The following is a 144,179-nucleotide window of genomic DNA, read 5'->3' as shown; positions in this document are numbered from 1 at the left end:
CAATAAGCGATTATTAATTGTAATACCGTTGCATCTGATTTCAGCTTCTCCCACTCAAACTGCAGGGTAAAATCTATCATATTGTGGTCACTGCTCCCTTAGGGTTCCTTCACCTTAAGTTCCCTAATCAAGTCTGCCTCATTACACATCACCAAATCCAGAATTGCCTGTTCCCTCGTGGGCTCTACTACAAGCTGCTCCACAAAACCATTGCGTCGACATTCCACAAATTCCTTTTCTTGGGATCCACTACCAACCTGATTTTCCCAGTCCACCTGCATTTTGAAGTCCCCCATGATTATTGTATTATTGCCTTTTTTACATGCTTTTTCAATGTCCTGATTTATCTTCTGCCCCACATCCTGATTCGGGGGCCTCTATATAACTCCCATCAGGGTCTTTTTACCTTTACAATTCCTCAACTCTACCCACAGATATTCTATGCCTTCCGATGTTGTTCTCTTATTTTGCTTCTCTATTTCCCCTTCGGTTATTACATCTTCTAAGCTCACATTCTGGTTCCCACTCCCCTGCCAAACTAGTTTAAATCCTCCTGAGTGACACTAGCAAACCTCCCTGCCAGGATATTGCTGCCCCTCCAGTGTAGATGCAACCCAACCTTCTTGTACAGGTCTCACCTGTTCCGGAAGAGATCCCAATGGTCAAGAAATCTGAAACCCTTTCTCCTACACCACCAGTTTAGCCATGTATTTAGTTGCATTATCCTATTATTTCTGGCTTCACTGGCACGTGGCACATGGAGTAATCCTGAAATTACTCCCTGTCGAGGGAACTAGGCTTGTGTTGGAGTTGTGCTATTGTGTATATAAGGTTATTATTTTGTGAATAATTTACCGTTGTGATTAAACATTGTGTCGTCCCTTCGCACGACAACAAGTTCAAAAGTACATGATTGACTGTTGGGAAATCCTGAGCTCATGGAAGATGTTTCATGAATACGAGTCTTTAATGTTTCTCATTTGTTGTTGTTGGATATATCTGTTTTCTCTCAAACAATTGGAGAGGTGCTGCATATTTGGTCAAAATCTCACTCTACCTTTGTGCATTTTTATTCTTTATATCAAGTTCGTTTCCAGACACGAGGGGCAGCTGGAAGTGTGAAAAACTGACAAAATTGTTACTATTGAGAAGGTTTTGTTAATTTGTTCATACTTAGGTTCACTAAGAACATTAATGGATCGAGAGTGGGAAGTTTGCATTGGCAGTTTGTTACAATGAGGGGTAAAGTGAACAGAGGATTCTGATATTGTGGAAATGCAAAATGTATTCTTGTTATTGTATGGATGGAGAAATGATTTTAATCACTGACATCTAGTGGATGAAAGGGAGATGATTGTTTTCCAGTTTAGTGATGACTCTGCTTATTGTCTGGGTTTATCTGATCTTATCAATGGTCAGAACGTTGCTCAGAATTCCTGGTGGTGCAGACTTGGCTGTGGAATTCCCAGAGATTAGAATCATGGAACATCCATTTGAAGAAATCCAAATACTAATCCCTATAATTTACATTAGTAACACACCATAGTAGCCTGGTCTTCTAACATTCATTAAAAAGGAGATTGTAGTTTAGTTACAAGGGTCCGAAATTCAGGATTTCTTATTTTTTTGACAATTGAAACTATTTGTGTGTTAGTTTGAAACAATTCTATAAGGAGTCAGGTACATTTTATCGTGATGTACAAGCTAGAGCGAATTAGTGGACTACATTTTAGAAGTTGTTTCTGTTCCTTGTAAGCATCCTGTATTGTATAGGGCGGCATGGTAGCACAGTGGTTAGCACTGTTGCTTCACAGCGCCAGTGTCCCCGGTTCGATTCCCGGCTTGGGTCACAGTCTGTGCGGATTCTGCACGTTCTCCCTGTGCCTGCGTGGGTTTCCTCCGGGTGCTCTGGTTTCCTCCCACAAACCCTGAAAGACGTGCTGTTTGGTAATTTGGACATTCTGAATTCTCCTGTACCCGAACAGGCGCCGGAATGTGACTTGGCGATTTTCACAGTAACTTCATTGCAGCCTTAAGGTAAGTCTATTTGTGACAAGAAAGATTATTATTATTATTGCGAGAAAACTTCCAAGATGACTTTTCTGTTGATATTGAGATGAATGCCTGTTTGCTCAATTTATACCGAGCAATTATTGGAATTAGTATTTTTCACCACAGTTCAATTTTCATCAGTTCAATTTTCCTCAGAAAGATTTCAAAATCATAACATAATACTGTTCAGAACTCCACCCCTGGAACTTACTAAAATGATGAGGAATGTTTCTGTCTTCATCCCCAGGAGTGATAATAACCCTATTTGATTAAATTAGCTTTGTTCGGAAAGAATTCTAAGTGTCACCACAATGACAGACCGGGGGATTAGCAATGGTTTCTCTTCTTTTGATCTTTGAACTGTAAAGTTTATACAGACACATTCCACGACCATGTTCATGTTCTCGAGGCGGGACTCTGAGATACTTGCAAAGATAGATAAGTCCCCGGGGCCGGATGGGATTTATCCTAGGATTCTCTGGGAAGCCAGGGAAGAGATTGCTGAGCCTTTGGCTTTGATTTTTAGGTCATCATTGGCTACAGGAATAGTGCCAGAGGACTGGAGGATAGCAAATGTGGTCCCTTTGTTCAAGAAGGGGAGTAGAGATAACCCCGGTAACTATAGGCCGGTGAGCCTAACGTCTGTGGTGGGTAAAGTCTTGGAGAGGATTATAAAAGATACGATTTATAATCATCTAGATAGGAATAATATGATTAGGGATAGTCAGCATGGTTTTGTGAAGGGTAGGTCATGCCTCACAAACCTTATCGAGTTCTTTGAGAAGGTGACTGAACAGGTAGACGAGGGTAGAGCAGTTGATGTGGTGTATATGGACTTCAGTAAAGCGTTTGATAAGGTTCCCCACGGTCGGCTATTGCAGAAAATACGGAGGCTGGGGATTGAGGGTGATTTAGAGATGTGGATCAGAAATTGGCTAGTTGAAAGAAGACAGAGAGTGGTAGTTGATGGGAAATGTTCAGAATGGAGTTCAGTTACGAGTGGCGTACCACAAGGATCTGTTCTGGGGCCGTTGCTGTTTGTCATTTTTATAAATGACCTAGAGGAGGGCGCAGAAGGATGGGTGAGTAAATTTGCAGACGACACTAAAGTCGGTGGAGTTGTAGACAGTGCGGAAGGATGTTGCAGGTTACAGAGGGACATAGATAAGCTGCAGAGCTGGGCTGAGAGGTGGCAAATGGAGTTTAATGTGGAGAAGTGTGAGGTGATTCACTTTGGAAAGAATAACAGGAATGCGGAATATTTGGCTAATGGTAAAATTCTTGGTAGTGTGGATGAGCAGAGGGATCTCGGTGTCCATGTACATAGATCCCTGAAAGTTGCCACCCAGGTTGATAGGGTTGTGAAGAAGGCCTATGGTGTGTTGGCCTTTATTGGTAGAGGGATTGAGTTCCGGAGCCATGAGGTCATGATGCAGCTGTACCAAACTCTGGTACGGCCGCATTTGGAGTATTGCGTACAGTTCTGGTCGCCTCATTATAGGAAGGACGTGGAAGCTTTGGAACGGGTGCAGAGGAGATTTACCAGGATGTTGCCTGGTATGGAGGGAAAATCTTATGAGGAAAGGCTGATGGACTTGAGGTTGTTTTCGTTAGAGAGAAGAAGGTTAAGAGGTGACTTAATAGAGGCATACAAAATGATCAGAGGGTTAGATAGGGTGGACAGCGAGAGCCTTCTCCCGCGGATGGAGGTGGCTAGCACGAGGGGACATAGCCTTAAATTGAGGGGTAATAGATATAGGACAGAGGTCAGAGGTGGGTTTTTTACGCAAAGAGTGGTGAGGCCGTGGAATGCCCTACCTGCAACAGTAGTGAACTCGCCAACTTTGAGGGCATTTAAAAATTTATTGGATAAGCATATGGATGATAAGGGCATAGTGTAGGTTAGATGGCCTTTAGTTTTTTTTTTCCATGTCGGTGCAACATCGAGGGCCGAAGGGCCTGTACTGCGCTGTATCGTTCTATGTTCTATGTAAAGATACCACAGTCAGATTCTTTATGCAGCAGGATACAAGACACAGTTTACAGAAGGTCACTCCAGGGTCTCAGCTACTCTGAGATGGGGCTGGAGGAACACAGAAGGCAGTCACCACACACCGACGGAGCAGAATTAGGAGGTTAAGATTGGAAAGGTGCACGGGCGGGATTCTCCGTTAGCTGACACTGGAATCAGGAAACTTGATTGGGCGGAGCATCAATTTTTACGCTGAAATCGTGGCGGCCGTCAGCTTCACACCAATCGCAATTCACCGGTGCCTCGACAGTGGCCTCAATGTGTTCCACTCTGCACATATAGTAAATACCGTTGGCATACTATTAGCGGGCCTGACCCGGGGCCTCCGCGATGCTCCGCCTCCACTGTGGTGAATTCCTGATGGCGAGGTTCACTTGTGCTTTTAAAAATCATGATAAAGGCACCTTTGCTGCTGAGGGGGAGAGAGGGGGTACAGAAAGTGTCCAACATTGCCATAGTTTGCTGACAGTTGTGCCGCTGGCTGGGGGCGTCTGCCAGGGCCAGGGGGAGTAGCAGGGCGTGGCCAAGAGGTGGGCTGTGGGGTCGGGGTGGACTAGCACAGAACACCATTGCCGCAGTCTGCAAGACAGCCCTGCAGCTGTGCACACCGCTAACAGCCCACTGTGAACGTAGGGTCACAGGTTGCATGGGTGTTCCCCCCCTGCCACCCATCTAACTGGCATCTTTTTTTGGTTACAATCCTCTGGCTGTTGAGGGATTTTTCTTTTGAAATTTGTACAAAAATCAACTAATAGTGCCTTTTCGTGTCCTGGTTCAGAGGGGAGCCACCTGATGTGCATCCGCTCAGCACATCACCGTCACCGGAATTTGCTGGAAAGTACTATTTGACCCTTTAGCATCTGTGAGCTGATATTTTTCTTTCAGTTCCTCTAAACTAGCGAACCCACCTTCTAAAAATAGGGGCCGAGATTCTCTGATCCCGCGGCCAAGTTCTGACGCCGGCATCAAAAACGGCGCAAACCACTCCGGCATCAATGGGCCTCCAGGCCTAGGTATTCACCACTCCCTGGGGGGCTAGTACGGTGCCGGAATGGTGTCTGCTGCTCCGGCACTCGAAATCCGGCACGCCACTGCCGTACCGAGTCCACACATGCACGCCACGACCGGCACGAGTCCACACATGCACGCCACGACCGGCACGAGTCCACACATGCACGCCACGACCGGCGTGAGTCCGCACATGCACGCCACGACCGGCACGAGTCCACACATGCACGCCACGACCGGCGTGAGTCCGCACATGGGCGCCACGACCGGCGTTAGTCCGCACATGCACGCCACGACCGGCGTTAGTCCGCACATGCACGCCACGACCGGCGTGAGTCCGCACATGGGCGCCACGACCGGCGTTAGTCCGCACATGCACGCCACGACCGGCGTTAGTCCGCACATGCACGCCACGACCGGCGTGAGTCCGCACATGCACGCCACGACCGGCACGAGTCCACACATGCACGCCACGACCGGCGTTAGTCCGCACATGCACGCCACGACCGGCGTGAGTCCGCACATGCACGCCACGACCGGCGTTAGTCCGCACATGCACGCCACGACCGGCGTGAGTCCGCACATGCACGCCACGACCGGCGTTAGTCCGCACATGCACGCCACGACCGGCGTTAGTCCGCACATGCACGCCACGACCGGCGTTAGTCCGCACATGCACGCCACGACCGGCGTTAGTCCGCACATACACGCCACGACCGGCGTGAGTCCGCACATGCACGCCACGACCGGCGTTAGTCCGCACATGCACGCCACGACCGGCGTGAGTCCGCACATGCACGCCACGACCGGCACGAGTCCGCACATGAGCGCCACGACCGGCGTTAGTCCGCACATGCACGCCACGACCGGCATGAGTCCGCACATACGCGCCACGACCGGCGTTAGTCCGCACATGCGCGTGGGTTCACGTCTCTACGCTGGCCCCCGGGCAATATGGCAGAGCCCGACAGGGGCTCAGCGCCGAGGAACATAGGCCCCCCATGGAATGACTCAGCCAGGCGATCAGTAAGCCCCGATCGCGTGCCAGGCCACCGTGTCGGATCCCCCCGACTCCCCCACCAGGACGGCCCCCGCAGCCAGTACTCCAAGGTCCCACTGGGTGGGACCATACGTAACCCATGCTGGTGGAACTCAGCCGAACTCGGCGGGCACTCAGCCCGTTGATGCGCGGAGAACCGCGGGGGCGGCAGCTTTCAACAGCCCCCGGCCGGCTCAGCGGCGATCCCGCTGGCACCCGAGAATCAGCGGGCAGCGCCCGGTCGGAGAATCCCTGGATGGGGGTGCGAGAATCATGCCACGCCGCTCCGACACCGGCCCGCCGATTCGCCGGCTGATTCTCGGGCACCCGCGGGATTGCCACCGTGCCGGTTGGGGACCGTTGAGAGCGGTCCCCCCTCCGCGCTTCAATGGGCCGAGTGCCCGCCGAGTTCGGCCGAGTTCCCGCCGTGGGTTACGAATGGTCCCACCCGGCGGGACCTCGTAGTTCAGGCTGCGGGGACCATCCTGCTGGGGGGGGGGGGGGGGGGGGGCGGGGGGGATCCAGCACAGTGGCCTGGCCCGCGATCGGGGCTTACCGATCAGTGGGCAGGCTAGCTCCGTGGGGGGCCTACGTTCCTCCGCGCTGAGCCCCTGTAGGGCTCCGCCATATTGCCCGGGGTCCGGCGTACAGACGGAACCCACGTGGGGCGGTGGTGACATAATGGTATTGTCAGTGGACTAGTGAGACCCAGAGGTGATGATCTGGGGTCCCGGGTTCGGATCCCACCATGGCAGGTGATGGAATTTAAACTCAATATCATATCTGGAAGTAAAAATCTAATGTTGATCATTGTTGGTTCACTAAAGTCCTTTAGGGAAGGAAATCTTTACTTGGTCTGGTGACTCCTGACCCACAGCAATGTGGTTGACTCTTAACTGCCCCCTCAAGGGCAAGGGCAATTAGGGATGGGCAATAAATGCTGGCACAGCCAGTGACGCCCACGTCCCAGGAACAAATTTCACTGGGCAGCACAGTAGCACAAGTGGATAGCACTGAGGCTTCACAGCGCCAGGGACCCAGGTTCAATTCCCCGCTGGGTCACTGTCTGTGCGGAGTCTGCATGTTCTCCCCGTGTGTGTGTGGGTTTCCTCCGGGTGCTCCGGTTTCCTCCCACAGTCCAAAGATGTGCAGGTTAGGTGGATCGCACATGATAAATAAAAAAAAAGGTTAGGAGGGGTTATTGGGTTACGGGGATAGGGTGGAAGTGAGGGCTTAAGTGGGTCAGTGCAGACGCGATGGGCCAAATGGCCTCCTTCTGCACTGTATGTTCTATATTCTATGCACGCGCATGTGTGGACTCGAGCCGGCCGTGGCGCTCATGCTCAGACCCGTGCCGGTCATGACGCGCCGGAGCAGTGGACACCACTCCCGTGCCATACTAGCCCCCGAGGAAGGGGTGAACACCTTGGCCTGGAGGCCCGTCGACGCCGGAATGCCTCGCGCCGCTCTTGACGCCAGCGTCAGAACTTCGGAGAATCCCGGCCCCTATTTTTAGAAGGTGGGGTGGTTAGCTTACGGGAACTGAAAGAAAAATATGGGCTCACAGTTACTGTTGGGTTCAGGTATGTCCAGGTGCACAACTGGGTCAAAAAGTACTTTCCAGCAAAGTCCGTGACGGTGATGTGCTGAGCGGATGCACATCAGGTGGCTCCCCTCTAAACCAGGACACGAAAAGGCACTATTAGTTGATTTTTGTCCAAATTTCAAAAGAAAAATCCCTCAACAGCGAGAGGACTGTAACCAAAAAAAGATGCCAGCGAACGGGAGCTTGAGGGGCCGAAGAGACGGCCGGAGTGGCGGAAAAGGCCATGAGCTGCAGGCGGACCAGACGGCAGACCTACGAAGCGAAGGAGCCCCAGCTACCCAGGAGAGAGGGATACCAATGACCCGAGCAATAGCTTCCCACCCACCACCTGGAGACGGATAGAAGAGCTTCCTGTTGAAGGAGCTGACTGCCATGGAGGAGACGATCAGAATAGAAATCCAGGTGGCGGAGGGGGCCTGTATTTGCAGCCAAAGCTGCATGAAGCACTCCGGGTCCCTGCTTGCCCCCTGAAGGTAGGTGAATCAGTGTAATGCCAGCGTTTTTACGCCGGCATGGGGACATGGCCCCATTTTGGGAGAATCCAGCCCCAGGACCATGAGAAGATCCTGAGGCGAGCACAACAGACCAAAGCAAGCACCTGGGAAGGACCTAAAATCAGAATCTACGAGAACATTGGGGCAGAGCTAGCAAAACGCAAGATCGAGTTTAACCAGGCGAAATATGCCCTGTACGAGAACGGGGAATGTTTCGGTACGCTGTTGCCGACCAGGCTCTGGGTCACATACCAAAAAAAGGAGGAAGCGAATGGGTTTGTCAGAACCAATGGCTGGGACAAGGGACAGGCACAGCAACGATGAGAGTTGTGCAGGGAAAGACTCTGAAAGAGCATGTTTGCGCGGGACTGTGCTGCCTCGTACCGTCTGTAACAGGAAGACCGGGTCTCAGAAAGGAGTGGGGGCTGGGGAAGGCAGCTGAGGGTTTAACGAGGGAGAACGGGCAGTCAGCGGACATAAGGAAGGGGCTAGACCAGACAGGGAAGAGGGCCGCGACACTAGCAGATATAGCTAGCACGGGAAGGCTGAAAGCAAGGGGGACAGCTGTGCCTGGTCGTTGAGGGTGGGGGGGGTTGGGGCGGGGGGTGTCTCAGGGACAGGGAAGGGGAAAGCATAGGAGGGGATGGGGAAAGGGCAACACATGGAGGGGGGAGATGGGTGGGGGGGGGGGAGAAACGGGATACAGAAGGAACAGAGTAGGTAAACAAGCTGGGTATTCTTCAGGCCTCAAGATCGAAGGTACGGGCTGAGGAAACAAGATGGCGCTACAAGCAGCCACTTTGGAGGGTCCCTGGGCAAAGGGAGGCCCCGAAGTGCAGGGGTCATCCACATGGCATACACACAGTAGGTGGCCATGTTGGGTGCCCCATGGACAAGGGGAAACCCCGGGGTGCAGGGGCCCAGCCTCATGGCGAGAACGGTGACCATGGCCATTTTGGATGGCCCCTTAACAAAGGGAAGCCCCGGAATGAAGGGGCGCATCCACTAGGTAAGCATGGTTGGTCCCGCAGGAATGGGGGGTGGGGGGGGCAGAAACCTCCCACCATGATAGACACCTGGAATATCAGAGGACTTAATGGTCTAGTGAAAAGATCCAGAGTCTTTGTCCATCTGAGAAGTTTGAAAGTCTACCTGAAGGAGACACACCCTGAGGGAGAAGGACCGACTGCTGGGAAGAAAGGGCTGGGTGGGACAGACGTACCATTCATACTACAGGACGAGGGCTAGGGGAGTGGCCATATTGATCAGGAAGAGGACGAGTTTCATGGTGACAAAGACTGTTATGGACCCAGGGGGACAGTACGTCATGGTCAGCGGTGTCCTGGACGGGACACCAGTAGTCCTGGTAAATGTGTACGCTCCCACCTGGGACGACACGAACTTTATAAAAAAAGACCATGGCGGAAATCCCCGACATCAGCACACACCAACTGATCAAGGAGGGTGACTTCAATGTGTACAGGACTCGCTGTAATGTGTACAGTGACCGACCGATTAAACCCCAGATCGGGGAAAAGGACAGGCATGAACAGGGTGCTGGCAACATACATGGAGCAGATAGGGGTGGTGAATCCATGACGGTTCCGACACACCAGTGAGAGGGAATTCTCATTCTTTTCACAGGTCCACAAGGCATACTCGAGAATTGACTTCTTTGCAGTGGGGACAGCGGTGCTTCCAGGAATAGTAAGAGCAGAATATTCCACAATAGTTATCTCCAGCCACGCTCGACATTAGATGGATGTGAGGTAGGAGACAGGCTGTGCCCCCAGCGCCCCACATGGAGGTTGGACATGGGCCTCTTGGACGATAAGGTCTTCTGCCAAAAAATATTACAAGGCTACTATGTTACAAGTAACCAGAACGGGGAAGTCCCACCTTCCATGTTCTGGGAAGCACTAAAGGCTGTCATCAGAGGGGAAATTATAGCCTACAAGGCACAAAGAGATAGGGAAGAGAGGGAGGCCAGGCAACAACTGATCGACTCCATCTTGGAGGTCGACAGAAAGTACTCCGAGGCCCCGACCGTAGAGCTTCTGGCAGAGAGGAAAAAGCTACAAATGAACTTTAAGCTGCTCCCCACCAAGAAAGCACTGCAACAACTCCGCCAGACGGGGGACTTCTACGAGCACAGGGAAATGGCTGGCCGTCTACTGGCTCACCAGCTGAGAAAGCAGGCAGCATGAGGGAAATAGCGCAGGGGAAGGATAGCAGAGGCAGACCGGTAATCAAGCAAAAATAGGTCAACCAAATGTTTGAGATCTTCTACCAGGGACTGTACACTTCCAAAACCCCCGACAGGGACTCGGGAATGAAACGATTCCTCGATAGGCTGGACATGCCAGTCGGAGGGACAGTAGTTGAGGGGAGCTGGACTGGGAGAGATCATGGAGAGTATCAGCTCCATGCAGGAGGGGATGGCACCAGGACCCGACGGGTTCCCGGCAGACCTTTATAAATAATTTGCACCAGCCCTGGGCCCTCATCTGAGGGATATGTTTGCACACTCGCTAGTGAGGGGCATCCAGCCTCCAACACTAACACAGGCCACGATATCGCTGATAATCAAAAACGACAAGGACCCGACGGAATGTGGAGCATACAGACCAATTTCACTGATGAACGAAGATACTCGCAAAAGTCCTGGCCAAGAAACTGGAGGGCTGCATACCGGAGGTGATTGCAGAGGACCAGATGGGCTTTGTCAAGGGTAGGCAGCTCACAGCGAACATCAGGCGGTTGCTGAATGTAATAATAACCTACCCCGGGGAGAGAACACCAGAGGTGATCGACTCCCTGAACGCAGAAAAAGCCTTTAAGAGCCGAATGGAAGTACCGCATTGAGGTTCTGGAGCAGTTTGGGCCAGGAGCAGGGTTCACCGCCTGGGTGAAACTCTTGTACAACACTCCCAAGGCGAACGTTTGGACCAACCCCACCAGCTCTGAATACTTTCAGTTACACGAGGCACAAGGCAGGGATGCACACTGTACCTTCTCCTGGTTGCTCTAGCAATTGAACTCCTGGCAATCGCTCTGCGAGACCCAAAAAGCTGGAAGGGTATACAAAGAGGGAAAGAGAGCACAGATTTTCGCTCTATGTGGATGACATGTTCCTCTACGTCTCAGACCCTGAGAAAGACCTGAAAGCAATCATGCAACTGCTGGAAGAGTTCAGAGCCTTTTCCAGCTACAAACTCAACCTGGGATAGAGTGAGGCAATCCCATGGAGAGATAGAGCTGGAGGGACTACCATTCAAATTAGCCCGAAACAAACCCTGCTATCTGGGATCCAGAAAGGACCTGCAGAGTTGGGATTCACTTCCGCTTTCCGTGGCAGAGAGAGTACGGATGGTCAAATAAACGTACTGCCGAGGTTCCTCGTCCTATTGAGATCCATGCTGATCTTCATCCCCAAGGCCTATTTCCATAAAGAAGACAAAATGAACATGGCGGTTGTGTGTGGGTGGGTGTGGGGGGGGGGGGGGGGGGGGGGGGAGAACCAGAGGATCCCTAAGCCAACACTAAAGGAGGAAAAATATGGGCGGTCTAGCCCTGTCAAATCTACAGTACAATCACTGGGTGGCCACAGCTGAGAGGATAAGGGGATGGATATGAGAGCCAAAAATGGAATGGAAAAGGCTGGAGGAGTCCTTCTTCAAGGGAATGACCCTGAACACTCGCCACGGCAGCGCTTCCATCATCCCCCGCCAATCAAGGCACACATCCTGCCCAGTGGTGGTAGCCACACCGAAGCCATGGAATCAAATGAGGCAACATTTCGGTTTAACCAAGATGGCCCCCATGTCCCCCACCTGGAGAAATTACAAATTCCTGCCGGCAAAATTGTCCCATTGGGCAGACGCAGCATGGACTCATAAAGGGCAGGTCGTGCCTAACTAATTTAGTGGAATTTTTTGAGGACATTACCAGTGCGGTAGATAACGGGTAGCCAATGGATGTCGTATATCTAGATTCCCAGAAAGCCTTTGACAAGGTGCCAAACAAAAGGTTGCTGCATAAGATAAAGATGCATGGCATTAAGGGTAAAGTAGTAGCATGGATAGAGGATTGGTTAATTAATAGAAAGCAAAGAGTGGGGATTAATGGGTGCTTCGCTGGTTGGCAATCAGTAGCTAGTGGTGTCTCTCAGGGATCAGTGTTGGGCCCACAATTGTTCACAATTTACATAGATGATTTGGAGTTGGGGACCAAGGGCAATGTGTCCAAGTTTGCAGACGACACTAAGATGAGTGGTAAAGCAAAAAGTGCAGAGGATACCGGAAGTCTGCAGAGAGATTTGGATAGGTTAAGTGAATGGGCTAGGGTCTGGCAGATGGAATACCATGTTGACAAATGTGAGGTTATCCATTTTGGTAGGAATAATAGCAAAAGGGATTATTATTTCAATGGTAAAATATTAAAGCATGCTGTTGTGCAGAGAGACCTGGGTGTGCTAGTGCATGAGTCGCAAAAAATTGGTTTCCAGGTGATTAAGAAGGTGAATGGAATTTTGTCCTTCATTGCTACAGGGATGGAGTTTAAAAATAATAAAATAAATAAAATTGCTTATTGTCACAAGTAGGCCTCAAATGAAGTTACTGTGAAAAGCCCCTAGTCGCCACATTCCGGCGCCTGTTCGGGGAAGCTGGTACGAGTTTAAGACTAGGGAGTTTATGCTGCAATTGTATAAGGTGTTAGTGAGGCCACACCTGGAGTATTGTGTTCAGTTTTGGTCTCCTTACTTGAGAAAGGACGTACTGGCGCTGGAGGGTGTGTAGAGGAGATTCACTAGGTTAATCCCAGAACTGAAGAGGTTGGATTATGAGGAGAGGTTGAGTAGACTGGGACTGTACTCGTTCGAATTTAGAAGGATGAGGGGGGATCTTATAGAAACATATAAAATTATGAAGGGAATGGATAGGATAGATGTGGGCAGGTTGTTTCCACTGGCGGGTGAAAGCAGAACTAGGGGACATGGCCTCAAAATAAGAGGAAGTAGATTTAGGACTGAGTTTAGGAGGAACTTCTTCACCTAAAGGGTTGTGAATCTATGGAATTCCTTGCTCAGTGAAGCAGTTGAGGTTCCTTCATTAAATGTTTTTAAGATAAAGATAGATAGTTTTTTGAAGAATAAAGGGATTAAGGGTTATGGTGTCCGGGCCGGAAAGTGGAGCTGAGTCCACAAAAGATCAGCCATGATCTAATTGAATGGCAGAGCAGGCTCGAGGGGCCAGATGGCCTACTCTTGCTCCTAGTTCTTATGTTCTTATGGCTGCTATATCACAATTCCACGTGTCCATCCTTACCCTTAACTCATCCGTTTCACCTGTAATACTCCTGGCATTAAAGAAGAGGGCATCCAGCCTTGCCTTACTCCCTTGATACCTAATGCAGCTGTACTCCCTCAGACCTGATTGCTTTACTGCATTATGCTGTGTCCCTATTCTGCTGTGTCCCTCCCCCTCCCAAATTAGTTTAAACTCTTGCCAACAGCACTAGCAAACCCAAGGATGTTAATCCCCCTCTGGTTCAGATGTCGACCGTCCCACTTGTACAGGTCCCACCTTCCCCAGAAACGGTCCCAATGGTCCAGGAATCTCAAACCCTCCCTCCTGCACCAACTCATAAACCATACATTTATCTGTGCTATTCACCTATTTCTGTACTTGCTCGCATGTGGCACTGGGAGTAATCCAAAGATTACAACCTGGAAGGTCCTGCTTTTAAGTCTACTGCCTAATTATACATATTTGGTCAGGTTGGTACAGATTCAAATGCTGTTTCATTTTTAAAGATGACCGCTGCAGTAACCATAATTTCAATGTTTCTTCCCATCTTCAGCGGGTTTTGGCAGCGACCCGCAGTGATCATGGGCCTGACTACAATGCAATCGATTTCTTGCAGCAGTTTTTCTAAATCAAAGATTTGGGCTCCTGTAGAACATTTTTGCAGTATGTTAGGGTGATGAAGAGTCAATTCCTAACATTGGCTGAGATTTTAATTATTTCTTTACGGAGCTTGGCTGCCGCATGGTATGGTGTCAACTCTGAACCTGCGCTGGCTGGAGTGATCAGTGAAATGGACCTTTAAAGTCTAGTTCTGGCTTAGAACTGAATTTTTCCTCCCCCTTGTTAGGTCCTTTGACTCTGCAATTGATCGCAATTCACACTGGTTCAGTCCTTAAGCTCCACAGCGGGTTTCTCCTCTGCCCTTCAGTCTCCACAGCTGCAACGGAGCTTCTTCGTCGGTGAGTCCATCTGTGTCCTCGGTCAAATGCACTTCAGTCAGGTCTAGACGTTGTTCCTTTAGTTTTTCAGACTTCAGGGGCGGGATTCTCCCCTACCCGGTGGGGCGGGGGGTCCCGGCGTAGCGGAGTGGCACCAACCACTCCGGCGTCGGGCCTCCCCAAAGGTGCGGAATTCTCCGCACCTTTAGGGGCCAAGCCCTCACATTGAGGGGCTAGGCCCGCGCCGGAGTGGTTGGCGCCACGTCGACTAGCGCCAAAACCGGCGCCAACGGCTTTTGACGCCCGCCCCTCGGCGTCGGGGCTGGCCAAAAGGCCTTCGCCGGTTCGCGCATGCGGCGGTGCGTCAGCTGCCGCTGACGTCACCACCGGCGCATGCGCGGTAGGGGGGTTCTCTTCCGCCACCACCATGGTGGAGGCCGTGGCGGCGGCGGAAGAAAAAGAGTGCCCCCACGGCACTGGCCCGCCCGCCGATCGGTGGGCCCCAATCGCGGGCCTGGCCACCGTGGGGGCACCCCCCGGGGTCCGATCGCCCTGCGCCCCCCCAGGACCCCGGGGGCCTGCTCGCGCCGCCAATCCCGCCGCCACCAGAGGTGGTTGAAACCACAGCGGCGGGAGAGGCCTCTCAGCGGCGGGACTTCGGCCCATCGCGGGCCGGAGAACCGCCGCAGGGGGCTTGCGCGGTGCGATTCCCACCCACGTCAATTCCCTCTGGTGGAGGCGGGATTGGCGGCGGGAGCGGGCCCCCGGAGACCTGGGGAGGGAGCGGGGCGATCGGACTCTGGGGGGGTGCCCCCACGGTGGCCAGTCCCGCGATCGGGGCCCACCGATCGGCGGATGGGCCAGTGCCATGGAGGCACTCTTTTTCTTACGCCGCCGCCAGGGCCTCCAACATGGCGGAGGCGGAAGAGAACCCCCCTATCGCGCATGCCGGTGGTGACGTCAGCGGAAGCTGATGCACCGGCGCATGCGCGAACTGGCGAAGGCCTTTCGGCCAGCCCCAACACCAGGGGGAGAATCCCGCCCCAGGTCCTTCATCAGCTTCTTCAGTTCTGGGTTTATTCATTTACTGCCACCATGTTGAATGGGTTTGTCCAGCTTATAACCAAGAGGTTCAGAGGCTTGTAAGATTGAATAATAGTGTTTATTGGTAACAATTGGTATCCTTACACATGGCCAAAGGATATTACAAACTGTGAGCATACTCCATGTCGGCTTCCAATTGAGTCTTGCCATACTCTTAGACTGACCAGCTCCCTTTTCATGTGATCCTTTACACCAGGCACTTTCAAAGTGGGTCATAGGTGGATGTCTCAGAATCATAGAATTTACAGTGCAGAAGGAGGCCATTCGGCCCATCAGATCTGCACCGGAGCCTTGGAAAGAACAGCCTACCTAAGCCCACACCACCACCCTATCCCAGTAAGCCAGTAACCCCACCGAATCTTTTTATTTGTGGACACAACGGGCCAATTTAGCATGGCCAATCCACCTAACCTACACATCTTTGGACTGTGGGAGGAAGCCGGAGCACCCGTAGAAATGGGGAGAATGTGTAGACTCCATAAAGCCAGTGACCAGAGCCAGGAATCGAGCCTGGCTCCCTGGAGCTTTGAAGCAATAGTGCAAACCACTGTGCTACTGTGTCAGGAAGATTGCGGAGTCATCCATCCCGGCGTTCCCGATCGCATGAACTCAGGCACAACAGCGGCAGCAGCCGGCTTTTAAAAATATCGGCTGCGAGCGGCTTTAAAAATGGCGGCCGTTGATGGAACCATCAATTCAGCGAACACGTGTAGTTGGATCTGAACAGAGGCTTTAATACACTTACAATAGAGCCAGCCTATTCTTCGTTGAACTTCAGGTGAAATGGCAGGCTGGCTCTAAGGCACTGATCTTTATACATCGGTCCCAGGGGGAGGAGTCCTGGGCGGAGCCAAGGGAGGAGCCCAGTACAAACTCTCGCGTACTCCCAGAGCGACTCCCCTGGTGGTCGGATAGTGCAACTGCACTTACAATGGATAGATAACGGACATATGTACATGGAGTGATATTGGCAACTATATATAGTGTGAATCACATTCACCACAGCTGTGGCCACCTACAAAAATGTGGTGCGCTGCATTTGCATGTCCGTTCATCAGTGCGCATGCCTGTAGCCCAGAGAGAAACACCGCTTCTTCCTGACATCAGTGCGCGGACCTAGGAGAAGATTTTTTTTTAAATTCAATTCAGTCTTCCTGCATCTGTCTTGAATATACTCAATGGCTGAGCCTGCCAAACTCTCTTTGATGGTGAATTTTAGAGATAAAAAGATTCACAATACTTTGAGTTCAGTAATTCCTCCTCATCTACGTCTAAAATCAGTGCATTGTAATTTGCAGGCCAGATCCCCAGACTGTAAACCACAAATTTGAGGAAAATTTGTAGAGTCCTCAGAGAATAATGCCTGTTTCAATTAGGTCATTTCTCATTCTCCGCTAGTCTAGACTGCAGAATATAAGCTCAGGCTCACCTCTCACATTAAAGGTAAGATAAAATGGTGGGTTGCAAAGGTTGGCCGGCGTGGGTCGTGAATGTCGGGAGGCGTGGGTCACGAAGGTTGGCCGGCGTGGGCCGTGACAGTTAGCCAGCGTGGGTCCCGAAGGCCGGCTGCCATGGGTCCTGAAGGATGTGCAATTGGTAAAAATGGGTCTCTAGTCCCACATTAACCCTTGATATGCCAAACACCATTATACTACATCCTCTTCCTCCCCTGGACAATTACCAGGCTTCTTTCCAAAGCCAAGTTCACAACATAACTCTCATAACCCCTGCTGGTCTAGAATCGCTATATTCCTCCTGATCAAGCCATTCACTGGATGTTCATCACAAGAAATCCCTTTGTCTCCTGCGGGAATGTGTGAAGTAAATGTTGAAATGTTGGTTTTTACAGGGAAAAAAAATGTTTGTTATAGTGAAGCAACAGCATTAGAGCAAAGAACTTCAGAGACTGGCTTCTATCATCCTTTAAATTGATTTTATTTGTTAGTGATGACTTGCCGTGAGTACCCTTATGTGCAAGCATTCTAAATATTGGGCGAAATAAGATATACTGACTTCCTTGCATCATTTATACTCAGTTTTAAAACAGCCATCTCTCTTGTAATAGAGGAGACCTGCGGAGTGTAATTTTCAGCAGAAAATCATCATCACAATTCCGAAGAGTGAGGAGTTACATTATTCATCTGCATCCCATTTCAAAAAGTAGTTTGTCCCATGGCTTATGGCCTTTCAGAAACTGGACTGAAAATTTCACTTCTGACCATTGAAATGAAATAATGCCAAAGTTGCCATAACTAAAACTATTGACCATTTTTAACTTTCTCTTTATTTTGAGTCTTTTCTGAAGCCCCATTGCTAAGTGAGCAATTGTTTTTGCCATCTATGAAATATCCTCTGTAAACCTTTACTTCACATTTGCTGGTAGATTAAGTAGCAACTGCCCATGAATTGGCAGCTGGGAATTGAGGAAAGCTTTTCCTTCACTGTCATTATTTCACTGATTTTCTTATAAATTTTTGGTTCTCATCTAGTTCTGCAAAAAAGTCACATTTCACATCCAGTAGCTAGGGGGAAGGATTCTGCCTGCTAAAGAAACAAATATTGCTTTTCACAAATTGGTATTTCATGCCCATACAACATTAAAGATCTGGGGCAGAATTCTCCGACCCCCCATAGGGTCGGGGAATCACCCGGGGCCGGCGTAAATCCTGCCCCCCACCGTGGCCAGAATTCTCCGCCACCCGGGAATCGGCGGAAGTGGGAATCACTTCCCGCCAGTCGGCGTGCCCCCCGCGGCAATTCTCCGGCCCGCGATGGGCCAAAGTCCCACCGCTGACAGGCCTCTCCCGCCAACGTGGTTTAAACCACCTCTGTGCTGGTGGGATTGGCGGCGCGAGCGGGCCCCCGGGGTCCTGGGGGGGGGGCGCGGGGCGATTGGACCCAGGGGAGTGCCCCCTTGGTGGCCTGGCCCACGTTCGGGGCCCACCAATCGGCGGGCGGGCCAGTGCCGTGGGGGCACTCTTTTTCTTCCGCCGCTGCCACGGCCTCCACCATGGCGGAGGCGGAAGAGACCCCCTCCACCGTGCATGCACTGGTGGTGACGTCAGCAGCCGCTGACGCTCCGGGGCATGCACGGACCGGTAAAGGCCTTTCAGCCAGCCCGGGTGGTGTAGCGCCAAAGGCCGTTGGCGCCATCGGCGGAGCGGGAGCCACTCCGGCGTGGGCCTAACCCCTAAAGGTGCGGAGAATGTTGTTTTTGTATGCATTTCAATATACAGATGCTTTAATCATAGAATCCCTACAATGCAGAAGGAGGCCATTCGGGCCATCGAGTCTGCACCAACCCTTCAAAAGGCAACCCTACCTGGGCCCAATCCCCTGTACTATTTCTGCAACCCTACCCTAAGGAGCAATTTAGCAGGGCCAATCCACCTAACCTGCACATCCTTGGACTGTGGGAGGAAATCGGAGGAAACCCAAGCAGACACGGGGAGAATGTGCAAACTCCACACAGGCAGTCACGTGAGGTTGGAATCAAACTCAGCTCCCTAGTGCTGCAAGGTAGTAGTGCTAACCACTGCGCCACCATGCCACCAAACTACCAACTAGAACTTGGATAGAAGTTTCGGGTTTTGTATCTCAGCACTGATTCAAACAACACTTATAACATTCAGCTTTCAGTTTCTATCCATTTGCTGCTTTTAATATTTACAATAATACATCATGTGCAATTTTGTTGAAAGGTGTAGCTCATTGTTACTGACTGCAGTTGCTCATTGCGAAGTTTATCAATACAGTCAGTCTGCCTTTGTGGCCTAACTCAGTGAGTTACATATTCCCATTTTCCGATTATTAAGAGTTGTCCCTGCAAAAACAAAATTATTTCTGACTCAATTTTAACGGTAAAAGATATAGACTGAATCAGGAAAAAAGTTGCTCGAAGACTTCATTAAACTTTAAAACATCCAAATTGTTCCTTGGTCGTTGATTATATCAAAAACGTATTTAAGTTTCACAGTTAGAACTTTGAAAGTCAAATCAGAATAGAAAACATATCAAAATGAATCATCTAATTCATGCTGAGGATCTGAAAGTTAGAGAAATTTCAGTACAATAACGCTTTATTCAACATCACACCACCCACCTAAATATTTCTTCATCAACAGACTTGTACTCGGCTTTGCAAATCTGTGATGGCCCAGATTCATTACTTTATATTTTTAAATGAAGAGTCTTTTTACATTGAGCTCAACATATTTGAAAAGCAATCTTTCAGAGGGAAATGTTTTGACACCGTGGGATGTTTGGAAGTATATACAATTAGCCAGCCAAATGGTTTAAAAGTATTTCATGACATTGATGCCAGTGGAAATATAAGTCTTATGACAGTCGTAAAGCTAATAATGTTCCAGCAAAAAATAACTTTCTGCAAGATCCCTGGACTTTTTAAAATTAATGCTGAACCAAATAGCAACATGAAGGTGATAAGTTCTTAATTCTGATCTCGTGGAGGTTTACAGCATGAAAACAGGCCCTTCGACTCAACTTGTCAATGCCGCCCAGTTTTTAACCACAAAATCCTTAATCTAGCTCCTTAATTTCACATCGATTTACCAGGCACTTAATGGCAAACTTCTTCAGTTAGTATTCTATTTGAAAGTCTTTATAATAGCAACTGAAACTGTATCATAGGAAAGCACAGTGGCACAGTGGTTAGCACTGCTGCCCCATGGCACCGAGAACCCAGGTTCGATCCCGGCCCCGGGTCATTGTCCGTGTGGAGTTTGCACATTCTTCTAATGTCTGTGTGGGTCTCACTCCCACAACACAAAGGTGTGCAAGGTAGGTGGATTGGCCAGGCTAAATTGCCTTTTAATTGAAATAAAAACCCAAAACTATATCATTGCCTTGAGATAAACTTGACAACTGACCAATGTCCTCACAGATGCAGACTCCAGCTCTTCTGTTGCAATCTCTCCTGTTTTGAGGACTCATAGACTGTTAAAGCACAGAAGGAAGCCATTCAGCCCAGTGTGTCCTTGCCTATCTAGATGCCTGTCATTGTTTCACTAAAAGCAGACATCATGAATGTATTGGGGTACTTTCGCACAAGTTTCTGGCTGCTAAATGCTCCTCACAGAAAAAATGTTTTGTCGTTGAACACCCATGTGGTAAAGGTTATTATTTTCCAGATATCCTTCAGGAATTTCTTTCCACTTTAAAAATTAATTTAAAAATTCAATAGTGTCATAGAGTATTCAGGCCCTTCGGCCCACCACGTCTATGCCAATCATCAAACAATCTATCACCCACAATTCTTCCATCATTGGCCTTGGAGTCCTCCTGAAACAACGTCACAAAAGTATTCTTCGATGTTTTAGTCAGGAACAGTCAGACATATCCTCCTAGCCTTCAAAATTGAAAATATGGTCGAAATAATACTCTACTAAATATAACACGCTTCTGTTAATTTCAAAAACAGTGTTGAGTACATTAAGATTAGGAAACAAACGTTGTTCTTGAAACTGTAATAAAACATTTTCAACACATTTCTCCGTAAACATTTGAAACTTCCAAATCCAAGATGACGAACTGGAATGCATGTAGTTCATTCTACAATCTTAGTCCTGATAAAAAAAAGCAGCATTGCAGAATCACCACGCTATAAAATGGCATTCTTTACAATTCCTTATCTCAAGTATAATCATAGCATTCTTACAGTGCAGGCGGCCATTCGGCTCATTGGGTTTGCATCGACCCTCTGAAAGAGCACTCTACCTAGGCCCACTCCCATATTCTATTCCCGTAACCCCAACTAACCCGCACATCTTTTGGACCCCGGTACTGTGAGGCAGCAGTGCTAACCACTGTACCACCTTGCCGCTGTAAAAGAACCAAAACATTTTGGAAGGATTCATTGAAGAAATCCGATATCGAACAAAGAACAAAGAACAAAGTAAAGTACAGCACAGGAACAGGCCCTTCGGCCCTCCAAGCCTGCGCCGACCATGCTGCCCGTCTAAACTAAAATCTTCTACACTTCCGGAGTCTGTATCCCTCTATTCTGATCCTATTCATGTATTTGTCAAGGTGCCCCTTAAACGTCACTATTATCCCTTCTTCCACCACCTCCTCCAGCAGCGAGCTCCAGGCACCCACTACCCTCTGTGTAAAAAAACTTGCCTCGTACATCTCCTCTAAACCTTGCCCCTCGCACCTTAAACCCATGCCCCCTAGTAATTGACCCCTCTACACTGGGAAAAAGTCCCTGACTATCCACTCTGTCTATGCCCCTCATAATTTTGTTGACCTCTGTCAGGTCGCCCCTCAACCTCCTTCGTTCCAGTGAGAACAAACCAAGTTTATTCAACCTCTCCTCATAGCTAATGCCCTCCATACCAGGCAACATCCTGGTAAATCTCTTCTGCACCCTCTCTAAAGCCTCCACATCCTTCTGGTAGAGTGGCGACCAGAATTGAACACTATACTCCAAGTGTGGCCTAAGGTTCTATATAGCTGCAACATGACTTGCCAATTTTTATACTCAATGCCCCGGCCAATGAAGGCAAGCATGCTGTATGCCCCTTGACTACCTTCTCCTCCTGTGTTGCCCCTTTCAGTGACCTGTGGACCTGTAGACCTAGATCTCTCTGACTGTCAATACTCTTGATGGTTCTACCATTCACTGTATATTCCCTACCTGTATTAGACCTTCCCAATTTACAGTTTATCATTCAACTGTCGAGTTAACCATTTCCTGACTCCAAAGTATTCAAATATTTCCTGCTGCTTTGCTGAAGTTAAAATAACAAAGTCAAGTGTTGCTACACCTCACCTTAAATTCACATCATTCATATTGGATTCAAAGCAGGAGGGAACATTTTTGTTGCCTTAAATTCTATCAAAGTTGCTATTTGCCAGTGGCCATTGTAGTATTGACATGTTTAATGCCCTTTGTGGTTTTCCACATGTTGTGCTGGGTGAACTTAGAACCATTCCGAATAGGAGTCTACTAAGAGTTGAAACATCTATTTCTCTCACACAAAAGCTCTTCGACTGGCTGAGTTTTTCCAGCATATTCTGATTTTATTCTAGAATCTGCCAGGCAGTGCCCAACACCAACGCATTCTTTCAGACACCATTACGTGGCATAGTAATATTGTCACTGAACTAATAATCCAGATACCCAGGGTATTGCTCACAGGACTCAGGTTCGAATCCCACCACAGCAGATGGTGACATCAGAATTCAATAAAAATCTGTAATTAAGAGGTCTAATGATGACTATCGATTGTCGTAAAAACCCATCTGGCTCACTAATGCCCCTTTAGGGAAGATAATCATGCTGATCTGACCTACATGTGCTTGACTCTTAAATTGCCTCACTAAATATCCAGGAAAAAAAAGAATGAGCCCACATAAACAACACTCCAGAAACAACACTGGCAAACTCAGTCCTTTTGACCCTGCAATGTCCTCCTTGCGAACATCTGGGGGCTTGTGCCAAAATTGGGAGACCCTGTCTCAGAGACTTGTTAATCAACAATCATACTCAAGGAATCATACCTGACAGACAATGACCCAGACACCACTATCACCATTCCCGGCTATGTCCTGTCCCACTGGCAGGACAAACACCAGTGTTGTTGTCATTCTCCAGCGCATCTCATCTCCTCTTTGTATGACAATGTTGTGGAGGACACAGCAAACAATAACAATGTGAGGGAAAGTACTGCAAAGCATCTCTGGAATTATCCAAGCTTCAGAAGTGCATCTTGAGGAGATGCAAACCAACTGTTTGCTCCACTATGGCCTTGATGCTGGCGTGACTTCCACTGTGTCTCCTCTCTTCCTCAGGTCCTGGGAACCTGACAGGTAAAATAGGCCCTTTCCCGAGAAGATTGCCCTTGTTGTCTAAAAGCCAACTCCCAATGCATCCGTGCCAGTGATAAGGTGAGGAATTTGAGAATTTCTGGGGATACAGGAAGCGTGGCTGCTATCCAAATATCTTTTTTTTCATAGATTATCATAGAATTTACAGTGCAGAAGGAGGCCATTTGGCCCATCGAGTCTGCACCGGCTCTTGTAAAAGCACCCTAACCAAGGTCAACACCTCCGCCCTATCCCCATAACCCAGTAACCCCACCCAACGCTAAGGGCAATTTTGGACAGTAAGGGCAATTTATCATGGCAAATCCACCTAACCTGCACATCTTTGGACTGTGGGAAGAAACCGGAGCACCCGCAGGAAACCCACGCACACACGGGGAGGATGTGCAGACTCCGCACAGACAATGACCCAAGCCGGAATTGAACCTAGGACCCTGGAGCTGTGAAGCAATTGTGCTATCCACAATGCACAAATATATCTGATACACATTTGCATGGCCTGTGCTGTCTGTGGTCACAGATCAGCTGCACTTTGATTGAGTGGAATCCCTTTCTGCTACTGAATGTGCAGGGCTGCGCTGCAGGAGCTCTGATGGTTATGTCTGTGTAATCGATAGCTCCCTGCACCCTGGGGAAAACAGCAATGGCAGCAAATCCTCAGGCCTTCTCGATTTGGCTTAGAGCATCATGGTTAAAAGCTATGTAATTGGCGACCCTCCAGAACATTCTATCCGTGAAGATCTTTCTATGATGGTGTGTGGCCAGCTGAGTTTTCCTGTCAGGTCACTGTGATGAATGCATAATATAAATTCACACTGTATATCACTGTGTCCCTGTGGGCTCCATCTATGTTGCACGGCTCTGCCCACAGGGGGCGATGAGGAGCATGTACAGGGTTCTGCCCTTGGCTCCGCCCATGGCTCCGCCCGTGACTCCACCCACTACTGGAAGTACAAAGTGCTGCGGTCTTGCGAGCCTGCCTTCAGTTCAGCTAGTCGCAGGCAGGTTCAGTTGTAAATCGATTAAAGCCACAGTTTACTTCAACTCGTGTCTCTGAGTGAATTGATGGTCGCATCAATTTAATCGACTTAAAAAACTACCATGGAATCAGCCCTCAAACCTGACCGACTGGAACTCGATCCATAGGCCGCAGAAGCAAAATAAATTTATTTGCACTGGCACGGTGTTTCAAGGCTTACCTGGCTGCATCGACTACCTCCTCTGTTACAGAAGAACAGAAACTCAGTCTCCTACACGCACGGGTGAGCCATCGTATTTCAACTCAACTCGAGGTAACTGAATCTTGTACTGAGGCCCTCGCGATACTCGACCGCCTGTACGTGCGGCTCGTAAATGAAGTCTACGCGCGGCACATCTTTACAACTCGCCGCCAGCGCCCTGCAGAGTCGCTAGAAGACTAGCTGCGTGACCTTAAAGCTCTAGCACGAGAATGTAACTTCCAGGCCGTGACAGCCTCCCAGCACATGGAACTCACTATCCGAGATGTGTATGTTTCAGGGGTCCGGTCCAATTATGTGCGCCAGCGTCTCCTCGAGAAAGGGGCCCAGAACCTGGAGGACACGGTGACACTAGTGACCTCGAAAAGAGGTTGCTTTTCAAAGTTTAAACTCGTTCCCGGCCGATTACTCGACCCCATTGTGGATCACCGACCAGAGATCGGTTGCCTTTATGTTCGATAACACGCAGCGGGGCAAAATTAAAAATGACAAAATCCTGAGGTGGAAGATCGAACTCTCCACCTATAATTATGATATTGTATACTGTCCTGGGAAGCTCAACGAGCCCCCAGATGCCCTGACCCGCGGCACATGCGCCAGCGCACAGGACGACCGACTACAAGCTATCCACAATGACCTCTGCCACCCGGGGGTCACCCGGCTCACCCACTACATCAAGGCCCGCAATCTGCCTTTCTCCACCGAGGAAGTAAAAGCTGTCACCAGGAATTGCCTGATCTGCGCCGAGTGTAAACTACACATCTATAGGCCAGACAAGGCCCACCTGGTAAAGGCATCCCGGCCCTTCGAACGACTGAGTATCGATTTCAAAGGGCCCCTTCCCTCGACCAACCATAATGTTTATTTCCTTAACATCATAGATGAATTCTCTCGCTTCCTGTTTGCCATCCCGTGCCCCAATATGACCTCCCATACAGCTATCAGAGCCCTGCACAGTGTCTTCACCCTGTTTGGTTTCCCTAACTATGTCCACAGCGACAGGGGTTTGTCCTTCATGAGCGACGAGCTGCGTCAGTACCTGCTCGGCAAGGGCATCGCCTTGAGCAGGACTACCAGCTGTAACCCCAGGGGGAACGGGCAGGTGGAGAGGGAGAATGCGACGGTTTGGAAGACCGTCCTACTGACCCTACGGTCCAGGACTCTCCCGACGTCCCACTGGCAGGAGGTCCTCCCCGACGCGCTCCATGCAATTAGGCCCCTCCTGTGCACGGCCACTAATCAGACTCCTCGCGAGCGATTATTTGTTTTGCCTAGGGGCACTACCACGGGGGCCTCGCTTCCATCTTGGTTGAGGACACCGGGCCCGGTTCTTCTCCGGAAGCACGTCCGGGCACACAAAACAGACCCGCTGGTAGAGAGGGTCCTACTCCTGCATTCAAACCCCACTACGCCTTTATCGAACACCCCGACGGCCGACAGGACACCGTTTCCCTCCGGGACTTGGCGCCTGTAGGATCTACCATTAATACTACCACTACCGCCGAGGTACCCCTTCTGGGTTCTCCCTCCCCCCGCCCCTTGCTGGGTTCTCCCACCCTTTCTGGGTTCTCCCCACCCCCTTGCTGGGTTCTCCACCCCCCACCCCTTCTGGGTTCTTCCCCCCCCCCCCTTGCTGGGTTCCCTCTCACAACCTGACTGGGTTCTCTCTCCCCACGCCCTGCGCCCGTGCACCTGTGAATGCGTCTCTAATTCACTTGTCTCTCAGTCCGGAAGAAACGGTCTCGAACACGTCCGTACTTCAGAATATTCTTTATTACGATCGGGGCCGCTCTCTATGTATTCCGGGGAACCACCTCGGAGAGTGCCAAAGTATTGCTCAAAACATCCTTTTTTTATATGTATTATTAGGGGGCTGTCCCTTACATTCACTTGAGCTCGCCCCCATTACAAAGCATAAATTTGTTATTGCAATAGTTCCAGTACATGATTTTACAGACTTTGAGGTTATCTATTGGCACATGAGTATGTAGCAGTCTTAGCTTAATTAGCAGGTGTTAGCTATAGCTGCAAGCGGCTCCCACATTTCACATCCTGTCATCCGGCCATGCTCCTTGTTTCTCAAGGCTATTCGGCTCATAGTCATGAGTCGGCTCACAATTTCAAATATCAACTCCCTTATCTCAACATGTTCATTCTCCTTCAATGGCTTCAATAACAAACTCCTCTCCAGCGCCGGCCCTAGGGTTGCTGGCGCCCCGGGCAAGCTGAACTTCGGCGCCCTTGGGGAGGGGGGCGGGGCCGAGAGGGGGGGCGGGGCCGACAGGGGGCGGACCCAGGGGGAGGGGCGGACCGAGCGGGGGGGCGGGGCGGACCGAGCCGGGGGGGGCGGGGTGGACCGAGCGGGGGCGGGGGGGGCGGACCCAAGGGGAGGGGCGGACCGAGCGGGGGGGGGCGGGGCGGGGGGGCGGACCGAGCGGCGGCGGGGCAGGGGGGCGGGGCGGGGGGGGCGGACCGAGCGGGGGCGGGGCGGGGGGGCGGACCCGAGGGGGGGGGCGGACCCGAGGGTGTGGTGGACCCGAGGGGGGGGAGCGGACCGAGCGGGGGGCCGCCCTGGGGGAGGGCGGCCACCGCGCATGCGCTGGTTGGCACCGGCCCAACTGCGCATGCGCGGGAACCGAGTCTGGCGCCCCCTAGCACATTGCGCCCCGGGCGACTGCCCGAGTTGCCGGTGCCTTGAGCCGGCCCTGCTCCTCTACTTGTAATTTTCCACTAATGTATCCCATTCATTCTGGCTCGTTCTAGCTCTTAACCCTTGCTTCACATCCTCACACCTACAGGCCCTCCTACAGTCTTCCTGCACCCCCTTTCACTCTTCACACCAGTCATGAATGAAGCCCGGAAAGAACCACGCCCTGAGTCCACCCTCGGATCCACGTCGGACATCAGCACACAGCCATCCGAAGCGGCTGCAACTCCGGTGCTCCACCGGTCTCAGCAAACGATTCGAGCACCGGACCGACTAAACTTATAGACCGGGCACCCCCGCCGGACTTGATTTTTTTAACAGGGGGTGAATGTGGTGAGTATTGTATAATATAAATTCACACTGTATATCACTGTGTCCCTGTGGGCTCCATCTATGAGCTGTTGCATGGCTCTGCCCACAGGGGGAGATGAGGAGCATGTACAGGGCTCCACCCTTGGCTCCGCCCATGGCTCCACCCGTGGCTCCACCAACTACTGGAAGTATAAAGTGCTGCGGTCTTGCGAGCCTGCCTTCAGTTCAGCTAGTCGCAGGCAGGCTCAGTTGTAAATCAATTAAAGCCACAGTTTACTTCAACTCGTGTCTCTGAGTGAATTGATGGTCGCATCCTCCATGCCTCCTCCATCGAAAAGGAGGCCCAAGCCATCGTTGAAGCGGTGCAGCACTGGAGGCATTACCTGGCCGGCAAGACATTCACTCTCCTCACAGACCAACGGTCGGTTACCTTCATGTTCAACAACACACAGTGGGGCAAGATCAAAAATGATAAAATCTTGAGGTGGAGGATCGAGCTCTCCACATACAACTATGAGATTTTGTATCACCCCGGTAAGCTCAAAGAGCCCCCCGATGCCCTGTCGCGAGGTACATGTGCCAGCGCACAAGTGGACCGACTCCGGAACCTGCACGACAATCTTTGTCACCCAGGGATCACCCATTTTTACCATTTCATCAAGGCCCGCAACCTGCCCTACTCCATCGAGGAAGTCAGGGCGATCACCAGAGACTACCAGGTCTGCGCGGAGTGTAAACCGCACTTCTACCGGCCAGACCATGCGCCCCTTTGAACGCCTCAGCATGGACTTCAAAGGGCCCTTCCCCTCCACCGACCGGAACGCATACTTCCTCAGTGTGGTCGTTGAATATTCCCGATTCCCCTTTGCCGTCCCATGCCCTGACATGACGTTTCCCACCGTCATCAAAGCCCTCAACACCATCTTCGCTCTGTTCGGCATCCCGGCCTATGTCCACAGCAATCGGGGATCCTCATTCATGAGCGATGAGCTGCGCCAGTACCTGCTCAACATGGGTATTGCCTCGAGCAGGACGACCAGCTACAACCCCGGGGGAAATGGGCAGGTGGAGCGGGAGAATGGGACGGTCTGGAGGGCCGTCCAGCTGGCCCTACGGTCCAGAAATCTCCTGGCCTCTGCTGGCAGGAGGTCCTCCCCGACACACTTCACTCCATTCGGTCACTCCTGTGCACTGCGACTAATGAAACCCCCCCATGAAAATCTCTTAGCCTTCCCTCGGAAGTCCACCTCTGGGGTTTCGCTCCCGACATGGCTGGCAGCTCCAGGACCCGTTCTCCTCCGTAGACACGTTCGACTCCACAAGGCAGACCCGTTGGTTGAGAGGGTGCAGCTACTTAACGCCAACCCGCAGTACGCCTACGTAGCGTACCCCGACGGCTGCCAAGACACAGTCTCCCTCAGGGACCTGGCACCAGCCTCTTCCACACACACCCCTCCTTCTGCCCCGGCACCACCCTCCCTTTCCCCGGCGCACCCCATCGCAGCCCCCACTCTGGGACAATCTGTCCTCCGTTTGCTCCCACCTAGGGATGAAGAGGATTTCGACACGCTCCCGGAATCACCGAAGACCAAACCACCGCCTGAGTCGCCAGTGCGGCGCTCTCGACAACAGATCTAGGCACCGGGCCGCCTGAATTTGTAATATTATCTGTAGTTTTAAACACAACTTTCTGTATATAGTTCTCCACCAGCCCCGCTGCACTCATTTTTTAACGGGGTGACTGTGATTGTCACCACTGATGTATATACTGTATATATGTATGTGTTTTACGGTAAGGCCCCTGTACTACAGATATGGGGGTAGATACCTGCCTGCTGGCTCCGCCCAGTAGGCAGAGTATAAATATGTGTGCTCCCTGTACAGCAGCCATTTCATCAGCTGCTGTAGGAGGCCACACATCTCAGTGTAATAAAGCCTCAATTACATTCTACTCTCGTCGTCTCGTAATTGATAGTGCATCAAAGGGATTCTGACCTTGAAGCCGCTTTATTGCTTTCTGGCCCCATTCTTTCAGTCAGACTGCTTGTTAATCACCTCAACAAACATTTAAATTGAGATTTGAATAATGTGGGCAAGTTCCTGACTTTTTTGATCCGCAATGCTTTCCAAAGAACAAAGAAAGGTACAGCATAGGAACAGGCCCTTCGGCCCTCCAAGCCTGCGCCTACCATGCTGCCCATCTAAACTAAAACCTTCTACACTTGCAGGGTCCATATCCCTCTATTCCCATCATATTCGTGTATTTGTCAAGATGCCCCTTAAACGTCACTATCGTCCCTGCTTCCACCACCTCCTCCGGCAGGCACCCACTAACCTTTGTGTAAAAAGCTTGCTTTGTACATCTCCTCTAAACCTTGCCCCTCGCACCTTAAACCTATGCCTCCTAGTAATTGACCCCTCTACCCTGGGAAAAAGTCTCTGACTATTCACAGAACAAAATTGTATGATGTGATGATGGCATGAATGGTGCCTGACATCATCACCACCACACAATGCGTGCACAAACAGGGAAACATTCCTGATCGCAGAATGTACTATTGAGCCCCTTGAATGGGGTTGGAAAATCCAGCAAGGCAGCAGAACATCAAGAGCCACAGATTGGCAATGAAAGGAGAGCGACATGGCAGCGATAGAATGCCAAGTCATTAATAATGGCACATTGGAGGTATGATGACATGTCTGTTGCTGCAGGAGGCTTTCAGAAGAATATTCATCCTTTAGAGGCATCTCCCACAACAGCACGGGTGCCAACCCGCAGCGAGGTATTTGACTAAATCACTGGAGCCATGCTATCTCAGATGCCCGTGTCTCGATTGCTTCATGTGGCATGAAAGCTGCATGCTGTGCCTTATGGTTTCGAATCATTTCTCCACAGAAAGCAGCTGGAAAAAATTACTTCTAATATTACATTTTTTTAATATATTGCACTCGCACAAGGCTCTGAGACACAGAAGTCCAGAAACGAGGGGGACAGTTGGAAGCAACAAATAATATTAAATTTCAGGATCCGAAAATATCATTCAGACCTATTACATGAGTTGGTTGGTGACATGACCATCAGTTCTCAGACCGCCAGTGAAATTTAGGGTCACAAAGATCACAATCTGAAGATATCTCGGAAAGAACAATGTTTGGATTTTTTTGAAGGAATTCTTGCGCACCAGGAGGTAGAGTGCTCCTCCGAGAAGAAAATGTTGACCTGGATTGTTGGCTTAACTGGGATTTGAACCCACAATATTCTGATTCAGAGGCACGAAAGTTACCAACGAGCCACAGCCAACATCTGTTTACAATGACTTTGGTTAACCTTTCACAAAATTCCCTCCTTCATTTCTATTCTTTAGTGTGCTCACAACCTTGAAGGGAATAGTCACCCTCAATGAGAATATTACAGATGTATCCTGGAATCAAATGTGGGCCCTTACAAATTTTATCCTTTAGAGTTCAGAGTTTATAACCTGTGACCCTTTAAGCCTGCAGAATTCAGTGGAGGACGATAAGGAAATCTGGCAAGGCTGTATCTGTCTGGATTGAAGCATCTGCCCAAATCATCTAAAAAAAAATGGTCTCACATATTTAGAAGTGGGACCAATTCCTGTGCAGCTTGTTACAGGCCATTGATTGCAGCTAAATTGCTTTGCACCCTTTTTATACAGAGCAAACTGGGTCCAGCACCTTCCAATTTCTTAAGTGAAGGGAAAAAGTTCTCTGACTGGCAGAATTGCATGAATAGTCCCTCTTTGGCAAAATCTCCCTTTCCATTGGAGGCTGAACTTGTGACCTTCATATTATAAGGGTACAATAGGCTTTGATTGTGGATGGTGGGAAAAGCGAGTCTGAGGCTTATTGTGCATTCAACAGGCCTAACTAGCCTGGCAAGACCTTTAGTGTGTTTCTGCAGCAATTGATGTTTAAATCAATTTATGGCTGTGACAAAGTGGCATGGACTCCAGACAGCTGAGGAATTAAAGTGTGTATCCTGACTGATTAACGCTTGTGCGGGATTGAACAATGAAGGGAATTATTTCACACACCAAGAAAGAAGAATGGCCACATTGATTAGCGATGGCCAATTTGTTCATTCTGAAACAGGAAAGTGCATCACTGTTCCTTCGAGCCTTTCATTTAGGGGACTGAAATTTTTGATGTTGGGATCATCAAATATTTGAATGTAGCACAAATTATGTAATTTCTCACAATATCTTTTCACTTTCTGTATAATCGTTGACATGACAAGTGGGTAAATAGCCTTACTTTTTGGAGCAGCAACTTATACAGAACTATACGTTGTCTCCCAAAAGCACTTCAGAAGAACAGTTATGCACACTTGCACCCATTTCGATTGATATCTTTGACTGTGGATCCAATGGGTTTATGGCTAAAGTCTCTGGTGTATGTTAATCATTATGCCACTCCCGACCAATTAACAATGATTTAGATCTTAAGAGAAACTGTTACCAACTCCCCGGGAACAGATGCCAGTACAGCTGACACACTCCAACAATTGTCAGTGAAACAAAACTCACTCATGATGGAATGAGGACATGATTCATACTACAAGGGAATGTCCTTCAGTTTGAGAGTGTATTCTATCATTTGTGCTGTTTTATAAAAGTGTTTAGCTTTTCCTTATAACGTTAGTGTGGAGCAGTGAACATCAAGTGCACTACATTCGAATAAATTACCCCTGAAAAGCATTATAAATTTATCCTCTTAGCCTCCTAATTCAGGAAGCCAGGAGAAATGAGAGTCAGACCCATTTACCATTCATTCCAAATGCTTTCAATTTCTGTTTTTTATTTCTAATTCTCAACCTCAGATAGGTTTTCAAATTCTTGTCACTGCTAAATATCAAAAGAATCCAAATCATAATCTATAGCTTCAAATGCAGAAGTAAATTTATAAAGTATGAAATTCAAATTAGAAGACTTTTCAAATCCAGCAAATTAATTCTTGAATTTTACACCCAAAACCAATTTTAACTTTCCATCCTGTCACCAGGAAATGAATTTAAATATCATTCCTAAGTGAGTCTTGTGCTGCCACCAACATTGTGGATTCACCAGGGCTGCTGTTGTTAAGAAAGAATCGGTCCCTGGGGAACGAGACTGTGCAAGCGGTATAAAAATATCAAAACTCATTTATAATAAACTAATTAATGACCATCTTACCAAAGGAACACGCCAGGAATCTTACACCATCATACATGCACAGCAGATCCATCGTAATAGACTCACTAATAAAAACTTTGAAAGATATCGTTCCCTCGAGTAAAATCTTTGAAGCCAAACTGTGTCACAAATGAAATTCCCACTGGCAGTAACAAAGCCCTATGAAATAAGTCAATTAATGGAATTGGTTAATTAACAATTCATGGAGTGGATTATTAATTGATCAAAACCCTCACCTTTTACTTCATACATAATTACATAATGAGCCACAAATTGTGTATGAGTTGATGCCATAATTAATTCAGTGTCCTTGCGACATGTTTGACAAAGAAATAAAGGTCACTATTAATTTGAGCACATTGATGAATTGTAAGGTTTCAGAAATATCTCTTTCTATTTTAGCAAAAGATAATTTACATCCTCATTGAAGGTGTGGACTTTGTCCAAGTGCCCACTTCAGATGTGCAATCGCTGCCAGTAACTCTCATCTGGACAGTGAAGTCTGCATATTGAGCAGGAGTTAAAAACCACAGCTGGATTCCACTCCCTAATCCTGGGACACTGCACCAATTAGAACATCCCGACTTCCAATTAGGCAGCAATCCATTCGTATAGCACCCACCGGGAATAAAGTTTGTGTCTTTCTTGGTTTAACATTTCTGTTATTTTCTGAATAAATTCATTGTGCTACAGTTTTCAGATTTGGGATATAGCCCAAAGATGAGTTGGGGAATTCCTCTCAGAGATTCACAGTTAGGAGTTTGCATGGTGTCATGTGAGTGTCCCTTTAGGAAATGCTTTTGTATGTTCAAATAGCTTCAGTGGTGTCCTTGTGATGGGTGTAGCTGGGCTGTGGCTCTGGGTTTTACTTTCGCTTTGAGCTTGGACTGGATTTGAACCGCACAGGTTGAAATAAGTGTCACTCTATCTTCATTTTAAAAGCTGTTTCCAGACTACTTGGCAACTTAAAAGAGATACTTGCTTTCTGCAAGGAATTCAAACCTGCTGCTGTTTTGAAAAGTGGAACAGAGTATCAATACTCACCAATCTTATAACAGTAAGAATGCCTGTGCTGGGCCACACCTTTGAAAAGGGGTGTCTGGTTTTACTTGGATTTTGTTATTGAATTGGAACAGTTAAGTGGGGATTCATTAAGGGTTATAAATAGATTACTGTCGCAATGTGGGGTCTTTATGTTTGTAGTTGATAATAATTCTTACTGCATGTGTTTATACAAATGCTAACTAAATTTGTAGAATAAAGCTTGTTTTTTGCTTTAAAGAGCCGAAGACCTCTGTTGAATAACATCTGAAAGGCAGGCTCTTGTGCTCAACGTCACCAAAATCAATAGACAGTTATTGGTCAGGTAAACTTCATAATACACTTTGGTGTTGTTAAACCCTGGCCCATAACAATAGCAATTAGTGCAATCTCCTCTTGGAAATTTCCCTGCTCTGGGAACCATCACAAACTTCGAATGGTTCCAATAGGGTTACATTAATAGTTCCTCAGAAAAAGTTAGAATTAAAATCTTTCCTAACTTCAGGTTAACTATTGCATAGACCCTGATGGAACCCCCATGAGTCTCTCCCTACACCCCAGACTACCCTACCCCTCCGAGGTGATTCCCCTCCATCCTCACGGGACTCTCTCCCCCCGGCCCTTATCCCCCCACCCACAAAGGCCCAACCAGTCCGGACTTCAGCACAGACCCACAGCCCCCTCCAGCAGGATCAATCTGATCTCTGCCCCTTCCCTCTAGCTCACCCTGCAATACCCCCTCGACTTTCAATTCCACCGCCCTAACTCTATACACCTACCTTAGACACTCACCTTCTCCCTGATCTGTCAATTTAATTGGGATCATAAACCTACCTGCTTTACAGCAACTGGTGCAGTGTAAAAGGGGGGGGGGGGTGGTGCCCCCCCTTCACTTCGATGGAGCTGGACTTCAATGCTGGGCCCTGGCAACACACTGCACTGATCTTGCTGAGCCTGAGCCGGAAGGTGTTGCAACTGTTCGGAAAGCAAAGGTAGTTTGCTAAGAGATTTCTATTTGTCTTTGTAAACATTAGAAATAGGGTATAGTTTAAGAGAGTTAAATCTAACGTTTCTGTGCCTGGAAGGGGAAAAACTAAAGTTGGATTCATGCTGGACAAAGGCCTTTGTATGTTTGGGGGACGGTTAAGTTCCAACTGTGTTTTTATTGTGCTTAGAGAAGGCAATGGCATGCAGAATAAATAGGAGTAATAGGCATTGCTTAGCAACTGGAGGCCTTTGTAAGGATAGGAAGACATTTACATTTTAGTTTTAGCTGCATATACTGCAGTTGGAGACAGGAGACTGGGGAGAGGTACAATACCCTGGGCAAGTGCGCGGTCAATTCCAGCCCCACTTGTCACAGAGTCACACTACAAGTAATCAACCAATAATTCTTATAAATATACCCAAACTCTTTGGCCCTTGGCTGCCTAATAATTACGGAAACCAGGTTTGTAAGTTTAAACACAATTACTGTTTATTTCTAACAAGAACTACAATGAAATACACTGCAGATACAGTTGGTTAACAATTAGGAAACACCTAAATCCCACTTTAACTTGCCTCCCACCTTCTACACACACACACATACACACACACACACACACACACACAAGACAGACAAATACAGAGGGAAGAAAAGAGTTTAAAAAACGTACGTGAAAGGGAAAAGACGTTTTGTTTCAGATGATGGTTCTTAGCATGCTTTCTTCACAGCAAGCTTATAGATTAAAGGTTTTGTTTTGCAGCCTATACTGGTCTTTCCTGCTGTTTAAAACACTGCTCACAACTTACCTGGAGAGGCAGAGTCTTTGTTTCATCAAACTTTGCTTTCAGTTCATGGTTTGTCTTCAGGTCTCTGTAGTTTCAGGATCACAACATCCACAGGTTTTCTGAAAAGAGAGACAGCCCCCACTGCAGCCTTATAGAATCATAGCACTTACAGTGCAGAAGATGGCCATTCGGCCCATCGTGTCTGCACCAGCCTTTGGAAAAAGCACCCTACCTAAGCCCACGCCTCCACCCTATCCCCGTAACCTCACCTAACCTTTTTGGACACTATGGGCAATGTAGCATGGCCAATCCACCTAACCTGCACATCTTCGGGACTTGTGGGTGGAAACCAAAACACCCAGAGGAAATCCATGCAGACACGGGGAGAACGTGCAGACTCCGCACAGACAGTGACCCAAGCCGGGAATCGAACCTGGAACCATGGAGCTGGGAAGCAACTGTGCTAACCACTGTGCTACCGTGCTACGTTTCTGGAGAGAATTAGCAACAACTTTCTGGAGAGGATTTGGCTGGATTTTTTACCTCCGTGCTACTGAATTCGAAACTGAAACTTCCATAGGTCTCTGAACCATTTTAATGGGATAACATCCAATCACCACATGTTACCAGGCCTTTTGGGCCTATTCATTGACCACAAGCTTGCCTTAAGGCCATATGTTTACTAATCATTCATGGATCAAAAATGTAACAGTAAAAATAAAAGAAAAGGGAAATAAGGGAAAAAACAGTGAATAAACAGGAAAGACCCTTACAGGAGTGAACATCCTCTCAACTGTGCTTGAAGAAGCTGGACAGGACAAGGAAGTTGCAAAGATTCAAGCTTTCTCAGGAAAACGTTACAGTCCAGATCACTCAGGAATTGGGACAGAAAGAATGTCTAAGACGGCAGAAGTTAAGAGAACAGAGGCCAAGGTATTGTTCAGGAAGAGTAAACAAAATGTTCTGAGTTAAAAAGACAATTGCAGTCATCAGGTTTAAAGTGTGACAGCATACTTCAATGGTAAATAAAATGTTTGATGCCATTTTACCAGAATATGGGAAATTGAGAGTTAAATCAATTGTGAACAGTTTGCAACGGGGTTGCTGCAAAATCCTGGACTGGATTCACTGTTAAAGTAAAGCAGAAACTTTGTTTAAAAGTGTCATTTGGAAAATCTGGGGCCGGATTCTCCGTTTCTGAGTCTAAATGTTGATGCCAATGGAGAATCCATGGACTTTCACGTCAAAACATTTGGCGCCAAACCCATACCGATTCCGCTACCGATGAGGGGCTAGCACCGGTTCTGTGAGGAACACCATGGAGGATACACGCTCTGGTGGCCATTAAGGTGACAGTCGCCCTGAACTTTTATGCCTCCGTGCACAGATGCATCCACGCTGTAGCGGATGTCCTTTTTGTCCAGGCGGCACAATAGGGCAGCACGGTAGCATTGTGGATAGGGCAGCACGGTAGCATTGTGGATAGGGCAGCACGGTAGCATTGTGGATAGGGCAGCACGGTAGCATTGTGGATAGGGCAGCATGGTAGCATTGTGGATAGCACAATCGCTTCACAGCTCCAGGGTCCCGGGTTCGATTCCGGCTTGGGTCACCGTCTGTGTGGAGTCTGCACTTCCTCCCTGTGTCTGCGTGGGTTTCCTCCGGGTGCTCCGGTTTCCTCCCACAGTCCAAAGATGTGCAAGTTAGGTGGATTGGACATGATAAATTGCCCTTAGTTTCCAAAATTGCCCTTAGTGTTGGGTGGGATAACTGGGTTATGGGGATAGGGTGGAGGTGTTAACCTTGGGTAGGGTTCTCTTTCCAGGAGCCGGTGCAGACTCGATGAGCCGAATAGCCTACTTCTGCACTGTAAATTCTATGTAAATACATCAACCTGAATATGGACTGTGCCCACCAGGTTGCCTGGGCAACGGGATTCGCTGCCATCACTGAGATATCCTAGGTCCAGGGGCTAATTGAGGGACACATGTCCCCCTATGACCACTGCTGCATAAGGGGGTGCCTTTCTCAAACCAGAAGGGATTCCACTCCCTCAATGTGTGATTGGTGTGTGACCAGCGGCTGCACATTGTGCACGTCTGCGCCTGCTATCCAGGCAGTGTGCACAACGCCTTCATTCTGGCGCACTCACCGATCCCTGACATCTTCGAGGTATTTCTCTGGGTGAGGGGTTGGCTCCTGGGTGACAGAGGTTGCCTGCTGCGGTCATGGGGGATGACGACTATCCGGAGGCCTCAGACCGAGGCAGAGACCCATTATAACGATGCCCATGCAGCGACCAGGAGTGTCATGAACGATGCATTGGCGTCCTCAAGATGCAGTTCAGGTGCTTGGATCGCTCTGGAAATGCCCTGCAGTACAGTCCTATGAGGGTATCTTACATCGTGGAGGCCTGCTGCATCCTCCACAACATTGTGCATCAGAGGGTAACAGCTGGAGGAGGTTGCGGGTCCGACAAAGAGGATGCGAAGGAGGGCCCACAATGGGTAGGGCATAGGGCCGGGGCAGCCACAGGAGGTCACGCAATATGTGCATCAGGACTGCTGAGCACAGGACCATCTAATCGTATCTAGGTTCATCGACTAGGCGGACTGGCCACTGGCTGGCCAAATGTTCCCCCCCCACACAACCCCCCCCCCCCTTTCCCAGCAAACCACCCCCTCCCCTGTCCACCCTGAAGGATGATGACAACCTGCTCCGCTATGAGATCTGGTGCTCCGCATTGTTTGACAAAGTCTGACTCCTGCCCTCGATAGCACATTCCACTGTCCACCCGGGTGATCCCTGCATGCGTGCTAGCCATTCCATCTCACAGTCCCATCAAACTCCATGGATGGCGGGTGTGGGGATGGGGTCCAGGGTGGAGCGGGAAGCAGGGTTGGGTATCGGGGTGGCGTACGATGGTGGATCACGCACCGGGCAGACCTTACTACATGTCACCCCGTCCCCTGTCACATCCAAGGGCGACTCAATGGGTCACCTCCAACTCTCCTGGGGGCTCTGGACAATGTGCATCTCCAACACCCGCACCCCACACCGCCGGCCTCACCCTCACCCCCCCCCCCCCCTCCCCCCTCACCTTCCTACAGCCCCCTCCCCCACAGGCCTTTATCATGTCACTCAGGGACCGGCTCAGGCCAGACAGCACCAGGGCCAGGCCAATGCCTTGACACCTGCAGCCATGACCCGTTGTGACTGGGCCAAGCTCTGGAGTGCCGCTGAATTTCCATGTGGCCCTAGAACATTGGTGCTTGTGCTGTCTTGTGCCTCAGCTACCACCCACACAGAATGCCCAAGGCCTTGAACATCTTTGGCCATGGCCAATACCTTTGCACCCAAGGCCTCCACCGCGGATGCCACCCGTTCGGTGTTGGCCTTGGGAGCATGCATGGTTGGCACTGCTTCCTGCTGCTGCAGGCAGTTGGGCTCCTTCAACTGCGGGGCTGGTTTAGCTCACTCGGCTAAAACGCTGGCTTTTAAAGCAGGCCAAGCAGGCCAGCAGCCTCCCCGGACAGGTGCCGGAATGTGGCGACTAGGGGCTTTTCACAGTAAATTCATTGACGCCTACTCGTGACAATAAGCGATTTTCATTTTATTTCATTTCATATAGTCCCCAGCTCTGCGCCTGCATCAACATTGATAGGACCACCATTTCAGAAGCCCAAGGTATCAGCTCGTCCTTGGGGTCGGACCGCCCTCTGACCGTCCGCCCCCTCGGGAGTTCCTATCTTCAACTGATGTAGCGCTGCATGTGTTTGATGTGCCCAGGAGCAACTTCACTGACATGTCCAACCGAGGTGACTGTCTCTGCGATGGTGGGGAGTGTTGGTGACAGCAGTGATGAGAAGTCGGTGTCACCTCCGGACATGTGCTGCGGGGTGTCACAGGGTTGTGGCTGGGGGGCGGTCCCGCCTCGACACCAGGTGAGTCGAGGGGTTGTGGCGGGAGAAGGGAGAAGGCAGGAGAATGGGGATGTGAAAAATATCAGCCATGATTGAATGGCGGAGTAGACTCGATGGGCCGAGTGTCCTAATTCAGCTCCTATGTCTTATGGTCTTATGGGAGGTGAGGGACCTCAGCCGGGCACGCCTCGTCCAGGTGAGTCGAGGGGTTAGACCATAAGACATAGGAGTGGAAGTAAGGCCATTCGGCCCATCGAGTCCACTCCACCATTCAATCATGGTTGATTTCAACTCCATTTACCAGTTGAAGTTATAACTGGAAGGAAAGATTCTAGAATGGAACCCTGGCTCAAAGTACTGTGGGCGGGATATGGGAGGGATACTCCTTTTCAGGGACTAAGTGCTGATGCCGGGACCGAATCCCAGGTTGTTCTATGATCGCGATGCTGGCCCCGGTCCCAGAGCCATTCAGGTTAATGGACCAGCACCGGCGCCACGTGGAACAATACAATTCCAATTGTATTGTATTGATCCGGTTGTGGCGGGAGAAGAGGGACCCGCCTCGCTGGCAGGTGATCCTGCAATGCAAAAGACAAGACGCATGGTTAGATTGCGGGTCGGCATGGTGTGTGGGGGTGGGGTGTCACAAGTGCCATAGGGACATCGTAATTCATTGAGGGCACACTTCTATCTATGATGCTGACCTCCGCTTCGGCGACTGCCCGCTCTCCAACCTCATCGACCAGCTCCATCGGCCTCTGCTCTGCGATGGTGAGGGGTCACAGGTCAGGTGGGCCTCTTCCCGTCTTCTCTCTCTCCCTGTGATTGTGGCCCACCTTCTCCTGGGGTACATATAATGCACAGTGTGAGACACTCGAACACGGGCAGTGCAAGGCATGACGGGCAGTTAGGGTGCAGGGTGGCATCCGAGCAGCCTGCCGGTGGGTGAGGTTTGATCGCCTCCTAGCTGCGGGGGGGGTGGCTATGGGTGTGTGTGATGGGGGTTGGTGCCAAGGACACGATGGTGTTGGGGGTCTCACCCTGCCTGGCTGGGGGATTGCCCATCCTCACCCAACACTATCTATTGGTCCATGTAATAATAATAATATAATAATCACTTATTGTCACAAGTAGGCTTAAATGAAGTTACTGTGAAAAGCCCCTAGTTGCCACATTCCGGTGCCTGTTCGGGGAGGCTGGTACAGGAATTGAACCCGTGCTCCTGGCATTGTTCAGCATTACAAGGCAGCTATTTAGCCCACTGTGCTAAACCAGCCCCATGGTGGGGGCCGCATGAGGTGGGGGGGGAGGGGAAGAGTGATGTATATGGGGAGTGTGGGACGGAGGATAGTGCCAGGGGCACGGTGGTGGTGGTGACTCACCCTGGCCACCCTGAGGAGATCATGCAGCTTCTTCCTGCACTGCTGCCCTGTTCTGGTTATGGGACCCACGGCGCTCATGGCCTCTGCCACCTGCGCCAAGGCCCGATTGACCTTGGTGGGCCAGACTCCTTCCTACCCCAGGGAACAGGATGAACCCCTTTCCTCCATGGCATCCAGCAGTATCTCCAGCTCTGCATTGGTGAACCTCAGGGCTACTCTTTGGGGTGGCATCTTGGTGGCTGGAATGAGAGTGTGTGGGGAGTGGAGTGCTTATATGCAGATCCTTGTCAGGTTCTCGAGTGCCAATCCCGAGCCTGGCAAATCACACACTGCCGTGCATTGGAATTGCAATTGTTCCACGTGGCGCCGGTGCTGGTCCATTAGCCTGAATGGCTCTGGGACCGGGGCCAGCATCGAGATCATAGAACAACCTGGGATTCGGTCCCGGCATCAGCACTTAGTCCCTGAAAAGGAGTATCCCGCCCATATCCCGCCCACAGTACTTTGAGCCAGGGTTCCATTCTAGAATCTTTCCTTCCAGTTATAACTTCAACTGGGATTGGAAGACAAGAAAAATCATGTAAGTAATCCGACGCTGATTGCCTCTCCAAGGATGTTACGGCCCATTGTGTTTGATGTATTGGTGATCATTCCCATATGGATATGCCATTGTGTACATTTTTCTCCTGAGTTTGGTTACTGGCTGAGTAATGAGCTGCAGATTTCTACTTCAATTTCACAGAAATGTTGCAAATTCCTTTGGTGCTTCTTGCTCACTTGCTACTTTCTAGAACATGGACAAAAATAAAAAATCGCCCTTATTCTGAACTCGTTCATGGATATGGGGTAAAGAAGGTGACCAAGCTTTCTGGATGTTATCAGGAAAAAAATCTTCCTTGTTTTGAAAATTGCAGCTGACCATTTCACAGATCGTAATAGTGAGAAACCATCAGTAGAAATTGAAAATTATAGTATTTTGAGCTGTAAACTAATTGAATTCCTTATCTCAATACTATAATAGCTTGCAGCTGTATTTGGATCTGGACATCATTACATGCAGTCAGCAAAATTATCAGACTTGGGACAATATTTCATGATTGAGATATGGCAAGAAGAACATGGCGATTGAAGGCCTATAAAGCCCAACAATTGTCAACCAGAGACATATAGATGGAATTATTGCACAGCTTGTAGATTTGCCAACAGTTCATTCTCAAACTGATTTTAACGTTACTATATATTACTGTATGAAGAAAACAAATGAATGTTCAGAGTGTTCATGCAAGTGCAGAAACCTCAAAGATGGATAACCCTAATGTTAATATAAATGCTTATTGTCTTGAAGATTCTTTCTTTGTGGGTATTGTTGAGAAGTACCAGACAACTGTAAAGAACACTTCCTATCCACAGATACTGCATCGCATACAATCGATTAACACGGAATCTGAATGGAACACTCCATTGCAAGTCAATGGTTCCGAGATTTTGTTTAAACTGGACATGGGAGCATCTGATAATTTAATCAGCACGCATGATTTATCCCAACTATGTCATAGTCCTCAGGTTCAGAAAAATGACTGCCAGTCACGTGACTACAATGGTAACACAATTACTTCTTTAGTGTCATGCTATCTCTTAGTGATAAAAACGACACTGCAATATCTTGGCGGTTCGAAATTGTTGAAGCTAGACGTTCATCGCTCTTAGGTGCACAATCCTGTCAAGACTTATGGCTTGTGAAACAAATCTACAGCGCCAACAAAACTCTTCCACCTGTGCAGGAAGACTTCGAAAGCATCCCAGCAAAGTTTCCTCAGGTATTTGAAGGCATGGGCACTCTTCCTTTGCAATACAAAATTCAACTAAAAGCGAATGCTAAACCAGTGGTACACCCTCCAAGAAGAGTTCCTGCTCTGTTACGTGACCGTCTCAAGCAAGAACTGGAACAAATGCAGCACCTTGGGATTATTTCCAAGACCACAGAGCCTACAGATTGGGTCAGCTCAATGGTGTGCGTGAAAAAACCCAATGGCGACCTCAGGATTTGCCTTGATCCGAAGGATCTGAATATGAACATCAGACATGAACACTATCCAAATACGGATAGTGAATACATAAATACGGATTGAATCTTAATCGGACCAAGTCCATAGAATGATGATGCTTTTTGGAGACCCATTGCATATACATCCAGGTCTATCACCACCAGAGAGCAATGTTACGCTCAGATCAAGAAAGAGTGTTTTGGCTTGCCTACTGGAATACAGAAATTCCACGACTATGTGAATGGACTTCGATGTTCACAGTTGAAACAGATCACCGACCATTAAATCATACAATCCAGAAAGATTTGAATGATATGACTCCAAGACTGCAAAAAATTATCATGAAACTACGAAGGTACAACTTTCAGCTGGTCTACACTCCAGGTAAAGATCGTGCTACAGAAACAGATGAACAGCAACCTGAGATAGCTCAACTTGTAGAAGCTCAAGCGGAACTTCTAGCTGAAACTCTTCCTGTTTCTGATGAAAAATTCAAGCTCATCAGAGCGGAGAGTGAAAAAGATTCAATGTCGCAACGAGTAATCAGCCATATGAAAAATGTTTGGCCGAAAGGAAACTGTTCAAATTTCAGAAATATTAGATCTGATCTCACTGTCGTAGATGGATTTCTACTTCATATCGATCGTCTTGTCATTCCCACAATGCTAAGACACATATCCTCCAAAAGGTTCATGAAGGTCATTTAGGTGTAGAAAAGTGTAAACGTCAAGCGAGACAAGCAGTATATTGGCCTGGAATAAATACTGACATAGACAATTTTGTACTAGAATGTGAGACATGCCAGTGAAATCAATCGACACAGAGTAAAGAAAAACTCACAACTCACAATCTCGAGAAGACTCCGTGGTCGAAAGTTGGTATTAATCTTTTTCATTTTCATGTTCGTGATTATGTATTGATCATTGACTATTTTTCAAACTACCAGGAAGTAATGAAATTGTCTGATTCTACTTTGAAATCCGTGATCAAAGCGACTAAAGAATATTTGCTCGTCGTGGAATACCTTGCAGAGTTATGACAGACAATGGACCTCGCTTTGATAGTAATGATTGGACAGAATTTGCTCATATCTATAATTTCACTCATATCACGTCTAGTCCTCTTTATCTGCAATCCAATGGCAAGGTTGAAAAAGGCGTTCACATTGTGAAATAACTTTTCAAGAAAGCACTTGACTCTGACTCAGATATGTTCTTAGCTTTATTGAATTATAGGGCAACTCCTCTCTCAACTGGTTTATCTCCTACTCAGTTGTTAATGAACAGATTGTTACGTATTCTTCCATGTTTACAACTAGCTGATCCTGATCTCCAGCAAGTCATAGAAAAACTAGCATCAAATGCATATTCAAGAGAAATACTACAATGAACATGCAAAATCATTGGAATCACTTAATCCAGATGATCTACTGAGAATTCAAATTCCCACTGGAGGATGGTCTGACTTAGCTAAGGTCATATGCCAAGCACCATCTCACTCGTACATTGTTAAAGTGACTGATGGTTCTGTTCTTAAAAGAAACCAACGTGCCCTTTTGAAAGTCAAGTCTTCTCAAACTTTATTTCCACGTCTTCAGTTTGATGGTAATTTATTACATACTACTACTGTACCTGATGATGAACAAGGTGACTTCCAGAAGCCATTGGAAACATCTGCAACTCAGTCGACTTGATTGAGGAGATCATCCAGAATCAGCAAGAAACCTGAAAGACTTGTAAAGATAAACAAACAATTTTTTAAACAGATTTTGACTTACTTGTTAACTTTTGGCATACATATCAATGTATCATGTAAAATCGTTACTTATATTTTCCTGTTTGTACCGTACAAACACCATAAAGGGAGATGTAATAATATGTATAATCTAAGGAGAGTAAAGGGTTAACAAGACGATGTTCATGTATCTCAGCACTAGATGTCATCACGAGTAGTCTTATAAAAGGCTGTGTCTCTAAGAATTCTGGGAGGAGCTTATGGAGAAGGGTAGTGCGAGGTTAGGATAGAGTGTTGGTTGTATTAGAGAGGCATAATAGATTACCGTAACATAGATTCAATACGGTTATTTTGTTAGCTATTACTCAGTAGCGTGTACGAACCATTTAAAGTAGTGTAAAATAAACTAGCTTTGTTTTAAATGCATAGCTTGATGTTCTTTGTAAATACTACTTTTAGCTATCTTGGAGAACTATACAAGGAACATCATAGGACTCACTCACCAATTCTATTTTTTTTTAAATCATCAAGTACTTCAGTATTAGCCGCCACTTGTTTTCTTCCAGTTGTTGTGTTTATTGCTTTCTATAGCTCTTCAAAGTTTCAGGTGTCTACAAGTGATGTGGCAGTTGTTGGAGGAGATTATTCCGACTTTATGGCTTCTGCATAGCCAGTTGTTCGCAGATATGGGTACACTAGCAGAAAATTCCCTTGGAATACAACATGACTGGGAGAATGAGAAGAGGGCACATAGAGCACGAAAGCTACAGAATGGACAAGGGCTTTCCGCAGGAGTCCGTGGGCAGGATTCTCCGTCCCACCACACCTGTTTACTGGTGCGACGAGCGCAAACCGGCAGCGAGATTCTCCGTCCCGACAGCCAGCCAACGTGGTTCCTCAATGTGGGCAGCTCCATGCCATCGGTAAATCAGCGGGCGTGAGTGCACTGCTGGCGAAACAGGGGGCTGGATTTTCCAGTCGCCAATGCTGAAATCGCGTTTGGCAATCAGCCAGAGAATCAAAGTTCCCGACCCAATCAGGGACGCTCCACATTTGCAATGCTCCGCCCCCACCAAAGCGGCAGACTCCGAGAGAATGCGGCGCAAAGTATCAACTAACTCAGGACATTGCCTGAGGCCTGCCCTCCCCCCCCACACCGATGCTCTACCCCCCGATCAGCTGAGTTCCCGACGGCGTCGGTCGTGTGTGGTCTCATCGGAGCAGCTTCGGACTCAATCCAGCGACGTCGCAGTCGGGGGAGGGCCGATCCGCCGGCAGGGGGAACTTTATCAGGGGCTGGGGTCACTGTGGGGGGCTGGTCTGGGGCCCGCAAGCTGGCCAAAGGGGTGGCACCATTTTGCGGGCCTGGTTTGCGAGCGGCCTCTGCCATATGCATGTGTGGCCACGGACCCGGCAATTCTCCGGGCCATATCGGCAGCTAGAGTCGGGTGCTCTATGCTGCCGGCATACTAGCTCCCAGCCAAACGGAGGGCCGTTTTACGGCAGCCACCGTGCCCACGCCGGAGTGGGGACATAGCCTCAGAATGGGAGAATTCAGCGCAGGGGATCCCGTCGATGGAGAATCCAGCCCCATATCTGCAGCGTGCTCAAGGAGCAATTTTCTTTCTTGAATCTCAGTCAAAAATGTATATGATGTTTGTGCTTCAGTAAACTTGTCATCACCAAAATCTGACACCTATTGCATCCAGAAATGCAACCCCACAGCAGAACAATGATTGCATTGGCGGTGGCTATGAAGGGGACCTTGGTGATGGATCTTTATGCATCTGGCTCTGTCCAGACTATTGCTGGTGATATTTGCTAGCTATTTTTTGCATAAGGAAGGTTACTGAAGCTGTATACTCAGTGAGAGCAAACTACACTTCATTCTGATTTGACAGCTAAAGGCAGGCAGAGTGAGAATGTGGCTTTACTTGGATAGGCTTCCCCAAGATGCAAGGTGCCATTGACAGCACCCACAGCCTTTGGGGGCATGCCATGTCAACTCTTTCCCATACCACAATCAAAAGGGATTCCACTTCTACAATATGCAGTAAGTGTACGACCAAAGGTAAGGTACCCGGCAGGTCAATGCCTGGCATCCCAGCAGCATCATGGGCCAATTGACTTAGAGTCACCAAGGCCAACCAAAGAGTGGCTATTGGGTGACAAGAGCTATCTGTTGTTCACATAACCATGCATCAAGTTTTTTTTATCCTTTGGCAATGCCAGCATTTGTTACCCATTCCTAATTGCCCTTACTGAGTGGCGTGTGAGGCCATTTCAAAGCTACAGCAGATTAGGGGCAACCACATTGCTCTGGGTCTGAAGTCCTATATAGGCCAGACCAGGTAAGGATGGCAGATTTCCTTCCCTAAAGATTATTAGTGAACCAGAGGGGTTTTTAATAACAATCAACAAGGTTTTCATGGTCAACTTTACTGAGGCTAGCTTTTTATTCCATATTTGCTAATTACCTGAATTCAACTTCCCCTAGTTCCTGCTCAACATTGTACAAAGACATTCTGGACGGCCTGCTAGTGGACCGTGCATTTAATTGTGCACGATGTGGAGATGTCAGCGTTGGACTGGGGTCAGCACAGTAAGAAGTCTTACAGCACCAGGTTAAAGTCCAACAGGTTTGTTTCAAATCACTAGCTTTCAGAGCACTGCTCCTTCCTCAGGTGAATCTAATAATTTAATTGTGCAGACCTAGCAGCCATCTGTAGGCTCCCCCATTGAAGAGTCCATCTAAATCCTGTGCAGATAAAGCCATGTGTGACCTTGGGCGCGATTCTCTGACCCCCACGCTGGGTGGGAAAATTGCGGGAGGGCCGGGCGAATCATGCCATGCCGCCCTGGCACCCCCACGCGATTCTCCCACCTCCCCCCTAAAATGGCGTGTTGCGTTTTGCAACAGGCTGCTCGGAGAATCGGCGCTCGCCGTTTCGAACGGCGACTTTCCGGCCTGGATGGGCCGAGCGGCCTGCCGAACCCGACCGGTTCACGCCGGCGCCAACCACACCTGATCACTGCCGGCGTGAACATCACGCGACCGCTGCGTGTGGGGCCTGTGGGGGGCGAAGGGAGGATCGAGCACTAGGGGCGTGCTCAGGAGGGGTCTGGCCCGCGATCGGTGCCCACCGATCGTCGGGCCGGCGTCTCTGAAAGACGCACTCTTTTCCCTCCGCCGCCCCGCAAGATCAAGCCGCCATGTCTTGCGGGGCAGTGGAGGGGAAGACGGCAACCGCGCATGCGTGGGTTGGCCCCGGCCAACCTACGCATGCGCGGGTGACGTCATTTAGGTGCCGCCGGCCGCGTCATTCAGGCCGCGCCGCTTTGACGCAAGCGTCAAGGCCCAGCGCCCGAGATTGACGTGCCGCCGCTCATAGCCTTCTGGGGGGGGGGGGGGGGGGGAGAATAGGGGGCGAGGAGCGGCCTCCGACGCCGGAGTGAAACACTCCGGGTTTCACTCCGGCGTCGGCATTTTGTCTCCCTTTGGGAGAATCGCGCCCCTTGTGTTTAACTAGCTGGCCAGCATCACCCTTTCCTCAGAGGTATGAGATTTGCAGAAGTAATTCAGTAAAAGTAGCTCACATGAAAAGTTCTTAGCTGAGCAAAGGACCAGAGTGCTACCTGTGACCAGGAACCTGAATCCAGCAGAAAGCTCCTTCTCTCAGAAAGAGAGAAGAAAAGGGTAGAGGTCTCACATATGAAAGACAAATGTGAAAAAAGCAAAACATTAATTAAGTTGCAACAAGCAAAGTGAATTTTCAGCGCATTTTCATAATGCTCAATACTTTTAATTAAGACAACAGGTGCCTTGTCACTGAAATGTCCTCTGCCACACGCTACTGGGAGCTGTTAACCCTCATCTCCATTTTACTGAGTGCAGACATGCCCATATGTTGTCATAACAAATGGAACAGCGAGTACTCTGGGGGTTAATGACATGTAACTGTATACAGAGAGAACAATTTACATTTCTGATGTTTTCTGTTGACATGGTTACAACATAGACGGTGATGGTCAACCGGGTTTTGTTCTGTTGCCAATTTGTAACGTGACAGAAAATTAGCTCTGAATGGATTAAAGATTCTGGTTTTCTGGGAGGAATCATGGCATATTTCAATATGACATCGAATCTCATCACTATACATTTGAATGGTGCGGTGCACTGGATTACATCACTATCCACAGCTATTTTTAGCCATCAGTGCCAGCAAAACAAATCTTTATTACCAAGGCTGTAGTATGTTGAGAGATAAAATCATTAACTATTAAGTTGCTAGGCACTTATTGTCGCCATTCGTAACGTAAATTTAATCATTGCTGAATGTTTGAGGATAAATTGTGATGAAGGATTAAATCCAAAATGTTACACTTCTTTCCTTTTCAGACGCTGACTGGCCTGTGATTTTAATTTAGTTCCACGAAATAATCAGGGAGCTAAAGCTTCTTTATGATCCCTCTGAAGCAATAAATAGGAAATTAAATTGGTGTTTCAGTAAATACCACCACAAGCAAATAATCTCTTTAATAGACAGCTCGTTGTGAAGCAGGTACTGAATCTTCCTCAGAATTCTTTGTATTCAATAATATCTAACTGCATCACAGCATGAATCGAAGTTCTGTTACCATAGTAGCAGGCGGAACTATCTGTTCAATTCAAAGCTCTTTCTGTTCGAATGAAGAATCTGATTTTTAGTAATTATGACTGAAGATTTGTGATCTATATTTGGATTAAGTTATGCTTGCATTGTTTCTTTCACACAAAAGCTGAGTCTGTCCACATCTCAACCTTTATCGTTACAATTTCCTCCTGGAAGGTATAATCAGCCAAACATTTGAACTATTTATTAAAATGTGGTCCTAATTTAAAAAGCTTCACAGCCAGTCGTAATGACTACTGTGAAATGAAATAATAGTTTAATATGGCATTTCTATAGGAGTATTATAGCCCTACAATAACCCTATTAAAGCAGTGCCCAGCTGGGTTGCGGTGCAGTTTACAGTTGTCTTGTTGTACATTCCGTACATGTTGGGGCTGGCTACAGTTCAGCTCTCAATGGCAAAACAACAGAGGGGCTTCACTGAATCTGACTCCCCCCTCCTCTTTGTGCATTCCAATTGACTGAATTGTCTCATTATTTACATTTCTTCGGGAAAACACTTTGTCCCTTTCTTTGTATTAACAATTTTTTCTCCCTGAGCTAACCTCACGCAATGGAGGAAAACCAGCCTCAGAACCACCATCATTGGTGAAGACTCAGAGCACGACAGTGAATCCCAAACTGTGCCACCCCAAACCCCCAACAGGGACCGTGCTCCACCAAGTGGCTAGAGGAAGAACTGGGATGTTCAGACTGGGGTGAAATAAAGCCCAATATTACATTGAATTACATAGAATACACAGCACAGAAACAGGCTATTTGGCCCAATGCTCACCCTATGTCTTACAACTCACCATCCTGTCATCCATGGTTCCCTAATCCTTCATTTTCGCAGGGATGTGCCTGTCCTGCACTTTAATCAACCGGTCCTTAAAAGACTCCCACATAGCAAATGTGAATTTATCATCCAACAACCGCTCCCAATCCACATTCTCCAGCTCTTGCCGAATTCTGTTGCAGTTCGCTTTCCCTGATTTAGCACCCTCTCTCGAGGACCACTCTTGTACTTATCCATGAGTATTCCAAAATTACGGAATAGTGATCGCTATTCCCAAAATGTTCCCCCACTGAAACTTTGGTCACCCGGTCAGGCTCATTCTCCAATACTAGGTCCAGTAAGGCCCCCTCCCTGGTTGGACTATCAATATACTATTTCAGAAAACTCTCTTGGACCCGACATGGTAAACCTCATGGTGGGCCACAGGGGTAACTCTTTAAGGGAGCTGCCCCCAAAGTCCATCTGAGCACCACCCTCTCCCATACGATGCAAGGACTGCCCACCACCCTCCCACCAGATTTCCCCCAGCCCCCCAGAGACCCCTAAATAGGAAGTTCCCACAGAGACCCCTGAATAGGGGGGGTCCCCCATAGACCCTCTGAATAGGGGGACCCCCAATCACATTCGAGAATAGAGTATGTCCCGGATTCCCAGAAGAGTTGATTGGCTGCTAGCCAAGTCCATCAAAATTACATCATGAGACTATGCCACAAAGCACACTGCATGGAGGGGAATCCCCTTGGGCCAGTCCAACTGGCAAATTGTACGTGGGTGGGGGAAAGGGGTTTAAAAATTCTGTAGTTTAAACTAAACCAGCAATATTTCAGCAGTCAGCAAGACAGCAGTTAAAAGGGACACAAGAGTCACACAAGGATTTAAAAGAGGTTCCTTACAGTATGTACACAACAGGTAGTTCAATGATAACGTTGCCTTCTCGGCTGCACGCCTCCAAACCTGGGACGGCAAAACTGTCAACAGGTTTCTCCTGGTCCATGGTGTGTAGAAGGTTTGGAGTTCATCTGCCTCTGATATTTACATCCACAGCAGACCAACAGATAGGAATTCTCGAGTTCAAACATGAATACATTCTACGATATATACTTCATACAGTTTCATTCATATGGCTTCTCTATTGCCTCATAAACATAGGTCTGGGTCCTCCAATGGCAAATGCAGCAAATGATGAGACATGTGCTGCTCCTGCGTGTTGTAACCCAGAGGAGGTGCTGCCCACTCGCCCGCATAGTATTTACCCAGTAAATTTTAATCTCTAATGAGCAGGATTACGCTGCCTGGGCCTCCAAGAATATAAGAACATAAGAACATAAGAACATAAGAACTAGGAGCAGGAGTAGGCCATCTGGCCCCTCGAGCCTGCTCCGCCATTCAATTAGATCATGGCTGATCTTTTGTGGGCTCAGCTCCACTTTCCGGCCCGAACACCATAACCCTTAATCCCTTTATTCTTCAAAAAACTATCTATCTTTACCTTAAAAACATGTAATGAAGGAGCCTCAACTGCTTCACTGGGCAAGGAATTCCATAGATTCACAACCCTTTGGGTGAAGAAGTTCCTCCTAAACTCAGTTCTAAATCTACTTCCCCTTATTTTGAGGCTATGCCCCCTAGTTCTGCTGTCACCCGCCAGTGGAAACAACCTGCCCGCATCAATCCTATCTATTCCCTTCATAATTTTAAATGTTTCTATAAGATCCCCCCTCATCCTTCTAAATTCCAACGAGTACAGTCCCAGTCTACTCAACCTCTCCTCATAATCCAACCCCTTCAGCTCTGGGATTAACCTAGTGAATCTCCTCTGCACACCCTCCAGCGCCAGTACGTCCTTTCTGAAGTAAGGAGACCAAAACTGGACACAATACTCCAGGTGTGGCCGCACTAACACCTTATACAATTGCAACATAACCTCCCTAGTCTTAAACTCCATCCCTCTAGCAATGAAGGACAAAATTCCATTTGCCTTCTTAATCACCTGTTGCACTTGTAAACCAACCTTCTGTGACTCATGCACTAGCACACCCAAGTCTCTCTGAACAGCGGCATGCTTTAATATTTTATCGTTTAAATAATAATCCCGTTTGCTGTTATTCCTACCAAAATGGATAACCTCACATTTGTCAACATTGTATTCCATCTGCCAGACCCGAGCCCATTCACTTAACCTATCCAAATCCCTCTGCAGACTTCCAGTATCCTCTGCACTTTTCGCTTTACCACTCATCTTAGTGTCATCTGCAAACTTGGACACATTGCCCTTGGTCCCCAACTCCAAATCATCAATGTAAATTGTGAACAATTGTGGGCCCAACACGGATCCCTGAGGGACACCACTAGCTACTGATTGCCAACCAGAGAAACACCCATTTATCCCAACTCTTTGCTTTCTATTAATTAACCAATCCTCTATCCATGCTACTACTTTACCCTTAATGCCATGCATCTTTATCTTATGCAGCAACCTTTTGTGTGGCACCTTGTCAAAGGCTTTCTGGAAATCCAGATATACCACATCCATCGGCTCCCCGTTATCTACTGCACTGGTAATGTCCTCAAAAAATTCCACTAAATTAGTTAGGCACGACCTGCCTTTTACGAACCCATGCTGCGTCTGCCCAATGGGCCAATTTCTATCCAGATGCCTCGCAATTTCTTCCTTGATGATAGATTCCAGGATCTTCCCTATTACCGAAGTTAAACTCACTGGCCTATAATTTCCTGCTTTCTGCCTACCTCCTTTTTTAAACAGTGGCGTCACGTTTGCTAATTTCCAATCCACCGGGACCACCCCAGAGTCTAGTGAATTTCGGTAAATTATCACTAGTGCATCTGCAATTTCCCTAGCCATCTCTTTTAGCACTCTGGGATGCATTCCATCAGGGCCAGGAGACTTGTCTACCTTTAGCCCCATTAGCTTGCCCATCACTCCCTCCTTAGTGATAACAATCCTCTCAAGGTCCTCACCTGTCATAGCCTCATTTCTATCAGTCGCTGGCATGTTATTTGTGTCTTCCACTGTGAAGACCGACCCAAAAAACCTGTTCAGTTCCTCAGCCATTTCCTCATTTCCCATTATTAAAACTCCCTTCTCATCCTCTAAAGGACCAATATTTACCTTAGCCACTCTTTTTTGTCTTATATATTTGTAAAAACTTTTACTGTCTGTTTTTATATTCTGAGCAAGTTTACTCTCATACTCTATCTTACTCTTCTTTATAGCTTTTTTAGTAGCTTTCTGTTGCCCCCTAAAGATTTCCCAGTCCTCTAATCTCCCAGCAATCTTTGCCACTTTATATGCTTTTTCCTTCAATTTGATACTCTCCCTTATTTCCTTAGATATCCACGGTCGATTTTCCCTCTTTCTTCCGTCCTTCCTTTTTGTTGGTATAAACCTTTGCTGAGCACTGTGAAAAATCGCTTGGAAGGTTCTCCACTGTTCCTCAACTGTTCCACCATAAAGTCTTAGCTCCCAGTCTACCTTAGCTAGTTCTTCTCTCATCCCCTTGTAATCTCCTTTGTTTAAACACAAAACACTAGTATTTGATTTTACTTTCTCACCCTCCATCTGTATTTTAAATTCCACCATATTGTGATCGCTCCTTCCGAGAGGATCCCTAACTATGAGATCATGAGAATATCTTCAATACTGACCAAGACTTGGGCTTAATGACCTACAATTACCCAGATACTTACCCAATTCTCTTCTTCCATTGTTAATCTCCGGTATAGGACATTGATTATCAGTGGGTGCTGTTATGGAAAAGCTTAATAAACAAAATTGGATGCATCTCCAACAATGATTACACCCCTCCAACACTGACAACGCCCACATACTAACACCATTCACTCCCCTGACACTGCTCACCTCCCCCCCCCCCCCACCCCCCCCCCCCACCCCTGACACTACTCATCCTGCCCCAACATTGATTATTCCCCCATCCCCAACAAAGCTCACCCACCCACTCCCGCAATACTGCTCACCCCCACCCATCCCTGACATTGCTCTGCCAGAAAGTCTGGGAGGGTGATACAGTGTAGTTCTTTCTCTCAAGGGAGTGCAGCAAAGGTTTACTAGACTGATTCCAGGGATGGCGGGACTGTCATATGAGGAGAGATTGACTAGGTTAGGATTGTTCCTGCTGGAGTTCAGGAGAATGAGGGGGGATCTCATAGAGACTTATAAAATTCTAACAGGACTAGACGGGGTAGTTACAGGGAAGATGGTACCGATGATGGTGCGTCCAGAACCAGGGGTCACAGCCTGAGGATTCATGGTAACTCATTTGGGACAGAGATGAGGGGACATTTCTTCACCCAAAGAGTGGTGAGCCTGTGGAATTCATTACCACAGGTTGTTGATACTAGAACATTGAATATATACAAGAGGCAGCCAGATATAGCACTTGGGGTGAATGGGATCAAATGTTATAGGGAGAAAGCAGGATTAGGCTATTGAATAGGATGACCAGCCATGATCGTGATAAATGGCGGAGCAGGCTCGAAGGGCCAAAGGGCCTTATCCTGCTCCTGTCTTCTATGTATCTATGTAAGCCCATACTTTTAATCTAGGCCAGCATCATCCACAGTGACATCGCCACTAACTGCCCCATCTTATCCACATAGCTCCAATCAAATCCTTCCACCAACTCTCTCTACTCCGGAGAAAAGAGTCCCAGCCTTTTTAAACTTTCCTGACAAATATAACCTCTCAGTTCAGATATTATCAGGGCCAATTTCTTTTGCACATGCTCCAGTTCCTCCAAATCCTTTTCAGAATCTAGCGGCTAAGCCAGGATTTTAAATGGTCTTTGGGAGTTGGAATATAGACACGCTTTGAAAATAAAGTTTCTCAATGGCACGTCAATGTCCCAACGGCTGTAGGAAACGCTGGGATTGTCAAAGTGAGGACATGGGTTTGGAGTCAGGACCCATTGACCTCTGATTAACAACCTGTTATGTTCCTTCAGGAGATTGTTAATGGGCTGGAGGGGTGCGCAGCTTTGTAAATCACCGAATTTGAGCAGCCTGGAGCCCGTTAATGCTAAGCTTTCGGCTTCAATTCAGGCAGAATGAAAGGGTTTCTTTTATACTCTTTGAACTTGAGAACCTTGCTCTGAATTGGATATATTTATTACTTTCCATTTTGGGTGTTAGGCCATTTCTGTATGCATTGAGACTGTTGGATCTCCAAGGCAGCAGCAGGTCCCATCATGGCTGCCAACCGTCTTTGCTGCTTGCACCCTGCAGGCAGCTGCCACCTCCTGCCAACACTCAATGCCATTAATTGGGCACCAATCTCGCCTCCAGCCTAATAAGGGCAATTGAATTTGACAATTGCATAGCAAGATCAGCACCTGGAAATTAACCAGGTTCAGCTTCCTGACCACAAATTGAAAATCTAGCCTCAGAACTGTGCACCGTACTGTCAGTCTGATCTATTCAAGGTTCTATACACGGCTAGCATAACTTTTCTTTCCAATTGTATCCCGCCAAATATGAACTCCAGTAATGTGTTTACTTTTTTCATGACTTTATTCATCTGCGTCACTACTCTATAGTTCTTTGTACCTGTACCCTCAGATCTCTCTAGTGCCCTTCCTCATTTAAACTGTCTTGTTCCCCAAAATGTATGTTATCTCCTTATTTTTCCCACCAAAGTGTACCCTGACATGCACACCCCTCGGTATTATGTATACCTCCCTGAATTTTTGAAATGAAGTCTGTTTCTGGATGACAAAGTTTGTTGTATTTGCAGCTAACATGACCCTTAAGATTGGTCAAGCCAGTTGGCTGTGTCTTTAGGTGTTCTATCTCCACCTCCTTCCTGGTAAGCAGGGATGTGTGTGTGTGGTGCGTATGCACGTGTGTGTTACCATGTCAATTACAGCATTCCCTTTCTGCTCCCCATCTACAACTGGGTATTTGAGTAATTTCTCACTCACTTCTTTGACCAAAGACTCAATTTTGCTATTCTGCCATTTGATTTTTGAAAATTATCTGTCACCCAGTTTTTGAAACGATATTGTACAAGATTCACCGTTTCCCGATGCCGGTTTCATAATCGGCGATCGGGCAGAGAATCTCTTTTGACACCGAAATCGTGGGGGGGGGGGGGGGGGGGGTCAGCGGCTGTTTGACGCAGATTTTGTATGCTTCGCTCCCTCTGAAATGGGGTCACGCATTGCGCGCCGTTGGCACAGCTTTGGCGTGTTACCTGAAGGCCCTCCCCCAATGCTCCACCCCCATTGTTTGGAGGGCTACAATTGGAAAGAAATGTTCTGCTGGCATTGTGCAGAACCTTGAATAGATCACACTGAGAGTACGGTGTACAGTTCTGGGGCTAGAGTTTCAATTTGTGGTCAGGAAGCTGAACCTGGTTCCCAATGGGCCAAGTTCCTGACCATGCAGTTGACGTGTTAGGAAAACACCTGCATCCCTGAGTTAATGGATCTATGTAGAGCTATGAAAATAAACAACCAGATTCTCTCCTTTGAAGTTGCCTTGGCCTGTCAATCAAAAGGTTTTCAGCACGGAATGTGAAGTTGAATGTAAACAATCCAATTCAACACTTTCAGCCTTCTGCCATACACACAGACTTCTATACTTAAAGGGTAATGAAACTGACTGTGTAAAAACCACCTCAAAGGTTTCCACCATTTCATGTCACAGACCTTCATACTTGCCAGGCTGGCAAACTCCACGGAGTGTGTGTGTGTGTGTGTGTGTGTGGGGGGGGGGGGGGGGGGATTGTACCGCCTGTCCTGAGGAGAGGGGGGGTTACATTTGTACCACTTGTCCCAGGCGGAGAGGGTAAAATTGTACCATCTCTTCCGGTGGTTGTGAGGTTTAAATTATACCACCTGAAAGTCACTGTCGTACGTTTTCAACTTTACAACAGTGACTACATTTCAAAAGTGCTTCATGTTTTTAAGTGTCCTAAGATTCTGAGAGCAGCTATAGAAATATAAATCTATCTTGTCCTTCACTTACTGGGGCCAGGTAAATAGTGGGATTGTTACCTGGGCCAATCCTTAGGGAAATCCATTGATGTAGCAAACTTGGATATTTCCAAAAGGCGTTCGATAAGGTGCTACAGAACAAGTTAATACACAAGATTAGGGCTCATGAAGTTGGGGTAATATATTATCACAGATAGAGGTGAGTGGACAGAAAGCAAAGAATAGGGATAAAGTGGTATTTTCAAGTTGGCAGATAAAACTAGTGGGTTACTGCAAAGATCAATGCTGGGGGTTCAGCTATTTACCATCTAGATTAATGGCTTGGATAAAGAGACTGAGGCTAATGTATCCAATCTTGCTGGTGACGCAAAGCTAGGTGGGAATGCAAGTTGTGATGAGACCACAAGTAGATTGCAGAGAGAAATAGGCAGGTTAGGTGGGGAAATAGTGAGGTAGCAGATCTAATAGAATGTGGGCAAGTGTGATGTTACGTTTCTGTCCTAAGAATAGAAAAGCAGAATTATTTTTAAAAGCGGTGAAACATATAAATGCTAATGTTCGTAGGGACTTGGGTGTGATCATATCAAGAACACAAAGAAGTCAGCATGTGGGCCCAGTAAGCAATCAGGAAGGCAAATAGCATGTTAGCCTCCATTCGAAGGGGATTGGAGTACAAGAATGCAGAAATCCTGCTACAGTTGAACAGGATTTTGGTGCTACCACATGGAGAGTCCTGTGTGCAGCTTTGGTCTCCTTATTTATGGAATAATATGCATACCTTGAAGACATGTGAATGTTCACTAGATTGATGAGAGGGTGTGTCCTATGCTGAGTGATTGGGTAAATTGGGTCTACATTCTCTGAAATTTTGAAGAATGAGAGACAATCTCATTGAATCCTACAAGATTCTGAAGGGGTTTGAAAGGGTGGTCACTGAGAGATTGTTCCCTGCTAGTCCGGGAATCTAAAACACTGGGATTCCAGTCTCAGGAAAGGAACTGATCATTTGGGACTGAGATGAGGAGAAATTTCTTCACTCAAATGGTTATGAATCTGTGGAATCCTCTACCCCAGAGGCTTGTGGATGACAAATGGCCTACTGCTGTTGCTATTTCTCATGTTCTTATGTCTTGCAGTTAGGCAGAGCCATAGCAGGAGAGGCCTAAATGCCTGCCCTACCTGGCCCCAAGGAATTTACAATCAAGCCGACAGCTCAAGCACTATTCATAATGTACCTGTCCTCAAAATACCAAGGGTGGGGTTGTCCGTCCCACCGCACCCATTTTCTGGTGCAATGTGCCCCTGCCTGCAGCGGGATCCTCCTTCCCGGCAGCCGGACATCAGGGGCATCCCAACGCCATCGGGAAGCCCGCGAGCATGAGTGCGCTGCCAACGAAGCGGAGGATCCCACGACAGAGAATCCAGCCAAATCTCAGCTTCATCAGGAAAGCTTTTTGAGCATCGGGTTAAAAAGGGAGAAATATTATCGTGTATTGTTTCAATATTATGCATAAATGCTGCTGCATTTCAACATATATGTGCTCACTGAAGGAAACATGTAAGAAACAAATGTTATGGGCCAGGTTTTAGAGAACCCCAAAGTGTATCATGGAGTTCACCTGACCCACAACTTTTACTAGATTGTGGTATGGGGAGCACACAGCCACTCTACAGGTGTGGTACAGCAGAAATTGAAAAGTATTTTTTAAAGCAAAACAATGTTTATTCTATGAACTCAAGTTAACCTTTTTAAAGCATACAGTGAGCATCTTAGCAACCATCAATTCAAATACAACCCCCAAAGAATACAACACTAAGTAATCCTTAATAACTTCCCAAGCAACATCCAGAAGACAGACGAAACACCTTTTAACAGAAGCACATTTGGTTTACATTCGCTACTGAGAACATTTATAATTCTGAATTCACCAAATGATCAAGAGACCATGGCAGAGAGATCAACAGTACACCTGCTCTGACTGGTTTCAGCTCCAACACTGAAAATGAAACTAAAACACACCCTACAGCAAACAGCCTAAAATGAAAGTAAAATGCTGACAGACAGCCCAGCTCCACCCACTCTCTGACATCACTGCAGTAATAAACATCCATTTCTTAAAGGTATTCTCACTAAGGAATGTTATATGCACACCCATTTATAAACACCCATTTCTTAAAGGTACTCTCACATAACACAAACTATATAAATAAATGATGAACCCAGTCGCTAAATTAAAATACTAAAGAAGTTTTTTTTAGATCTGCACATGAAGATGAAATCAAAAATTCTCAATCTTGTCAGTTGTATTTCATTGTTGGAAACCCTGGGCTGGGAATAAATCAATGTTATAAATATTTTAAGTGACAGAGGATGTTAAGCAATTCGTTTTTATTACATTATATCAATAACTAAATCATAAAATGCTTTGTGGATCTTGTCCAAATGCATAAGCGTGTCCCATCGCAGGGTGCTCCTTCCCTTTGAAGTCATATACATCTAATAAAATTCCTGACCAGATTTACGGCTGTTCTTATTTGTGTTCAAAATAAAGAATTACAAGGACTTATAAAATATGTAATTTGATAGGAGTCTACATGATGGATTGAGGATTTCAATTTAAAAACTGAACATTTATCATCCTACAGATCATAATTCTACTCTATTGGTACTGCTAATATATTTAACAGCATAATAAGCGTGATTTATTTTTAGTTATTCTGGGGAAGAGAGCCAATTACTTTCTTCATCTGTGTTTTTCCATCCCTCAGAAATGTGGTGCAGAATCTCTGCTTACCACATGGTCAGCAGGTGTACAGGAACCAAATAAAAATTATTGTTTTATTATAAAATCAAGCACTGTCAATGGAATCTTTCTTTTTTTGAAGATACATGGACATCAGGTTGGCAACAAGTAACGGGACTATCTAAATATTGGTATGGAACAGGCAATATTCCACAAAAGCATCAGTAATGTTTGCCAAATAGCTCATGAATAATCCAGTCTAGGTTTGGGCTTTGGGATAATCTCTTTGACCTGATGGCGATGTGTCCTCAGCGGGCACTGCACACACTTGAACAGAAATAGTCGATTTGTTCAAAGATTCTTAAACATGGCAATGCCTTCCCATGAGGGTCAGGCATCTAACTAGTCACACCAACCAGGAATGTGGTCTATTTCTCTATTATTCAATGCTGTGTTAGCCATACTCAAGTATGGTCCAACAATTGGCATCACTGATGTGAGCTGCACCAAATATTTACATCAGGATTGTAAGAACTGGCACTATGTAGGTACATGCTGACATTAACTGTAAATTTTGTTTTTTTCCATACCTTATTCTTTAATGAACAGAGTTAATTCTTGCCTGAGAGGAGATGGTTGTCAGGCTGTACAGTCTGAGGAGTATATTGATGTAACTATGTTAGTGAGCTTTGCCATCCAAGAATTTTTCTGTATCCTTTCCAAAAGAAACTGATGAAGGTATTGCCAGAGCAGGCATCAAGTCTGCCATTTGATCATTGCATCTCTGGACAACCGAACTGCCTGATTTGACCATGTTACCAGTAATATCTTGATGTGAATTAATGTGAAGAGCAAAGCTCCAGGCGTGGCAGCTACGTTGAGTTCCAAAGTTGCCAAAGGAATGGCAGGATGGTTGAAGCCACTGATGTGGTTACGAATAGAAGGGCATAATACCCAAAGTACAGTCAAAGCTGTTTTCCTGCCATTCAAAACTCCTCTTCCTCAGTATTCATGGAAATCACTGAAAGTACCAGTTTCTCACATTGATCACTTTCATTGCTGAAAACAAAACAATTAGAAGAAGCATATTTGGAAATATCGAAGAGACATCAAAATCAAAACTGAATAAACCAATAGAAATATAAATACAGTGACATTATTAGGCAAAAGAAAATCAACCGAAAAATTTAAAAGTGTTAATCATCATTAAAAAGCCTCTCTCCCTGCAACCTCGTGTAGACTGGCTCATCCACACTTCCACCCCACCCATTTTAAATTACCATTCGAGCAGCTGCTCGAAAGCAATGAGAAAACTGCAAAAGTGTAGCAGGTGGCCCATTTCCATATTCTACAAACATGTGATGATGATTTTAAAGGCTGTTGATGCAGCATCTAAAATTCCTCGCCAATCCTGGCCCACAATGTGGCGTGTTGCACTCAATATGCACCAGTCTGGGTGTCTTTGTCTAGCAGGCAAAGCTGTGCAGCATTAATGAAACATGACCTTCTTTAAATAAATTAGCATTTAAAAGATCAATCACATATTGAAACTGTGTGGAGATGTACATTTTAATATTCACAATCATCAATCTTTGCTCTATCAATAGACAGAGAATTCCTCATTTGCTGAAATCTTACCCTTTCCATAAAGGGATCTGCAAATAAAGGATAGATTGATTTACTTTGGACAATCTTTGGCCAATTTCTCCCCCCCACCCCCCTTCTCCTAGGGGTCAGAATGCACTCAGTCCATATCCTCTCTAATCTGTGAGGACATGGACATGCATTGGCCAAGATTCAAAAAAGCACCTTGGGACATTTGATTCTGAATATTGATAAAAGAAGAAACTTTTCATCTTGCACTCACCAGGACAGATACGCTAGAATACCAATAGTAAAGTGAACAACAATTTCCACTCACACAGTGCAGAAGAGACTCACTGAGTCTGCACCGACACGTGAAAAACACCTGACCTATCTACCTAACACCATTTGCCAGCACTTGGTCCATTGCCTTGAATATTGTGACATGTCAAGTGCTCATCCAGGTTCTTTTTAAAGGACCAGATTCCCAGCAACCCGCCTCGACCACCCTCACAGGCAGTACATTCCTGACCATCACCACCCTCTGGGTAAGAAGGTTTTTTTCTCACATCCTCCCTAAACCTCCTGCTCTTCACCTTGAACTTGTGTCCCCTCGTGACTGACCCTTCAACTAAGGGGAACAATTGCTCCCTACACACCTTGTCCATGGCCCATAATCTTATATATCTCGAACAGATCATCCCTCAATCATCTCTCCTCCAACGAAAACAACCCAAGCCTTTCCAACTTCTCTTCATAACTTAAATATTCCACCCCAGGCAACATCCTGGTGATTCTCCTCTGCACCCACTCCAGTGCAATCACATCCTTCCCATAATGGGGCAACCAGAATTGCACACAGTACACCCGCTGTGGCCTCACCAAAGTTCTATACAACTCCAACATGACCTCCCTGCTTTTATAATCTATGCCTCAATTGATAAAGACATGTGTCCCATTTGTTTTTTTCACCACCCTATTAACCTGCCCTCCTGCGTTCAGAGAACTATGGAAAACACGGCAAGGTCCCTTTGTTCTTCGGAACCTCCCAATGTTAGGCTATTCATTGAATACTTCCTTGTCAAAATACACCTTCCAAAGTGTATCAGCTCAAAGCAGAAAAAGGGATGCAGACATTTGATAATGGAAGCTTGGGATAAACCCTGGATATCAAAGGAGGCATCAAAAGGTTGGTGATTCCATGCTGTGGACTGCTGAGGCAAAGGTAGCTCTGTGGAGGAGTAGTATTGTGCTTGGCATCGTCACATAGTTGAAATTGTGCATATGAGTTGCTGCTGGAGTGCGAACTTAGGAATCTAAGAGTAAGGGAGTCTTGGAAAACAAGATTGAAACCTGCGAGGCGTGCTGCCATTCAGACCATCCAGGTTGGAGGGACTATTGGAGAGAATTCCAAGACGAGATCTTTGAAGGTGAAACTTAGAATCTCTCATGAGAGGAACAGAGTCTCAATGAGATTAGTGGACTCACAATACTTACCGTTATCTGGGTGGATCATTGAAAAATCTGTGGACTCTGTCTTGGTCACATCTACCATTTACTGTGCAGTGTATTGTTTTCGAATACAGCTTACCTTTTAATTCATATGTATTTCATATTAACCCTGAATGTTAAAGTATAAGATAAATATTGTAAATTGTTTTAATTGATCTTGTATAGTAAAGTTTATTTACCTTTGTTCAAAACCTAGTTTCTTTTGGCTACATTCTCTTAGAAAAAGTGTCTTGAATCTCAAACCTTGACTACTTTGAACAAAATATTATTGTCCCCTAACGAGATCATACCAAACATGTGGGAATCTGGTCCAGGATTATAACAACCTGAAGGTGGAAATGATTGTTAAATTTTGGGGTTACACTGCGGAATTGCTACATGTTGAGTAATAATCCTAAATGCAAATTCAATTTGTTGGGGAAAATTGCACTGCTTTTTTTGGTGATATTGCTGCAATTATGGCCACAAATTCTGTTTTCTCTAGTTCATAAAGATATTTTACAATAGAGTCTGTGGACTGTTTTCTGTTTAAATAAACTCTGCTTGATGGGTAAATAGACTATTTGTTGTGGCTCCAGCCATAAGCCCATCCCTGCTTTCAACTCATTGGTTGACAATAGGCACCCTATTCAATTTATAATTCCGATCAAATTTTACATCAGAGCTGCAGCCTCATTAGAATAGTTGAGCAAATAGTTGAAGCTTTGCAGACAGATAGATTTTCCTTTAGCCAGGTACAAATGATCTTTTCAATCAATGTCCACTTCCACCAATATATACCAGCACAGCAGTGCTGTGTAAAACAGAGACAAATTGTAAAATGTTGTCTACAGTTATTTGACACTGCCTGGTCAACAGACCATAAATAATTTTACCACCTGGAAGTTTGCGATGGACAAACTGGAAGAATTAAATTGGCTTTTGAACTTTTCTTTAATTGAGTAGTTTACAGAACCACCAGAGCCTGTGGATCATGTAATGTCCAGTTTGTGAGCTGTAGCATTTGGAGGTGGTTAAACCCTGCATTTGTGGCTGATTCAACCAGCTCAAAATCCCAAATTGATGTGATTGATAGGAACAGATTTTCACTGACATTAAGAGGTTCAAAAAAGAATCTGGGACTGAGGGCCTTAAACACACAGTTAGGATTTATTTTGCGTCAGAAGGATGAAATGTCGATTTTGTCTCGTCTCTTGACCCAATATTCCTTCTTCATTGAAGCAAAGAAATGATTCTGATTACTCCAAAAGTCACTGATGATGGTGTCACATCATCCGGGCAACATAGGTTGAAAAGGTCAGGAAAACAGTTCCCAAAAAAAAATAATGGCATTCTCCATTCTCGGGTGACATCTGAACCTGATTTTGCTGCAACAGGAGAATCCTATTTGCCAAAGAATTCTAAACATCCCGAGAAATAGGATTTGGTTTAATCTCATCATTAAATTTGTTGCTTTCTTTTTAACTTGTATATTTGTAGAAATAACAATATGGTTAAATAGTTTAATAGTTCATTCCTCGGATGTTTGGGGGTTTGATGTATCATGTAACTGAGCTGTTGAAATGCACGGTATGCAGTATACGCTGTTAACACTTTTATCACCAAGTTGTCAACTCAGGTTTTTGAGATAAAAAATTGGAACATGGCTATTCACCTGCTGGATAATAAACAAGTTGACATCTGGTGCTTTAACAAGAACTGCATCTGCAGGGCCTTATTCACAACAGTGTTTAGCAGAACATAATGAATCATCAAGGACAGTGAGTAATGACGGGAGACATTCAGCAGGGTTCTCTGTTTCTGAGACTCCGACGCAGAATTTGTGGACTTTCCCGACAGAAAAATTGCCGTCGCACCTGGACCGACTCCGCTCCTGCTAAGGGGCTAGCACAGGCGCCACATGGAGCACAATCCATTCCAATGAGAAACGGTGCTGGATTCACCGGTTTTGCGATTGACACTCAGGAGGCTGACAAGCTGCAATCACATATATGGCCTTCATTCCCCACGCACACCATCCCAGCCAACAAGATGGCAGTGAGGCGAGAAACCCCAAGTTCACGGACACAGAGCTCGATACCCTCTTGGGCACTGTGGAGGAGAGGAGGATGACCCTGTACCCCAGCCCAGGAAGAAGGCAGCCAGGTACCACTGTTCGCCGTGCCTGGGCGCAGGTGGCAGGGGTGGTCAGCGCCCTGGGCAACGACACCTGGACCGGCCAGCAGTGGTGTAAAAAATTGCACGACCTCCTCAGTGTGGCCAGAGTGAGCAGGCAGCACTGTGCCCCTGGCAACAACCCCCGTCCTACACACACGTAACCTGACACCCCTCTTCCCCCCACCCGGAGGGACAACGATTCTCCATCACAGCCTCAACCCTCCACCATCCCAGAGACACTCACCTCGGCTCCTGGAACTCTATCTTGTGCTCACCTAACAAATGCTCTGGTATGGCAGGTGGAGGTAGGAACACCCGAAGGGGCAGTCGGGCAGAGGGCAGATGAACCCCAGGGACTAGCCGCCGTCCAGATGGGTTTTGGGCTTCTGGAACGAACAGACCCATCAGTCCTGGAGATGCAGTTGGAGAGCCAGGGACTACATAAGGGGTTGGCTTCCTGCATCCAGCACTTGCAGATGCAGTTGGAGGAGTCCAGCCATGTGCAGCAATAGTGGTTGGTGCCGACCATGCGTGCCATCCAGGACAACACCCCACGGGTGATGTCCAAAGTGGAGGCATCGGGGGTGATGGTTTTGGCCATGGATCAGCATGTGCAAGGCCTGGGGCATTCTGTGCAGGCACTGGCTTAGGCCCACGGCAGGGTTGCCGACTCTCAGGCAGCCATGTGCCAGAGCAAGCTGGAAATCGCTACAATGCTCCTGAGCATGGCCCAGTCACATCCTGCCATGGCTGGAAATGTCAGCGGCATTGTCCAGGCGTTGGCCGACGTGGCGCAGACACAGAGGGAGGTGTCCCAGTCCCAGAGGGAGATGGTGCAGTCTCTGGCTGATGTGTAACAAACCAAGAATGTAGTGGCACAGTCACAGCGTGATGTCGTGCAATCCTAGATGGGGATGGTTCACTCCCTATGCCCCATGGCCGTGAGTACGCGGACCCTGGCCTCCAGGACTGGTAGTGACAGATGGCGGGGGAGCCTCAGGGGTTTGCTCCACTCGCACCATCCCATGGAGTAGCCCAGGGGCCATCGGGCACCCGAGGGAGGAGGAAGTGATGGGGCCCATGCTGGTGACTCCTGCAGGAGAGGTGCCAGAACTCCACAGCACATCGGACTATCCCTCTCTTGTCCCCAGGGACCCAATGCAGTGCAGGAATCATAGCAGGCCACCTCCACTCCTGCTGTACCATCTGGAGAATTATCTAGAGTAGCGTTAGGGCCCATAAGGCCAGGAAGTTTGACACTAGTTAAGTTGGCACGGGCTAGGGCACAAAGCTGTAAATATTTGTTCACATTAAACACATGTTGTCACTGTTAAAACCTGTCTTGATGCTCTGTCAGATGTGTGTGAGCAATGGACTAGTCTGGGCTGGCCAGAGGAGAGGGAGGAGAATGGATGGATGTTGTGGTTGCCCATGCACCCCACACCTCCCCTCCCCGACCGTCCCCACCACCGTCACCCCAGGGAATTGATGGGACCTTATGATGGAATGACCAGCCCCCATGTAGGGATCACCCAGGTGGATAGTGGAAAGTGCTACCGTGGACTTTGTCAAACGATGCGGAGCACCAGATCTCATCGCAGAGCAGGTTGTCATCATCCTCCATCCCAAGGACCAGACCTGCTGTTACTGCCAACCCAGGTCCCCACCCCTAGTACGGCAGATATGTATCAGGGAGAGTGTTGCAGGTGGGGGGGGGGGGGGGGGGGGGGTAGCTGGGGAGGGAGTGAAGGGTGTGGGGGTGGAATGTGGTCTTCGTGCCCCTGGCCAGTTCCCCCCCCCCCCCCCGCCCAGTTGGTGAACCTAAAGATGATCGGAGCATCCCGTGTATGTTAGCCCTGGCGCACACATCGTGTGGCCTGCCTTGTCTACCTGCGCCCCATGTGATGCCCATATTCGCTCTCCCCCACATCCGCCTCATAGGACGAGGTTAGCCGTTCCTCCTCCTCCTCCTCCAGCACGTTACCCCTCTGTTGCACGATGAATGAAAAGAAACAAGCCAAACATCTAGTGCTGTGTTTAGTGCCGGCAAAGACTGCCTGCCATTGGCCGGCAGTGCAATTTTCTGATTCCCCCCCCCCCCGGTGTAAATGGGTTCTATGCACCGCTGAGAAACCAACGGCGGATGTCCACCATCGCCGGGGCCAGAAGATTCCGCCGGCAAGAGTGGTCGGAAAATCCTAGCCCCAGTTTTTGTTTATTTCTCCATTCATCAATGCTAATATATTAATTGTGAATATTTTTGAGTTTTTGTATGAGGTAACAGAGAGTGTCAATAAGGTAATATGGCATACATGAACATCTAAAAAAACATTTGATATGGTGCCACATAACAGGCTTGTCAGCAAAGTTAAAGTCCAAGACATAAAGAGGACAATGACAGCACAGATACAAAAGCAATCGAGTGACAGGACTGTTCTCCAGATTGGAGAAAGAAATACAGTTGCATTCCCCAGGAATCGGAATTAGGTGACTACTTCCTCTGATTTGTATTAATGACCTAGACATGGGTGTACTGGACACAATTTCAAAATTTACAGATGACATGAAACTCGGAAGTGTGAACTGTGAGACGAATAGTGATGAACTTCAAAAGAACAGAGGCTGGTGGTAAGGGCAGAAATTTAATGGAATTTAATTCAGAAAAATGTGAAGCGATATTCTTTGGTAGGATGAATGAAGAAGGACAATATAAAATAAAGGGTTGAACTCCAAAAGGGTGCAGAGCAGTGGGATCTGAGGGTATCTGTGCCTAAATCATTAAAAGTGGCAGGGCAGGTTGAGAAAGGGTCGAGAAAGCAGTTAATGAAATGTACAGGATCCGCGATTTTATAAATGAAGGCCAAGGGATACAGCAGCAGGGAAGCTATGGTGCGGCCTAAACTAGAACATTGGGTCCTTTCCTGGGCACCACATCTTTGAAACGATATGAAAGCATTGGAGAATGTGCGACAAATATTCGTGAAAATGATTCCAGGGATGAGGAATTTCAGTTACGAAAGTAGAATAAGGGGTATAACCCCAGCTTCTCCAAAGAAGGTTGAGAGGTGATTTGATAGAGGTGTTCAAAAAGAGGTGTTTCCATTGACGGAAGATTAAAATGGCAAAATGTCCAAAGGCTACATGGGAAACCATTGTTTACTCAGCAAGTGGTTAGGATGGGGAATATACTCTCTGAGAATATGGTGGAGGCAGATTCAGTCATGGTTTTTAAAATGGATTTGCTGAGTTGTTCTTGTAGTGAGTAGCACAGACGCAATGTATCTTTGACCTTGATATCTCGGTGCTGTAACCATTCTATCATTTTATATTACAAATCTCAAAAATCCTGGTTACCATCCACTCTGCTTGCTTCGGTCTGAATTTTCTAACGACTGAACTGTGAATCGTACACATCCAGAAAAATAAGCTGAATTTGAGCCAAACCTGGAGAGGTCTGCCATTATTTCATTCGTACAAGCTCATTTCTATTCAGTTTGTAACCAGACTCAAATTGCACTGGTCTTTATGTTCTCCAAACAAAACTTGAGAACATTAAGCACCCTGTGACACTCATTCTTTCTGCAAACTCAGATTGATAAACAAAACTCATTCGTCTTTTACAGCATTTCCATAGACAGAATTTTATGCCCCCCTCAGGTGGGTTCTGAGGCGGGGAGGAGAGTAAAATTGAATCGAATTGGCTGGATTGTCCCTGGGAATCTACCCTCCCAAACCCAGTTGCAATTTCATGCTTGGGTGGGCAGGGCTTCTGGTGTCAAACCCACCCATTCACCTATTAAGGCCTTATGTGGCCACTTTTTAGCCATTTCCCCATGCAGCCTCAATTTCTAGGCTCGCGAAGCCGGTGCCGGGAGGGTGGGAAAGGAGCAATAAAACTGTTCCTCATCTCCCGTGGGAAGGTGGAGGAAGGGCACCTCACTCTGAAGGCCCCCTCAGAGTTGGGGTGCTCTCACCCCAGGACGTTGGACCTCCGGGACCCCCTCCACCCCTGGCTTACACCCGACGCTGTGATTGTCCCCATTCCCAAAACCCCCACGAGTGGTTTGCACTGAAGTGCTGAGCTTGTGGCATATGAGTGCTACAGTGAGAGTTTGGTGACTGAGGGAGTTAGGTGAGGAGGGAGTAAGGTGCTCCTTACATTTCATTTCCTATATTTATCAAAGAGTGTGAAGGGAGCCAGGAGTTTAGAGAACAGCTGACTGGAAGCAGAGTCGGAGGGCGGAGGTCCAGTTGGTCCACGGGGCAGCTAATTCTGTAAAGTAAGAGGGGATGGAGGCTAGGGCAGTTGCATGCTCCTCCAGTAGGATGTGGGTGGTGAGGGAAACCACTGGTGTCCCCGCTGACTATACCTGCGGGAAGTGCACCCAACTCCAGCTCCTCAGAGACCGTGTTAAGGTACTGGAGCTGGAGCTGGATGAACTTCGGATCATCCGGGAGGCAGAGGGAGCATTAAACTTGAGAAGGCAAAAGTGATGTATTGAAGAAATGAATTTTATTTGCTTCATACTCGAACGATAGCAGGTCTCGAGCCGCACTATTGAAATGCTAAGCCTATGCAGAATGGACTTGTGTCAGTGTTGAGGTACAATCAGCAGTCTGGTTTACCGTACATCATCTTCCATATTTCTCAGTTCACTTAACATCTCCAGCCTGTTCTGATTCTACCACATTTCACAACGTAGACACCCAGATCCATGTCAACTGCTATCCTTTTCCCAAAATGGAAATTCATGTGATTTGGGCATCTGTCATAAAATGGGCATTATTGTGAATCCAAATAGTAACAGTTCTCATCAAAAGTGGATAGTACAGGGCATTACAAGAATGGTCTAATAAATAGAGGATGTTCTGGTACCACCGTTACTGGAGCATAATAACACTAATCACCATTTATAATTGTACTGTATTGATGAAGAGGTTGCCATGTAAGCTTAGTTTCAGTAGTAATAAAGGACAATATTAGAGTAACCCTTTTCATTCCATTTCTATTATTGGCTTCATTGGTAAGTGGGGAATGTCGTGTTAAGCACGTTGAGATAACACGGGCTGCAACTGGATGCAGCTATAACTCAAGTAGACTCCAGACCTTGAGTTTAGTTCAATTTGATTTATTGAACCTGTCACACAGTTAGCACAGTTCTATGTGAGTTCGACACTCTGCTAACCTAGCTGTGATTTCTCTATCTAAAATGAACCAAACTAGCTCTGCTCCATGTGCTGTATGCGTTACGTGATATGTACACTGGACTCACTCTGTAGATGTCCCAAGTGGAAAGAGGCGGAGTGTGAGAGCCTTGTGCCTTTTATAGTAGGAAACCACCCCCAAGTGTTCTGCCTGCTGATTGGTTATGTCCTGTTCCCTGTGCTCATTATCGGCCTGTCTTTATCTCATTAACAGCCTGTCAGCATATCATGACAGGGAGGAGGTGGCGTATCTAAGGATCCTTCCTGTTTTTCCCCCTTGCTTTTATTTCTGCTGTTGCATTTTTCATCCATGGATGTTTAATGGACCTGTGACTTTAAGGCAAAGCAGCCTTTGATTCAAATAGGAAAATCTAGAATGCTGTGCTGTTTTAGACTGACCTCAGTGGTGAGTTGGATTGACTTGTGTGGCTTTAGGCCAAAGAATGGGTCTAAAAGGTGGTGCCCTGCCTGACAACAGGTGGTGATTGGATCTGATCCCACTGATATTTTTCAGAGTCACAAGACTTGTGTTTTCATTTTACTTTTTGTTCTGCAGCCTGGGTGGAGGATTCTAATGAAGTCACTCCCAAAAGAACCAGCTAAACTCCTCATAACTCCACTGTGGTGCTGATTCTCTCTCCAGGAAGTATGGGTGCTATTCTTTCGAGACTGAAAAGGCTTGAAATCAAACCCAGAGCTGAAGGCCGGTTTTGGTGTGCGACAGAGTGTATCGGGAAATAAATAATCCTGAATGTGAACTTTGAGTTGAAGACCCTAAAGTGACTCTCCAGAAGGCCTACTGCCTGTAAGTACTGTACTGAATGACTCAGCCAAGAAGACCATCACCAGCTGTGAACCAGGGGTTTTGATCAATCACAGTAGCGCAAGTGGATAGCACTGTGGCTTCACAGTGCCAGGGTCCCAGGTTCGATTCCCCGCTGGGTCACTGTCGGTGCGGAGTCTGCACATTCTCCCCGTGTTTGCGTGGGTTTCCTCAGGCTGCTCCGGTTTCCTCCCACAGGCCAAAGACGTGCAGGTTAGGTGGATTGGCCATGATAAATTGCCCTTAGTGATCAAAAAGGTTAGGAGGGGTTATTGGGTTACGGGGATAGGGTGAAAGTGAGGGCTTAAGTGGGTCAGTGCAGACTCGATGGGCCGAATGGCTTCTTTCTAAACTGTATGTTAAATGGTCTATGGATCTATATAATCAGCATTCCGTGCCTACTATAGAAGCACCATCTAAAGAAATCTTTTGGCCTTCATCCTTATTATTTTTAGCCCTTTCCACTCCTCTGTGTTTGTCTGGCTTGTGTGTATGGTAGAGGGTGGGGTAGTTAAAGGGGATAATTTGTTAACTTTTTGCTTTTTCATTGTATTCACTGCATATTTCACCATTAATCTTGTTATAAATAAATTGATTGTGTTTCAACTTATGAACCTGATGACTGTAACTATTGGGTAGCCAAGGGCCAAAGATTTGGGGGATTTTTGAAAGAATTATTGGTTAATTCACTTGTGTTGTGACTCTGGGGGACATGGGGCTGAAAGTGACCGCTCACCTGCCCAGGGTGGTGTAACATGTAGTATTATTGGGGCTGGTTTAGCACAGTGGGCTAAACAGCTGGCTTGTAATGAAATGAAAATGAAATGAAAATCGCTTATTGTCACGAGTAGGCTTCAATGAAGTTACTGTGAAAAGCCCCTAGTCGCCACATTCCGGCGCCTGTCCGGGGAGGCTGGTACGGGAATCGAACCGTGCTGCTGGCCTGCTTGGTCTGCTTTAAAAGCCAGCGATTTAGCCGAGTGAGCTAATGCAAAACAATGCCAGCAGCACGGGTTCAATTCCTGTACCAGCCTCCCTGAACAGGCACCGGGATATGGCAACTAGGGGCTTTTCACAGTAACTTCATTGAAGCCTGTGACAATAAGCAATTATTATTATTATATTATTATTGTCACTGGACTAGTAATCCAGAAGCCCAGCATACTGTTATGAGGAATCTGAGTTCAAATCCCCCATCACAGCAGATAGTGGAATTTGAATTCAATTAAAATATGGGATTAAAAGTCGAATGATGCCCACAGAAACCAATCTTTGGAGAAGAAAATTTGGCTTCCTTGCCTTGTCTGGTTTACAGATCCACAGTAAAGTGGTTGAATCTGAAATGGCTAAGCAAGTCACTCAGCTGTATCAGACTGTGAGAAAATCTATAAGGAATGAAACTGGACAAACCACCTGGCACTGAAAGTGACTTCAGTAAAATCAGCCCTGTTTTTTTTTAATAAATAATTTTTATTGAAATTTTTACAAAATACAAAATATAAACATTTTAACTCTATTAACGTACAACCGCGGTAACACTCCATAAACAATGCCTCCCCAGCTTCAAGAGCAACTTCAAACCAAAGGCAGAAACAAAAACAAAGAAAAAGAGAAAAGAAAAAAAAACAAACGAAGGAGAGAGATAGCACCCTCCACAAACCCTTGTGCACAAAAGTAAAATCAGCCCGGTTGACCCTGAAAATTATGCCATTTACGGGATGTGGGCATCGCTGGCAAGGCCAGCATTTATTGCCCATCCCTAGTTGCCCTTCAGAAGGCGGTGGTGAGTTGCCTTCTTGAACCGCTGCAGTCCTTGAGGTGTCATCCAGGCAAGTGGAGAGTATTCCATTACACTCCTGACTTGTGCCTTGTAGATGGTGGACAGGCTTTGTGGGGGTGGTGGGGTGGGGGGGGGGGGGGGGGGGGGGGGGTCAGGTGGTGAGTTACTCGCCATAGGATTCCTGGGGCGCAATTCTCCGCAAATGCGGCGAGTCGTAAAGGCTGCCGTGAAACTGGCCGTGTTTCACGCCAGCCTCCGCGCCCCCTCCCTGAACCCGATTCACCCCCCGGGTGGGGCTAGCAGCGGGGCCCCGTGAACCACGGCATCGCGGCCTTAGCGACCGTCGCTAAGTCCGCGCGCCAAGCGTCACACCGGCTGACACGCACGACGACGTCAGCTGCGCATGCGCGGATTGGACGGCTCCAACCCGCGCATGCGCGGGGCCGTCATCTCCCTCGGCCGCCCCGCGGACTGATCCTGCGGGGCGGCGGAGGGAGAAAGAGTGCGTCCGTTACGGACGCACTGCCCACGATCGGTGGGCACCGATCGCGGGCCCGTGGTACTGCCGTGCCAATCGGGGCCCTGGATGCCCAGAACGGGCATGTTGCGGCCGTTTTTACGATGGCAGCAAGCAGGTGTGTTTGCTGCCGTAAAAACGGTCGTAAAGGCCTGGGAACTCGGCCCATCGGCCTGGGGAGAATCGCTGTTCGCCGTAAAAAACGGCGATCAGCGATTCGTGTCGTGGGGCGGCCGTGGGGGGGGGGGGAGAATAGCGGGAGGGCGTGAAAAATGTCAGGGACGCCCTCCCGCTATTCTCCGACCCGTCGTGGGCAGCGGAGAATCGCGCCCCTAGTCTTTGATCTGCCCTGGTAGCCACAGTATTAATGTGGCTAGTCCAGTTCGGTTTATTATCAATGGTAACCCCCAGGATGTAGATTGTGGGGGATTCAGCAATGGTAATGCCATTGAATGGCAAGGGGTGATCTTGTAGGAGATGGCCATTACCTGGCACTTGTACGGTGTGGTGCGAATGTAACTTAGGGGAGGCGGTGGTGTAGTGGTATTGTCACTGGACCAGTAATCCAGAGACCCAGGGCAATGCTCTGAGGGCATGGGTTCAAATCCCGATAGGGCAGGTGGTGGGATTTGAATTCAATAAAAATATGGAATTAAAAGTCTAATCGTGACCATGAAACCACGTGGAATGTTGTAAAAGCCCATTTGGTTCACTAATGCCCCTGAGGGAAGGAAATCTGTCATTGTTACCTACATGTGACTCCAGACCCACAGCAATGTGATTGACTCTTAAATGCCCTCGGGTATGGGAAACAATTGCTGGCCCAGCAAGCAACGCCCACATTCATGAACAAATGTTTTATAAACTTGCCGCTTGTCAACCCAAGCCTGGATATTGTCCAGATCTTCCTGCATTTGGACATGGACTGCTTCATTATCTGAGAGCTTGTGCAAAGGTGGGAGAGATGTCTCCAACTAGTCAAGCAACAGCGTCACAGAATCATACTGTTGAAATCTACCATGCGGTTTAAGTGTAGTCTCTATACACTTTTAACTCAATAGAAATTTAAGCTCCACGTCTCGGGTGCGAAATGAAATCTTTTATCGTGTCTATTGATTATAATTGAGAGTTTGAGATCTTCTTGTGGTTACAAATCAAATGTTCTCAAGAATGCCCCTGCAGAAGGCTTCAAGAGATATAATTAACTTAATGGTTTACAATCAATTTGAACTTTCAAAATAGAGTAATGGTTTCTTGCTCAAAGCAAACTGCTTGCGCAGACTTTAGAGTTAGAGTAGAAATATGAAAATACGAAATAAGGATAGTGAGTAGTTAGGTAAATAGTATCGAGTGATCCGGGAACGGAAAATGGCTGCCCGGACCTCTATCTTAAGGAAAATGTTATCAATCTGAAACCATCTGTACCTACTCCTGTGTCATACTGATTGGCTTGGGTGAGTTTCAAATACATTTGATTGGATGGTTAGTTGTCAATCCTCAATGTGCAACATATATGTGAATATGTTGCGTCTTTGGATGCTTTTTATGTGTTGGAATGTAACTTACACTTTTTATCAAGTTTGGTATTCGCTAACTGCTATACTATTCATATTTTGAACAATTGTAGATTCATGTTCGCCATGGTGCTCATTTTGACCTTGATCAGATTGTGGTACTGTTTAATACTTTTAATGAAACTAATTTGAACTTCTGCAATTATGCTCAATAGAGCAATGGACAGTTTATAATATCAATTTAACCTTTCAGTAGAAATGTTGGATTTGTCTCTAGCTAGCCTGTAAATGTTTCATATTCTGTGCTTCTGTTACTGCAAGCTGTGTGTTTTTGTAATCTAAGGTTATGTTTGCAGTCTTTTGATGAAATCCATTTTAAAATGGATTTCAAACTGGGCTTTAATGTTTACATCAAAATGGCTAAATCAATTATCCTTTTGATGTGTTGGGTTCTCTGGATCTGTGGAGACAGCGTTTACCTCAGCAGTAACATAGACATGCGAAAAGTGCGCAAAATGGCCGTCCTCATCCAGGCTTAGGCCCTGGAGTTGTTTAATGGCTTGCACCCGCTCTGCCTCGCTGGGACCTTGCCGCGCCGTTTCAGCCGCTTGAATGTATGAGTATCGGTTAGTGGCGTGTTCATGCAGAACGCAGGTCTCGATGGCTATCGCAAGGGTGAGCTGTTTAACCTTGAGGAGCTGCTGGCATAGGGGGTCCGATTGCACACCGAAAACGATCTGGTCACGGATCATCAAATCGGAGGTGGAGCCGTAATTACAGGACTGCGCAAGGATGCGAAGGTGGATGAGGAAAGATTGAAAAGGTTAATCCTTACCCTGCAAACGCTGTTGAAAAACATAGCGCTCAAAACTTTCATTTACCTCGATCTCACAGTGACTGTCGAATTTGAGCAAAACTGTCTTGAACTTGGACTTGTCTTCACCTTCAGCAAAAGTGAGAGAGTTGAAGACATGGATGGCATAGTTCCCGGCCGTGGAAAGGAAGAGAGCAATCTTCCTGGCGTCTGAAGCAGCTTCCAGGTCTGTAGCTTCGAGGTAAGCTGGAATCGTTGTTTAAAGATTTTCCAGTTGGCACCGAGGTTGCTGGTGATACAGGGCGATGGTGGAGGGCGGACGCTGTCCATACTACCGGATGGCTGATTGCTGGTTGAAGGCAGATCACTTGAAGGTAGGTCTAATAAATTCTAACATCACGTACTGGTACCATGATGTGTTGGGTACTCTGGATCTGTGGAGACTGCGTTTACCTTAGCAGTAACATAGACAGTCTACCAACACTTGTAGTAGTAGAACTCTATTTTATTTAACTAAGAGCTGTTGAACATACTTGCACTGTGGGTCGACACTATGTTAGATTGATTGAAGACCTATGCCTAACCTGACCAGCTTATACTGCTAGCACATGGCGGATGTTTGTGCTACTGAATGCGGGCTCTGTCTGTCTCAGAGGCTGCATCCCGAATGAGCAGGAAAACTAGTGCCCTCTGGCTTTATAGTGACCGTGCCCGAACTGGTGATTGGCTGCTGTGTTGTGTGTGTTGATTGGTCTTGCAGTGTGTCAGTCAATGTGTGTCTCTGCACCATCATATACTGATGCGTATATTATGACACCGTTTACCTATCACAAATAGCTGGTTCCCTTCACATACCTGACAGGCAATGTCCCAAACACAACCATCCTTGGTATGGGACCCAGCAGAGGTGATGGCACAGTGGTATACAGTTGGAAGATGTTGCCTCCTCAACATCGGCTCTGGACCCCAAGAGGTTTCATGTTGTACACCACTTGGGGGAAGAACTGAAGGTGCTCCTGTGGGGACAAGATATAATCTGGGTGGGGGATTTTGCCTGTCACCAAGAGTGGCTCCGTGACAAAATGAATTACTTGAGCTGTCCGGATCCTAAAGGACATCGCCGCTATACTGGTGCTGTGGCAGGAGGTGAGGGAAGCAAAAGGAGGGAAAATATACTTGACCTCATCCTCACCAAATTGCCTGGTGCAGACGCATCTGTCCACAAGAATCCTTGTGGAGACAAAGTTATGTCTTAACATTGAGGATACCCTCCATCGCTGTCAGAATGCTAAATGAGATAGATTTCAAAATGATCTAGCAACTCCTACGCTGGGCATTCATGAGCACTGTGGGCTATCAGCAGCAGCAGAACTGTACTCAATCAAAATCGGTAACCCCAAGATCTGGCATATCTCCCACTCTATCATTACCACCAAGACAGGGGGTCAACCCTGGTTCAATGAAGAGTGCAGGCGGATATGCCAGAAGCAACACCAGGCATACCTAAAAATGAGGTGTCAACCTGGTGAAGCTACAACGCAGGGTTACTTGTGCACCAAACATCATAAACACGTGCGCTAGACAGAGCTAAGGAATTCCACAATCAACAGATCAGACCTAAGCTCTGCAGTCCATTCACAGCCATCGTAAATGGCGATGGACAATTAAAACAATTCACTGGAGGAGAAGGCTACACAAATCTCCCCATCTTCAATGATGGAGGAGCCATCAGTGCAAACCAGAAGGTTGCAGCATTACAATCTTCAGCCAGAGAATGGATGATCCAGCTCAGCCTCCTCCAAAAGTCCCCAACATCACAGATCTCAGTCTTCAGCCACGGCATATGAAGAAATGGCTGAAGGTGCTGGATACTGCAAAGGCAATAGGCCCTGACTTGTGCTCCAGACCTTGCTGCACCCCTAGCCAAGTTGTTCCAGTGCAGCTTAGTACTGGCCTCCACCGAGCAATGTGGAAAATTGGCTCTGGACCCCAAGAGGTCTCATGGCATGACATCAAACATCGGAAAGGAAACCTCCTGCTGACTACCACGTATCGCCCCATGTCGTACATCACTTGGGGGAAGCACTGGTGCTCCTGTGGGGCAAGATATAATCTGGGTGGGGGACTTTGCCTGTCACCAAGAGTGGCTCTGTGGCAAAACAAATTACTTGAGCTGTCCAGGTATGTCCTATACACAAGGAACAGTACAAATCCAACCCAACCCTATCAGTCTATTCTTAATCATCTGAAAAGTGATGGTGGGACAGCACGGTGGCACAGTGTTTAGCATTGCTGCCTTATGGCGCTGAAGTCCCAGGTTCGATCCCAGCTCTGGGTCACTGTCTGTGTGGAGTTTGCACATTCTCCCCGTGTCTGCGTGGGGTTCACCCCCACAAACCAAAAGATGTGCAGGTTAGGTGGATTGGCCACGCTAAATTGACCCTTAATTGGAAAAAAATAATTGGGCTCTCCAAATGTATTTTTAAAAACAGAAAAGTGATGGGGAGGAGTCATCAACAGTGCTATCTAGCGGCACTTAGTCAGCAATAACCTGTTCACAGACGCTCAGTTTGGGTTCCGCCAGGGTCACTCAGCTCCTGACCTCATTGCAGCCTTGGTTTAAACATGGATAAAAGAGCTGAGCTTGAGAGTTGAGGGGAGAGTGACTGACCTCAATATCAAGGCAGGATTGACAGAGTATGTCATCAAGGAGCCCTAACAACACCGGAATCAATAGGAATTAAGGGGAAAATTCCCCACTGGTTGGAGTCATGACTAACACAAAGGAAAATGGTTGCACTTGTTGGGGGTCAGTCATCTCAAATCCGAGGCATCACTGCAGGAGTTCCTCAGGGTAGTTTCCTAGGCCCAACCATCTTCAGCTGCTTCATCAATGACCTTCCTGAGTTAATATAGAACAGTACAGCACAGAACAGGCCCTTCGGCCCTCGATGTTGTGCCGAGCAATGATCACCCTACTCAAACCCACATAACCCGTATACCCGTAACATAACAATCCCCCCATTAACCTTACACTACGGGCAATTTTAGCATGGCCAATCCACCTAACCCGCACATCTTTGGACTGTGGGAGGAAACCGGAGCACCCGGAAGGAAATCCACGCACACACGGGGAGGACGTGCAGACTCCACACAGACAGTGTCCCAGCCGGGAATCGAACCTGGGACCCTGGAGCTGTGAAGCATTTATGCTAACCACCATGCTACCGTGCGGCCCTTAGTTACTGTGAAAAGCCCCTAGTCGCCACATTCCGGCACCTGTTCGGGAGGCTGTTACGGGAATCGAACCAAGCTGCTGGCTTGCCCTGGTCTGCTTTCAAAGCCAGCGATTTAGCCCAGTGAGCTAAACAGCCCCTGCATGTTTGGGGGGGGATGGGGGGATGGTAGCTGATGATTGCACACAATATTGGGCTGACAAGTGGCATGTAGCATTTGCACCACAGAGGCGTTCAGCAATTATTATCTCCAATAAAATCATCAAACCATTGCCCCATGACATTCAATGGGATTACCATCACTGAATCCCCCACTATCAACATTCTGGGCATTGCCATTGACCAGAAACCAAACTGGACCAGCCATATAAATACTGTGGCTACAAGAGAAGGTTAAAGGCTAGGAATCCTGTGGTAGTAACTCACCTCCTGACACCCCCAAAGCCTGTCCACCTACAAGACACAAACCAGGAGTGTGAGGAATACTCTCCACTTGCCTGGCTGAGTGCAGCTCCAACAACATTTGCAAAGATCGCCACAATTCAGGACAAAGCAGCCTATTTGATTGGCACCCAATCCGTCAACATTCATTCCCTCTACCACCAGCGTATGGTGACAGACGTGTGTACCATTTACAAGATGCACTACAGCAACTCACCAAGGCTCCAAAAGCAGCACCTTCCAAACCCATGACCACTACAATCTAGAAGGACAAGGGCAACAGATACCAGGGAACACCACCACCTGGAGGTTCCTCTCCAAGTCACTCACCATCCTCTTAGACATGTATTATCATTCCTTCACTGCTACTGGGTCAAAATCGTGGAATTCCCTCCCAAAGAGCAGTGAGTGTACTGACACCTCGGGGACTGCAGTAACTCAAGGAGGCAGCTCACCGCAGCCTTCCATGTGGCAACTAGGGAAGGGTAGTAAATGCTGGTCGAGACGGCCATTCCCAGATCCCATGAATCACTAAAAAAAGTTTACTATTTTTATTAGACCCCGACCCAAAATACCCCAGTAATCCAAAATGAAAGAAAACCACTCCAACCAAGCAGAGAAAAATATGGGGCGCGATTCTCCCATATGGGGAGAAATCGTAAGGCTGGCGTCAAATCCGGGCGGGTTTGACGCCAGCCCCCACCTTCCCGACCGGGAACCGATTCTGGTCCCCGGTCGGGGCTAGCATCCCGACGCCGTAAACTCGGCATCGCGGGCTTAACGAATTTCGTTAAGCCCGCTTGCCAGAGTTAGCGCCGGCTGACGCGTCATATGACGTCAGCTGCGCATGCGCGGATTGGAAGACTCCAACCCGCGCATGCGTGGATGACGTCATCGCGCATTTGCGCGAAACCCGCGCATGCGCGGGCCGGGATGCCCCTCAGCCGCCCCGCGAATGGATACTGCGGGGCGGCAGAAGGACAAAGAGTGCGCGGGCATCGGGCCCGCTGCCCGCGATCGGTGCCCACCGATCGCGGGCCCGTGGCACCCTTGGCACGGCCGTGGTACTGCCGTGCCAATCGGTGCCATGGTTTTAAAAATCGACAGTTTACGGCCGTTTTTACGAACGGCCAGACCAGGTGTGTTTGCCGTTCGTAAAAACAGCCGTAAAGGGCTGGGAACTCAGCCCATCGAACAGCTGAGAATCGCTGCCGGCCGTAAAAAAAACGGCGGCAGCGATTCGTATCGGGAGTCGGGCGTGGGGGGGGAGAATAGCGGGAGGGCGTCGGAACAGCGTGGCCGTAAAATTTTACGAGCCACGCTATTCTCCGCACCGTCGGGAGTGCGGAGAATCGCGCCCATGATTTGTACTGGTGTACCTGTTATTTGTGGATTCAGGTGAAAGTTCCCAATCACTCCTTGCAATCTGAACCCATGGTGATGTTAATTCCGAGTAAATGCGTCAGGGTATCTGTTATCGTTTATTCAAAAATTTCTGGAACCACTTGGTTACATTAACAAAGATCTCAAAAGCAAAATTTGTAAAAACAAATCTTGAGATCATTAAATAATAAAACAGAATATCACCAAAATGTTGTTCCAATTGGAAAACTTGAAGTATTGTAAATTATTTGTGCGGAAATTAAAAACTCACAACTCCAATAAGATTCAGAAGGAAAGTTGAACTATTGAACTTTATCCATGAATATCCTGTTATTTCCACATGCCATTGCACTCAGCTCCCTGGGGAGGTGACGTATCTTCTCTCCTGCTTTCTATTGAAAGCTCAATCAGGCTGACTCAAGGAGATACCATGCCCTGTCACCCATGAATGTGGAAGAAGCATTTCCAGATGGGTTAATCATACTCTTTCAGTCAGAATATATTTAACAAATTAAAAAAACTTTAAGCATGCTTTGGATTCATACGCTCACATGTCAGTTTGGAAAACCTCAGTATAAACAGTATGGAATCTGATTGCCCCGAGAAAGGACTTTTAATTCTTTCACCTGGGCTTACCCAGGAGACTTACATCAGTCTGCCCAACCAACTTACTTCAGACAATCTTAGTGGAATATAGATGTTTCTTATCGGGAGAAGAGAACAATAATTAGAAAAATTGATTCTAGTTTCTTGTTTCTCTCGATAAGATTTTTTCTAAGTTAAATAGTTGTTATTGGCAGTTCAAGCTTTACTGCAATGATTGATCTGAATCACCTGCCAAAAGCAGCACAAATGCAATGTAGAGGCTCAGCTCGAGCTTCTATATAACACAGGAACACAGGGTATGGCACTGCCACCATCTGGGCAATCTCCATTGCCACCGACTGGTTGATCTCCATTGCCGCAGTCTGGGTGAATTCCATTATCCATTGTAACTATCTGGGTGATCTCCATTGTCCATTGTAACCATCTGGGTGATGGTGATCTCCATTGTCAATTGTAACTGTCTTGGTGATCTCCGTTGTCCATTGTAACCACCTGGGTTATCTCCATTGTCCATTGTAACTATCTGGGTGATCTCCATGGTCCGTTGTAACTATCTGGGTGATGGTGATCTCCATTGTCAATTGTAACTGTCTTGGTGATCTCCGTTGTCCATTGTAACCACCTGGGTTATCTCCATTGTCCATTGTAACTATCTGGGTAATCTCCATGGTCCGTTGTAACTATCTGGGTGATCTCCATTGTCCATTGTAACCATCTGGTTGATCTCCATTGTCCATTGTAACCGTCTGGGTGATGTTGATCTCCATTGTCAATTGTAACTGTCTTGGTGATCTCTGTTGTCCATTGTAACCATCTGGGTTCTCCATTGTCCATTGTAACCATCTGGGTTATCTCCATTGTCCATTGTAACCATCTGGGTGATCTCCATTGTCCATTGTAACCATCTGGTTGATCTCCATTGTCCATTGTAACCATCTGGGCGATTTCCATTGTCCATTGTAACTGTCTTGGTGATCTCCATTGTCCATTGTAACCGCCTGGGTTATCTCCATTGTCCATTGTAACCGTCTGGGTGATCTCCATGGTCCGTTGTAACCATCTGGTTGATCTCCATTGTCCATTGTAACCATCTCGGTGATCTCCATTGTCCATTGTATCTGTCTGGCCAATCTTCAATATCCATTGCAACAGTCTGGGCAATATCAATTGTCCATTGTAATCGTCTGGGCAATCTCCATTGTCCATTGTAACCGTCTTGGTGATCTCCATTCTTCACTGTAACTGTCTGGGTGATCTCCATGGTCCATTGTAACTATCTGGGTGATCTCCATTGTTCATTGTAACCGTCTTGGTGATCTCCATTTTTCACTGTAACTGTCTGGGTGATCTCCATGGTCCATTGTAACTGTCTGGGTGATCTCCATTGTCCATTGTAACTGTCTGGGTCATCTCCATTGTCCATTGTAACTGTCTGGCTGATCTCCATTGTTTAATCTAACCGTCTGGTTGATCTTCGTTGTCCGTTGTAACCGTCTGCCCAATCTCCATTGTCCATTGTAACAGTCTGGCCGATCTCCATTGTCCGTTGTCACTGTCTGCCCAATCTCCATTGTCCATTGTAACAGTCTGGCCGATCTCCATTGTCCATTGTAACTGTCTGCCCAATCTCCATTGTCCATTGTAACAGTCTGGCCGATCTCCATTGTCCATTGTAACTGTCTGGCTGATCTCCATTTTCTATTTTCAGGTATGGCGCCTACAAACTCTCTATCTGTCCACTCAGGACAAATTGCAGCATAACCTGCCTGAAACTGCGCAGCCTGCTGGAACCATGCGGGGCGTTCAGAAACCTGAGCCGGCATGAGGATCGACCGCTTTCACCGGCCAGGGGGCGGGGGGTGGGGCGCTGAGAGTGTAACCACACCTGTGTTGATCTTCAAGTGGGGATGTGAGGAGAAGTGAGAACCCTCAGGACATACGCTCATCCTAAAACCTGACGTGAGCAAAAATCTTGCACCATTAATCCTCCATGATGTACTATTGTCAGCTCCCTCCCCTTGCAGGGTGAACAGTCACCCAGCCCCGACCATCCGCTCACCCCCGGGAAGGTCCAGGGCAGAGCAGCTCAGGGGGAGACTTCTCCGACTTCACCTTCAAAGAGATGTCACAGCTGCCACTGACACCCTCCACCAGCACAGATCCTCACACATCAGGGGGATTAAATAATAGATAGGCCTCTAGGTTACTCACTGGTGAGTACCTCACAGCTGATCCACAGTAGGCAGAGGCAGAGACATTAAAAGGATCTGGCACTCAGCGATGCCAGAGCCCAGGACATGGCTGAGCCCCTGGCTGTTGACAAGCTCCTGGCCCGCCCATCCCTGAGCTGATGAACTGCGAAGGTAGAGTCGTGGAAATCAGGAAGAGATGACAGCATCCATCCTTGGACTGCGAGGCTGACTGAAGGAGTCTCATCGCCTTCTGTCCAAGGAGATGGTGCCGTCACTCCAAAACAATGAGGCCAACACTATGAGGTTGAGTTCCTCAGTGGAGACTTTGGTACAGGATGTGCACTCCATGGCGGGGGATGTCCGTTCTGTGGTTCATCATGACCTTCATGGCTGAGGGCATGAGCTCCGTGGTGCAGGGCTTCACCTTCATGGTGCAGGCACCGGTGCAAATCTACAAATGTCTGCGCCAGAGAATGGTGGGGCTTCTGGATCACACTCCAGCTGCCTACGCCCTCCCCCCCCCCATCCCATGGAGGAGCATAAGGGCCCCTGAGCGCCCAAAGGGAAGAAATTCAGCAGGAGCCCAGCCTGGGGCCATCCACCCAGAGTGCCCCAGGGGTGCCCAGCCCATCTGGCATCCCCCTCCCCATGAGCGGTGCACCTCCAGCAGTGAAAACGCCTGGGGAATCATTGCTGGCTGAGCGCTCACCTCCAATATTCCCTCCCAATATCCCTTCGGAGGGGAGGCTGCCAGATTCACGTTTATGTAAAGATGTTGAAAATGACGCCAGCGTGACATCATGCCCATGCCCAGTGAATATTCCATAAGCAGTGAAGGTCTAGAGTGAGTGCTCGCTAATGACAAGCTAATGTACTAAAATGATGTTCCCGGATTCACGCGGCACGATGCACAAAACTCCACTGCCGGGAGTGGGGAGGGGGTAAGATCCCAAAAGTCAATCACACCGGAGAGAGTCACATTTCTTAGCTTCTCTCCGGATTTTGAGCCTACGCCGAGTTTCCAATGGACAATGAGAGTGGGGAACAAAATCGCCCTCGCTGTATGGCCATTTCTATCATCCATTGTCACTATCTGGACAATCTCTATTCTCTTTTAGACGGCTTTACTTATTTTTAAATCCAGCCAGAAAAGAAAGATGATAAATTCTTTATATAAAAAAAGGACACACCCAGGGAAAATGTACCACACAAAAATTTCTGGTGGAGTCTTACCAACACAATATTGGAGAGGGTTTTAATATGCGTGCAGTGACCCCCTCCCACAGGCGTATACAGGGTAAGTAGATCATGATGTCAATCAACCTGCAATGCTGTAATTTGGAGCTCAGTGTTTCAGTTAACACCACCTCTTACTCACACATGGTGGAATACACATTCAGCAGCAGAAGGACAGCCCACCGACTCTATTTAAGGAGTTAAAATACTTTTGGTGAGGTGCCGATTGTCATGTTACAATGTTTGGTTGCTTTTACAATCCTTTGTCAGCTGTTTATTGAGGCAGGTGCTGAAGGATTTCTACTGTAGATCCGTGAATTTTTAATGGAGGAACTGACCCTAATCATGCCCTCTCGCCGCAGTTAAATCCAATGAAGTCCGATGAGATGGAAGTCACAGTGTGGACACTTCCATCCAGTATCGAAACATTTACATTTTAAATGCTGGGATTGAGTCAGATCTCCCCTTAGACCAGCAGGATTGCAAAGTGAAAAACGTCTGCACTCTCCTCAGCAACATGGCCCTGATCCCTGCAATATTGTCCATAAAAGGAGTAGGGAGACGTTCAGCTTTAGTACCCTCAAGCACAAAGGTCACTGAAGCAGAAAATCTTTCCTTCTATTCTTTGCATTTACCGTTCTGCCAGTGGAGCTTAATTCCTTCATAAGTCAATTAATATTCCACAAAACTCAATGCACCATTATGTTTGACTTGTTCAGTTGTCTTCAAATGTTGTTTCTTTCTTGTTAGTTTATGGCAATTGCAGAATGGTTTGAGATGAATTGTGTATCCTCCGGGGTCAAGGAATTTTCCGGGCATATTTAGTTCTCCGTCAAAACAGGTTTGTATTATTGATACAAGTGTTATTTTGAAACGTATGTAGATTTTTGCCTTTTCTTTCCTTCAGCTTTTGGTTCATATTTTCTCCGCCTTCTTTTGATAATCCTCCATTTTACTGCTCACCGTTCTCCAACAGGCCAGAACTCTCTTCTCAGCCCTCCACAGTTGCTATCCTTAAATGCGGTACATAAAGATGTATAAAGGAAACCGTAGCGTGACTACCTTAGCTTAGCAGCACCCAAGTGGAACTTAGAATCTGACTGTGTGGGAAATGACACAGTTAATTTGTGTCTCTCACAGTCGGGTGGGACTGCATTTTGACAGACAAGTCAATTCTACTTGTGAAGTTAACAAAACATATATATTCCCCCAGTGGCTGAGTGACCTTATTCAATGAGTAATTAAACTATTCAGATGAAGCAGGTTCTGGTACATGTGGAAAACTGATCTTCATCCTGGCAACAGATGGGATTCCTCAATTGGCTTTAGCTCCCTTGAGATCACAGAATCACATAAAAATACAGTACAGAAGAGGCCCTTCCATCTATTGAGTCTGCATCGACACAAGAAACATACCTGGTCTACCCACCTAATCCCATTTGTCAGCACGTGACCCATCGCCTTGAAGTCACTTTGCTCATCCAGGTACTTTTTAAAGGATGTGAGGCAACCCGCCTCTACCCAGTCCAGACCATCACCAGCCTCTCGTTAAAAAGGTTTTCCACAGATCCCCCCGAAACCTCCTGCCCTTCACCTTGAACTTGTGTCCCCTTTTTTTTTATAAATTTAGATTACCCAATTATTTTTTCCAATTAAGGGGCAATTTAGCGTGGCCAATCCACCTACTCTGCACATTTTTAGGGTTGTGGGGGCGAAACCCATGCAGACACGGGGAGAATGTGCAAACTCCACATGGACAGTGACCCAGAGCCGGAATCGAACCTGGGACCTCAGCGCCGTGAGGCAGTTGTGCTAACCACTAGGCCACCGTGCTGCCCTTTGTGTCCCCTTTTAACTGACTCTTCAACTAAGGGGAACAGCTGCTCCCTATCCACCCTGCCCATGCCCCTCATAATCTTGTTCGCCTTGATCAGGTTGCCACTTAGTCATCTCTGCTCCAGGGAAAACAACCCTAGCCTATCCAAACTCTCTTCATAATTTAAATGGTCCATCCCAGGCAACATCCTAGTGAATCTCCTCTGCACCCTCTCCAGTGCAATCACACCCTTCCTCTCATGCGGCGACCAGAACTGCACACAGTGCTCCAGCTGTGGCCTCACCTAAGTTTTATATAACTCCAACATGACCTCCCTGCTTTTATAATCTATGCCCCAATTGATATTGGCAAGTGTCCCATCTGCCATTTTCACCTCCCTATTAGCTGACCCTCCCGCCTTCAGAGTTCTATGGAAAAACACGTCAAAGTCCCTTTGTTCCTCGGAGTTCCCCATGTCATGCCGTTCATTGAATACTTCCTTGTGAAATTTCTCTTTCCAAAGTGTATCACTTCACACTTTTCAGGGTTAAATTCAATCTGTCACTTATCTGCCCATTTGACCATCCCATCTATATATTCCCATGACACTCAACCTCACTGTTCACCAACTGGTCAATCTTTGTGCCATTCGCAAACTCATTGATCCTACCCCCCACCCCCCCCCCCCACCCCCCCAACATAGTCATCTACGTAATTTATATAAATTACGATAATAGGGGACCCAGCACAGATCCCTGCGGTCTGATGTCTGATGGTCTGACATTACTCTCAGTCTCCTACAACTAAGCCAATTTTGAATCCACCTTTTCCCATGTGAATTTACCTTCTTTATAAGTCTCCCATGTGGGACCTTGTCAAAGGCTTTGCTGAAATCCATGTAAACCACATCAACTGCACAATCCTCATCAACACACCTGGTCACTCCTCAAAAAATTCAATCAACTTTGTTCGGCATGACCTCCCTCTGACAAAGCCATGCTGACTATTCCTGACTAAGTCTTGCCTCTCCAATTGGAGAGAGAATCTCTCCTTCAGACTTTTCTCCAAATATTCCCCTCACACTAACATGAGACGCACTGGTCTGTAGTTCCCTGGCTTATCTGTACAATCCTTCTTAAATAGAGGAACCGCACTAGCTGTTTTCCAGTCCTCTGGCACCGGACCCGTGGCCAGTGAGGAATAAAAAATTTGGGTCAGAGTCCTTGCAATCTCCTCCCTCGCCTCCCACAGCATCCTGGGACACAATTCATTCGGACTGGACATTTGTCCACTTTTGAGTCTGCCAACGCCTCCAATACCTTGTTACTCCTTATGCCCATTCGCTCAAGAACCTCATAGCCTCTCTCCCAAAGTTCCATACCTACATCCTCATTCTCTTGGGTGAAGATGGATGTGAAGAATTCATTCAACACTCTACTAATGTCCTCTGGCTCCACCCACAAATTGCTCTCTTGGTCCCTAATGGGCCCTACTCCTTGCCTGCTTATCCTCTTACTATTGATGTACTTATTGAATATCTTGTGATTTTCCCAACTTTTACCAGCCAGAGCTTTCTCATCTCCCATATTTGCAGGGGGGCGGGGCCGGGGGGGGGGGGGACCGGGGGGGGGCGGGGGGGGGGCTGAGGGGTGGCAGGGCCGAGGAGGGGCGGAACCGGGGGGGGGGGGGCCAAGGAGGGGCGGACCCGAGGGGGGGGCGGGGGGCGGACACGCGGGGGGGCGGACGCGGGGGGTGGGCGGACCCGAGGGCGGGGCGGGGGGGCGGACCCGAGGGGGGCGGACCCGAGGGGGGCGGACCGGGGGGGGGCGGACCGAGCCGGGGGGCCGCCCTGGGGGCGGGCGGCCACCGCGCATGCGCTGGTTGGCACCGGCCCAACTGCGCATGCGCGGGACCCGAGTCTCTGGCGCCCCCAAGCACATGGCGCCCCGGGCAACAGCCCGAGTTGCCGGTGCCTTGAGCCGGCCCTGCTTCCTATTACCCTGGAGAGAACATGTTGGGCCCGTACCCTCTCCATTTCCTTTTTGAATGCTCCCCATTGCTCTTCTGCAGATTTCCTCACAACTAACTCTTTCCAGTCTACCTTGGTCAGATTCTGCCTTATTTTACCAAACTCCGCTCTCCCCCAATCCAAAACATTGTATTGCAACTTGTCTATTTCTGTGAATATAGCAAACTGAAATTGTACCATGTTGTGGTGGCTATCACTTAAATGCTTCCCCACCAACACATCAATCACCTGTCCAGCTTCATTCCCCTGAATTTGGTCCAGCATTGTACTGTCCCTTGTTGGACCCACTACATATTGAGCTAAAAGGTTCTCCTGTATACATTTAAGAACGCCACTCCATCTAAGCCCTTAACAGTATGACTACCCCAATTAATGTTGGGAAAGATGAAATCATCTAATATAATTACCGTATTACTATTATTTTTACACACCTCTGCAAATTGCGCACATATTTGCTCCTCAATTTCCTGCTGACTATCTGGGGGTCTATAATAAACACCTAGCAATGTGGCTGTCCCTTTTTTATTTCAAAGCTCTACCCACAAAGCTTCATTTGATGACCCCTCCAAGATATCATCTCTCCTTACAGCAGTAACTGACTCCTTAACTGATAATGCAATGCCTACTCCTCTTTTACCCCCTCCTCTGTCTCGCCTGTAGATTCTATATGCTGGAGTGTTAAGCTGCCCCTCCCTCAACCACGTCTCTGTGATGGTTACGATATCACAATTCTACGTGTCCTTAACTCATCCGTTTTACCCGTAATACATCCTATATGTAAAGTAGAGGACATCCAGCCTTGCTTTCCCCCTTGAAACTTAATACAGCTGCATTCTCTCTGACTTGATAGCTTTACTGTATTATGCAGTGTCCCTATTCTGCTAACAGTCTGTAGCCCCTCTCTCTGCCGAATTAATTTGCACTCATCCAAACATTGCTGGGAAACCCGGCAGCGAAGATGTTAGTCCCACTCAGGGGCAGATGTAGACCGTCCGGCTTGTACAGGTTCCACCTTCCCCAAAACTGGTCCCAGCGGTCCAGGAATCTAAAACCTTCCCTAAAACTCTTAAGTTATGCATTTATCTGCGCTATTCACCTATTTCTGTATACGCGAGCACGTGGCATTGAGAGTAATCCAGAGATTACAACCCGTGAGAGCTTGCTTTTTAGTCTACTGCCCAGTCCCTGAATTCCTGATGCAAGACCTCATCCGTTTTCTACCGATGTCATTGGTACAAAAAATGTACCATGACCTCTGTTTTATCACCCTCCCCATTCAGGATGCCCTGCAGCCATTCAGTGGTCCCTGGTCACCAGGGAGGCAACACACCATCCTGGAGTCACATTGAAGGGCACAGTAGCCGCTAACTATAGAATCTCCTCACGGTAGCATGGTGGTTAGCATCAATGCTTCACAGCTCCAGGGTCCCAGGTTCGATTCCCGGCTGGGTCACTGTCTGTGTGGAGTCTGCACGTCCTCCCTGTGTGTGCGTGGGTTTCCTCCGGGTGCTCCGGTTTCCTCCCACAGACCAAAGATGTGCGGGTTAGGTGGATTGGCCATGCTAAATTGCCCGTCATGTAAGGTTAATGGGGGGATTGTTGGGTTACGGGTATACAGGTTACGTGGGTTTAAGTAGGGTGATCTTTGCTCGGCACAACATCGAGGGCCGAAGGGCCTGTTCTGTGCTGTACTGTTCTATGCTCTATGTTCCTATTATTACGGATCTTCCTATCATCCCCCCATTCCTGTACAGACAGGTGCCAGAGGTTTGGCTCTGTCTGCACTCTCTGGAGGAACCAGCATGCTCATCAGCATCCCGAATGGAATACCAATTTGGGAGCAGATCCACAGGACTACCTGCCTGTTTCTCTTGGACTGCCTGATGGTCACCCATGGAATGTGGCGACTAGGGACTTTTCACAGTACCTTCATTGAAGCCTACTCGTGACAATAAGCGATTTTCATTTTCATTTTCATTTTATTCACTTCCTTCTTTGCATCCTTTCAGCTGCTGTGTGACCAACTCTCTAAACATGCTACCCACAATACTCGCGGATGCTCCACAGTGTCCCCAGCCCGCCGCTCCAGCCCTGAAACCCGAGCTTCCAGGAGCTGCAGCTGGACACACTTCCTGCACACATGCTGTCCTGGAGACTGGAAATGAGCCCGACTACCCACATAGAGCAGAAGGAGCATACCACAGCTATGAGCTCTCCTCCCATGAGTAAACCCTTTAAATTGAAAACTTTAGATGGGAGACATGGTGGCGCAGTGGTTACCACTGATGCCTCACGGCGCCGAGGACCTGGGTTTGATCCCGGCCCCGGGTCACTGTCCATGTGGAGTTAGCATGTTCTCCCTATGCCTGCGTGGGTCTCGACCCCACAACCCAAAAAGATGTGCAGGGTCGATGGATTGGCCATGCTAAATTGCCCCTTAATTGGAAAAAAAAGAATTGGGTACTCTAAATTTATAATTTAAAAAATTTTAAACTTTAGATGACTTTTTTATTTAAATAAATCAGCTAAGTCCCTACCCTTTCAACAATTTAATACAGTTTGAAAAATGCCCACTGGGATATACTCACCAATCAGTTGCGTCCATTAGCCCCGCGTCACTTTCTGAACTGTGACTTCACCTCTGAAAGCCACGGTTGGTGGCCCCGATGGTTCCTGTTGCAAGGCTGCCGCTTGCCTTCGAGGGAGGAAATGTAAGGAGCACTGCGCTCCCTCCTAACCAAACCCCCTCAGTCACAAAACTCCCCCTTAAGCACTCAACTGCAATCCAAAGTCAGCACTCCAGTGCAAACAGAAAAAGGAAGGAAGGAAAAATTCAGTCAGAGCTCTCAGTCCTGATCTTCAAGACTTTTTGGGTGGAGTTATGGCAGCTGAATGGATGGAGTAATAATTCAATCTCTTCACTTTCTTATTTACCTGCATGGATTTAAGAAAATATAGGAAGAGAGAAAGAGTTAACTTAACAAAGGGTCTTCCGAGAAGAGGGTGACCATTCAAGTCATGAGCAGGATGGAGGATTTACAAGTTGTAAACCATTGGGCAGCACAGTATCACAGTGGCTAGCACAGTTGCTCCCCAGCTCCAGGGTCCCAGGTTCGATTCCCGGCTTGGGTCACTGTCTGTGAGGAGTCTGCACGTTCTCCCCGTATCTGCGTGGGTTTCCTCCGGGTGCTCCGGTTTCCTCCCACAGTCCAAAGATGTGCAGGTTAGCTGCATTGGCCATGATAAAATTGCCCTTAGTGTCCAAAAAGGTTAGGTGGGGTTACTGGGTTAGGGGGATAGGTTGGATGCATGGGCTTAAGTAGGGTGCTCTTTCCAAGGAACGGTGCAGACTCGATGGGCTGAATGGCCTCCTTCTGCACTGTATATTCTATGATTCCAGTGAGCAAGCAACGATGCACAATAATGCTTATTTATGTAGTGTATGTTTAATTTTTACATTCTATAAGCTTAATAAAACAGTCTAATTAAAGGCAAGATCTGGTTTCTTTTCTCACTGATAGGTATCAGAATTTTGTTCAAAACATTCAATTTTTTTTTAATGGATTATTCTGCATTTAATAGAAAAATGCTTTTTGGACAGCCTGTCCACTCACTATTGGGGCTTAACCACTTCAATCGAATCATTTAATTGCTGAATCAAATTAATTTTTAACCAATACGTGGCTGTTTTTGTATCAAATTGTGATCGGGCCAGAAAGAAAGAGGTCAGAGTGAAGATTGGGAAGGTCACACATGGACAAATCCATGGGAACTGGTCAGATTTATAATAAAAAGTCCCTAATAATCTTCTTGTTACATGGGTACTCACTACCAATACTCAAACAATGAATGGCTGGATGGCGAAGATATGGGATAATGACCAGCACCTTACGAATCCACATCTCAGCCTGAGAGATCTCCAGCGAACCACGTTTGAAAACACAAGTGCTCAGCAATTGAAAATTGGGGCAACATTCTCAGCCATCTCAGCCATCTGTTGATATCCAGAGCTGGCCTTATATAATTTGTAATCAGGTAGAGAAAAAGGGAGCATCCCTTCCACCGAATGTGTTTTTAAATGACCCAAATGTGTCAGTCAGGCTTCTGTATTACTTGGAGGAACTTCATTGTTAATTTTAGGTAAAGCAATGGGTAGAAAAGTTTGTCAAACATACTCTATATTGTCACTGAATAGCCAAATTGTATCCTTTAATTCGACTCAGAAGTTTGGGGTTGGGGTGGGCCGAGGCTGTGAGGGGCTTATTTCCATACGTCCAGGAAATGCTTTTCTTTCTGGGTCCTCAGAAAAATGTTGGTTGCCGTCAATCCCAGGCCACCTGATGTGATTGCGGGCCACCATCTTCAAGGTCCTGCAAAAGTGGGTCACACCCACGGTCGGGAACCATCACCCGAATCCCCAAAAGGATGACGCCGTCTTCTACGCTCTGCTCCTCAATCTTTGCCGTGAATGTCTTTAAATCATCTGGCAAACCGCATTTCTCCCGCAAGCCTCCTCAAATCTTTGCCAAGTTCCATAAATGTTCCTGGTCGGAGGAGCCCGTGACGAGGACATCGTCGGGGAAAACCTCGCTGGATGTTTTCCATGACCTGCTGAAAGATGGCACATGCTGAGATAACCCTGAAAGCCAAATGGGTGCATTCGTACAGACCTCGGTTGTGTGTTGTCCGTCACAAGCTGCCACAGGCCAGGATCCATGACAAGCTGGCGGTACGCATGGCTCCTGTCCAACTCGGTGATCGTGCGTCTGCCGCTGAGCTTCACATACAGGTCCTCGATTCGGGGAAGCGGTAACAGTCTAAATGAGAGACCTGATTTACTGTCATCTTGTAGTTGCCGCACAGGCAGATGGAGCCGTCAGGTTTCATCACTGGGATGACTGGGGCAGCCCAGCCCAAGAACTGCAAGGCTCAAATGATGCTCAAGCGCTCCAAACTGTCCAACTCCGCATCAAACTTCGGCCGCAGGGCGTATGGGATCGGTCGGGCACAAAGCAGTGTGGTTGCCCTAGTGGGTCCACACTAATCCTCGCACGGTCCCCTTTATGGTGCCCAGGCCCTCCTGGAATATGCCAGGGAACTTGCCAAAACTCCTTCCGGTTCATGTCGGCACATTTGGCAAACCCGCTGCCAATCCAATCACAAGTCGGCAAGACATAACGGGCTACAAGATGAAGGCATGTAAAATCACCAGCTCCAACGCACCCCTCCCTGATGAGCTCAACGCATTCTATGCCCGCTTTGAGCAAGAGGTCAGCGAGAGTGCGCCCTCCACCCTGGAAGCCTCGGATGAACTTGTATCTAAGGTCACCATTACAGATGTCAGAGCAGCCTTCTCGAAGATCAACCCATGGAAAGCCACTGGCGTACTGGGGTACCCTGACGAGCACACAGGCCTTGCGCGGATCAGCTGGCGGGGGTATTCACAGACATCTTCAACCTCTCTTTACAACAATCTGAGGTCCCTATCTGCTTCAAGAAGCAGCGTGCCTTAATGACTATCATCCAGTGGCTCTGGCATCCATCATTATGAAGTGCTTCGAAAGGTTAGTCATGGCACAAATCAACTCCAGTCTCCCGGATTGTCTTGATGTACAACAGTTCGCCTACCGCTGAAACAGGTCCACAGCAGACGCCATCTCCCTGGCCCTGCACTCAACACTCGAACACCTAGATAACAAAGACACCAATGTCAGACTCCTATTTATTGACTACAGCTCAGCCTTCAACACTATTATTCTGACGAAACTCATCTCCAAACTCTGTGGCCTGGGCCTGGGCTCCTCCCTCTGTGACTGGATCCTGAACTTCCTAACCCACAGACCACAATCAGTAAGGATAGGCAACAACACCTCCTCCATGATCATCCTCAATACCAGTGCCCCACAAGGCTGTGTCCTCGGCCCCTACTATACTCCTTATACACCTATGACTGTGTGGCCAAATTCCCCTCCAACTCGATTCTCAAATTTGCTGATGACACCACCGTAGTGGATTGGATTTCAAACAATGACGAGACAGAGTACATGAATGAGACAGAGAATCTGGTGAATTGGTGCGATAACAATAATCTCTCCCTCAATGTCAACAAAACGAAGGAGATTGTCATTGACTTCAGGAAGCGTAGAGGAAAACATGCCCCTGTCTACATCAATGGGAATGAAGTAGAAATGGGTCGAGAGCTTCAAGTTTGTAGGTGTCCAGATTACCAACAGACTGTCTTGGTCTCCCCATGCCGACACTATAGTTAAGAAAGCCCACCAACGACTCTACTTTTTCAGAAGACTAAGGAAATTTGGCATGTCAGCTACGACTCTCAGCAACATTTACAGATGCACCTTTGAAAGCATTCTTTCTGGTTGTATCACAGGTTGGTATGGTTCCTGCTCTGCTCAAGACCGCAGGAAACTACAAAAGGTCGTGAATGTAGCCCAGTCCATCACGCAAACCAGCCTCCCATCCATTGACTCTATCTATAATTCCCGCTGCCTCAGAAAGGCAGCCAGCATAATTAAGGACCCCACGCACCCCAGACATACTCTCTTCCACCTCCTTCCGTCAGGAAAAAGATATAGAAGTTTGAGGTCACTTACAAACCGACTCAAGAACAGCTTCTTCCCTGCTGCCATCAGACTTTTGAATGGACCTACCTCGTATTAAGTTGATCTTTTCTCTACATCCCAGTTATGACTGTAACATTACATTCTGTAGTCTCTCCTTCCTTCCCTATGTACGGTATGCGTTATCTGTATAGCATGCAAGAAACAAAACTTTTCACTGTATACTAATACATGTGACAGTAATAAATCAAATCAAGTCAAAAGATGCCGCAACCGGACGCGACCCAGCAAACTCGGTCCACTGCCGTGTCCACCGTCCTGCCGTAGGCTGGCTGATTGTTGCCTATATGTGATGGGGACCACCGATGTACCTTCAATCGGCAACAGCTGCCCCGTATATGTTGCGAACCAGGTATCCTGTAACAATAATATATGGGGCCTGACCAAATGCAGTCAGAATTGTGGAGGCTGACTATGGAGCTCCGGTATCCATCTCCATTTGGATCGAGTGACTGTTTCCCAGGAGGGTTACTTGGATGGGGTCAATTTGAGGGGCCGTCATACAGTGCAGTTGTTGGTCGGGATGTCTTCCTCTTCCAGATAGGAGGCCCATTTACGTGGGTTTCGATCACGCCCAGCCAGATGGCGGACCTTTGTAAATGACATCCGGGACTTTGGTCTCTGTGGAGAACTCTCAGCGGCTATCTGGGCCTCTGCCAGCTTCCCTGTGGGGTCAGCCCCCTCATTGGGGGGGTCGTTTCTGCCTGCCTTGGGCCACTCAGGTGGGTGTCTTAAATTCACCACAGCCAGGCCCTTGAATTCTTGGGGGCTCTGCCCTGCAGTCTTACAGGGTATGGCAATCTCAACTGCCTGCTGTAGGTCCAGGAGAGTCTCCGCCAAGAGTTTGTGCTGGGTAGCTGGGTCTTGAAGTCCGCAGACAAAACTGTCCCACAGAGTCTTGTTTAATACGGCGTCAAACTCTCAGATTTCCGCCTGTTTCCTCAAGCGGGCCAGGAAATCACTGGTCCATCACCTTGGGCCTGAATGACGGTATGGAAGTGAAACGGCGGACGATGATCGGGTGCTTCAGGTCGAATTGAGGGCTACCAAAGCATTGAAATACTGGGTATCAGGCACATCTGGGTACATCAGTGATGCACGATCAATTGCACAAAGACTAAAGTTGGGTACAACTGTGGCTTTATTGCAGTCAGATGCGTGGCCTCCTGCTGCAGCTGGCGAAATGGCAGATCAATGGAGGACACGCATATTTATACAGCACCTAGTGGGCGGAGCCACCCGGCAGGGGTTACCGGCGAACCTGTAGTACAGGTCCTACCTTACATCCCCTAATACAGGTGTACACAGTGGTTCACCACAGTCAGACTCTTAATTCTGCTATATGTCGGACAACCACAAGCCGTGAGCAAAACCACCATCTGTCTTTCGTCCCCCATGAACGCGTTTGTCCGAAAAAAGAATCACATCCGTTGGATGTACTTTTCCCAGTCATTCATATCTCCCTTAAACGGGTCAAGCTTCCCAATGTGGGCATTACTGCAGGCGGGTTGGAGGGCAGCGCAGGCTTTGTAGCACTCAGTGCCAACGGTAGCTTCACTTTATCCTCATTACCAGTGTCGTATCCACACCAAGAGAATAAGCATGAACGGCAAGTAGAATGCAAAACAATACTCTTTTATTATAATACACAAATCTCCTTACCCCAAAGGGTCTCCCTCCCTGACCTGCGCCCAGGTCCAGGGTTTTATACTGTGAGGGCCCCCCTCATTAGAAGGAAAGCCCCGCCACACTACTGGGGAAGTTCATATTCATTGGAGGCCATTAAAATACGAATGGTACACACCCCTTGGCCTCCGTGGGAGTCAGAACAGCAATTTAATTTAAGTTGAAGATAATTGGAGGTGGGGGGGGCTTCAATTTGCAATGTTCAGCAATCAGTGTGGTTCATGATTTATATTCAGTTGTAGAAATGTCTGATTTAAAGGTTTAGCAGTGGTGTTAAGCTGGATATATCGGCTGACAAAGTAAATATGGTGCAGGATCAAGGCAAGGGAAACAGGAAATTGATTTCTCTGGGCCAAAGTGACCAAGCAAATATTTAAAATTCAAAAGATAACATCACATTGACCTGTTAATGTTTTTACATAAGTGTACTTTACCTGAATGCTCGTAGTATTCGGAATAAAGTAAATGAGTTGATGGCGCAAATCATCGCGAATGACTATGATTTAGTGGCCATTACTGAAACATGGTTAAAGGATGGCCACGACTGGGAGTTAAATATCCGATGGTATCAAACTATTCGGAAGGACAGAGTGGATGGTAAGGGAGGTGGTGTAGCTCTGTTATTTAAGGATGACATCCGGGCAATAGTTAGGGATAATATCGGTGCTATGGAGGATAAGGTTGAATCCATTTGGGTGGAAATCAGGAATAGTAAGGCGAAAAAGTAACTGATAGGAGTAGTCTATAGGCCACCAAATAGCAACGTTATGGTGGGGCAGGCAATAAACAAAGAGATAACTGATGCATGTAGAAATGGTACAGCAGTTATCATGGGGGATTTTAATCTACATGTCGATTGGTTTAACCAGGTCGGTCAAGGCAACCTTGAGGAGGAGTTTATAGAATGTATCCGCGATAGTTTCCTAGAACAGTATGTAATGGAACCTACGAGGGAACAAGCGGTCCCAGATCTTGTCCTGTGTAATGAGACAGGATTGATTCAGGATCTCATAGTTAGGGATCCTCTCAGAAGGAGCGATCACAATATGGTGGAATTTAAAATACAGATGGAGGGTGAGAAGGTAAAATCAAATACTGGTGTTTTGAGTTTAAACAAAGGAGATTACAATGGGATGAGAGAAGAACTAGCTAAGGTAGACTGGGAGCAAAGACTTTATGGTGGAACAGTTGAGGAACAGTGGAGAACCTTCCAAGCGATTTTTCACAGTGCTCAGCAAAAGTTTATACCCACAAAAAGGAAAGACGGTAGAAAGAGGGAAAATCGACCGTGGATATCTAAGGAAATAAGGGAGAGTATCAAATTGAAGGAAAGAGCATACAAAGTGGCAAAGATTGGTGGGAGACTAGAGGACTGGGAAATATTTAAGGGGCAACAGAAAGCTACTAAAAAGCTATAAAGAAGAGTAAGATAGAGTATGAGAGTAAACTTGCTCAGAATATAAAAGCAGACAGCAAAAGTTTTTACAAATATAAAAACAAAAAGAGTGGCTAAGGTAAATATTGGTTCTTTAGAGGATGAGAAGGGAGTTTTAATAATGGGAGATGAGGAAATGGCTGAGGAACTGAACAGGTTTTTTGGGTCGGTCTTCACAGTGGAAGACACAAATAACATGCCAGTGACTGATAGAAATGAGGTTATGACAGGTGATGACCTTGAGAGGATTGTTATCACTAAGGAGGTAGTGATGGGCAAGCTAATGGGGCTAAAGGTAGACAAGTCTCCTGGCCCTGATGGAATGCATCCCAGAGTGCTAAAAGAGATGGCTAGGGAAATTGCAGATGCACTAGTGATGATTTACCAAAATTCACTAGACTCTGGGGTGGTCCCGGTGGATTGGAAATTAGCAAATGTGACACCACTGTTTAAAAAAGGAGGTAGGCAGAGAGCAGGAAATTATAGGCCAGTGAGCTTAACGTCGGTAGTAGGGAAAATGCTGGAATCTATCATCAAGGGAGAAATAGCGAAACATCTGGATAGAAATTGTCCCATTGGGCAGACGCAGCATGGGTTCATAAAGGGCAGGTCGTGCCTAACAAATTTAGTGGAATTTTTTGAGGACATTACCAGTGCAGTGGATAACAGGGAGCCAATGGATGTGGTATATCTGGATTTCCAGAAAGCTTTTGACAAGGTGCCACACAAAAGGCTGCTGCATAAGGTAAAGATGCATGGCATTAAGGGTAAAGTAGTAGCATGGATAGAGGATTGGTTAATTAATAGAAAGCAAGAGTGGGGATTAATGGGTGCTTCTCTGGTTGGCGATCAGTAGATAGTGGTGTCCCTCAGGGATCCGTGTTGGGCCCACATTTGTTTACAATTTACAGAGATGATTTGGAGTTGGGGACCAAGGGCAATGTGTCCAAGTTTGCAGATGACACTAAGATGAGTGGTAAAGCGAAAAGTGCAGAGGATACTGGAAGTATGCAGAGGGATTTGGATAGGTTAAGTGAATGGGCTACGGTCTGGCAAATGGAATACAATGTTGACAAATGTGAGGTTATCCATTTTGGTAGGAATAACAGCAAATGGGATTATTATTTAAACGATAAAATATTAAAGCATGCTGCTGTGCAGAGAGACCTGGGTGTGCTAGTGCATGAGTCACAGAAAGTTGGTTTACAGGTGCAACAGGTGATTAAGAAGGCAAATGGAATGTTGTCCTTCATTGCTAGAGGGATGGAGTTTAAGACTAGGGAGGTTATGCTGCAATTGTATAAGGTGTTAGTGAGGCCACACCTGGAGTATTGTGTTCAGTTTTGGTCTCCTTACTTGAGAACGGACGTACTGGCACTGGAGGGTGTGCAGAGGGGATTCACGAGGTTAATCCCAGAGCTGAAGGGGTTGAATTATGAGGAGAGGTTGAGTAGACTGGGACTGTACTCGTTGGAATTTAGAAGGATGAGGGGAGATCTTATCGAAACATTTAAAATTATGAAGGGAATAGATAGGATAGATGCGGGCAGGTTGTTTCCACTGGCGGGTGAAAGCAGAACTAGGGGACATAGCCTCAAAATAAGGGGAAATAGATTTAGTACTGAGTTTAGGAGGAACGTCTTCACCCAAAGGGTTGTGAATCTATGGAATTCCTTGCCCAGTGAAGCAGTTGAGGCTCCTTCATTAAATGTTTTTAAGGTAAAAATAGATAGTTTTTTGAAGAAAAAAGGGATTAAGGGGTATGGTGTTCGGACCGGAAAGTGGCGCTGAGTCCACAAAAGATCAGCCATGATCTCATTGAATGGCGGAGCAGGCTCGAGGGGCCAGATGGCCTACTCCTGCTCCTAGTTCTTATGTTCTTATGATGTCTATTAACATATCCTGAGCAGAGTAATATTCAAACTTACCTTACAGTAAATACCAGAGTGATGGCCGACAACCAAGAAATGAAAATCTAATAAGAATCATTTTTATTATTGTCACAAGTTAGCTTACATTAACACTGCAATTAAGTTACTGTGAAAATCCCCTAGTGGCCACACTCCGGCGCCTGCTCGAGGGAGAATTCAGAATGCCCAATTCACCTAACAAGCACATCTTTCAGGACCAAGGGAGGAAGCAGGAGCACCCAGAGGAATCCCACGCAGACACGAGGAGAACGTGAAGACTCCGCACTGACAGTGACCCAAGCCGGGAATCAAACTTAAGTGCCTGGTGCTGTGAAGCAACAATGTTAACCACTGTGCTACCAATACCAAACCCAAAGAGAGCAAGTAATAGAACATAGAACATCACAACGTAGTACAGGCCCTTCGTCCCTCAATGTTGCGCCGACCTGTGAAACCCCTCTAAAGCCCATCTATGCTATTCCCTTAACATCCATATGTTTACCCAATGACCATTTAAATGCCCTTAATGTTGGCGAGTCCACTATTGTCGCAGGCAGGGCATTCCACGCCCTTACTACTCTCTGAGTAAAGAACCTACCTCTGACATCTGTCCTATATCTATCTCCCCTCAACTTAAAGCTATGTCGCCTCGTGCTAGACATCTCCATCCGAGGAAAAAGGTGTTCACTGTCCACCCTATCTAATCCTCTGATCATCTTGTATGCCTCAATTAAGTCACCTCTTAACCTTCTTCTCTCTAACGAAAACAGCCTCAAGTCCCTCAGTCTTGCCTCATAAGATCTTCCCTCCATACAAGGCAACAACCTGGTAAATCTCCTCTGCACCCTTTGCAATGCTTCCACATCCTTCCTATAATGCGGTGACCAGAATTGCACGCAATACTCCAAATGCGGCCACACCAGAGTTTTGTAAAGCTGCAACATGACCTCATGGCTCTGAAACTCAATTCCTCTACCAATAAAAGCTAACACACCGTGCGCCTTCTTAACAACCCTCTCAACTTGGGTGCCAACTTTCAGGGATCTATGTACATGGACACCGGGATCTCTCTGCTCATCCACACTACCAAGAATCTTATCATTAGCCCAGTACTCTGTCGTCCTGTTATTCATGTCTTCACAATAAACAGAGAGCCAAATGTGAGTAGAGCAGGAAAGTGGAGTTGGGGTATTTTAATCAAGATGGGTCAAATGGCCTACTCCTGGTTCTTCTCTTCCTATGCAAACACCTTTAAGCTAGAAGTCACCACCTTTTTCTCCCACACAATCACTTCCAAAAGGTCTCAGTGGTCCTTAAACAGAAACATTGCTTCATTTTAAATTTCTTCTTCCTCCGGCCTCATTTTCAAAAAGAAAAGCTGGAAGGCTTGGGAATGGAGGTACAGGTTTTCTGCTGCGAACAGCAACTATGACAATGAATGAAATTAGTCTCGACATTCTCAATCCAAGTCCCAGTGGACAAATCCATAATGTCAGTGATTAACCAAAGAACAAGGGAGTGAAGAACTGGTGGATACTCCCGTGCAAAGCACAAATAAAATAAGCCAGACACGGAAAGCATTTGTTTCTCAGTGTTTAGTACATCTGCGGAACATAAATTAAATAAATTAATTGCTTTCACATAAAACAAGAATGCAATGTACTGATGTGATGCATTGCTCAGAGCTTTAAGAGCTGTTATTAATGATCATGAAATTAAGGAGAATGTTGAATGTTGCCATGAAAATGCATCTCCAGTAGCCATGACTAATGTTACTCCAATTTAGCCAATGCCCTGAAGTTCAATATTTAATCCTGCAGTAGGGACTCTCATTTCATTTAGTGCAGATTCAGATAAGATGATGATCCCTTAGAGCTGCCATTAAGTTAATACAAGACAAGCAGTCATGAGATTCCTTTCAGTGCGATATTTTGTTCTCTCACTGCACATTACTCAACCTAACTCGGAATTAACATTCAGCATTTCATACTGAATTCTCCCAGTGTATCCGAACAGGCGCCATTATGTGGTGACTAGGGATTTTCACAGTAACCTCATTGCAGTGTTAATGTAAGCCTACTTGTGACACTAATGATGATTATTATTATTATTAGATGCAAAGTCACCACCGACTAATATAGAATCTCAATCACCAGTTAGCTGGCAATCCCCATTCACTCAAGGACACAATTTATCTCATTTGTTAAAGAGGAGCAAACATTTTAATGAAAGCTGCGAGGTTTTTAACAGTTCCTCACCTACCATTATAGCTGGTGTCTAGTGGAACAATGGAGAATACTGGAAATAACATGGCGACTAATCTCACCAAAAGTACAAACATTTACAATTCTTCGATTAAGGCCAGTTAAATGCTACTGATTTTTCACAACATTTAAAGATTAAAGAATAAGTGGTGGTGTTATCCAACATAGGGAGTTACAAATCCTGGCAATGTAAAAAATAGTCTAAATGAGCATTCATAGATAAAATGATTGCCTCACTGATGGACTATCCATTAATGTTGCATATCAGCTCCAGGGCTGTTAGATTCAAATCAGTTCCCTCAACAAAGCGCAGCACCCGTCCACACCACCCCCATCACCCAGCTTGCACCACATCAAGAAATGCCATTCAACTTGTAGATGAAGTGGTTTTGACTTGTTTTGGGGGATCTCAATAACGTTGAGGAGTCTCAGAAGCAGTGTCCAATCGATCTTTCTTGTACCAACGTTGGGAGAACCCACATGATCTTTCGCCCGAATGAGTTCCAATTTACTGGCAAGTTACACATGGTTTTATACCTTTACAGCCCATTGTGAACACACGAGATTGAATCAGTTCCATAATTAAATTATTGGGTTATCAATATCTACTGGAAAGCAGATGGCAGATTGTGTTTTCAGCAGAGACTATCATAGAATCCCTGCAAGCCAGAAGGAGGCCATTCGGCCCATCAAGTCTGCACTGACACTCCGAAGGAGCACCCCACCCAGGCCCACATCCCCGCCCTATACCCATAATCCCATCTAACTTTTTTTTTGGTCACATAGGGCAATTTAGCTTGGCCAATCCACCTAAGCTGCACAACATTGGACTGTGGGAGGAAACTGGAGCACTGGAGAAAACCCACTACCTTCTTACTTCAGTTCAGGTTACCTAATCAGTCTTTTTTCTGTCTGTTGCTGTGGGTTACAGAGTTCTTACCTCGCCTTCACATGGTTGCGCTTGCATAGTCGGAGATTGCTAGACCTATTGATGAACTCAATTTCATGATTAGAGCTGGATTGCCTGATATAGCCAATTTGTGTAACCTCATTAACTGTGTTGGTCATTCCATGTCTAAAGCTCCTTTCAGCATAATCTTGTTGACTGTATTACTCCAGGGAATAGGGATAACCCTGGGAATTACAGGCCAGTTAGTCTTACTTCGGTGGTAGGCAAAGTAATGGAAAGGGTACTGAGGGATAGGATTTCTGAGCATCTGGAAAGGAACTGCTTGATTAGGGATAGTCAGCACGGATTTGTGAGGGGTAGGTCTTGCCTTACAAGTCTTATTGACTTCTTTGAGGAGGTGACCAAGCATGTTGATGAAGGTAAAGCAGTGGATGTAGTGTACATGGATTTTAGTAAGGCATTTGATAAGGTTCCCCATTGTCGGCTTGTGCAGAAAGTAAGGAGGCATGGGATAGTGGGAAATTTGGCCAGTTGGATAACAAACTGGCTAACCGATAGAAGACAGAGAATGGTGGTGGATGGCAAATATTCAACCTGGAGCCCAGTTATCAGTGGTGTACCTCAGGGATCAGTTCTGGGTCCTCTGCAGTTTTTGATTTTCATTAACGACTTGGATGAGGGAGTTGAAGGGTGGGTCAGTAAATTTGCAGATGATACGAAGATTGGTGGAGTTGTGGATAGTGAGGAGGGCTGTTGTCGGCTTCAAAGAGACATAGATAGAATGCAGAGCTGGGCTGAGAAGTAGCAGATGGAGTTTAACCCTGACAAGTGTGAGGTTGTCCATTTTGGAAGGACAAATATGAATGCGGAATACAGGGTTAACGGTAGGGTTCTTGGCAATGTGGAGGAGTAAAGAGATCTTGGGGTCTATGTTCATAGATCTTTGAAAGTTGCCACTCAAGTGGATAGAGCTGTGAAGAAGGCCTATGGTGTGCTAGCGTTCATTAGCAGAGGGATTGAATTTAAGAGCCGTGAGGTGATGATGCAGCTGTACAAAACCTTGGTCAGGCCACATTTGGAGTACTGTGTGCAGTTCTGGTCGCCTCATTTTAGGAAGGATGTGGAAGCTTTGGAAAAGATGCAAAGGAGATTTAGCAGGATGTTGCCTGGAATGGAGAGTAGGTCATACGAGGAAAGGTTGAGGGTGCTAGGCCTTTTCTCATTAGAACGGAGAAGGATGAGGCGCGACTTGATAGAGGTTTATAAGATGATTAGGGGAATAGATAGAGTAGACAGTCAGAGACTTTTTCCCCGGGTGGAACACACCATTACAAGAGGACATAAATTTAAGATAAATGGTGGAAGATATAGAGGGGATGTCAGAGGTTGGTTCTTTACCCAGAGAGTAGTGGGGGCATGGAATGCACTGCCTGTGGAAGTAGTTGAGTCGGAAACGTTAGGGACCTTCAAGCGGCTATTGGATAGGTACATGGATTAGGGTAGAATAATGGAGTGTAGGTTAACTTCTTAAGGGCAGCACGGTAGCATTGTGGATAGCACAATTGCTTCACAGCTCCAGGGTCCCAAGTTCGATTTCGACTTGGGTCACTGTCTGTGTGGAGTCTGCACATCCTCCCCGTGACTGCGTGGGTTTCCTCCGGGTACTCTGGTTTCCTCCCACAGTCCAAAGATGTGCAGGTTGGGTGGATTGGCCATGAAAAATTGTCCAAAATTCTTTGATTAACCTAGGACAAAAGTTTGGCGCAACATCGTGGGCCGAAGGGCCTGTTCTGTGCTGTATTTCTCTATCTATCTATCTATCCTTCCAAGTCTGCAGCTCCCAGTTAACCCTTAAACCACGTGAGCTATAATGTTGAACGATGAACTATGCTGTGACTTGTGAATTGCAGTAACAAGCATACCTGTACTTCTGTGGTGGAAACATTTCTGGAAGCACTGTGGCTTGTTAGCGGAGGTTTATTGTTGAGCTGGTGCATCACGTTAGAGAGGGCAGAGAATTCAGTCACTCAAATGTGCTGGGATATGGGGACTGGGATTCAGTGCTTCTGCAACAGCACAGGAAGTTGCAGCAGAGGCCACAGAGAGGGAAAAGAAGTGGCAAGTACCTGGGAACCCGACCACCAGGACGTTCCGCTCCAAGTCACGTACCACCCTGACTTGGAAATATATCAATGTTCCTTCACTGTCGCTGGGTCAAAATTCTGGAACTCCCGCCCTAACAGCACAGTGGGTGTACCTACACCTGAAGGACTGCAGCGGTTCAAGAAGGAAATGCCACCAACTAGGCATGGGCAATAAATGCTGGGCCTAGCCAGCAATGCCCACATACCTTAAATTTAAAAAAAGGAGAACGATCGCTCACAACAGAATGTACTAGGGTGTTTTGCATAGCAAAGGTTAATGTGGGACTGGCAAACAGAAGGTGGCACAGTGGTAATGTCATTGGATTAGTAATCTGAGGCCCAGGCTAATCCGCTATGGACATGGATATAAAGCTAGTTTTGATAACTGTGACCATGAATCTATCATCAATTGGATGGTCCTGCTAGATGGTGGTAATGGGTTTGGAAGGTGCTGCCTAAGGAGCCTTGGTGAGTTGCTGCAGTGCATCTTGTAGATGGTACACTTGGCTGCCATTGTGCATCGGTGGTGGAGGGAGTCATAGAATCATAGAATTTACAGTGCAGGAGGCCATTCGGCCCATCGAGTCTGGAAAGAGTACTCTACTTAAACCCACACCTCCTCCCCATCCCCACAACCCAGTAACCCGACCTAGCCTTCTTGGACACTAAGGGCAATTTAGCACGGCCAATCCACCTAACCTGCACATCTTTGGAATGTGGGAGGAAATCGGAGCACCCGGAGCAAACCCGCGCAGACACGGAGAGAACGTGCAGTCTTCGCACGGACAGTGTCTGAAGCTGGGAATCGAACCTGGGGCCCTGGAGCTGTGAAGCAACAGCACTAACCACTGTGCTACCGTGCCAAATGTTTGTGGATGGGGTGCTAATCAAGCGGCCTGCTTTGTCCTGGGTAGTGTCAAACTTTGTAACGGTCTTTGGAGCAAGAATGTTGCAGGAAGAAAACGTGAACCCTAAAAGAAAAGACAGAACAAAACAAGCACCTCCCTTGTTTTAACTTGAGAAAGCATGACCTTTGATTCTCTCTAGGGATGTTTAGGAATTTCAGCACGCATTGAGTAAAAACATGTGTTAAACAGATTATTTTTACAAATGGTGGTAGAGGTGCATTTAGTTTTTTTAAGTTCCATTTCCATTCCTAGTTATACATTTGTCAGAAAACAGTGGGTGAAATCCAGAATGACAGTCTCATTACTCAGCCTATTGATCCTGTGGAGTAATCCCCTCTCCAGTAGCACACAACTCTCCACCGACTTCTAAATCCATTCCTCCTTCACATTTCTTCCCCAAGCACACAGACTTCACTCTGGTGGGAAAATACTTCAAATTCCAACTCTCCACTAATTTGTACAGGCAGCCAGAAGCCCTCTCCCCCACAAATAATCAGTCTATCACAATGGAATAAACTAATGGAAAAACCTTGATGAAGCATCAGGTCAGATAGCTTCTTCACTCTGAGCAGACAGCTCATACTTTGATCCCTTTCCCAATTCGCTGTGACTAAACGCTCGCCATCACAAAGCATGGCCGGAATTCTCCCCTACCCGGCGGGGCGGGGGGTCCCGGCGTACCGAAGTGGCGAGAACCACTCCGGCATCGGGCCTCCCCAAAGGTGCGGAATTCTCCGCACCTTTAGGGGCTAGGCCCGCGCCGGAGTGGCTCCCGCTCCGCCGACTGGCGTCAATGGCCTTTGGCGCCACGCCGACCGGCGTTGGGGCTGGCCGAAAGGCCTTCGCCGGTCGGCGTGAGTCCGCGCATGCGCCGGAGCGTCAGCGGCCGCTGATGTCACCCCGGCGCATGCGCGGTGGAGGGGGTCTCTTCCACCTACGCCATGGTGGAGGCCGTGGCAGCGGCGGAAGAAAAAGCGTGCCCCCACGGCACAAACCCGTCCGCCGATCGGTGTGCCCCGATCGCGGGCCAGGCCACCATGGGGGCACCCCCCCGGGGTCAGATCACCCCGCGCCCCCTCCCCCCCCATGACCCCGGGGCCCGCTCGCGGCTCCTGCTCCCGCCGGCACCAGAGGTGGTTTTAAACCATGTCGGAGGGAGAGACCTGACAGTGGCGGGACTTTGGCTCATCGCGTGCCAGAGAATCGCCGTGGGGGCCCGCCGACCAGCGCGCCGTGATTCCCGCCCCCGCCGATTCCTGGGCGGCGGAGAATTCCGGCCAAGGCGGGGGCGGGATTTACGAAGGCCCTGGGCGATTCCCCGACCCTGTGGGTGGTCGGAGAATTCCGCCCCATATTTTGCACTATGGCACCAGTCGAGAGGTGTGATGAATAGAACCATTACACACTGACATGTCACCAGTACGCCAAAAGATGAAAGAGTTCCACTCAATGCCATAGTAAAGACGGACACACACAAAGGTATGTCCACCTTTTTCCATCCCAAGGTGTCCTCAAGCAGTTTACAAACAATTCTTCACTTTTGAAGAAGAAAACATGAAAGTACCCAGCAAGTCTGGTATCTATGGAGAGAGAAGTAGAGTTACCATTTCACATTGAATAATTAACAAAGTTACAATGCTGGAATCCATACTGGCAAATCATCAATTTGAGCAGACGTATTGCTGATGTATTGGAGTTTTCCATATTGACCACACTCAGCCATTGATAACAAACAAAGCCAGCCACTGCTATGTGAATAACAATATCTGTTAGAATGTCGATGTACAAATCAACCATTTTGATGCACGATCAATTGCACAAAGACGAGAGTTGAATACAACTGAGGCTTTATTACACTAAGATGTGTGGCCTCCTAAAGCAGCTGGCAAAATGGCTGCTGTACGGGGAGCACATATATTTATACTTTGCCTACTGGGCGGAGCCATCAGGCAGGGACTACCCCCATACCTGCAGTACAGGGCCTTACCATACATACCCTAATATATACAGCAGTGGTTACTACCACATTCACCCCCTGTTAAAATTGAGTCCGGCGGGGGTGGTGGAGAACTATATACAGCACAAGTTTAATATACAGAGAAAAAACTTTGAGTCCAGAACCAATTACAGGTTTTAGCCGGTCCAGAGCCTTGATCTGACGTTGGGAGCGATGCAAATGGTGGCGGGCGATTCTGGCGTTGGTCAGTCCTTGGTGACTCCGGTGTGTGCCGATATCCTCTTCATCCTCGGATGTGGGCAGGGGGAGGACGGATGGTTCTGGGGGGGTTGCTGCTGGGTGCGCCAGGGGAGGGAAGGGTGGCGCTTGGGCTGGGGGTGTGTGTGTGTTGTGTGGAACCTGCTGGTGCCAGATCCCTGAGAGAGACAGAATCTTGGCGGCCACGTAGGCGTACTGGGGTTTGGCGTGGAGTAACTGCACCCTTTCCACCACGGGTCCACCTTGTAGAGTCGTACATGCTTACGGAGGAGTCTGGGTCCTGGAGCTGCGAGCCAAGTCGGGAGCGACACCCCGGAGGTCGACCTCCTGGGGAAGGCAAAGAGACGTTCATGGGGTGCGTCGTTAGTCGCAGTGTAAAGGAGCGACCGAATGGAGTGCAGTGTATCGGGGAGGACCTCCTGCCAGCGGGAGGCCGGGATATTTCTGGACCGTAGGGCCAGCTGGTTGGCCCTCAATACCATCCCGTTCTCCCTCTCCACCTGTCCGCTTCCCCAGGGGTTATAGCTGGTCGTCCTGCTCGAGGCGATACCCTTGTGGAGCAGGAACTGACGCAGCTCATCGCTCATGAATGAGGGTCCCCTGTCACTGTGGATATAGGCGGGGAAGCCAAACAGAGCGAAGATTGTGTTGAGGGCTTTGATGACGGTGGCAGATGTCATGTCGGGGCACGGGATGGCGAAGGGGAATCTGGAGTACTCATCTACCACACTGAGGAAATACGTGTTCCGGTCCTTGGAGGGGAGGGGCCCTTTGAAGTCCACGCTGAGTCGTTCAAAGGGACTGGATGCCTTCACCAGGCGCGCAGTCTGGCCGGTAGTAGTGCGGTTTGCACTCCGCACAGACCTGGCAGTCTCTGGTGATAGCCCTGACTTCCTCGACGGAGTAGGGCAGACTGAGGGCCTTAATGAAGTGGTACAACGGTGTGACTCCCGGGTAACAAAGGTTGTCGTGCAAAGTCCGGAGTCGGTCCACCTCTGCGTTGGTACATGTACCTCGGGATAGGGCATGGGGGGGCTCGTTGAGCTTACCGGGACTATACAAAGTCTTGTGGTTGTAGGTGGAAAGCTCGATCCTCCACCTCAAGATTTTATCATTTTTGATCTTGCCCCGCTGCATGTTGTTAAACAGGAAGGCTACCGACCGTTGGTCAGTGAAGAGAGTGAATCTCCTGCCGGCCAGGTAATGCCTCCAATGCCGCACAGCTTCAACAATGGCCTGGGCTTCTTTTTCGATGGAGGAGTGCCGAATTTCGGAAGCATGAAGGGTTCGTGAAAAGAATGCCACGGGCCGGCCTGCCTGGTTGAGGGTGGCGGCTAGAGCGACGTCTGATGCGTCGCTCTCGACTTGGAAGAGTAACGTCTCATCGACTGCGTGCATCGCGGCCTTGGCGATGTTGGCCCTAATACGGTTGAAGGCCTGTTGAGCCTCGGCCGCCAGCGGGAAAAGAGTGGGCTGGATGAGTGGGCGGGCCTTGTCCGCATAATTTGGAACCCACTGGGCGTAGTAAGAAACGAACCCCAGGCAGCGTTTGGGGCAGTGGGGAAGGGGGAGTTCCATGAGGGGGCACATGTTCTGGACCACATAGCCGAGGATGGCTAAGCGGTTCGTGCTGAATACGCACTTCTCCTCGTTATAAGTGAGGTTTAGGAGAGTGGTGGTGCGGAGAAATTTGGCAAGGTTGGCATCATGGTCCCGCTGATCGTGGGCGCAGATGGTTACATTGTCTAGGTATGGGAAAGTGGCCCGCAGCCTGTACCGGTCAACCATTCGGTCCATCTCCCTTTGGAAGACCGAGACCCCGTTGATGACTCCGAAGGGAACCCTAAGAAAATGGTAGAGGCGGCCATCTGCCTCGAAGGCAGTGTATGGGTGGTCCGCCTTACGGATGGGGAGCTGGTGGTAGGCGGATTTTAGGTCTACAGTTGAGAAGACCTGGTACTGTGCAATCTGATTGACCATATCAGATATGCGTGGGAGGGGGTACGTGTCGAGCTGCGTGTATCGATTGATGGTCTGGCTGTAGTCCACGACATTCTGTATTTCTCCCCCGTTTTCACCACTACCACTTGGGCTCTCCAGGAGCTGTTGCTGGCCTCGATGATGCCTTCCTGAAGCAGCCGCTGGAGCTCGGACCTGATGAAGGTCCTGTCCTGGGTTCTGTACCATCTGCTCCTGGTGGCAATGGGTTTGCAATCCTGGGTTAGGTTTGCGAATAGGGAAGGTGGGTCAACCCTTAGGGTCGCGAGGCCGCACACAGTAAGGGGTGGTAGGGGCCTGCCGAATTTCAATGTTAGGCTCTGGAGGTTACACTGGAAGTCCAGGCCGAGTAGCAGGGCAGCGCAGAGGTTGGGGAGGACGTAGAGGTGGAAGACGCTGAACTCTATGCCCTGGATAGTGAGCGTGGATATGCAGTACCCCCGGATCGCCACGGAGTGGGACCCGGAGGCCAGGGAGATTCTCTGATTGGCGGGGTGTACCGCGAGGGAGCAGCGCCTTACCGTATCGGGATGTATGAAACTCTCGGTGCTGCCGGAGTCCAGCAGAGAGGAGATCTCGTGCCCCTCGCTCTTCACGCTCATGGAGGCGGTTGCTAGATTGTGCGGGCGAGACTGGTCGATCGTGACTGAGGCGAGCCGCGGCTGGTCGTCGCTGGTGTCAGACAATGGGGTGCCCGGGGGGCATGGGTCCTGAAACGATGGTGGCGCCCACGTGCTGTGGGGGAGACAAGATGGCGGCTCCTACGATCCTGAGGAGGACAAGATGGCGGCGTCCACGGGCCGCACGTGGCGGGGGTTGAACAAGATGACGGCGCCCATGGGCCGCACGTGGCCTGGGGAGGGGAAGATGGCAGCGCCCACTGGGCGTGCATGGTCCGCAGAGCGGAAGATGTCGGCGCCCCCTGTCTGTACGCGGGGGGGGGGGGGGGGGGGGGGTCGGAGCGATAGCGGCGACTGAGCGAGCCTACCCCTTTTTGCCGCAGGCCTTGCAAAGGACACTCCGGGCCGGGCAGCATTGGTGGGGGTGTTTTGGCTGCCCACAAAAGTAACATCTCGGGCCCCCGGGATTGGCTGATTGGCACGTGGCACAGGCGTAGGGTTGGCTCAGTGGGGTCCCCGATGGGGCGGCCGCCTGCGGGGTCCACGATACGTAGGAGGGGTGGGCCACGCGGCCGGGGTTGTAGGCCTGGATATTGCGCGAGGCGACCGTCATCGATAGCGCCAGCTTTTTGGTTGCCGCGAGGTTGAGCGTGGCCCCCTCTAAAAGTCGCTGGCGGATGTGATCTGACACAATCCCCGTAACGAAAGTGTCCCGCATGAATAAATCCGAGTGATCCGAGGCCGTGATGGCCTGACAATCACAGTCTCTGACCAGGGGAATTAGGGCACGCCAGAAATCTTCTATTATTCACCAGAGAGCTGACTACGAGTTGAGAGGATGTGCCTGGCGTAAAGCGTGTTAGTCCGCTGAGCGTAATTCTCTTTCAGTAGCGCCAGGGCTTCATCGTAGGTCGGCACGTCCTGGATAAGCGGAAAAACGCTGCAGCTCAGCCATGTGTAGACGATCTGGATCTTCTCAGCTTCCAGAATTGGGTCTGGTGCAGACCTGAAGTAAGCTTCGAAACAAGCTAGCCAGTGTTCAAAGTCCTTTTTGGCGTTGCTTGATTGCTGATCCAGCTGCAGGCGATCCGGCTTGATGCGGAGGTCCACCTTCTGAAAACTTTGGTGTAATAAATTGATGCACGATCGATTACACAAAGACGAGAGTTGAATACAACTGAGGCTTTATTACACTAAGATGTGTGGCCTCCTACAGCAGCTGGTGAACGGGGAGCACATATATTTATACTCCGCCTACTGGGCGAAGCCAGCAGGCAGGGACTACCCCCGTACCTGTAGTACAGGGCCTTACCGTACATACCCTATGGTTACTACCACACATGTCTTACTGCTGTCTCCTCGATCTTTAATTGATTGTCTTCGGGAATTAGGGAGGAATTTCCTAACTTTAACCTTGAATTAATTTTCCCTTTATTTCTGTCTTTTCCAGGGAAAGGGTCAGTGGTTTACTTGGCTTCATCATTCCCAAAGTTTGATAGTCTTTTCCCATCCTTTGCATTTTCAACTTGTATATTATACCAGTTATTCAAAAATCTGTCTGTTTAGTTTGTGGTCTGTACCGAACAGAACGTGGGAAATCTTTTCAGCAATTATCTCTGCAAATGGTTCATGCCTGCTTGGGGGAATCAGCTCTGCAGAAATGCTGCAATTTCCTGTGGACTTGACTTGGTGACAATCGGTTTCTGCAGCTGTTACGCTTAAACAGAATGAGCAGAGGTGGCACCTTGTTTTTAAATACATCATTACACTTTCCATCAACTAAATAATCCAAAATGTCAACCATTTCCTTTTCACAAGGAGAACATTTGTGGTGTCCCAGGAGTGTCATCATTTCCCCAAGAGCCAGAGTATGTGCCTACATGTAACAAGCAGCTGATTTCTGCTGTGTCTGCACACAATACTATTTCTTGAGTGAGGAAGATTGGTTATGTGAAATTTCATGCAGAGAGTCAGTCGAATCCAAGCCGTATATCTGCCTTTTTCATTCCATTGCCGTTTCATGTCATGACTCCTTAGCATCGGAGAAGATTAGCCATTTCAGTATTCCAATACCGATACCGTTTCATCATCAACTACCACAAAGAGGAGGTTACACAGGCTGGGGTTGGCTTTTGTTAGTTCATTTTTTAAGAGCACTCCCTTGTTTGTATTCTCTGTCCCATCTGATCACACTCTGGTTGTCATTCCCTGCATCTCTACTCTGCACCATTGCCCTGGTCTTTCTCCTGAACTTTCCAAACCTCCCCTCACATCAACACCCTCCACGCCACCATTTTGTTCAAAGGCCTCTCTCTACAGCCCTACTTACACCCTTTCCCAAAACACGATTCCAGCACGATTCCGGTGAAGGCCTTCCCAATGGTACAGCTTCCAGTTTCCATACGGGTATCAGTGCCTCATGAATCAAAACCCATTTCTCCCTCACCAATATATAAGAACATAGGAATTAGAAGAAGGCCATTCAGCCCCTCGAGCATGCTCTGCCATTCAATAAGATCATGGCTGATCTGATTGTAAATCAACCCCACATTCCACCTACTCCCTGAAGACCATAAGACCATAAGACATAGGAGCAAAATTAGGCCACTCGGCTGATCGAGTCTGCTTCGCCATTAAATCATGGCTGATATTTTTCTCATCCCCATTCTCCTGCCTTCTCCCTATAACCCTTGAGCCCCTTATTGATCAAAAACCTATCTATCTGTCTTTATTCTTGTGAACCTCCTCTGGACCCTTTCCAAAGCCAGCACATCCTTCCATAGATATGGGGCCCAAAACTGTTCACAATACTCCAAATGGGGTCTGACCAGAGCCTTAAACAGCCTCAGAAGTACACCCCTGGTCTTGTAGTCTACCCTCTCGACATGAATGCTAACATTGCATTTGCCTTCCTAACTGCCGACTGAACCTGCACGTTACCCTCAAGAGAATCGTGAACAAGGATTCCCAAGTCCCTTTGTGCTTCTGATTTTCTAAGCATCTTCCCATTTAGAAAATAGTCCATGAGCAGGATTTTCCAATACTGGGGCTATGTCCTTAGCATCGGAGAAGATTAGCCATTTCAGTATTCCAATACCGATACCGGGGATACTGGTTCCCGTACCAGCCTCCCCGGACAGGCGCCGGAATGTGGCGACTAGGGGCTTTTCACAGTAACTTCATTGAAGCCTACTCGTGACAATAAGCGATTTTCATTCATTTCATTTTCATTTCATTCATGTCCCAATGCCAGTGCCAAAACGCAGGCGTTTCACTCTGGACTTTCCATAAGAAAGTCCAGAGTGATTCTCCAATTTGCAGGGGGCTTGCAGGGGCCCGGAGTGCTTCCCACAGCCCTGGCCCTGCACTTCCAGTCGGGAGTCCATGCATGCGCAAGGCTGTGGCCTGCGGCAGCCATCACATGCAACATGGCGGACTCACATTGCGGACCATGATGGATGAAGTAGGTCCCCCCGAGATCGCGCGCGCCCGCGGATCGGTGCCGCCCGATCACTTGAGTGGCTGCCTGTGAGGTCCCGCTCCACCCGCCTACTGAGTCCGCAGCCATCACCGGCCGTTCCTGACAGGCAAAACGTGGTTAAAACCATGCCGTCGGGACCTCCGCCAGTTGTCCTCAGGGAATCGCCACAGGGGCCTCTGTCATTGGCCCCCTACCCGCGCTGTGTAGACCGCACACACGCGGCATCAATGCCCATTCTCCACCCCCGCGCCGATTGCGATTTCTGCCCGGAGGCTCGGAGAATCCCGCCCTATGTCTCCATTTCTCCTCCCAAAGTGCATAACCTCACACTTTTCCACATTGTATTCCATCTGCCACTTCATTGCCCACTCTCCTAGCCTGTCCAAATCCTTCTGCAGCCCGCCTGCTTCCTCAATACTACCTGCCCCTCTACAGACCTTTGTATCATCTTCAAACTTAGTAACAGTGCCTTCAGTTCCTTCTTCCAGATCATTAATGTATATAGTTATATTCCAGCACCAACCCCTAAGGTACACCACTAGTCACCGGCTGCCATCCTGAAAAAGAACCCTTTATCAACACTATCTGCCTTCTACCAATCAGCCAATCCTCTATCCATGCCAGGATCTTACCCTTAACACCATGGGCTCTTAACTTATTTAACAGCCTCTTATATGGCACCTTGTCAAAGGCCTTCTGGAAATCTAAATAAATCACGTCCTCTGGTTCTCCTTTGTCTAACTTCCTTGTTACTTCCTCAAAGAATTCTAACAGATTTGTCAGACATGACCTCCCCTTGATGAAGCCGTGCTGACTCAGTCCTATTTTACCATGCACTTCCAAGTACTCTGCGATCTCATCTTTAATAATGGACTCTAAAATCTCACCAATGACCGAAGTCAGGCTAACCGGCCTATAATTTCCCGTCTTCTGCCTCCCTCCCTTCTTAAACAGGGTGTTACATTAGCCACTTTCCAGTCCTCTGGGACCCTTCCTGCCTCCAGTGATTGATGCAAATTGACGAACCTGAGAGATTGTGGTCGATAAGGTGCCACACAAAAGGTTAAGAGGCAAAATAATTTGCTACAGTTGTGTAGGGTGTTGGTGAGCTCACATCTGAGCACTGTGCACAGTATTAGTCCCCTTAATTAAGAATGAGCCCAATTCTATCAGAGATGGTTCATTTGGCTGATACTTGGGATGGAGGTTTTGTCTTACAAGGGAAGGTTAGACATAAAGGTTGGATTTGTATCCAATCAGGTTTTTAAGATTTAGAGGTGATGTTATTGAAACATGTAAGATCCTGAGATGACTTGGCAGGTTTGATGCTGAAATGATAATAATAATAAACGTTTATTGTCACAGAATCTGCACCCGACAAAGTATTTTGCCACGATGTTGGCTAAGCTATTGGGGGAGGGGGACGATTCCTCCCGCTATGAACTGGATCGGGCTCATCGGTCGTGGAGGTCTGTACCAAAGGAGAGTGAGCCGCCAAGAGTAGTGACTCTGTGCCTCCGTAGATATAGCATGAAGGAGAAAGTCCTGTGCTGGGCAAAGCAGAAGCGGGTGGTGCAGTGGGCTGGAGCTGGTATACGTATATATCAGGACTTTACGGTGGAGCTGGCGAAGAGGCGGGCTGCTGTCAGCCGGGTGAAGAAGGCACTGTATATCAGCAAGATGCAGTGCGGCATAGTATATCCAGCTAAATTGAGGTTGACTTACAAATCCAAGGACTTTGATTTTGGGACGGCGCAAGCAGCGGAGTAGTTTGCGAAGGCAGAAGGACTGTGGCAAAATTGAGAAATGGTCATGTACCGATGTAGCCTCATGTTACTTTATTTTTTCACTGCGTGTTGATGTATATACTAAATGTGTTAATGCTGTATATATTTGGTCAAGGGAAGAGATGGGACTTTCATTTGCAATGATGGTTCTTTGGGGCTTGGGTATGTATGCGGGGGTTGTGTGCTAAAGGGGATTTCTTGGTTTTCCTGGGACCGGGCAAGGGGGAAGGAGACCCGGGCGGGGGCCTCCACGCTGGTCAGTTTAAGCCAGCCAGTGAACGGGAGTGAGGTCGGGGGAGGGGCTGCGGCCATCGGAGCCTGGTAGAACAGGTTTCGGTGAGTCTAGCCGGGGTGAAAAGTTGGGGGAAGGAACTGAGGTTCGGGGGAGGAGTTTCCAAGAGGAAGTGGAGGGGAGGAGTCTGGAGTTGGGGGGGGGAGGTGTCTACAATTCATGGGTGTCATTCACGGTACTCTTTTGGGGATTGGATGGCGTTGAATGTTAGGGGGGTGGGTTGGGGGGTGGACTGTATATGTTAATGGTGACCATAGGCGATTCCTGATTCTTTTCTCTTTTTTCGTTTCTTTTCCCACCTTGGGAGGGTTTGTTTTTTTTGATGGTTATATTGTCAGGTGGGCTGTTGTTTGGGGTGGTGGGAGGATGGGATCGTTGTTGTTGATAAGGGGATTGACATTGTATTCGTTACCGTTTACTGTTTGTTGGTGGGGTGTAAATTCTGAAGAAAATGTGAAAATGGAGAATAAAATGTTTTAAACTGTTGTTCAGCCAGTATCCCATCACCACTAATTGGTGTAGCAAATACACGACAAGTATAATTACATTTATATCGAAAATTCGTAGCATTCCACTCATCTATTCAAATTGTTACGAAGTCCTAATTTTACTCCTTACATAATTTATAATGATATGTTATGTGCGGTGTTGCTGCTATCAATTAAGTACTACACAAATCATATTCGCATATTCATAATTGCACATTCAAATGACTGAAAGTCATGAAGGACACGAAGGCATAATTAAAATATTATATGCAGTTAGAGTTAGAGGAATAGTGAATGAATAACTCAATGGTGTTCATTACTAACCAACAGTAAATCTTTAAAACTAACACAGACCACCATTGTTATGTCACTGTTGTGAAATGCAGCTTTCAGGATATTCCAATGATTTCCAGCACTGTGACTATTAGAAGCTGATTGCATTCTGCGCAGCACAATGGAAAGCTCCTCAACAAAGCTTCACTCTGAACAATGTTCAACTACATAGAATAATCCCACAGTTCCCCGGCTATGGAGAAGGAACAGAGGGATGCGGATAATTAAATCAATCTTTCAAAGAGTTGGCACTTACAAGATGGCTTCTTTCTGTACTGTATTGTCAGCCAGCCTTGAACTCCTTGATGCGACCATCAATTCACTCGGAGACTCGAGTCAAAGTAAACAGTGGTTTTAATCAGCTTACAACTTTGCCTGCCTATGACTGGTATATTACTGAAGGCGGTCCTGCAGGTCAGCTGCTCTTATACTTACTGAAAGGGGCGGAGCCATGGGCAGAGCTCGTACATGCTCCACATCTCCCCCTGTGGGTGAAGCCACACAGTGGCCCATAGATGGAGCCCACAGGGTTAATAGCATGGTATAATGCAACACAGTATACTGGTGAATTAATAGTACTTATACATTCACCAAATTCGCCCCCTCTAAAAAAATATTAAGTCCGGCGGGGGTGACGGGTTCACAAGTTCAGTCGGTCCAGCGCCCGGACCGTACGTTGTGACTGACGAAGCACTGGTGTCGCAGCTGTTTCGGGTGGCTGTTGAAGTGGGTTCGGTGCGGGTCCGGTGGTGGACTCCGGGGGCGGTTCTTCCGGAGCTTCGTTCCTGCGGACTGGTGTGCCGGGTGGAAGGGAGCGCGGAAACCAAATAGGTGCGGGGGCGCAGGACACGGGGGGGTTGGGCGAGGTATAGTGCGGGGGTGGGGTACATGAGTTGTAGTGGTGGAGGAGCCTGCGGGCGCCAGGTCTCGGAGGGAGACGGTATCCTGCCGGCCGTCGGGGTGTTTGACGTATGCATAATGTGGGTTCGAGTGCAGGAGCTGGACCCTCTCTACCAGGGGGTCGGTCTTATGGGTCCGAATGTGTTTCCGAAGGAGGACAGGGCCTGGTGTCCTCAGCCAGGATGGAAGCGAAGCCCAAGTGGTAGTTCCCCTAGAGAAGATAAACAAGAGATCATGAGGAGTCTGGTTTGTGGCCGTGCAAAGGAGGGACCTAATAGCATGAAGCGCATCGGGGAGGACCTCCTGCCAGTGGGAAACCGGGACATTCCTGGACCGTAGGGTCAGTAGGAAGGTCTTCCAGACCGTTGCGTTCTCCCTCTCCACCTGCCCATTACCCCTGGGGTTGTAACTGGTAGTCCTGCTCGAGGCGATGCCCTTACTGAGCAGGTACTGACGCAGTTCGTCGCTCATGAAGGATGAGCCCCTGTCACTGTGGACATAATTGGGGAAACCAAACAGAGTGAAGACACTGTGCAGGGCTCTGGTAACGGTGGGGGTGATCATGTTGGGGCATGGGATGACAAATGGGAAACGGCAGAACTCGTCTATAATGTTAAGGAAGTAGGTATTGCGATTATTTGAGGGGAGGGGCCCTTTGAAATCAATACTGAGGTGTTCAAAGGGCCGGGAAGCCTTTGCCAGGTGGGCCTTATCTGGTCGATAGAAGTGCGGTTTACATTCCGCACAGATTTGGCAATTCCTGGTTACAGCTTTGACCTCCTCGGTGGAGAATGCAGGTTGCGGGCCTTGATGTAATGGGCGAGCCGAGTGACCCCTGGGTGGCAGAGGTCGTCGTGGATAGTCATCTAGCGACTCCCCAGGGCGCTGGCGGCGAGTAGTGAGATATGTTGCGTGTAGACTTCATTCACAGGCCGCACGTAGATGCGTTCAGGTATCGCGAGGGCCTCAGTATAGGAGGTGGCTTCGTCGAGTTGGGCAGAAATGCGATAGCTCACCGTGCGTGGAGAAGACTCAATTTCTGTTCGTCCGTGACGGAAGATGTCGACGAGGCGGCGAGGTAGGCCTTGAAACACCGAAGCCAATGTGAAAAAATGTCTTTCGCCTCCGCGGCCTGGGAATCGAGTTGCAGTCTGTCAGGTTTGAGGGTTGACTCCATAGTAGTTCTCTAAGCTGATTAAATTGATGCGACCATCAATTCACTCGGAGACTCGAGTTGAAGTAAACAGTGGTTTTAATCAGCTTACAACTTTGCCTGCCTGCGACCGGTGCATTACTGAAGTTGGTCCCGCAGGTCAGCTGTTCTTATACTTCCTGAAAGGGGTGGAGCCATGGGCGGAGCCCGTACATCTCGTCCTGTGGGTGAAGCCACTCAGTGGCCCATAGATGGAGCCCACAGGGTTAACAGCATGGTATAATGCAACACAGTATACTGGCGAATTAACAGTATTTATACATTCATCACACTCCTTGGGCCTGATATTCAGAAGTACTCTCCCTAAACCTCTCCACCTGTCTCTACACCTCTGAGATGTTCTTTGAAGCCTGCATTTTTGACCAAGAGTTCAGTCATGTGCTCTAATATCTCCAGGTGTGGAATGTACATGGGCGTGATCTTCCCGAGCGGGAAAAGACTTCCCTCGGGTGCAATTAATGGGGTGTTTCCCAGCACTCAGAGTGCAGAGAAACACCATGCTATCGAACAGATATTTGGGTAAATTGAGAGCCTCAGTGGGGAACGCACGGCCGAGGCACATTAAGTCCCATTTTCTGCACCGAGGAGCTCAGCTCACCAGAATTCTTCAACAAGAGAGAATGGCATCCCGAGCTCTCGACTCAACTCCCAACTCACCAATAAAGGAATTCTGGCCCCACCTCCCAGACTGCATCCCCAGGCCTGATTCCCATCACACAAAAAAACAGGCTGGCTCCCAGGTGGTACTGCCAGGGTACCCAGGTGGTACCAGCAGTGCCAGGGTGCCATCCTGCCCAGAGTGCAAGAACCTGGGGGCCTCCAATGCCCTGGGAGACCCCCACGAGTGGCGTTCCATTTGTGGGTATCAGCACTGAATGGCGCTCACCTGACGTCTCCAAGGCAAGAAAGTTAGATCCCAACGCCTTGAGTAGATCTCAGGAATGCACATTAGAGTGAGACTAGCTGTCTCACTCTCATCTGCTGATTTGCCATAATGGGCAGGATTCACATCGCGATATCGTATTTGATCTCGGCAGGCCTGGCGAGCCGTGTTGATCCTGGAAGAGGGATCTCCCAGCATCTATCAACCTCGTCATGCTGCTTTTCAGGCGCAATGCAGCTGGTAGATCTTGCCCAAGGTTTGGTATTCGATTGTGTTTGTTACCCTCCTGTGGAGGGGCTTTGGACATTTAACAGTGTCAAAGATGCTGTATAAATGCAATCTGTTGTATGATTCAAATATAGAAAGAAGTCTTACAACACCAGGTTAAAGTCCAACAGGTTTATTTCAAATCACTAGCTTTTGGAGCGCAGCTCCTTCCTTGGGTGAAAGGTGGAAGGAGCTGCGCTCTGAAAGCTAGTGATTCGAAACAAACCTGTTGGATTTTAACCTGGTGTTGTAAGACTTCTGACTGTGCCTACCCCAGTCCAACGCCGGCATCTCCACATCAAATATAGAAGGTTGATAAGAAATTAACATCAAACTAGTTATTTTTGGAGATTACATTGACCCGGTTTGGCCAGTCAACAGCACGAGGACAACTCTCAAAACTGACCTTAAAATTCTCGGAGCGTTTGAGCAGGCTCTTGAAAGGGTGTAGTTCTTTAGACCTTATATTGGAAATAGTTTTAAAAGACTTTAGTTATCCCAATGTGCTGAATGGATTCAAATCCTTCTGTATCGATCTGTGTTGCACATCAGCTGTTTAGCTGAAGTTGTCATTCACAGGAACCATGTCCAAGGACACATCTCGCTGGTGATGGGGCCCAAGAAAGATAAGCCAGATATTATTTATCAAGTATGACATGAGAACAGTGTGGGATCATTTCACCAGTGCCAGCCAGTCGGGGAGGGGGGGATCGTAACTATCCAGAATCGTTATAACAGGTGACCATTTATCTTGGGAAACAACATTATACTTAGACAGGATATGTGATTGATGTCCACATTGTCGATAATGGGAAGCCGGTGATAAATATTAGGGGACCCATATACATGCCTCTGTATTGATTGGATAGTTTAATTAAGCATACGGACCTTTGATGTGGTTGCTTAATTATTCTCATATACGATGCATGATGTAACCTTAATCAATAGTCATCATTGGATGTAGATAACTACTGTCAAGTGATTGGTATCTGCTCATTTCTTGTAACCAAATCTTACTGTATATCTGTCTATACCAGTTTTGAACCTGTGCTCTCAGGCGTCCCTCTTGGAATGCCACGAGCACTTTGCTCTCGCATTATAATAAAGGCCTAGTCAGAGTCTTCGCCTGGTTCCTTGTGAGTGGAAGAGTGAAGTACACTAAAGTCGAATAGCTGTACCTTTTTGTACCATTTGTTGTGCCGAGCATTAGTGAAGCTAACAAGTAGACTGATCAATTAATCAGATTCAAGGATTCTAATAGACTGCAAAACAGGGAATAAAAATCAGGGATTATAATACCTTTTATTTATCTGCTGTTCAAAAAGCAAAATTAATTGGAACATACCTTCGGGATTAGATTAAAAAATGAAATGTCCTGAACGTTAAGAAGTAAAGCAAATATTTATTTGAGAAAATTGCCAATTTTCAAATGTTCTTTCTTTTACTTTTTCTCAGGTTGAGGGCATCACTGGCTAGCCCAGCATTTATTGCCCATCCCTAATTGCCCTTGAGAAGGTGGTGGGAAGCTGCCTTCTTAAACCGCGGCACTCCACAGTACCGATATAAAGGGATTCCCAGGATTTTGACCCCAGCAACAGTGAAGGAGCTTCTAAGGGAGTGGGACTCCATACTTGTAAATAGATTTATCAGGGCCAGAGAGGCTGTTTAATAATGAATTAGAACATAGTTTAAAAACTCAGTTACCATGACGGAACAATGCTAAATATTTTCATTGTTTTGTACAGTGTCAATGCTGTCTAAAAATATTGAATTCCATGGCAAATCATTGATCCTGTGTGAGTTGCATCAGTGAAGACTACAACAGCACACCCTATGAAGGATTCAACTGCATAAATGTTGGCCCCAGAAGTTGCTGTCAGTTTCACAGAATAATGATAGCAAAAACTGTCAGTTGTGTGGTCATTACAACTTCAAGTTCGAGACCACCAAACGTGTCAACGCTGTAACTCTAAACAATTAAATTACATTTTGGTAACGCAATATTAAACAAAAGAGTTCCAATAATGTTTAAGTAAAAACCCCACAGAAATCTAGCCTCATGGACGCGATCGAACGGCCTCGTCGCGTCCCACCCGGTGCCGCAATGAGGCCATTAAATTTCATGAGAGGCCTCTCGTGAGATTTGCAACGGTGGGAATGCCTCGCGAGATCTAATGAGATCTTGTGAGACACCGCTTAAATATGCATGCGCCAGATTTTCCCAAGGCCCAGGAACGAGCACCCATGCCTCGCAGGTCTCGCTATGGCGCCATTTAACACTGGTCCACACACAGGTGGACCAGGCATAACGGCAGCTGGGGTGGTCTCCAATGCCATTGGAAGCCCTGGGTGGTCGGACTCATGGCAGGGTGGTGCCCTGGCACTCCCGCTGCCACCAAGGCACCTTGACACTGCCACCTGGGCACTATGGCAGTGCTACCAGTGCAAGGCTGGCAGCGCCAAGGTGCCCAGATGCCCGGTTCCCCCCCCCCCCAGGGAGCAGGCCGCAGATGCCCTGCCCTTATGAGGTGGGATGATGGGGTGTTCAAGGATCCCCTAACAAGTAAGTTGGGGCATTTGGGGGTCCGGTGGACGTGGTTGCGAGTCAAGAGATCGGGGCAGCATTTAAGAATGACACAGCAATCTCTTTTAAGCTAAGTGTGGCCTCAGCAGGGCGTCCCTCACCGAGGCCAATAAAAAGAGTTTTGTTTGATAGGGTAGTGTTCTTGGTGCTGCAGGCACTGAGAAACACGCCGCTATTTGCACCCAAAGTGAGCTCTATTTTTCCTGTTAAATCGTGCCCCGTGTTGATACTTCAAACATGCATTAACAATATTGCTTCCCAAGATGTTTTCTTGTTCACAGAAATCCCACCCTTCCAGATTCAGTGCTACACTAGTACCTCAACAATAGGCTGGGCATTGAAATCAGTGCAAGGGCATGAAGCTGTAGCAGATTAATTACCCACTAAACACTCCAAAAAAAGAGCCAGTGTAGTCATGTGTATGTGAATATCTTCAATGGCAAAGTGATAATTACTTACAAACAACCTCTCTGGCCTTGAAATTTGAATTTGGTAAGTGTGGTACCACTTTTCTTCAGAACTTAATAGTTAGTATAGGAGTTTCTGAAAATAATTTTTTTAAAATTACTTTTTGTGTTACTTTCCAAATGATATTTGTCTTTAGCAATCGTTATTTCAGTTTCTGCACAATGTTTAAAATCTAACTTGTAATTCCTGGTTTAGACTCTGTATGTCTGTGTGAAGATTCTGCAATCAGACTGGTTGAAGCACCTTGCTATTGCTAATCCTATTTGCAGACATCTCAGGTCCCCTGAGGGAGCCACATTTGATCAGGTGCCTGATGACTGCTCAAAATCTGGTGAAAACTCTATGGGACTGTTGTCAGTGAGGTGATTAGTGACCAGCTGTCCCTTCGCCATGGAGTTTAAAGTCCAGGTCGTGGCAATATGTTAGCAGCCACCCACCCCAGCCCCTCAGTCCACACTTCCAGAACCAGTCACCCCACCCAGATCCTGCCATCACCTGAGGCTTATTATGAAGCATGTAGTGCCCAATCCTCAAATGCAGATCGTTGGCTCGATGGAAAAAAAAATCTTTGTCAATGTGCACCCAGGACTTCACCGTTTAGGCACAACAAATGCACCTGCGGAAAAATATAAATGGGTCCACCTAAATTCCTAGATGACTTGCTGGTATTGGGAAAATGTCACGATCTTTAAAATATGAAAAGACATTGCATTGAGTTTTTTTTTTAAAGGTCGTAACTTCACCTTGGAACTGTCAACAAGTATGTCTCGTCCAAGAAGTCACCTGACAAGGATGATACTGGAAGAAGATCTCTCAGTTTGTTTTGAACTACAATCACTTTAATCGATGAGGGAAAAAATAGGCAAAAGCTGGAGATTCACTGGCAATCACATGACAAGCTTGAAGCTTTGAACCCTGTGGTTTAGGACTCCGTCTTGTTGGAGGATTAACTGAGAAAGAAATGGTACGCAATGGGCACGCTCACGCTCACTGCCTTACTTGAAATAGAAACATAGAAAATAGGAGCAGAAATAGGCCATTTGGCCCTCCGAGCCTGCTCCACCATTAAATATGGCCATGGTTGATCATCCAACTCAGTAACCTGTTCCCGCTCTCTCTTCCTGTGGTAACGAATTCCACAGGCATGCCACCGTCTGGGTGAGGATGTTTGTCCGCATCTCTGTCCTAAATGGATTACCCCATATCCTCAGATTGTGACCCCTAGTTCTGGACTCCCCCGCCATCGGAGACATCTTTCCTGCATCTACACTGTCTAGTCCTGTCAGAATTTTATAGATTTGTATGAGATCCTCCCTCATTTTTCTCAATTCCAGTGAATAGAATCCTAACCGACTCAATTTCTCCTCATACGTCATCCCAGAAATCGGTCTGGTAAACCTTCGCTGCACTCCCTCTATATATAACAAGAACATCCTTTTTCAGATAAGGAGACCAAAACTGCACACAGTATTCCAGGTGTGGCCTCACCAAGGCTTTGCATACTTGCAGCAAGACATCCCCGCTCCTGTACTCAAATCCTCTCACAATCAAGGTCAGCATACCATTTGCCTTCTTTACCGTCTGCTGCACCTGCATGCTTACCTTTAGTGGCACGTGTGCAAGGACACCCAGGTCTCGTTCCACATTCCCCTCTCTCAATCAATAGCCAATCTGTCATCCTTTCTTTCCTACCAAACCTCACGTTTATCCACATTGTACTGCATCTGCCATACATTTGCCCATTCACTCAGATCCAAATCTCACTGAAGCATCTCTGCATCCGCCTCACAGCTCACCCTCCCATCCAGAGTTGTGTCATCTGCAAATTTGGATAATTAATATATATTGTGAATAGCTGGGGTCCTAGCACTGATCCCTGTGGTACCCCACTAGTCACTGCCTACCATCTGAAAATGGCCCTTTAATTCCAACTCTTTGATTACTGTCGGCCAACCAGTTTTCTATCTATCTCAATACACTAGCCCTAATCCCATGCACTTTAATTTTACAGCCTAATCGCTTATGTGGTATTCGCCTTCTGAAAGTCCAAATAAAATACACTCACTCGTTCTCCCTGGTCAACTCTACTAATTACATCTTTAAAGAATTCCAGTAGATTTGTCAAGCATGATTTCCTTTCCATAGATCCATGCTGACTCTGTCTGTTTCTGCCACTGTTTTCTAAGTACTCCGCTATAAAATCTTTGATAATGGATTCTAGAATGTTCCCCACTAACAAAGTCAGGCTGTCTGGTCTATAATTCCCTGTTTTCCCACTACCTCCCATTTTAAATAGTGGACATACATTAGCTACCCTCCAATCTGCAGGAACCATTCCAAAGTCTATGGAATCTTGGAAGATGACCACCGATTCATACAATCTTTCTAGGGCCACTTCTTTAAGTACCCTGGGATGAAGATTATCAGGCTCTTGGATTTATCAGCCTTCAATTCCATCAATTTCTCCAACATTATTTCCCAACTAATACTGATTTCCTTCAGTTCCTCCCTCTCACTAAACCCTGTCTTCCCCAATATTTCTGGTACATTATTTGTGTCCTCCTTTGTGAAGACAGAACTAAAGTTAGTATTTAGTTGGTCACCCATTTCTTTGTTTCCCATCATAAATTCCCTTGTTTTTGACTGCAAGGGACCTACATTTGTCTTCACCAATCTTTTTCTCTTGGGATGGTGTCGCCAGTCGGAATACTATCCCATCAGCGTCAGCAATAATGTTGCTCTTTAGAGTCACCAATATGATACTGAGGCTCCTTTTATGATATGGTGTTAGGTCCCAACAGCGTCGCCAATACTGTGGGTGTTTCTGTTTCCATTACTGAACCACAAGGCTTTACCGTATATCGGTCAAATTACCACACAACCAGTTAATCAGTTCAAGTTTAAAGACGGTTTATTTACACACAAGGGTTACTTCGACATGCAAGCACAATATACTACAAGTTAAACTACACCTATCAACTACAATAACACATACTTAACTTCAGGCGACTGGCACTGTGCAAGTGGATAAGGCCTTTATCTTGATCTCACATGGCTAGTTTGAAGAAGTGGCTCTGTTTCTGCTGGGCTCATCCGTCAGGGAGCGATCGTTGGTCTTGAACTTGGCTATTTGGTCGTTATGCTGCAGTTGGTGTGGGCACAGGCTGATCCCAAAAGAGGCCCGGTCCAAAAAAGACTGAACACATGGCTGTGTCCCCTTTTATCCCTCTGGGATTTCGCGCTCTTTGGGGCAGTCCTTGATCTTGGACCCAATAGTTCGCAGGGCTCTGATCACTGTCTTCAATTTCAGCCAATAAAGGGGCGGGTGCCCTGGTAGCTGGGCGGGTCCTTAGCGGTCATTGACCTTGGCAGTTGGACATTCTGAGTAAAGGGAGTGGCGCCAATCAGTCTGTGGCTGTACCAGTTTCTTGATTGGAGTCCTATTGTTCTGGGGAACGGGCCATTAAAATGCAAACGAGCAGGGGTTTCGATCAGGTCTAGCTACCTGCGTTTCTAATACACAGAAGCTCTGTATCTGTCTGAGTCCTGGTTTGGCCATAATTCCCATGGTCCTTTGCAGGTGGCCATCTCAGATGGCTACAATGGCATGGTTTACCAGTGATTAGCACTGCTGCCTATGGTGCTGAGGACCCAGGTTCAATCGCAGCCCTGGATCACTGTCTGTGTGGAGTTTGCACATTCTCCCATATCTGCATGGGTTTCTCCCCCACAACCCAAAGATGTGCAGGGTAGGTGGATTGGCCACGCTAAATTGACTGTTAATTGGAAAAAAAATTGGGCACTCTAAATTTATTTAAAAAAAACATTTTTGTCTCTTCACATCGCAACTCTAATTTCCTGTTTAATGTCAATCCCAACATCACTACTACAGTTTGAGGGTCTATGTGCAACACCGACTGACATTTATTTTGCCCTTGGTGTTTCTCAGCTCAACCATGCAGATTCCACATCATCAGAGCTAATATCCTTCTTCACTGTTGTGCTAATTTCCTCTTTTTTTTAAAAACATTCAATTTAAGGGGCAACTTAGCATGGCCAATCCAGCTACCCTGCACATCTTTGGGTTGTGGGGGTGAGACCCATGCAAACAAGGGGAGAATGTGCAAACTCCGCATGGTCAGTGACCTGGGGCCAGGATTGAACGCAGGTCCTCGGTGCCATGAAGCAGCAGTGCTAACCACTGCGCCACCATGCTGCCCTGTTAATTTCTTCTTTAACCAGCAATACAATCTGTCTTCTGTCTTTTGTTCTTGTCCTTTATTTCCCCTCCTGACTCCTTGTGTAGGTTCTCATCCCCCTGCCATTTTAGTTTAAACTCACTCTAGTAAATACTTCCTCTCGGTCATCGCTCCAGGTCCTGCCCAGGTGTAACTCATCCAGTTTCCACTGGTGCCACAATCCCCAGAACTGATCACAATGTCCTAGGAATCTGAAAATCTCCCCCTCACACCATCTCTGCAGCCACATATTCTATGATATATCCTACTATTTATTTTCTGACTGGCACGTGGTACAGGTACTAATCCTGAGATCCTTTGAGATCCTACTTTTCAACTTACTTCCAAACTCACTGTATTTACTTCAAGAACCTCATTCTATTCCTACCTATATTGTTTGTACTGATGTGTACCATGACCACTGGCTGTTCATCCTCCCCCTGCCGAATGTCCTGTAACAACTCTGAGATATCCTTGATCCCAGCACCAGGAGAGCAACATACCATCCTGGAGTCTCCTTTGCGGCCACAGAAACACCAATCTATTCCCCTTACAATTGAATCTCCTGTAACTATTGTATTCCCATACCTTTTACTCCTCCCCTGTGCAGCAGAGCAAACAAATTTGGTTGTTGCTGCTTTCCCCTGAGAGGCCATTCCCCCCTCTCCTCCCTCCCCCACAGTGCCTGAAGCGGTACATCTGTTTTGCAGGGGAATTGTCACAGGGGATTCTTGCATTGCCTGCCTACTATGGCTGGTGTGCCTGGTGGCCACTCATTCCCTTCATACATGTGGAGTCTAGCCTGTGGTGTGACCACTTTTCTTTATGTGCTATCCATGATACTCTCCACCGCATGGCTGTGCAACAGTGTCCCTGGCTGCTGCTCCAGCTCCAAATCCCAGGCTTATAGGAGCTGCACCTGGAGAGGCTTCCTGCACACATTCTGGTCCCTGGCACTGGAAATGTTCTCAGCTTCCCACAAAGAGCAGGGGGAGCACACCACGGCTTTGAGCTCTCCTGCCATGACTTACCCCTTTAAATTAAACCTTTTGGAAGATACCTAAAATCAAAGATTATCAATTATTCTCGGGCTCTTTTTCCCTGGTCCTCAGTACTACAGAACATAGCCCTTACAAACTACTGACCACAAAATACAGGCCTTACAAATTATAAATGATAAAAATCGTGAATACTTACCCGACTGTATTCAACCAATCAGCTGCTTCCACTTCCTCCACGTCACTCCTGAATCTTGATGTTGTTCGCATCCTTCTTGTTTGTTCCCTGTCTATTCCCTTGTTTCTCGCTTTATTTCATTTTTGCCATTACAATCTTGATCTGTCGATGTTTTGTGGGCATGCATCTTTAAGGCAGCCTGCCATTTTAATTCAGGCAGAAGAACGCCGTGGCCTGTGCCTTTAATTCAAATTGAAGGATCCAGAATGCTGTACTGATTCGAATTGTGGACCAACACCAATGACAGAGGTTTGCTGGGACTTGATTTGATTGATTTGGATGATGGCCAATGAATGAACCAAAAAGGCTGTGCTTTGCCCAATAACAGGTAGTGATTGGATATTATCCCTCTGGAAATTTTTTCAGAGCCATGGCATTCCATTTTAGTTTCACTTTTGATTCTGGTAGTGGAGGTAAAAGATTCAGCTAAATCCACTCCCGAAAAATGCGGCTAAGCCTGATCAAAATGGTCCAGCTGACTCTCTCTCTCTCTCCAATAAGCCTGTGGGTGTTAGATTCCTCAAAACAAAGGCTGAAGTCAGGTCATGAACTGAGAAAAAAGTCTGGTGAAACAGGGACTCTTTCACCAGGAAAATGGTAGTGAGTACAGACTGCAAACTAAGGACTGTGATTCTCAAGCTTACTGTGGAGAAAGCCTGCAAAGACCCATCATCTGGAGCAAAGACTCTTTTCTCTTTCACTTACATTTCTTTTCCCTTCTCCCCTCCACTCTGTTTTTGTCGATCTTATGTGTGTGTGTAGAGGGTGGGGAGGCAAATTGCACTAGGAGTTAAGTACCGTATATACTCGCGTATCCTTCGATCTCGCGTATCATGCGACCCCTAAATTTTCGGCCCAAAAACATGCTTTTATAGTATACCTCATGTATCATGCGAGTCACTTTTTGACATGACAGCTGACACTCAGGTAAGCTTTCCGCCTAAAACTGCCGAATGAGAAACAGCTGTTTTGCTGTTTCTAATCACGGAACTAAACCCGATAATAAACAGTCACGGTACCTAACAGGTGACACAATCGATCCTTAGCAAAAATGGAGAAAAGATCAGCGAAGAAATATACAGCCAAATTGAAACAGTAAGTTGTTGCCGAAGCGGAACAAAGCAACAATGCTAAAGCTGGAAACCTGTTTGGTGTCAGAGAAAGCTGTGTCCGAAACTGGAGGAAGCAAAAAGAACAATTGATGGCAAGTCCTTCCTATAAATGCACAAATCGCGGGTCGAAATGTCATTGGCCGCAGTTAGAAGATGAAGTCTCAAAGTGGGTGTCCGAAAATCAGGCAAATGGTTACATAATAACACGATCTAAAATAAGACTTTATGCTTTACGAGAAGCTAGAAACATGGGCATTCGTGAGTTTACTGCAAGTCCCGGATGGTGTACGCGGTTCATGAAAAGACATGACTTTGTGTTAAGAAGAAAAACAAAAATTGCACAGAGACTCCCAAAAGAATTAGAAGAAAAGTGTTAAATTTTCATAGATTTGTTATCAAACATCGCAAAGCTAACAGCTATAATTTATCGTGCATTGGAAACATGGATGAGACACCCGTGAATTTTGATATGCCATCAAACTCAACTGTAAATAAAGTCAGCGAAAAAAGTATCTTTATCAAAACTACAGGGCATGAAAAGACACATTTTACGGTTGTACTAACGTGTATGGCAGATGGGATGAAACTTCCTCCAATGGTCATCTTCAAACGGAAATTAATGCCCAAGCTAAAATTTCCAAGTGGTATCATTGTCCATGTCCATGAAAAAGGTTGGATGAATGATAATGGCTGCATTATTTGGCTGAAGAGAGTTTGGGAATCAAGAGCAGGTGGTTTACTACGCCAAAAAAGTTTACTTGTTTGGGATATGTTTAGGTCACATCGAGTGGATGCCGTTGTGAAAGCTGTTCGCAAAGCGAACACCGATATAGCGATCGTTCCAGCTGGCTTGATTAGCGTCGTTCAGCCACTTGACTTATCCATCAATAAGCCATTTTTGTGGGTAAAAGAGGCATGGGCTGAGATAGATGGCGATTTGATCGTTAAAGCATTTTAAAAATGTGGAATAGCAAATGCTTTGGATGGAAGTGAAGATGATGCTTTATTCGAAGATGTAGGAGAAGAGGATGAAAATATTGAAGACCTGGAAGATGATCAGTATGACGACTGCCTCGATGAAGAAGAATTCAAAGCTTTATTTGACAATGACGCTGACAATGATAGCGAATTCGAAGGATTTTAGTTCACCTGCATTAGTTTGTTTTAATGATATGTTTTCCAATGTTTATATGTTTTCCAATTTAACCAATGTTTTCCTGTTTCATATATCATTATGTTCAAAAATAAATACCTGTATAACAGTTTCATTAACTACTGGATGCTATGTGACTTATCTTGGCCAGCATTTCACACCCACGATTTTTGTACCTCGAATATCATGCGACCCCTGAAATTTAGGCTTCAAATTAGGTGCTCAAAAGTCGCATGTTACGCGAGTATATACGGTACTTATTAATATTTAACCAACTGTATCTGCTGAGTATTTCATCATTATTCTTGGTATAAATAAACAGTAACTGTTTCAATGTACAAACCTGGAACTGTAATTTTTATGAGAATTATTGATCAATTCACTTGTGTTGTTAGTCTGGGACATCTGGGACTGGAATTGACCGTGCACTTGCCAAGGGTGTTGTAACAATGTCATATCAAGAGCTGCAAACCCCAAGCTAGCACTCTGCTCTCAGTCTCCCTCTTTCCCGCTCTTTTATTCTCTCAACTCCGCTCTCAGTCTCAATTTTCCACATGCTGTTTTATCCTCCCGGCTCCGTACTCTGTCTCACTCTTTCCCGTGCTCTTTTATCCCATGGCTCCACTGCTTTTCCTGTGATAATATTCTTTCTCTTTTCAACAAGAACAGACTGCAGGACACTTCGCTCAGACTGCTTCACTGCAATGCTGACTGCAGGACACTGTTCCCAATGTGTAGTTATCAAGCTGTAGCCAGAGAATCCTCATCTGAGTGTGACTTGCCTGCATTTGCAGGCTGGCACGGTAGCCTTATCTGTGTGTGGTGTGTGTACATGCGTGCCTGCATACGTGTGTGTGTATCCAGATTATGATTGTATGTGAACCAGTTCTTGCAACTTGCTAAAAATACATTTGCTTTATAATATATCAGCTGTTCTGAGTTTATTGAAAGAGGCCTGGTTAAAGTTCCTTTCATTCTGGGTACCAGTAGTGAAGGTCATCACTTGGTAATTTTGGTGAGTAAATTAAATTTTTTAACTAATGGTATGATCGGTGGAGTCGTGGGGCTAGATTATTTGAGCATTCCCCCCACCCAGTGATAACACTGGTCAACCACTGCATACAAATTAGTTGACATGCTTCCCTACATTACCACAGTGATTACATTTCAGAATACCTCATTGGTCACGATGCACTTTCGATGTGAAAGGCACTATACAAATGTAAGTTATTTTTCTATTTCTCAGCAATCAGCAGCAGGAAGCCAAGCCAATCCCTTCCCTATTGTTATACACACTGATGTCATTTGTAGCAAGTTGCATTTCCTTATTACAATTATATACACAATACAACATATTTTAAGTTGAAACCCTCATTGACCTATTGATAACAAGTTTCTCTAAGTACACTTTAGATGTAATTTAAAATAAATTATAACTAAGACAATAAAAGATTAAACCAAGTGGCTGCCCACCCATTATTGTGATGCCGGATCAGCCCCCAGGTTTTTAGTAAGATCTGGTTGGGAACCAGTAAAGTTTTGTCCAAGTAGACAAAGCTTGTGATTGGAGACACTTGCGAAGTGAATAAATCCGCAAGATTGCACAGGTTTAAACAGAAATAAACTTTATTATACAAGTTCAAACAGATAAAACAAGTTATAATATCTGTCTTGAACTCTAACATTCAGGGTTATAGAACAGTACAGCACAGAACAGGCCCTTCGGCCCTCAATGTTGTGCCGAGCCATGATCACCCTACTCAAACCCACGTATCCACCCTATACCCATAACCCAACAACCCCCCCCCCCCCCTTAACCTTACTTTTTTATTAGGACACTACGGGCAATTTAGCATGGCCAATCCACCTAACCCCATTATGGGGTTAATATGGGGTACACGCAAAAAACAGGTAAATTGTGATGGAACACAGCACATTGCACAATAAATGGCAGGTGCAACCAAGACAGATTCCATGGATTTTTCAATGACTCACTCAGACATCAGTGCACATTGCGAGTCAGCTAATCTCATAGAAACTCTGTGGCCAGGATTCTCCGACCCGGCACGGGTCGGTGAATCCCTGGGGGGACGCGAGAATCCCCGATGGGCTGAGTGGCCGCCGAGTTCGCCCGAGTCCTGCACGGCGGGAGGTGGAAGGTGTGTCTGCGGGGGCCGTCCTGGAGGGGGGTGCGGGGAATCCGACCCGGTTGGGGGGGGGGGGGGGGCCTCCACGGTGGCCTGGCCCGCGATCGGGGCCTACCGATCGGCAGGCGGACTAGTTCCGTGGGGGCCTATGTTCCTCCACGCCGGGCCCCTGTAGAGCTTCACCATATTGCGCGGGGGCCGACGCAGAGACGGGAACTCACACGTATGCGCGGAATCACGCCGGCTGTAGCGCTCATGCACGAACTCACGCCAGCCGTTCCGCACCAGCTGGAGCTGCGAGGACCACTCTGTCGCCAACCTAGCCCCCCAGCAAGGGGAGCATTCCTCCTTATCGGGGACCGTTGGCGCCGGAGTGGTTTGCACCGCTTTTCATGCCGGCGTCAGAACTTGGCCACGGGATTGGAGAATCCGGGCCTGTATCGCTCACAAGGACATACAGTCTTCACCCTCAAAGAATTCTTTACAAAAGTCATTCCAACTTGGACAGCCTCAACCACAGCCCACCTCGTAGAGTTTCAACCTTATCTCCCAAAACTCTTTTCCCCTGGATTCCCAAATCTGCACTCAAGCAAGAACTCACAAGCACAACGTCCGCTTTTCGGCCATGCCAGGTAGAATATTACTGCTCCAAAGGGTTACGTTTCAGGGATCCCTGATTAAAAGTTTATATTTGACTGTCAATATCTGTTTATTTCCCATGATGTGGAGATGCCGGCGTTGGACTGGGGTGAGCACAGTAAGAAGTCTTACAACACCAGGTTAAAGTCCAACAGGTATGTTTCAAACTGTTCACCTGAAGAAGGAGCCGTGCTCCGAAAGCTCGTGTTTGAAACAAACCTGTTGGACTTTAACCTGGTGTTGTAAGACTTCTTACTGTGTTTATTTCCCAGACATTGGATTGGATTTGTTTATTGTCACCTGTACCCAAGTACAGTGAAAAATATTTTTCTGCGTGCAGCTCAAACTGATCATTTAGTCACATGAAAAGAAAATACGTAAAAGGGTAACACAAGGTACACAATGTAAATACATAGACACTGGCGGAGGGAGAAAATGCTGGAAAATCTCAGCAGGTCTGGCAGTATCTGGAGGGAGAGAAAAGACCCAACGTTTCGAGTCCGATGACTTTTTGTCAAAGCTAACAGACAGAGAAAGTGGGAAATATTTATACTATGGAGTGAGAATGAAAGATGAGTCATAGCCACAGAAACCCAGGGAACACTAGGCTAAAATAACTTTTCATTGGTTTCTGTGGCTATTAGCACCCCGTTTCCCTGGGTTTCTGTGGCTATGACTCATCTTTCATTCTCACTCCACAGTATAAATATTTCCCACTTTCTCTGTCTGTTAGCTTTGGGAAAGAGTCATCGGTCTTGAAATGGTACCTCTTTTCTCTCCCTACAGATGCTGCCAGACCTGCTGAGATTTTCCAGCATTTTCTCTTTCGTTTCAGATTCCAGCATCCGCAGTAATTTGCTTTTATTTACACCGGCATCGGGTGAAGCGTACAGGAGTGTAGTTTAATCAGATCAGTCCAGACTTCCGGTTGCGGCTATGCAGAGCTAAGCCGCACGTTCGGCAGCTCCTGCTTTAAGAGGACTTGTGGGCTCTTTTAAGGGCCCCAAATGGCGCTGATTCGATGATTCTCGGTGGATAAAGGGGTCTGGAGCAAAACCCCCTGGGATTTATGGTGCGGACCCGGAATGGGGCGAGGAGAAAAACGGCAGCAGCTCCCCTGGAAAAGCCGGAGAAGGTGGACAAAATGGCGGCCAGTGGAGCTACTGAGGAGTCTTTGTTTGTACGGAGTTGGTGGTTGGGTTGGGACTGCTGTTTGGGAGCTGCGTTGGTGGGGTGGGGCAGTGTGAAAGCGCGGGCTTTTCTCTGGTTTCCCGCGCTGCGGGACGAGGGGGTGGAGCTGGTGGCGAGGGGCGTGGTTATTAGACCGCGTTTCCCACGCTGAAGCGGTGCCAAGGAGCTGATGCAGGGGAGGAGGGGGGACCTTATATCGGGAGGGGTCGGAGTTAGAGCGGGAGCTGCCGGGGTCAGCAGAAGTCAGCTGGCTCACGGGAGTACAGTGGAGGGAGAGTCGCGGCTAGGAGGGGTCCTAGCCTGGGGCGGGGGGGGGGGGGGGGGGGGGGGGGGGGGGGGGGGGGGGTGATGCCGGGTTGCTGCTGAATTGGCCAGGGAGGAGTTGGTGCGGGTCGGGGTGAGGTTCTATCGCCGTGGGAAACGGGCCGAATGGGTGCTGGCCAGGGGCGAGCAGTCGATAGGCTATGGCTAGTCGACGGGGGAGGGGGGCGGGGTGCCCCCTGATCTGGCTGATTACGTGGAACATGAGGGGGTTGAATGGACCGGTTAAGCGGGCCCGGGTGTTTTCGCATCTGAAGGCGGACGTGGTCATGCTCCAGGAGACCCACCTGAAGGTGGGGGACCAGGTCCGTCTGAGGAAGGGGTGGGTGGGGCAAGTTTTCCATTCAGGACTCGACTCGAAGAACCGGGGGGTGGCGATCCTGGTGGGGATGAGGGTGGCGTTTGAGGCGTCTGAGGGTGTGGCTGACAATGGCGGCAGATATGTGATGGTGAGCGGTAAGCTGCAGGGGGAGAGGGTGGTGTTGGTTAATGTGTACACCCCAAATTGGGATGATGCTGGTTTCATGAGGCGTATGCTGGGCCGCATTCCTGGCCTGGAGGTGAGGGGCTTGATCATGGGGGGGGACTTCAATACGGTGTTGGATCCCCTACTGGATCGTTCTAGTTCAAGGACAGGCAGGAGGCCGGCGGCGGCCAAGGTGTTGATGGGGTTTATGGACCAGATGGGAGGAGTGGATCCCTGGAGGTTCGGGAGGCCAAGGGCTCGGGAGTACTCTTTTTTCTCCCATGTGCACAGGGTTTATTCCCGCATTGATTTCTTTGTTTTGAGTAGGGGACTGGTCCCGAAGGTGGAGGAGGCCGAGTATTCGGCTATTGCGATTTCGGACCATGCTCCGCACTGGGTGGATCTGGAGATGGGGGAGGCGCGGGACCAGCGCCCGCTTTGGCGTCTGGACGTGGGGTTGTTGGCTGATGAGGAGGTGTGTAGGAGGGTTCGGGGATCTATTGAGAGGTACCTCGAGGTCAATGATACTGGGGAGGTCCAGGTGGGGATGGTGTGGGAGGCTCTGAAGGCAGTGATTCGGGGGGAGCTGATCTCCATCCGAGCCTATAGGGAGAGGGGGGAGAGGAGGGAGAGGGAGAGACTGGTGGAGGAGCTGTTGAGTGTGGATAGGAGGTACGCGGAGGCCCCGGAGGAGGGATTGCTGGGTGAGCGGCGTAGCTTGCAGGCCAAGTTTGATTTATTGACCACCAGAAAGGCGGAGACACAGTGGAGGAAGGCGCAGGGAGCGGTCTATGAGTATGGTGAGAAGGCGAACAGGATGCTGGTGCACCAGCTTCGTAAGCGGGACACGGCTAGGGAGATTGGTGGAGTGAAGGATAGAGATAGGAATGTGGTGCGGCAGGGGGCAGAGGCCAATGAGGTCTTTAAGGACTTCTTTAGGGAACTGTACCGGTCGGAGCCGCCGGTGGTGGTGGGGGATTTGGGGGGGGGGGGAGGGGGGGGGGGGGGGGCGGATGGAGAGTTTTTTGGACAGTCTCCGATTTCCAAGGGTGCGGGAGGAGCAGGTGGAGGGACTGGGGGCGCCGATTGAGTTGGAGGAGCTGGTCAGTGGGATTGGCCACATGCAGTCGGGGAAGGCGCCGGGACTGGATGGGTTCCCGGTTGAATTTTATAAGAAGTATGCGGATCTGCTGGGCCCCCTGTTGGTTAGGACCTTCAACGAGGCATGGGAGGGGGGTGTTCTGCCCCCGACGATGTCTCGGGCGCTAATCTCCCTGATCCTGAAGCGTGATAAGGACCCCTTGCAGCGCGGATCATACAGGCCGATTTCAATGCTGAATGTAGACGCCAAGTTGCTGGCGAAGATCTTGGCTACAAGGGTGCCGGGGGTGGTACGTGAAGATCAGACAGGTTTTGTGAAGGGGAGGCAGCTGAACACTAACGTGCGAAGGCTGCTAAATATGATAATGATGCCGGCAGCAGAAGGAGTGACGGAGATTGTGGTGGCGTTGGATGCGGAGAAGGCCTTTGACAGGGTTGAGTGGGGGTACTTGTGGGAGGTGTTGGAAAGGTTTGGGTTTGGGGTGGGGTTTATTAAATGGGTGAGGTTGCTGTACGAGGCCCCGATGGCGAGTGTAGCGACAAATGGGAGGAGGTCCGAGTACTTCAGGCTCCACCGTGGGACGAGGCAGGGGTGCCCCCTGTCCCCTTTGCTTTTTGCGTTGGCAATAGAGCCTCTTGCCATGGCTCTCAGGGAGTCGGGGAGGTGGAGGGGTTTGGTGCGGGGTGGGGAGGAGCACCGAGTGTCGCTGCATGCAGATGACTTGCTGTTGTATGTAGCAGACCCGGTGGGGGGAATACCGGAGGTGATGGAGATTCTTGCTGCGTTCGGGAGTTTCTCGGGATATAAATTGAACCTGGGCAAGAGTGAGCTGTTTGTCGGACACCCGGGAGATCAGGAGGAGGGGATTGGTAGGCTCCCGCTAAAGAGGGCAGTGAGGAGTTTTAGGTACCTGGGGGTTCAGGTGGCTAGGAGCTGGGGGACTCTGCACAAGCTCAATTTTACTAGCTTGGTGGAGCAGATGGAGGAGGAATTTAAAAGGTGGGACATGCTGCCGTTGTCGTTGGCGGGTAGAGTACAATCCGTTAAAATGACAGTGCTCCCGAGGTTTTTGTTTTTGTTTCAGTGCCTCCCCATTTTCGTTCCGAGGGCCTTTTTTAGGAGGGTGAACAGCAGCATTCTGGGATTTGTTTGGGCGCATGGGACTCCGAGGGTAAGGAGGGTCTTTTTGGAGCGGGGCAGGGATAGAGGGGGGCTGGCGCTGCCCAACCTCTCTGGGTACTATTGGGCGGCTAACGTCTCGATGGTACGTAAGTGGATAATGGATGGGGAGGGGGCAGCATGGAAACGGATGGAGATGGCGTCCTGTGGAGGCACGAGCCTGAAGGCACTGGTAACGGCGCCGCTGCCGCTCCCTCCAACGAGGTACACTACGAGCCCGGTGGTGGCGGCTACCCTCAAAATTTGGGGGCAGTGGAGGTGACACAGGGGGGAAGTGGGGGGCTCGGTGGAGGCCCCGCTGCGGGGGAACAACCGGTTTGTCCCAGGGAACATGGATGGCGGGTTCCTGGGGTGGCACAGGGCGGGCATTAGGAAGTTGGGAGACCTGTTTATCGACGGGAGGTTCGCGAGCCTTGGTGAACTGGAGGAGCAGTTTGAGCTCCCCCCGGGGAATATGTTCAGGTACCTTCAGGTCAAGGTGTTTGCTAGGCGACAGGTAGAGGGGTTCCCTTTGCTGCCCCCGCGGGGGGGTAAGGGATAGGGTGCTTTTGGGGGTGTGGGTCGGGGATGGGAAGGTGTCTGACATCTACCAGGTAATGCAGGAGGTGGGGAGGCGTCGGTAGAGGAGCTGAAGGTTAAGTGGGAGGTGGAGCTGGGGGAGCAGATTGAGGAGGGGACATGGGCGACGCCCTAGAGAGGGTGAACTCCTCCTCTTCATGTGCGAGGCTTAGTCTTATCCAGTTCAAGGTGTTGCACCGGGCCCACATGACTGGGACAAGGATGAGTAGGTTCTTTGGGGGCGAACACAGGTGTGTCAGGTGTTCGGGGAGTCCAGCGAACCATGCCCATATGTTCTGGGCATGCCTGGCACTGGAGGAGTTCTGGAAGGGGGTGGCGAGGACGGTGTAGAGGGTGGTGGGATCCAGGGTCAAGCCAGGCTGGGGACTCGCGATATTTGGGGTTGGGGCGGAGCCGGGAGTGCAGGAGGCGAAAGAGGCCGATGTCTTGGCCTTTGCGTCCCTAGTAGCCCGGTGGAGGATCTTGCTGCAGTGGAAAGATGCGAGACCTCCGAGCGTGGAGACCTGGATTAATTACATGGCGGGATTCAGTCAGTTGGAGAGGGTAAAATTCGCCCTGAGGGGGTAGGTACAAGGGTTCTTTAGGAGGTGGCAGCCTTTCCTCGACTTTCTGGCTCAATGATAAGGTACTAGGTCAGCAGCAGCAGCAACCCGGGGGGGGGGGGGGGGGGTTTCTAGGGGGATAGTGTTTAAGTTAATTGCTTATTGTTAATTTATTTTGTTGTTTTATTGGGGTTGGGGGGTGGGGGGGTTTGTTATATGCGTTGTCACGGGTACCGGGGGGTGTTTATTACTATTATTGTTATTGTTATTATTGTTTTGTTGATATATATTTTTCAAAAAATTCCAATAACATTTTTTTTTTAAATCAGATCAGTCCATAAGAGGGTCATTTAAGAGTTCGGTGACAGTGGGGAAGATGCTGTTCGTGCGTGTTCTCAGACTTTTGTATCTCCTGCCCGATGGAAGAGTGAGTAAGCCGGGTGGGAGGGATCCTTGATTATGCTGCCCACTTTCCCCAGGCAGGGGGAGGTGTAGATGGAGTCAATGGATGGGGGGCAGGTTTGTGTGATGGACTGGGCTGTATTCACGACTCTCTGAAGTTTCTTGCCGTCTTGGGCCGAGCGGTTGCCATACCAGGCTGTGATGCAGCCAGATAGGATGCTTTCTATGGTGCGTCTGTAAAAGTTTGTAAGAGTCAATGTGGACATGCCGAATTTCCTTAGTTTCCTGAGAAAGTATAGGCGCTGTTGTGCTTTCTTGGTTATAGCGTCATAACCAATATATTTTCAGATATTTTGACTTTTAAAAATGCCATTTTTGACTTTTAAAAATGTGCTAATATGTCTGCAGGTATTGGGCATTAGAAATGAAAGTATTTTGCGAAATAGAAATGCTTTGCTTGTGTCTGAAATTTTTATGGAGTAATTATTATGTGCATTATATTTTACTAATTTGCCCAAGAACATGAATGAGTTATGATTCCACACTGCTTTCTATGATACAACCTTCACTGGCCACTGTACAATTATTACTGCATTTGAGCTGTTTCCTCGAATGGGATATAAAAGGATGCCAGATCCCAAGAATCAAATCATTTCTTTTGTTACAATTCTTACCTTCCTTACCATTCAACTCAGAAGAACAGAAATTCCTGTTTATAGCAATTGATCATCCAACATGGCATTTTCAAAACTGCTTAAATAAATAATGGTTGCACAAGATTTTTGCCAGATTTCATCGGACCTATCGTCATTTTCGCCTAGTGAGACTTGTGCTTTCCTTCTTCCCTGTCGGGTGGCCTCAAACCTAAATGCCAGTAAATCCATCAAACTGATTCAATTATGCACTGGTGTTTCTTAAAGCTACAAAGAAGAACATATAGGAGAAATATGACCACAAAAAACAAAGACAGTTCTATCCTCACAGGGGCCAGCATGCAGAGTCTAGGCAAACCATTGCTTGGAGAGTGGATAATGGAAGGGGCCTATCATAGAAAAGCCAAAGGAACATTGAGGTGGTGAGAAGTGGCAAGATGTCATGGGACAAGAGACCCTAAGGGGTAAGGAGGGGTGTGGTGGGAGGATTAGGTGCTGTTGATGCTGAAACAGAGAAGATGAATCAAGAACGTAAGGAGTAGGATCTGGAACTGGCCTTTTAGTTGAAGTGAAGACTGGGGCCAGAGTCATCCTACAATTGAACACACGTTCACTTTATTATGTTTAATCTTTGCCGTGTCTCTCACTTTTGATTAATCTGTTCTACAAAATAACTTTTAAAATATCTGTTCCTTGGGAACCGCCATCAGTCAAAAATAACACTGATGTTAATATTCACAATACTCATTTAATTTTAAATGTAGGAAGTTGTTCCTTAAAATGGAGCCAAATTATTGGGTTTCTGCGAGTCCTGCTATGACATTTTGAAAGGTTTTGCTGCAGATATATATGTAGCAAAACATCTCACTGACGTTTTGAAATGCAGGAAGACTATCAACTCACTTCACAGGGACTAAGAAATGTACGTTATCTTCCTCAATGACATGGGGGTGACCTTTGCTACCCCATTTTCCATTGAAAATGGGGCAGTTATCAGATTTAGTTTAAATCTTGCCTCCCACTCGGCCCCTGGGACTGTCTGACCCTGCGGAGAGAGGTGACAGCTGGAAGAAACAGGATGCCAGCACTGTAGCAAGACAGTTAAAATAAAGAAAAGTAAAGTGAGTTAGAGATTGTAAAACAGATGGATAAATTCCTAATTCCAGTGGAATTTTAATTGGGAACAGCGCATGATGTGATGTTTATTGTCGAAGAAAAGGGTTATTATTGCAAGGGATCTCCTTTTGTTCTAAATATTTGTTAAGAAAAGATCATTTGTGTAAGATTTTCCCAGTTGAAGGTCAAAATTCATTCATTTCATTGTCCTATTCATGACTGCAAAAACAGCTGTCCCTGGAACAGACTTTGGGGTTGGTCATGTCTGGATAAAGGAATAAGTGCTTTGGAGAAGAAACAAAGTGGGACTATCATCCTTCACCAAAACATTTTTGAAGTTTGTTTATTATTCAACAGTCATTTAATCATCCAATTAAAACAATACTAACAATAATGGAGAGTATGGAAACACTTTCGCTTCATTATAGGATCAGTAATCGATAGGCCTGAACTAATGATCAGTTCAGATTCCACTCTGACAGTTGGGGAATTTAAACTCTTGCCGCAATTTAACTCAAAGAGAACAAAGTCCCATAGCGAGCGCGTTTAGCCACGTGTTTCCCGGTGCTCACAGCGCCAAGAAACGTAAGGCTATAAAATGCCACTTGCATTAGATAAGGGACTCAGCTAGAAACACACAGAGGCCACACAGAGTTCTGTGCACTGAGGAGCTCCACTCGATGGAACTGCTCTGTATGGCGAGAGTTCGGGACGTGCCAACTCGACCCCCAACCTCCCCCAGGCCCCAATGAATTATGGGAAGGTGCCCATCTTCCCCCCACGCCCCACGCAGGATACCCCAGCCCAATTCCCAGCTTGGCACCTTGGTATATCTAACCATATCTAACTCAGCCTTAACCATATTCAATAATCTCGTTATCCACTGCTCTCTGGGGAAAGAGTTCCACACATTCACAACAGTGTGAGAGAAGGAAAAGGTAATTAATTTTACGAAGTGTGGGCGTCGCTGGTTAGGTAAGCATTTATTGCGCTGGCATAGTTGTCCTTCAGAAAGTGGTGGTGAGCTGTCTTCTAGAATCGCTGCAGTCCCTGTGGTGTAGGTACACCCACAGTGCTGTTAGGGAGGGAGATCCAGGATTTTGCCAAAGCGGCAGTGAAGGAAGAGTGAAATATTTCCAAGTCAGGATGGTAAGTGACTTGGAGGGGAACCTCCAGTTGGTAGTGTTCCCAGGTATCTGCTGCTTTGTCCTTCTAGATGGTAGTGGCCGTGCGTTTGGAAGGTGCTGCCTAAGGAACCTTACAAGTTTCTGCAGTGCATCTTATAGATGGTACACATGGTTGCCACTTCATCAGAGGTGGAGGGAATGTTTGCTGAAGGGATGCCAATCAAGCGGGGCGGGGCTACTTTGTCCTGGATGGTGTTGAGCTTCTTGAGTGTTGTTGGAGCTGCACTCATCCAGGCAAGTGGAGAGTATTCCATTAAACTCCTGACTTGTGCCTTGTAGATGGTGGACAGGCTTGAGGGAGTCAGGAGGTGAGTTAATCACTACAGGATTCCTAGCCTTTGACGGGCTTTTGTAGCCACAGTATTTATATGGCTAGTCCAGTTCAGTGTCTGGTTAATGGTAACCCCCAGGATGTGGATTGTGGGGGATTCAGTGATGATAATGCCATCAAATGTCAAGGGGTGATGGTTAGATCCTCTTTGTTGGAGATGGTCATTGCCAGGTATTTGTGTGGTGTGAATGTTACTCGCCACTTGTCAGCACAACCCTGGCTATTGCCCAAGTCTAGCTGCATTTGGACATGGACTTTGCCAGTACCTTCTTCACAGATGCTACATAATCCCAATTTGGGGTGTAGATATTCACCAGCACTACGGGCACCCCCTCCAGCCTCCCACTTACCATCACAAACCTGCCCCAGG

Source organism: Scyliorhinus canicula, chromosome 1, assembly GCF_902713615.1.
Source record: "Scyliorhinus canicula chromosome 1, sScyCan1.1, whole genome shotgun sequence".
NCBI lineage: Eukaryota > Metazoa > Chordata > Chondrichthyes > Carcharhiniformes > Scyliorhinidae > Scyliorhinus > Scyliorhinus canicula.
This window is presented reverse-complemented; position numbering follows the sequence as displayed.